Genomic DNA, 131,873 nt, shown 5'->3' on the forward strand with positions numbered 1-131,873 from the left:
GAAATTTAGGGTCTCAGCCAGCTCCTAAATCAAGAAATATCAACACTGAACATTTAAATGTACAATAGGTCACATCATCGTTTAGCACTGAGGCAAACCATGTGATGCGTCTATTCTGGGTCACTAGATTCTGTGGAGTCAGAACATCAATTATTTTCTAAGGGAAAAACAAAAACAACGTGTTAAACTCAAAAGTTCCTGGCCATTTGGAGTTTATGACCTGTAATTTGTAACTTATGATATGTCTACATATCTCAGGCAAAAAAAAAAAAAAAAAAAAAAACAATTGACTTATGTTTCTAGAAAGAAAAAGGAGCCGGGCATCCCGGCTCACACCTAGAATCCCAGCACTCGGGAGACTAAGGCAGGAAAATCACGAGTTCAAGGTCAGTGCAAACTTAAGTCCAGCCTGGGCCATCTAAGCCTCTGCCTCAGAAACTGAAAATAAGTAAGTAAATTAATTAATTAATTAAATTAAAAACTAGGGAGTAACTGTATTGTTGATTGGTTCTTTATTGGCGTGTCTGGCCACACCGGATGGAGGTTTCTGAAGATAACTACCTACTCTATAAACTCCATTACTCCTCCAGTGGCTCGGGGATTACCTGGATGGCTTAACACTGTGACCCTGTCCTGTGGCTTAGGAAGTATCTAGATGACTCAAGGCTGTGAGCCTGCTCCGTAGGAAAACCAGTTTCATAGCATGAGACTAGTCGTGGCCCTCAGGGTGAGCTTACCGACTCTGACAAGGGGTCGAGGGAGCTGCCTACTGTACTTGTATGATAACTTTTCTTTACTTCTGGTGTCCTTTACATTTGAAAGGGGGTGATGTCATTCAGTGGTCTGGTAGGGGCTCAATGTTCATTGTGTCCATTGTGTTTGTTCTTTAAGATAAAGAATTATTTAGGTGTTTGGGGGAGAAGAACCGAGTTTTTAAAACTTGGCTTGCCAAGGTCAGAGCTGATCGTCCTAAATTGCCCAGGCTCCTGTCCTTGCTCTCTAGAAGCTGATCTACTTTTAACCCTTGGCAAATCCCAGATCTTTCCAACCAATCCCTTACCACACAGTAAGATGTGGTATCCGGAATGATTCTATTAAATCTATTTTCCTTTATCATTCATTAATTCAACCAAACGAGTGAACGAACTTATTCACTGACTCACAGCAAAACATTTTATCATGTCCTACTTAAAACTGCTTTCACAGTGCTGAGCATTGTAGCATCTAGCATATTCGAAGGACATAAACCAGTACTTGGTCCATGTTCTCCACGTATAAGGTGCTTAGCCTACTGACTCATAGAAATTTTCTCTCCTTCATTGATTGATTGGACATAGGGTCTTCCTCTAGCTCAGGTTAGCCTTGAACTCACAAATCTAGGCTGTCTCAGCCTTTCTGAGTGCTGGGATTGCAAGTATGAAACACTGTCTCTAACTAGAAGATTTCTCCGATGGCCTTCATCTCTCTTTCTAGCCTGTTTACATTTCTCACCCCTACAATTATGACTGGAGTTGAGTGTGTGACGAAATGTTTAATGAGGCTAATGACACTGAGGCAGATAGGACTTCTATGTGATAATTTTTAAACAGATTTTTAAAAATTTTATGTGTGTGTGTGTGTATGTGTGTTATGTGGGGTGTGTGTATGTGTGTAGTGTAGGGTGTGTGTATAGTATAGGGTATGTGTGTGTGCATATGTAGTATGGGGTGTGTGTGGGGTGTGTGTGTGGTATGTGTGTGTGTAGTATGCTGTGTGTGTACGGTTGTATGCTCTGTGTGTAGGGTTTGTGTGTAGTATAGTATGTGTAGGGTATGTGTGTGTGTATGTAGTATGGAGGTGTGTGGGGGGTGTGTAGTATGGGGGGTATGTGTGGTGTATGTGTGTATATGTGTGTGTGTGGTATGGAATATGTGTGTAGTGTGTGTGGTATGGGGTGTGTGTGCATGTGTGTGTGCATGTGTGTGTGTGTGTGTGGTATGGGGTATGGGGGTGTATATGTGTGTGTATATGTGTGTGTGTGTGTGTGTGTGCGCATGTACATATATGTAGTATGGGTATGAACTCTAAGAAGAATTCCTGGCATAAAGCTGTGTCTGTAAAGACTGTTTTACTGATTAGAACGGGACCAATGTGAAGAGGTTGGGAAGTTGCAGGTCCAGAGTCTAATTACACTTTATCTCAGTTGGGCTAGCTAGTTTCAACCCCCTAAAGAGCCATGACCACCTCACCACCTCTATGCCAGAACTAACATCCGGTGACTAACAGATTTTTTAAAGCCTTTTGAAACCTATGAACTTAGCAGACCACTAACATAGACCTGTTACCGTCTTACAGGAGAGACGAGACTTTGCTGTACCTCCTGCCTCTTTGATGTTCCCACCAAGGTACATTTAAAAGCCTTGATTTGTAACCCTCTTTGTTCTGTGGCTATAAAAAGCCTTGAAACTTCCTTCACATTAGAAACATGTTTTGAGGAGACATAATGTATGTGACCCGGCCACGGTGACTCATATTGTTTCAGAATAAATCATATCTTTTATGCCTTTGAGGAGACAGCCCTTTCTTTCCATGATAAAACTTACACATGGAGGTCAGAGGACAACCATCAGGTGCTGAGAGAGAGTCTCTCCTATTGTTTCTAATGTTTTGCTGCATACTTCCTGCTAGATGGCCTTGAGCCTCTGGGTGATGCCCCTGTCTCATCATAGGAGTGCTGGAATTACAGATGCTTGCCACTGTATCAGATTTTAATTGCTTGTTTTAAGCGAAAGTTTTGGTGTTCGACAGAAAAGCAAGCAAATGAACAAAAATCCACTTAATGTTCCTTCCACCGGAGAAACGCAGGAACTTTTAATGTCTGTGCCCTATATCATCATTACCATCAGCAGTGCCCCCATCATTATACAATGTGCCTATGAATAACCCTAGAGCTTGTAAAATGAAAATCCCTCCACCCACACATCAGAGGGGCTGCATCTCTGAGCTTCGACATGGAGACCTGAAACTAGGATTGCACAACTTTAGGGTGAGATAATCTTTATTTTGCTCTTTCTCAGAGCAAGGCCTGGAAGGAAATAATGCAGTGTTGATCAGTCCTAACAGTTTATCTGGCTTCGCATGTAGTTTTGGACTTGTGTTTTAAATATGCTGCAGTTTAAGATTCTGAAAATTCTTCAAATAAAACAGACAGACTGTACAATGCGTGATATCCATTATCTTCTTGCCCAATTCTGAGCAGCTAGCCTGGGAGGGGCGCTTTTGAGCCAGGGCTGCCATCTCCTCAGGATCCAGGCATGAATCGACCCAAGTCTTAGGATGTGATCTGTGAACTCAGAGCTGGTGATGGAGCACGGATTTTGACCTACTAAATTTCCCAGACATTACTGTCTTCTTCTTTAGGTTGTTTTCTTGTTTTGAGCCGTGCCTTCCCATTGTGGGTGATAGTGCTCACCCAGGAGGAAAACGGGTAGGAAGAAAAAGAAGACGGCACTTTACTATGGGACAGAATGTGCATGAGATCTCAGAGACAAGTAACCTGAGGATGGCTGGAATTGGAGACTTTAGGACATTTAAGTAGTAGGAGAGAAAGGCGGCACTAATGGATATGAATGGCCTTTTGGAAAGATAAGTGGGCTGTCAAGACAATAAATGGAATGTTTGTGAAATACATTCTCTCTCTTTTGTGCCAATAATGCTCCTCTGGAGCAGGGACTTGGGGTACGTGCCGTTTCCTGTCTGGAAGCAAATGGACCCTGAAGAACATTCACGGCTCTTCATTTCCCAGAAGCTGGCTCCTTTAGACGGAATAAGGGAGATTTACAAAGTTCTGCATGGCCACGCCTTCTGAGTCTGTGGACTCTCACAGATTTTAGCTTAAATCATCTTCAGACAACTATGGCATGTTTGGAGTGATGTTTTCAGACCTTTTTCATTTGTGTAAATTGATATGAAATATGTCTGTACTTCATTTTTTTACCATAATGTTACTTTTTATTTTTTCCCTTTTTCTATTGGATTTTTTTAAATTTACATTTCAAATGTTATTTCTTTCCCCGATTTCCTGGACATAAGCCCCCCTCCCCTCCCCCTCCCCTTCTTCTATAAGGGTGTTCCCCTCCCCATTCACCCCTCCTTCCTGCCCCCCAACATTCCATTCCCCTACACTGGGGGTCCAACCTTGGCAGGACTAAGGGCTTCACCTTCCATTGGTGCCCAACAAGGCCTTCCTCTGCTACATATGCAGCTGGAGCCATGGGTCAGTCTTTGGGTAATGGTTTAGTCCCTGGGAGCTCTGGTTGGTTGGTATTGTTGTTTTTATGGGGTTGCAGGCCCTTCAGCTCCTTCAATCCTTTCTCTAACTCCTCCAACAGGGTTCCTGATCTCAGTTCAGTGGTTTGCTGCTAGCATTCACTTCTGTACTTCTAAAAGCATTAGGAGGAAAGACAAAGAAGAAAAAGTCTCCTGTGTGGCTGGAGAGAGAGCTCAGTTGGTAAAGTGCTTGCCTGAGTTAGATTCTCTAAATCCACATTAAAACCAAACCAAAGCAAACACAGAGGCCTGTGCTACACAATTGTAATCCTAGCACTAGGGAGGCAGAGTTGGGTAGATAAATGGGATTGGTGGTCAACCAGCCTACTCTACTTGAACTTCAAAACAATAAGAGACCCTGCATCAAAAATAAGAAATGAAAAAAGGTAGATAGCATATTAGCAACAACTTCTGAATATTCTTTGGGACACTTATACACACACACACACACATACACACACACAATACACATATGTGCACACTCACACATGCACACACATGAAATCCCATTGAGCCTGATAATAGTTAAGCTTTACTTGTATTAACATCACTCACATTGGCGACAATCCTATATATGAGGTATTTAACTATCCTTTTGAATGATGACAACTTGGAGATACAGAGACTTAACTCAGCTTGCCCAGGGCTACACAAAAATGGTAACACAGAAAAAAAAAAAAGGAATTTCAGCATTAGGTCTGTGATTTCAACCATCCCAGAATGTAGTCTTATTTCTTCTGATCATTAACATATACATAATTAACTTATAGGCAACATCCAATAGCTGGACTTTTCCATACTACAAATTAGAGTATTTTGAACTACCTAGCATTTCCTTGATGTAAATAACAACTTTCCTTTGTTTAGCATACCAGAACCTTCCACCAGGAACACTGAACACACATATGGTTATAGATTAGACGGGACAATTTCTTAAGGCGCTAATGAAAACTGATGCTATCCATGAAGCAGCTTACGAACCTAATCCACATGGCCCCGTTTAGTTCTTTTTTACAATAACCCCGGGAGAGGGTTGCTATTATTGTTCCTGTCTTGCTGATAAGGAAACTGAGCCTCTCAGAGGTAAAGGTATCCTCTCAAGATAACAGTCAGCATGAGGCAAAGCCCAGACCCAAACTCCACTCCGCCTCTGTCCTGCTGTGCATTCCAGTCACAGTAGAGATGCATCCATTGCATCTCAGTGGGCTTTATTCATTCCTTGGTGTAGTGCCAGGGAAATATTAGTGATCCCCCAAAAAACAGACAGGAGCCAATCTGATGCAACTCACAGCAGGGCTTTTATTCTATTCGAGCTAGCTTGGACCTCTCCAATGTGTCACTGTCACGCAGGATGGCTTTGGTGATGGGGGAGCCCCAAATGTCTAGCAAGGCAAGGCTTTAGAGTAAGCAGCAAGCTGGGAGCACGCTGCTGTAATAGCTTCATAATTTCTTGATCATGTCTCACTATCTTCTCTAAAGCACAGCTAGACCACCGATGTTCCGCATTCATATCCCTGACTTGTACCTTGATTTTTTTTTTTAAATCTAAGTCAATTGGACCAGTTATTGTCCTGCTATAACACAACACTGGCATTACTAACTCTGGCCATCCAAATGCTATCACTGATGAATAATCAGTGCTTAAAATGCTTCTGTTTTTGTGACACTATTCTTGGTGAGACGAGAAAAGCCATGTACTCACTCCAGGTAGGGAACAGAAGTCATAGTGGACACCTCTGAAATCCAAACTCCATGAACGATGTGCTCATTGGGATCGATTCAGGTGTGTTTCCCGTTGCTGTGGCAATTACCATGACCAAAAGCAAATTGGTGGAGGAAAGGGTTTATTCTGTCTTACAACCCCCAGGTCACACTTCTCTGAGGGAAGTAAGAGCAAGAATTCAAGGCAGGAACTGAAGCAGATACCGTGGAGAGAGATTACTAACTGGCTTGTTTATTATGGCTGGCTTAGTTTGCTTTCTTAAATAACTCAAGCTCTTTGCTGTGGTGCAATATTGCCCATAACGAGCTAGGCTTTCCCACAGTAATCATCTATTAAGAAAATAGTGCACAGACACACCCACAGACACACCCACAGGCCAATCAGAAGGAGGCAATGCCTCAGTTGAGGCTCCTCCTTCCCAGGAGACTCTGGTTTGTGACAAAATCAAACAAACAAACAAACAAAACAAAAAACAAAAAACAAAAACAATCAACCAACCAACCAAACAAACAAACAAAAACCAAACCAACATAGGATTTCTTACAGGAACACGGAAGAGGGGTTACTTACAGTAATTGAAGTGGTTCAAACACAACTGAAAGACCAAGTGTGGATTCATGAGATCTGGAAACCGGGAGTGTGCCACACACCTGCAGACAGTGTCTTAACTAGTGTCTTTTCCAGGCATCTTGGCTGGTCTAGCCCTGACAGGCAGCTCAGCGGTCAGTCTCTATGGCTTAAATATGCTTCCAAAGGGAAGGGGCAAGTGAATCTGTTCAATTTCCAAAATTTCCGGAAGCTATTGAGCTATTTCCTGAGCTTAAGATGCTCCCCTGCAGGATAGAAAGTTTCACCTCCTCTCAGAACTGCTGTTCTCAATCGGTGGGTTGCAACCACACTTTGGGCAGTTGCATATCAGATATCCTGCATGTTAAATATTTACATTATAATTCATAGCAGTAGCAAAATTATAGTTATTAAGTAGCAACAATATAACTTTATGGTTTTTCGGTAGAAGGAAAGATACCTTGGAGGATTGGAGCCAAGGGACGCCACAAAGTCACACTATGCAACCATGGAAGGGGGGAAAAAAGCAGGCTGCAAAGGTGCTGCCTTTTTTGTAAAGGGATACAGCGTATGTGCACAGGAAGACTAAGCCAAATCGTGGAGATAGTAGAAATATGTCTCATGTTGGCAGTTGGTGATGATGAGGTTGCTGGTCGCTGGGTTATGGAAGTTGGGCTTGGGGGTGGGGTGGGGTTTTCCAACAGTTGGCGGTCACAGCATTAGGAAGGCTAAGAACTGCTGGCTGTCTGAGACCAGTCTGCTGTTTCACCTCCCCCTAACATCCTGTATCTTAGCAAGCTTCCTGCCAGGGCTTTACTCTCGGAGGAAATTGCTGCACAGTCGCCTCTCTCTCAGAGCAACTCCCCTGACAGACACAGACACAGTGGGAGGCAACGTTTTTTGCCAGTAGTCTAAGAAAGCCAGATGAAGTAGAATCTTCTGTGAGTTGTCCTGGTCCTTCCAGGAGGACTTTGCTTCCCGCCACGGCGCCTGATTGCACAGAACAGACAGAAGTCCACCGTATTCCCACTGTCTACCACCCAGTGGCAGAGCGTGCGTTCACGGACCAGCACCCGGCCAGTTAGGTTCAGCTGAGTGAGTAAAAAGCAGGCACAGCTGTGGGTAATGAGCAGTGGTCAGATTAACAATGGACCAAGGTGATTGTGTAGGGTTGGACAGCATTCCATGTGAGACCTTAGCTCAGGTTTTAAGGAAAGGTTAGGTCGCTGGGTTTCAATGCCCTGATCTAGTTTCCAATGTGAATTTCAGTCTACATCAGCTTTACTCTCATCAGTTTTGAACTGATAGGGCCCATGACCTCACAGCTGTTTAAACTGACATCACAACCATGTCTAGACCAGACATTACAAAGACAGCCAGAAATGTTACAGTGTAACTGAAAATAAGAGTCTTCGCTTACTGAGCAGTAATCTTCTTGGCTTTGTCCTTACAAACCAGCTCATCTCAAGCAAGATCTCTGAGCAGGCTTTTCCCTTTTCTTGCTATTGTCTTTCGTTACTTTGTTTTCTGCATTTTGAGATAGGATTTTCTGATATATCTCTGGCTAGCTTTAAATTTGATTTTCCTTCTGCTACAGCCTTCTTAAAGGAGAAAAAGAAATAGGTGCTACATAGCTATTACTGTTAATATGCACCAAATGTAGCAAAATACCATCTTGTACTTTAAAAGCTTAAACCCAGGAGCATTAAGTACAGCTGAGTTCTCCAGCTGTCAGAGTTCTACTTGGTTTATCCATGGCCATTTTCCCATGATGCCCTGAGCTCAGGGATCCTGGGTGAGCCCGGGGATCATTGGTGAGTACCACCACTCACTCTTCTGGCTTGAGCATCAGTGTTGGTATCTGAAAAGTAGACTGGTCATAAAACTGGTGCTGAGCCTGGTGATCTATGCCTGCCATCTCAGCACCCAGATGGGTAAAGACAAGAGGAGGTGAGTTCAAGGTCAACCCGGACCACATAGTGTCTCACAAGAACTAAAACAAAAACAATACAGCAAATGAATTAACAACTTAAGGGATCTAATCATAAACCACACAGAAAACTGTCTACAAACACAGATACCAACAATGCCTCTGATCCCTGTGCCTGTGTGCTGCTCTGGGCATAAACATGTGACTGGTTTGCACCATCCTATACCAGATTAAGAGCCTAGTCAACTTGAGATTTACCTGCGAAATAAAGACCATTAAATGTTGGGGAAACACTAATTCCTGGTGAGAACTTTCTTCCAAATGATCAGATTTCCAATGCATAAGGATATGGCTGTAACAATTTTCATCATCTTATCAGGTATAACGGCTCCTGGAAGCAGAGCGAAACCAGTAAGATCAAAGGGACTCTCTGGACTCAGGAATAGACTAAGCCTGCCTTCATGAAGAGAGAGAATATCTTGGATGGGATAATTCTCTGACCTGGATGCTCCTTGCAACCCCTAACTCTCTAATACCTTGGGTTTAGAGCTGTATTCGATGTATGATATAGTCACATATGTCACATATGTTTGTTGGCATGATTGTCAATTTTCATAGACATATACTATGATATGCATAGTCATACATTTGTCATAATTTCATAGACACACCAGAAATCCAGAGAGTCCAGGAAACATTTGGATTTTCCCTTGACTGGATCTTAGCTCCTTTCAGTCTCCATTCACCTGTGGCCCAAGAGATCTTTAGGGTTCTTCCTCTTGGTATAATCTCATTAATTTGTGTAAGAACTAAATAGAATATTCCTCGTTATACTCTTACAACCCTAGCACATGCTCCAGGCTCAGAAAATTATACCCTTTGCCATAGAACCTTGGGCATACTACTTTAATTAAATTCATAAAATAAATATAAAATATAATGAATGTAATAAAGAAACATGAATTTAATTATATATTAAATGGTCTGCATGCCTAATATTTATCTGGGTTATTTTATAAAAAAAATAAAAATAAATATTTCAATATAAAAATGAAGAGTGTATAGGATGAAATTTTGCATTTTTTAAGTTATTAAATAGAAAACTGGTGACGAACATCTCCTTATTCATCTACAGATAGTCTCATTCTATACCTCTGAGAAGATAATCGAACACTGCTTTTCCACTATCCAATATCCTATGTAAATTTTGAGTAGCATTACCCATGAGCTTTTGAATATGGCTTGAATTTAATCTAATGTTGATGACCCTTGGCTCATAATTCTGACTATTAAAGGGACACAGTTGAGTTTAGGCAATAAAAGAATCATAAGTTGCCAGAGTGGGCGTGGTTAACCATTAGTAACCATTGGGAGATAAGACAGCCTTCCTATCCCCCCACCTAAGCTATCTACATGAAGGAGCTGTTGATTAACACAGGAAATCTCACACATCTTCAGAAGCCTAGTCCCCCTCGGAGTTCTCTGTGCAACATGAGCATAGACATTTTCCATATAATCACACTGGAAAATTACTTGGAAACACACTATTCAAATCTTAGGTATGCCCCAAACACAAATGTTTGCACTATGATATCCAGAGATATTCAGGCGGTGCTGTTTGCTATAGACAGATATCATAACCAGTTGCAGAATGGACAGACAGTGCTTAAGACATTGATGAAACGGATACTGCAGAGCAGTGAGACTGACGAGTCTGTTTTAGCTACAGAAAAAAAGCATAGACAAGGTGCACAAACAAGTTACAGAGCAAAGAAGCTGGACACAAATGATACATAAATATAATTCCACACAAAATGGTACATGAATATAATTCCACACAAAATGGTACATGAATATAATTCCACACAAAATGGTACGTGAGTATAATTCCACTTGTATAAATTAGCTTCTCAGTGCTAGCCGTCAAATCCAGGGCCTTAGACCTGGTAGGCAAACTCTCCACCGCTGGGCTATACCCCTTGTTTCCCATTTTTAAAAATGTTACTTCATCTGAAAATGGTAAACTAGGGGTTGGGGATTTAGCTCAGTGGTAGAGCACTTCCCTAACAAACGCAAGGCCCTGGGTTCAGTCCCCAGCTCCAAAAAAAAAAAAAAAAAAAAGAAAATGGTAAACTAGTGGTGTTGGACTTTGAGTAGTAAATCTTCAGATCTCCCTTGAAGACGAATTCCTTCTTTTTTAAAGGGGTGACTTTTTAAAGGGAATTTTGTAGATGTTGGAAATTTCCTCTTTCCTGAGTATATTTTCCATGAGATTCATTCACTTTATGATAATTAATTGAACATATGATCTGTAGAAGTCTGTGGTCTTTATATTACAAATACCCTCTTTCCCCCCTTCTTGCCCCTGTCTCCTGTTTAGTACAAGGGGATTTAAGCTTGCAATCAGTTCACTGGTGTTTTCTAGGAGTCGCTTCCCCGAGTACTCTTTCCTGATTCCCACTACCACCCACTCACCCTCCTTGCACAGAATCCCCACCCTCAGTCTTGTCTTCCTCTTGCTTCTGCAGGTGGAGATGACTGTTTCCACCTATGGTTATGCAAGGCCTTGGCCACATCAGAGCATGCTTCTTCTCAACCGTGAGTCATACGAGCCTTTGTGGCATCCACATTATTTGAGAAATACAACAGGAAAAACTGGGATATTCTCTCTCTCTCTCTCTCTCTCTCTCTCTCTCTCTCTCTCTCTCTCTCAGAAAAAAAAAAGCCCTCAATAATAATAATTAAGAGTGACTTTCAAGTGGCAGGAACAGCTCTGCTAAGGGCGTGGAGTTAAAAGTCTGTCCTTGAGGGATATTATAGATCTCTTTGACAGTGTCCTTGAAATTCATGTTATCCATTTTAGAAATATAAAATGATTACTAATGCAGTAGACATTTCACCTATTGTTTTGGCTGTAATCCTGAAAAATATGAATTTGGAGACTTCCCCCACTCCCAAACTGTCAAAAAAATAAAAATAAAAATAAAAATCAAGAATCAGAGCAAAAGAAAAAAAAAAAAAAAGGAGAAAAGACTTCTCAAATTCCTTTCCGCCTCCGACGCAGGTACGGGCGTGGAGGCTGGTGCCTATGCCTGTTTCATTCTAGCGGCCATTTCCAGTTTCTAAAAACAGTAGGCAAAAGTTCTAAGAAATGTGAAAGATTTTTTTGTTTGTTTTTTTTTTAATCTTTGTTTGTTTTACTAGTTTTAGGCTACTAAGTCACTAGCTTTAGAAATGCTGGCAGATGATAGAATAACACTTGTGTTTCAAAAGACTATGCCACCCAGGAATCTGAGCTTGCGTAACTCTTCCCCATCTTGACCAAAGCTCGGAAGGGAGATGTCTTGACGGACTTGTAGACCTGTCCGTAACATAGGTGGCTGTGTTACAGAGACCGAACAGGCACACACACCCTTACTCTGTAAAGAAATATCGTCTTTGCTCTCTGCGTCTACATAAACATATTTGAAAGAAATAACCATGGGGCAAAGGCAGTGGTGCTCCAGATCGAAAGACAGAAATGAAAAGCACCAAGAGAAAATTGCTTTCAAAGGCAGGGTTCCATGTTGGAAAAACTAATTGTAGTGACTCATCCTGACGATGGTGGTGCATCTTCCCCAAACCAGTTTTGTAGCACAGTCCCAGCCGGCGAGTTTGGGAGCTCTGTCCATCATTTCTATCCCTCACAACTATTGATCTTGACTAATACTCCTAAGAAGCAATGACTCCTTACTTAAAAATGCCTATCCCGAACCACTTCCTGTCCTCTGTTATGCTTAGGTGTCAGATGCCTTTCAACCTGTCAAAGCCAGGTGTAAGATACCTGCTGCCTTCGGGCTTAAAAAACAGGAAGTGAGTGTATGCATCACCCACAGTCTGGACCTGGAGTAAAATGTCCTCATGAGCAACTTCTGAAGATCCCTGTTAGATCCCTGGATTTTGGATTTCTAGAATCCTGAGGAGAGTCTGTCATAATCTACACAAAGAAACCCAGCTTTCAAAGGACATAGAGGAGTCTGACCATTTGTTGATTGATTACAGCAGCAATGCCTCCCATAAAGCCATTTCTCTATACCTGAAAGATAATTTTTGTTCATCGACTTGCACAAGAATGCACATTAATTAAATAGTTATCTGTGTAGCGATATCCTCTCTGTACACTTTAGTACTGAAACTCCTAAAAATTTGTATTTGAAGGATTCTCTCTCTTAAGCTAATATTGGTTTAATCATTAATATTAGTTTTCACCTCTATAAATATTTCATAACATCCTTACCACAATTTTTTTTCCTCAGAATTTTCCAAGGTGACTTTCATATACTGTATCCTGGTAACTCTAAGATGAGATAACTTATCTCTCTATCTCTGTATTGCACATTAATTTAATGTTACACTTCGGTCTCTCTCGACTATTAGAATAATGAGTCCTACCATCATCTTCAGGTTTGCTGCCCTATTAAAAAAGAGAGAAGGGGACAGGGGACAGATGGCTTGGGGGCTTAGAGCACTTGCTGATTTTACAGAGCTGCTGGTTTGATCTTCAGAAGCCACATGTGGAACTTCACTTCCAGTGGCTCTCACGCCCTCTCCGGTTTCTCCAGGCACCAAGTGCATATGTGGTACGTACACACACATAGGAAAACTACAAAATAAAACAAATGGATCTTTTGAAAAATGAATGAGAGCAGGATGTCCCCATGAAGGCACTTACACTACTCTTACTCTTTCTCCGTAAAACATGCTGTCTATAAGATTTTGTTTTAAATGAATCACACTTATGGAAGATTTATTTTATGTGTATGTGTCTATAAGAACATGTGCAGGAGAGGGCAGAGCCCACAGAGGACACAGAAACGTGTTGGATCCCCTGGAGCTGGAGCTGTAGATGGCTGTGACCACTTAAGGTGCAAAGAACTAAACTCAGGTCCTCTGCAAGAGAAGCAAGAACTCTTAGCCACAGAACCATTTCTCTGGCCTCAATATGTACCATTTTAACTGAACGATAAAGCAACACTTTTTTATCACAGAGAATGTGTTGTTTATAGCTGTGTGCCACTTCTTGTTTCCCTGAGTTCTTGTTTTTATATTGTTAAAGTGTACTTTATTTACATGTTTTGGAGAATGGGGGAGGCAGATTCTAGATATGAGGTTCAGGCAGCTAGCCTTAGACTCAACCTTCCTGCCTCAGCCTCAGAGCGCTGGGATTACAGAATCATGCTGACACATCTAGCTCTTCATTGTCTGTTTTCTCACTATGTAGCACGCAGCTACCTGTCAGCATATAAGTACCTGTGCTGGGTTGAGAACATAGCCCAACTGAAAGAATGCTTGTTCAGTATACACAAAACCTTGGGTTCCATTGGAATTAACGTAAGCTAAGCATGGTGGTTCATGCTTAAAATCTTAGCATTTTGGAGGAAAATCAAAAATCAAAATCATCCTAGGCTTCTCTCTCTCTCTCTCTCTCTCTCTCTCTCTCTCTCTGTGTGTGTGTGTGTGTGTGTGTGTGTGTGTGTGTGTGTGTGTGCGCGCTGCCTGTATGTGTATCTGTGTGCCACCTGCATGCATGGTGCCCAAAGAGGCCAGAAGAGGGTGCCAGATTACCTGGATTGGAGATGGAATGTAAACCACCATGTGGGAGCTGGGGATTAAACCTGTGTCCTCTTCAAGGACCAGTAGTCCTCTTAACTGCTGAACCATTTCTCCAGCCCCAAATGAGATCCTGTCTTAAAACAAAAACCAAACAACAAAAGCCTCAGATGCTAAGAACCCTAAAGCTGCTGCTGCTTCTTCTTCCTCTTCCTCTTCCACTTCTTCTACTTCTTCTACTTCTTCTACTTCTTCTACTTCTTCTACTTCTTCTACTTCTTCTACTTCTTCTACTTCTTCTACTTCTACTTCTTCTTCTTCTTCTACTTCTACTTCTTCTTCTTCTTCTTCTTCTTCTTCTTCTTCTTCTTCTTCTTCTTCCTCTCTCTCTCTCTCTCTCTCTCTCTCTCAAATAGTAAACAAAGTGAATCATTTTGTAAAGAAATGTTATAAAATGGTTAGTCAAATTATCTTCATTTTAGTACTGGTAATCCATAATCCCTTCCTAAGAGGTAGCTTTGAATTAAGGGGATTTCTTAGGTTTGTAGAGGATACCTGACTAAAATAAAATACAAACCATGATTTCTGTGCCCCAATTTGTGGTGGCGAAGGCCAGACCAGCTGTTTAAAGACCAATAAATTGTTAGTGTGCCCTGATACATTCTAACTCCTTGAGAAAAGAGTATGGGAGTTTCTACTAGAAAACAGAATAGTCCTTCTGAGTCAAGATAACAACTGTCTTCAAAAGGCACGGTTCAGGGAAGGAGAGGTGGCTTTGGGGATAAATGAGAGATGGTGCTTTCTATGCAAGGGTAAGTTCCTACTTTAGATCCCCAGAGCCTGGGTTAAAACCTGATGTGGTAATCTGTAATCCCAGCACACCCATGGTAAAATCAGATGTGGAGATGAGAGAAGGGCTAGAAGCTCCCAGGCCAGCTGGCTTAGGGTATGCAGAGGACAACAGAGCCTGCTTCAGACAAATTGTAAGGTAAAGGCAGACACTCATTGTCTTCTGACCTCAATCTAGATGGACACCACACACACACACACACACACACACACACACACACACACACACACCCCCTTACTAGCCATCCCTTGCCCTCTTTTGTGTCTGACCTAGCATCCTTGAGACTAATAGGCAAGACCTTTTGGAATATAATAACAGACCACTACTTTTCACCACACAGAGATACTGTCAAGATAAGCTTAATGATATTATTAAAGGCCATGCATTCCTTTATACAGTTTGTCATGGTTCACTACCTAACACATCAACTGCATTTTACCACTGAACCTTCACACAAACCAAAGAAAATCACTTTTTTATGCTAATTAATCCTTTGGCCATTCCATACATGCCTATAAAACTATAATACATTCTGACCATCCTCATCCCTTGATGCTTTCCTATCCTCTTTCCATTCTCGAGACTGCCCCCCACCCACCCATATACACACTTCTTCCTACTCAGCCTTTGTTGCACTTAAGCCAGATTCCATGAGGTACCCAGTGGTGTTTTTAGTCTTGAGCCTTAGAGATATCTGTGTTTTCAGTGCCGTCTCCTCACCCTGTCTCTCAATTCCTATTTCCCGATGGAGGGAAGCATCCTGATACCAATACTAGACAGCAAAATGCACAGACTGTGTTGTCCTGGGGATTCAGAAACGGTCCTCATTTACTTTCAAGAGCACAGGAAGGGACCTCAGAGAGCTACCTAGAGACTGGGGCTGCTTTTCAGTGTGAGGTGACCTGCTTATATCTGCAGTCCTACCCTGGAGAGTTCCTACAAAAATACCTTAAAGCCCTTACACCTTTTAGCTTCAAGGAAATGCAGTGTCAAAGGAAACAGCTCAAATTGTCCTTTCAAACAGTGTATACTCTGGGACTTTGCCCCCTCAAATGCACACGTGTGTGTGTGTGTGTGTGTGTGTGTGTGTGTGTGTGTGAATTGCAGGATTATGTCAGGTTAGTTTCCACATTTTGGCACAATGGTCCAACTCCTTTATAACATTACAAGGGACCTGAGGCTGAATTTTTAAAATGGACCCCTGAGATGTGAGGAGACTTTTAGTCCCTAGAACTCTCCCTAAAGTAGACCCCAGTTCTCGCCATACCAGACTTAACAAAACCTTTCACTTTCTCAGTTGCAGAATAACCGAGAATCGATACAGGTGTATTGACTAAACGGCTGGCCTCTTAGTTTCAGTTTCTTGATGAGTAAATACAGTGTACCTGTTATGAAGAATAAGTGGGATCACGTCTATAAGGCATGAATGACTCTGTCTGAGGACACCAAAGAGAACTCGAGTCCCAGCTGCAAAGGGAGTAGTGTCATCATTGCTGGATATGGAAAGAGTGGAAGAAAACTGACAAAGTGAACGGATGCATTCCGGATGAACACAGAAGGAACACAGGCAGTCCTGAGAAATTAACGTCACGGTATAGACTTAGGAGAATATCTTCTCAGTGTTAGCAGGTAGAACCCAGACAATGGATGAGACCCCAAAGGAACACGAGTCAGGTAGACCGAGACATCAAGGACTGAACTTAGCAAATGCCTGCTTGTAGCTGGCCATTCAAGGACAAGGTCAGGCTAGGGGGACCTCTGTGGATGTAGTCCATTTGGTAGAGAGCTTCCCTAGCTTGCACATTGGTCTGGGTTTGATTCCCAGCAAAACATAAAACTGGGTGTAATGGCATAGACTCCTAATCCTAGCACTAAGGAAGTACAAGTAGTTTCAGGTCACCCTCAGCTACATAACAAGTATATATCATATATGTGTATATATATAATATATATTTATATATAAATATATTAAATATATAACACATATTTGTAGTAATATCCAATTAAATTGATCCCAGCAGCAGCATTCCTCCCTACCCAACCCAATATTCTGGGTTCCTGAATGAAAGACACACACACACACACACACACACACACACACACACATACACACACACAGAGCCATTTTGTTTCTTTGTTTTGATAAACCTAAAACAGCTCAATGGCTGGGCCGCTTCCTAACTCACGGCTAACCCAGCTCTCTCCCTTATCCCTGAGTTGTCACTTACTAAAGCCAATATTCCATCTTCGCTGCCCTGGATCCAATGGGGCAGCCCCTTCCCATTATCCTCAGCTCCTACATGGCTCTGCTCGCTGTCTCACAGCTTCTCAGGCATGGTGTCTCTCCCTCTCCTTCTCCCTCAGTCTCTCGCCAGGAATCCCAAAAATCCTGCCTCAGTCTGCCCTGTTCAGCCATTGGCTACTGGCTAATTTATTTACCAACCAGAAACAATTGGGGGCAGGGTTCCTCAGTGTCTCACCTGTGGAGATGCAGATTCTCGCATAAACAATTTCGGGGACCCATATTAACATAATACAAGCAGCCACATATTTTAAAATGAGAGCCAGGAGCTGGAGAGATATATGGCTCAGGAGGTAAGGGCAGACTGCTCAGGCATTGAAGTTTGGATCCTTGACACTCACATACAAGTCAGGCAAGTAACACCTCTATGAGTCCTAAAAGAGGAGACAGTTGGCTCCTCAGAGTTTCTTGGCGAGCCATTCTAGCCAAGTGGTAAGCTCTGAAATAAGTGAGAGATTCTGCCTTGAATTATAAGGTGGAGATCCATAGTAGATCATGGCAGACATAAACATTGTCCTCCAAAAGCACATGCCCATACACATAGATGTACACACATGCATAACAGACACACACACTATATGTACATTCTCTCTCTCCAAATGTGTGTGTGTGTGTGTGTATGCGCGCACCAGGCGCAAGTCAGTATAATATTTACTATAGCTGTTAATCTCCAACTAACCACCGTTATCTTTGCCAGTGCTGAATGACTGGTTATCTTAGGTCTCCACTCTCTTAGATCATTCTACCTTCTGAGGTGGATCACACTAGCATGCTGGTGGCTTTTACTATCTGATGATTTATTCCAATGCAGGGTCTCTTACTGCAACTTGGGGTTCTCTATTTTAATTTTTTTCATTAAGATTGTAGCCTGCAAACCCCAGCAATCCTGATTGTAGCACACACACACACACACACACACACACACACACACACACACACCCCAGTTCTGAGGTACAGGTGACCACAACCATACCTGGCCTTCTATATAGGTGCTGGAGACTCAGACTCAAGTCTCAGTGCTCACACAGCCCTTTTATCCACCAAGCCATTGCCATAGCAGACATTTTGTGTTCTGTGATTGTTCTCTTTACTCAAGTCACTTCTACTAACAAATTTTAAATTTAACCAACATGATGACACATTTTTATGTCTAGCATTTTCTTTCAAAGAATACCTGGAATGCATTTGTTGTAGGATATTTGATCACACTGTAATGGAGTTGTGTTATTTACTGAAAAGCCCTGTTTCTAGTTGTTGAATGGTTCATCCCTCAGAACACACCTTGAATCCCTCCGGCTGGAATATAGACTCTCTTTAGTACACATCTTTAATGCTAAACAATGAAGGTAAAATTTGTTTATAGAAGTTTGAAATGTAGTTAGTTTGTAGAATGTTTGAAAATGATTTCTAACTGAGTGGCAGACAAAGTGACAAATCAGAGAAAGATTTGATAGAATAGGATATGGTCAACTCTCATTAGAACAGAAAGGAGGGCTGGAGGGATGGCTCAGTGGTTAAGAGCACCCGACTACTCTTCCAGAGGTCCTGAGTTCAATTCCCAGCAACCACATGGTGCTCACAACCATCTGTAAAGGGATCCGATGCCCTCTTCTGGTTTATCTGAAGACAGCTACAGTGTACTCATATATAATAAATGAATAAATCTTAAAAAAAAAGAACAGAAAAAAAAGGGAAGCTACTTAAGAAGAAGAAAAAGAGGTAGAAGGCAGGCAGTTTTCCTGGGACAGTTACACAAGACAAGTTGCAGAGAGGGAACAAGCCAGACACAGGTGAAGATAGATTGAGCTAGAGAATGAGAAGGAGCCAGGAGATTAGAACAGATTGCTACAGTAATTCAGGAGGAGCTGAGAGAAGCCAGATTAAATCAGCCATCTTGGAGAGGAGTTCGAGCCAGAGCAGCTGAGTTGAATCAGTCATCAGAACTCAGAAAGAATTAGAAAGGGGGAGCTTACTCAGCAGTAAGGTCTGAGGATGAAGTCAGTCTAGGCCTAGATTAAATTAGGCTAGAAGCTTCCAGGACTAGGCCTCGATTAGCAGACAGAAGCAACAAGCCTCTGAGATTATAATTACTACAGGAGAGTAAAAGTTATTTCTACATGTATTGATTTGATTATGTTCTGTTATGTTGCTTTGTGCTGTTGGCAATATTAGATAAAAGTAAAGCTCCGATTTCACTGGAGCAGCCTCAGCATGGAGAGCAACAACTAAAGACACTCGGTGGTGATGAGGAAAAGCCTTTTATCTCTCATTTGATGAGCTTTTTCTTCTTTCTCACACGTTCTTTTGTATGTGAACCAACCTACCTGAAGAGTTCCTATTTGAAAAACAATAACTCAAACAGGATTAATATGTGAACATCGTATGTACCTAAATCCAAGACATCAAGTAAATATTAGCTGAAGGAGAAATGTTCATTTTCCACCAAGGGCCTGCTGCATATTGAAATGTTTCCCAGTACAAGCTTTCTTCTTCCTAGAGTAAGTTCCAATAATGAATAGCTTCAAATTTAATTCCCAAGCTCTCTTGAACTATCGTTCATGATTTGCATTACAAAAACCTGAGCTCATGGGGATGTGGTCCAGGACAGTTTATAAATGACAGCAGGGAAGAAGGCTCCAGACATTTGCAAGTCTCATCTGGTACACAGGACACAGAATGTCACAGTTATAAAATTGTCTGAGTTTAAAGTAGCAGGAAAAGGACACCCAAGTAAAGCTCACTTGTGGAGAAATGTCAAATGTGCCCACAATTTCCGCTCTGAAAGTTTCTTCCTGTGTTGAGTGGCTCAGGCTAAGCTACCATAGCCATAACTGAAAAGAGAAATCATTATTTTAGTACAGACCAGTGGCTCTCAGAGTTTTTATAATCTCAGAATTTCTTTAGGTTTTTATTTCTCTTTAGAATGCCAAGGTAGGAACAAGCCCAAGCCCTTACATGAAGTAGGTCAGTAACCTACCAACAATCTGTAGTCCCAGCCCTGTTTTCTTTCTCTTTCCTGGCCAGCTTGAGAAATGGTTGGATTTTTCTATCTATATCTGCATTCAAGTTGGGTCAACATCACACACACAGATCTAGAACTCTCTACTGCAAACTCATGAGGGAACAAGAGCGAAACTGTCAATCAATGCCTTTGTGTTTTCATCAAAATCCTTTGGAGCTTGTTGACTGAAAGAATTTCATGAGCTCCCCAGACCCAGTTTAAACTATTGCAAAAACGCAAGGGTAAGAAGAACACATGCTTTCTAGAGGATACTCCTTACTTCCCAGCACCACTGGGTGTTTGGGTGCTTGTTTTTTCCCTAATATTTGACATTAAACATAAACCAGAGCCAGGGAAATCTAAATCTACAACCAAGTTCAAGGACTCCAGCCTGTCTGGAACCAGAGGTAGGGCTGAGCCAAGAGGCCACTGCTTTCTGTACATACCTCAAACTCCTGGAGTAGTACATAGTCAGCTTAGCATCTTGGGTAAGGCAAATTCAACCCACGCACACTTTGTACTGCCAGTTCCAAGAAATAAGATCTCAGAAACAAGGAAATCAGAGAGCAAGCCATGTTCTTGGCATGCAGGTTCTCTAACTAGAGTACAGATCTCTATGTTATAACCAAAGGCAAGAAGAGACCTTTTGGGTTTTGAGTACCAACACTCCCAGGCTGGTCCACATCTCAGGACAGATCATCTCTGATGTTGTGGGACAAGAAAAAAATCTGCATCTGGCTGTAGTGCATGTCCAGTGGGACTCATTTGTCATCCGTTGGGAAATACTCAAATACAGTGTTGCTCAACGAAGCAATTTACGGTGGATGCAATGCCTTGTTTCTGTTAAGTGCCAGCAACTGAGCAGAGGACAAGGGAGTCACATCCCTTAAATCACAGTTCCTTGTTCTTTCTTCCTTTATGCCTCCCTTCATTTCTTTTCTTCCTTCCTAAATAACTGTGACCCATCTCGTATGAACCAGGTACTGTGACAAGCATAATTTCAGCAGGCCCTGGATGCCAGTTACCCCTTACTCTTTACCTAATAAGTTCTCCTTCCTAAATAAAAGGAAGTCACCAGCCTTATAGAAAAATTGAAAATACGATTCAGTTTATAGAAAGCTGTCCCATGAATATCCAGGAGGTAATTTTGATCAAATCTCCTTGGGCTTTTCTGATTTTTTACACACTTAATGTTATGTTGATAGCAGTCTCGTGTCCTGTATCTTCATCAGTTTCAGTGTCCTTAAAAATCGCCATAAACATCGCGATTCTCACAGTTGGTTATAAATAGCTCACTGGATAAGTTCTACTTCTCATTTCAGAATCCCTCTGGAAACATTCCTTCTTAGAAATGGGAATGCAGGAGAGAAGAACATGTTCATTATATGGTTTGTTAACATACAGAAAAATCCCTATTCCATCCACGGCATCCAAAATGACACCAAGAGACAAGGGAGCCCATCGAATTCTATTCTAGCCAGAAATACAGAAATGGCTGTCTACAAATCAACAGTCCCTGATGACATTTTTTTTTACCAATTTTTTTAGTGTACACAGTAGCAGAGGTTTAATATCCTCATGCATATTAAACAGCTGCTTTAACAATGAGCTACACTCGCCCCAGCCCTCTTTTTATGGTTTACTTGAAGAAAGGATCTCATGAAGTTTCTCAGACTGACTTTGAACCCACTGTTCCCCAGCTTAGGCTTCAGGTAGAGGTCACCCAGTCCCAGATTCCTGAGTAGCTGGAGTTAGAGGTCTAGGGATTCTGCCCTCCCCCTCCCCATCTCTTTCTCCTCTTTTCCCCCCCTCATTTCCCCCTAGATTTGTGGATTTCGGTTCATCTTGAAATTGAATCTTTTAAAAATGAAAGGAAACTACACCATAGATTAAAACTTTAAATCTAAGGGTAAAAATTCTCAACTCTTGTAGTACATCTTCATCAAGAGCTTACGTTACCTCCAAACTGTGGCAAACGCTGAAACCGTTTCCACCTGGCTTAACTGGAAAGGCGTTGGGAAGGCCATCATAGTGTGCATCAAACGGTTATGGAAGCTGGCCAGTTGGCATCAGAATAGGTTTTACTACTCCAACAACCCATTTAGACATCACTGGCACTGCCTACATAGGACAGTATCATTGTCACCTCTGAAGTTACAGTCCCTAGACACAAAAGCCCCTCAACAGGTAACAGAACTATTTCTAAACTTCCTTAATAATAAAATCTAGTTCCATAGACAGATAGGAGCCTCTGAGTGGTTGAATTTAATCACAAGTAATATCCTGCCTGCCAGTGAGGATAGAACATATTGAGTCATTTTGACATTTACAAAAATATTTAATTCAATGATTATTTATTCATTTATTCATGAGTGTGTGTGTGTGTGTGTGTGTGTATACATGAGAAGACAGATTCCAGGAGTTAGTTCTTTCCCTCTAGCATGTGGGCGGGATAAAACTCAGGTTGTGAATGAAGCACAGCAGCAAGCGTCTTTGCCCTCTGAGCTATTTTGCCCCAAATGCTACTTTTGTTTTGAGACAGGGTTTTTCTGTGCTGACTGCATTGACCAAGAACTCTTAAATCTAGTCAGTTCTCCTACCTCAGTCTCCAATTAGCTGGAATTCCAGAAATGCACCACTCCGACTCTCCTCAGGTAGACTTTGTATGATAGGCAGTGAAATCTGTTATCAGTCACTCTTACAAATTGCACGTATATGGAATTAACAATGTGATTCTTTTTCACTAGTATCACTAGGACGTAGATTGCCTGGTACACCAGGAGGCATCTAGAGCATCAAGCTCGAATGTCTACCAAATCTGCAACTGTCACTGGATGTGTATACACACAGGAATGGTGGTCCTGGGACTGAGGAAACCTGAAGAATCTGAAGGATTCGCCTCTTACTCAGCTATAGTGGGTGGGCCACCCTAAAACTTTTTCCTGATAAAGGTTTAAAATCTGAATTTTGAAGTGTGAGGGATGTTGCGGAAGGTTACAACTCATCCTTGGCACCCTTGAAGCTCTGGGTTTAATCCCTCCAACAGCAAATGAATAGAATTTAAAGACGAGTATTTGGGGAATTTCCTGATTTGGTTACCTGTATAACTAAAATAAATGATTAAATAAAACAAACCTTGCCTCTTGAAAAAAATCAAGGCTGCAGACTGCCTTAGGCAATGGAAGCTCATTTTCACATCACAGCAGGGTGAGGGTGGAGTCATCTCAGAAAGGACCAAAGGTGAATTCAATAACTCAGAGGTGGCAGAGTCAGGGTGGAAAGTTTGGTTTCCAAGGAAAAAACAACCAAGACAATCAGTGGGCCTCACTCTGCCTGTGGTGTTTTCCTACACTTGAAGCTGGGCTCCCACCGCAGCTGAAGACCCCCAGTCTCATCAGTAGTAGCACTGTTCTTAAAATGTTGGCAGATGGGTACTGTCTCCTCCTTCAAAGAAGCAGCCTTTGAGGTTGTCTTAGAGTTTCGATCACTGTGATAAAGCAGCAAGACAAAAACCAACTTAGGGAGAAGGAAGTTATTTCACTTCCACCACAGGGTCAGGGCAGGAACTCAAGCAGGGTAGGAATCTGGAGGCATGCGACCTGATGTAGAGCACATGTGCACGCGCGCGTGTGCGTGCGTGCGTGCGTGCGTGCGTGTGTGTGTGTGTGTGTGTGTGTGTGTGTGTGTGTGTGTGTGTACTTACTGATTTGCTCCCCTTGACTTTCTCGGTCAGCTTTCTTATAGCACCTAGGATTACCTGTCCAGGGTGGCACCATCCACAATGGGCTGGTACCCTCCCACATCAATTAGTGATTAAGAAAATGGCTTGCCTAAGCCTCCCCTCCCTCCCTCCTTCCCTCCCACTTCCCCACCCCCATCCCCCCTTCTGAAGGCGTTTTCTCAAATCAAATCTCTTCTCAGATGGCTCGTTCTTGTGTCAAGTTCCGTAAACCTTGTCAGTACAGATGTCAAATCAGAATGGATTCTCCCGGCTATCCATGGATCTCCCGATACCTTCATCCTTTCTCTTCTTCCTCCATACTCTCTGACTTACACCCTGCCTTCTACTACTTTGCAGCTGAGTAAAACTCATGTAAACAATTTTACTTGTCTCTATCTTATTCGAGGAAAACATAGAAGATGCAGCTTTTATGCACGGGACTTTATAATATGGGTCATTGCACGTACTGTGTGTGTGGCTTAGATCCAGGGCCATATTAAGGACACTGCATATGATGGTGACACTATAGGTGAGGAGCTATCCGTTTGTATTTTCCTAGTTCAAGAAGGTGGGGAGAGGGAGAGTGTTTCGTAGCAGGAGTGCTTAGTCACAGTTAAATCTCAAAATGGGATTCCTACCCAAGCTGTAACCCTATATCTAATCCATTACATTGGCAAATCCAGCTTCATCGCCGCTCGTGTGCTCTGCTGTTTTGGAGTCGCCCAGCCATTTCCCCAGCTTCCAGGCGAAGTTGATGATTCACTGGGCTGTCCAGGTGGTCCAACCTAGGGCAGCGAGCATGCAGGTAGCTCGGGGGTTAAATCATAGGCAACCATTTCCATCTGGCCCTAGGCCATCAGCAGGGACCCGCCACCCCAGAGGTTTTTACTGCAGCACGTGGGAAGCCGTGGCTACAGAGGGGGCGGAGGCAGAGGCGGAGGCCGCACCCAGAGGCCCGAGAAAGGGGAGGGGGGCGGCCCATCCCTGTGACAATTTCATCCCCTACGTTGCTCTCCGCCACAGATTCAGAGGCCATTGGCCCCTGCGTCGGTTTGCTATCACGCCATCAAGAACAGCGAGCCCAAGGCACGGGAAGGCATCAGAGCTCGTCCGACCAAGAGCAAGATAACCCGAGAGGCCCGGACCAGACCAGCCTGCGAGTGCCTCCCAGCCTGGTGCCACCATCACCAAGCGCCGGTGCCTTGCGGAACAGCCACCGCCGCCCCGGCTGCAGAGGCCACACGGATGCCGGAGCCACGCGGCCCGCGCGGGGGCAGTCGCCGCAGTCGCCATCCCACACAAGCTCCGGACGCGCACGACTGCTGGTGAGTGGCCGCGCACGTGTGCCCGCTGGCCCTGAGGTGCGTGGAGATGACGGGTGGCTTCCTGTCTCCTTTCGGTCCCCGCCCCCAAGCGCCCCTCTCCCGCTCTAGGGTTAGCTTCTTCCCGCTGGGGAAGGCGGAGACTGTGGTTCCTGGTCTCTGGGCCCTCCGGGCCGTGACCTGGACCCGGCTGCGCGTGCTTTTCTGGTTCAGACTTGAGATGCATCCTTGCAGATGATGTCAGGATTCCGAGAGCCCACCTCACTGGTTTTGCGTGGGGCTCCACGTCGGCTGCCAGGAATGTCAAGGAGGAAGGGGCGAGAACTGGTAAAGCACCTTCATACTGGGGGACAGGGGATGGGGGGGACTTTCTAGATGTTGCATTGATGCCCTTTAGCCTCGTGAGACATATTCTCTTACTGGAATAACTTGAGTGTTCGCTGGAAGCCTCAAGGGAAATGCGCCAAAAAAATAAAAATAAAAAAAATAAAAAAATTCAATGCTATGAAACCATAATTTTCTCAGAACTCTTCGAAACAACTGCTGGCGGTCTAGAGTCTAAAGTGCTGTGGTTAATTGAAATGTAAAAGAAAAAAATGACAATGAAGCTGAAATTTAAGAGACTATCTGATTTAGAGGATTGGGGGAAAGACTCTAGGTTGGTGTGAGGGGGAGGGGCCGGTCTGCCTTCCCGAATGAGTGTTTTGTCGCTAGTAAGCCCTGGTGAGCACGCTGCTTTCCAGACACCCTGCTTGCCTCGAAAATTAAACGAAGTCTTGAGTTTCAAAAGTATTTCCAGAAATAAGGTTCATCTGAGCTCTGTCAAGGTCAATACAGACTCGTGAGAGCAGACAGAAATTAACTCTTGAGTTGTTTGACTTCCGGTTTCAATTTGTAAGTAGTGTTTGTTTCCTTTTCTTTTTTTTTTTTGTATTTCTGGAGGATGCTAATTTGAATTTTATAAATGTAATCTGTAACTAGACTCTGCTGGGATTTTTTTTTTTAGATCCACTGTAAATATGTGCTTATTTTAAACACGTTAATGTCTGAGGAGTAGGCTGATCCTGTTAGACCAGTGGTTCTCAACCTTCCCAATGCTTTAATACAGACCCTTTAATACCGTTCCTCATGTTGTTATGACTCTCCTCCAAACATAAAATTATTGTTGTTGCTACTTCATAATTGTGATTTTTGCTACTGTTGTGAATTGTAATGCAAATATCAGTGTTTTCCCGATGGTCTTAGGTGACTCCTGTGAAAAGGTCAAAAGGTCATTAGACCTGCAAAGGGGTCATGACCTCAGATTGAGAACCTCTGCATCAGAGCCCTTTTATTCCAAGGCAGGGGATGACGATATTGGTATCATCCAGGAAAATTAACCTGAAGTAAGTTGTCTGTTCCCTTCACCAATAGCGGAGTGGAAACCCACTACTGAGTACACCTCAGCCATAATACGTGCATCAGCTGTTTCTTGGGAATTTTAAGAAGAATTTCATTTTCTTGTTTCCTTAAGTAAAATATGCATCTATAAAGGCAGAGTCTAAGCCCTTTATCCATTTCTAAGGGTCGTGTGGCTTAGAGTAGTGAGGAGCCTGGTCTTCTGCTCAACCACAGCATATATGCTGAATGGTATCTTTGGGGTTGGTTGCTGATAGGTTGATAAAAAGTTAAAGAATTATTATTAATTGTTACTAATAGCAAACGCTTCCCACTTTCAGTTGGTTGAGACCCTTACTTTCAGGATTCTTCTCAGGTCTGCTTTTAAGAACAATAAGAATAAAAGACTGATCATCCTCAAATTAACGTTTTAACACACAAAGAAATCTGCCTGGTTGGTACATGGGTATCAGTATACTGCCCTTCCCCTCACTCCTCCTGTTCCCCTTCATCCCCACAGTTCCCTTTCTGCCTCAGGCCATGTGGACTCCCCTCCTGTCCCTCCTCCCCCTTCCTGTTAAATAGACAAATAGACTTCTTTCTCCCTCTCAGGTCCCCTTTTCACTTTCATATCCCCCCATCCCCTACCCACCCCTTACACACACACACACACACACACACACACACACACACACACAGGAATAAAGTGAACTCTGGAATCTGCGCACAAGAGAAAATATGCTGTTTGTCTTTCTGAGTCTGCCTCGTTTCATTTAACACAGAGACCCATTTTTTTTATCGTTGTAATTTCATGTTTGCAGCTGAATAAAAATAACACTATAGGTTCTCTACGTTTTCTTTATATAGTAACACACTCTAGAATGTTTATGCATGCATGGGCATCTAGGATCATAATTTTTACTCGAAATCAGGAGAGGAAATCACGTTGATGGCCTTGAGTCTATGTCAAGCGCTCTCTTAGCTGTTGTTTTAAAGTTGGGGACATTTTTTTCCATATTTACTTAGTGTGTGTGCCCATTAAGAGGACAACTTCGGGGACTGGTTTCCTCCTTCCACCATCCGGATCCCGTGTATTTGACACAGAACCTCAGGCTTGGTGTAAGTACTCTTACACAATGATGCATCTCTCAGGCTATGCCAGTTGGCTTTTGAATCAACCTATTGGGTGTCTGTGTGTTTCTGTTTAATCCAGTAATTTTTTTTCTTGACCTCCTTAAGGACTTATAAGTTACTTCTTTTGAAATGAGGAGAAATGACTCATTATTACTGCTGAAAATACCAGAGCCAGGTTTCCATCCCTTAGGGCTGAGAGGTTTCTGCCGCTCAATAAATACTTGTCAAATGAGTAACACATTCTAGAATGTTTTTTTGTCTTACCAACTTAACTTGCATAGACTCTTCTGACATTGATTTTCTTTTTTGGATGTAACTTTATATGAGCCCCTAAGCACAGCATCAACTCAAGGCAGGGTCAATATATTCAATGGGAAAGATCAGTTTCCACAATGAGAGGACCAATAACTATTGCTCTAAAATGGTGGTTCTCAACCTTCTTAATGCTGAGATCCTTTAACACAGTTCCTCGTGCTATAACCCTCAACCATAAAATTATTTCATTGTTACTTTATAACTATAATTTTGCTACTGTTATGAACTGTAACATAAACATCTGATATGCAGAATGTAGTGAACCCAGGTAAGGGTTGTTCAAAGGAGTCAAGACCCAAATGAGTCAAGACCGGAAGGTTTAAAACAACCTAAAACACCATATTGGTACCTGCTGACATCTCTCAGCTCCCTGGATGTATAAACTTTCCTATTGGAGTGTGTCCTGTTGAACTATGCCCTGGGGGGGAGGGGCTTATTCAGAAATCCTGAGCTGACATCACAGCTTTCCATTCTTGAATAATCTGGATGGAACTGCTTCTGGATGTGGCTTTTGTCAGAGATTATTTGTATTTCTAAGCAAATCCACTGAAAGGCTAGTGCAGTCCTGCTTCTCTTTAGACCAAGAGACTAGTTTAACATTTGACGAGCTGTTCCGTTTCCAAAGCACGCATCTTTTGGTTCACTTTCTAATTTTTAAATTAAGTCCATGTTATTTTTGATTATCGAAGCGCTTGGCTTAGAAGCATAATTCAGATGGGTGGCTCTTTCATAACCTGTATTTATGAAAATCAATCCTTTCGCCCCAACACCAGTGAGTTCTGTGATTCGGAGTTCTTATGATTCGTCTGAGGAACTCTTTTGGAATGTTAGAAGTTTATTTTCCTGTTGCTACAGTTCTGACTTTCCATTAGTAACCACTAGCAATTGTCTCCGGATGTAATTTCTCGATGGAAGTTAGAAAGCTATCAGAATTGACTAATAGAAAAACACTGTATCGTTTAACAATAATGCAAAAATTAGTTTCTATGCTCTTCCCTTTATGCGTTTCTCTGAAGAGGCTTCAAGATAAAAAGAGCCACACCCTGAAATAAATCTGTACAAATAAAATTGCTTCTCATAGTTTTGAAGTATCTATGTATGTATAGTTTTCACAGCTATTCCCTGCATCATGAAGTATGGCTTTTTTTCCTTACGTCAGTAGCCCTTTGGTATGCCTTATGTTATAAGCCAGGTGCTGGGATTTAATTTTACGGGTTAGACAATGGCAGGTTCCTTGACAGCAGTGAATGGCGGAGGTGTGTCTCCATTAAGTGCATTCTGGCAACTGCACAGGGTGGGTTAGAAAAAGGAGAGAGGATGAGGTAATCTGGTGTTTGGCAGCAATGACCTGGCCCGAGATCCTTGGGACACCAAGATAAAGACAACTTCAGATGTCAGGACTCCTTATGTGAAGAGGCATCAAGATAATCCACAGCGTGGCTCACTCCCATGGAGACACCACCGGTCCTCCACATTCTTTTCTACTGAGCCCTCTGCATCTTCAGAACCTTGTAAAGTTTTAACAGTAGATATTAGCTACTGGTCGTGATAGCTCAAGGCTGGCGCATTGGTCAGAAACATGAATTTATTTTGCTGTTTGCTAGTTGTGCCATTGGGTAAGTTGCTGACGTCTTTGAGGCTCAGCTTCCTCATCTTTCAAACTGGGTGTTTAATTTCTATCTCCTAAGAGTTGAATTGGAAGACACGAATAAGGAGGTGTGGAAATAAACAGCGTCTGATACAAATGAGGAGCCACGTGTGCTTGTTACTTTTAATGTTCGAAAAGCACCTAATGGTAGTAGGCACCTTTTTTGCATATTTAAAAATTGGCATACAAAGGAGCCAGGTATAGTGTTGAGTATGGTAAAGCTAGTTGGCGGCAGAGCTGGAGTCGAACCAAGAGCAGCTGCTTCCACACCTGCTTTCTTTCTGTGTGTGCGTTCCCTGTCCCGCCATCCTGCATATTGACTATAGAGATACTGACAAGTATGGTCTGGATGACCTTGGTCCTCAGGGAGCCTCATAGCTCCCAATTCAAACATAGACCTGGCACCTCCCACTTAGATTGGAACCCAGGTTATTAGACTTTTTGGAGGACAATTTTTCCTTGATGTTTTAGTATTTTGTAAATGTTGTCATAAGATCATTAACGGAAACTCCACAGAATCTACAAGAGTAACTCTAGCAAAGATTCCTAGTAACGGGGCACACCCAGCCTTGACTGGCCATCTTCTATAACCAAGCAAGGCCTCACGTGGAGGGACTGGAACACTAATCTAGCCACAAAACTTTTGGCCTACAGATCATCCTCCTGCAAAGTGTGCTGGGTTCAGAGCCCAAGTCATCCTCAGAGACCCTCATCTAGTAACTAATGGAAGCCTATGTAGAGGCCCACCTCGGAACATTAGGTGGAACTGACGGAGTCCTGTGGAGAAGGCAGGAGAAAGGCAGGATTGGAGAAACCAGAGGGGTTAGGGACACACCTCGGCCCACAGAATCAACTGATCAGGACTCATGGGATCTTGCAGAGACAAGGAAGCCTGGAGGGGTCCGACCTAGGTCCTCCACTTATATGTTATGGCTGGGTAGCTTTCTGTTCTTGTGGAAATCCCAGTGGGAGTGGGGTCTTTCCCTGACTCCTTGCCCTACTCATGTCTGTCCTCCCACTGGGTTGCCTTTTCCAGCCTTAACGTGATGGTATGTGCCTGGTCTTAGCTAGTTGTGCTGCGTTTGGTTGATGTTCCTGGGAGGCCTGCTCTTCGCTGGGGTTTAGGGGCAGTGGATCTGCGGAAAAGAGGAGGTGCTGGGGGGAAAACTGGGGTGAGGGGAGAGGAAACTGCAGTTGGGATATAATATATGAGAGAAGAATACAAACATTTTTTAAAGAGAATTATTCTAATACTCAGGCACACACACATAAATACATACATACATACATACATACATACATACATACATACATACATGTGCACATGCTGGCCTTGAGGCCATATATGGAGATCCGAAAATAACTTTTAGAAGTTGGTTTTTTTTTCCACCTTCTAGATTTTGGGGGCTACACATAAGTCAGGTAAATGTAGTACCAAGTACTTTTACCAAGTGAGGCCTCTCACTGGTTCTAATTTGTGTTTTTACATTTGCTTTAAAATGAGTTCCCTTTCACTTCTCTGCTCAGTGTCGTTGGCATACACGACACATCCACCTTCATACTCAGTGACCGTTTTCAGAAACGAGATGGGGAAGACACTCTTCTTCATAAGTGCAGCAGTCCGGGTCCAGTGTCATTGGCTGTCAGTATTCCGAGGACCTCTGTGACATCCTCACCTCCCAATGGTCCAGAGTCTCGGAAGCTTCCATTCTCTAAGCATAACACAGTGATGAACATATTTCCATTTTTTTATTCAGCTTGTGCAGAATGTTCTGAAGAAGACAGGGAGAGTAAACTCTAGCTGTTCTTTGGCTTCCTTAAGTAGCTTCATCTAGTTCTCAGATGGGGCGATGCCTGAGGTGCTGAGGAGTGAGTTGTCAGCGCCTTCTGATCTTCTCTACGTGGATCTTGTCCGCCTTCACTGACTTAAGCACCTTCACAACACTGCACCGAGCCTTGTAAGTTTTGTTCTTGTGCGTTACTTCGAGAAGTCTTAGCTAACACCCAGCCTTCAGTTTGTTTTTGTCTTAGTTCTGGGATTGGACTCAGGGACTCATGCATTAAGCACAAACTTGATCGCCTGAGTTCTACACTTCTAGTCTTGATGTTGTGTCTTACTAAAGCAGGCACGAGTTTTTTCCTGGTTTTGGATACAGTTTCTTGATAAACAATGGATTATAATCTTTTTTTTTTCTTTTTCTTTTTTTCTCTTTTTTGGAGCTGGGGACCGAACCCAGGGCCTTGAGCTTGCTAGGCAAGCGCTCTACCACTGAGCTAAATCCCCAACCCCTCAGATTATAATCTTGAAGGTATTTTAAATACCACCTCTATGCTTTGATTTAAATATTTCTTCATTGAACCAAACTTTCATTTCTTCTTAAAGAAACCCTTCAATGTCTTGAGTTTTAGCTTGACTACAGATGACAGAACTTGAGATTTGGTGAACCTTGGTGTTTTTGCCATAACTAATGCTTGGATGGCGTCTCAGTTGAGCCAGAGATTCCTATGAGAGGTGACTAAGTGAGCCACTACCCATCAGTCACTTGGATGACTTGACTTGGTGATTCATTGGGGAAATTTGGAAATAGAATGTCAGGATGACTTGTTTTGACCCTTTCTGGATCCATGTGTGCTGACTTCCTGTTTTGCATTTGCCTGTGTTCAAAAAGAAGCCCTGGTACAGGTCCCTTTTGGAACGCTACATCTCAAGCTCAAAGGGCTGAACAGTAATCAGCCAGGCCCATCTGATTAAAACCAGAAGGAAAACTACATTCAGTAATAAGATTGTGGTTGGATTGCTCTTATCAGTATACTGAGCCCATGGTTTCATTTCTCCTGGACAGGACATTATTCTGTGTCCTACCACTAGAGTCATATCCCTCAGCACCATTGCTGTGTATTTCTGTGAAACCTAAAGAACGCCTCCTTATTCAGGGGTTCCTGCATTGGTATAATGGTGGATTGGTTCTAGTTCTCCCCATCACCCGCCCTCCACTTTGTCCTCATAGGGTTGTTTTTAAATTGTCCCATAACATTTTTTTCTAGCAGTAACAGTAGCAAGCCAGGAGGTGGAACGGGATAGGGAAGGCCCGAAAGGGAGGTGCTTATGTGGGTGTTCCGGTCAGGAAAACTGCTCACTGGATTGATGCAAACCTCAAGTATGTAAATAAAATCAACTTGGAATCAGGTTGCCTGGGAGTCCTTAGAATGGAAAGGCACGTACCTTTCATGTTCGTGGTGTAATACCTGACTTTGGGAGGTTTATTGTTGTTCTGAGGTATGCTCAGAGCCCCTCAGAGTTAGCGAGAGTTCGTAGAGATAACGTCAAGTGTCCATCTGAATGCCCAGCATTCGGAGATAGGTTTGATCAAAGAAAGGCTGCAGAAGTAGTGAGTACCGTAAGCAGTCTAACAACACATGAGAGAGGAGAGGGCTAGACCAAGAGGGCCCTCAAGAGCTGGCCAAGGCGCTTGAATCTTCTGTGGTAGACACGACTGCACAATTTTGAACAGGGGACTGGCAAAATGTGCTGCAAATAAATATATTCCTCAGCATGAGCCACATAGTACTTCACCTAGAAACAGAGAAATCCGGTTGAGCAAAATATAGGCTCGTCACCATAGAGGCAAATGGGAGTGTAGGTAAGGACTTGGGGCTCTGTAGCACCATCTATAAAGATCTTGCAGAAGGATTCTCTCCATTTCTGTGTTCACAAATGCCCACAGCCAGGAAATTGCTCTTTCAGGCAATCGGACGTCGTGATGCGTGACATGTAACCCCTAACATCTCCCTGTTTGCTCACCTTGCGTGCAGAGAAAGTGACTAGCCAAGAAGTCAAGTCTTAAGCAACCCACTCCTTTAGGCTTAGAAAATATATAATTTTTTCAGCCATAAACTGATGCGTACTTAGAGGAAATAATGCAGAAAATGAACTGAAAGTCTCCTGGGAACCAATCCTTGGGAGAACATGTGAGAAAAATTCCATGGTGTGACAGATGTTTTCATACCCAGTGCCAAACAAGGTAAATACCTATGCACCTATCCTTCAAGCATGAGAGAGAGAAAGCCTCGATGTTTTCTAATACTTGATGTTCTCGCTGAATGCAGGAGCTTGGTCAGGTCCATGCTCCAGGATGCAAGCATTTAAGTCTTTTTAAAGGATCCATCTGTCAAATTCTCTTAAATGATTCTCTTCTGATGACACTTTTTATTTCAATTTTTTACTATGTTTAAAACATGCTGCTGCTGTGTAGAGGGTGTGTAGTATATATGTGTGTTTATTTAGGCAAGGGATATAAAACAAAAACAATTTTCAAATTAGAACCACTTATCAACAGGAGCGTATATTTTTCAGAATCATCACTACCCAGTCTGATCAGTTAGGTGAATTTTATCAGTCAAGTAAATAAAACTTCCTAGATTAAATTCAAGGTTTTGTTTTGGTTTGTATCTGTGGTGACAGAGCAAGCATTTCTTCTGAGCTGTGTACATATTTTCACATCATCACAAGCTGGGATAAAACCCTCTGGGCTGCCTTGGAGTTCTGAGAATGGAATGGTGTGGTACCTTTCATGTTCTTGTTAGAAACTGAGTTGGGGCACTTTTATTGTTGTCATGTTATGTTCAGAAACAAACCCTCAGGGTTAACAGGAGTTTGTCAAATATCTTCCTGGCTAAACACTTAACTACTGACCTATATAGCCCTGTGTTGAAATTCAGATTTATTTATTTTTTGATTACGAGTGAGCTTAAACACTTTCCACATCACACACAGCTGTAAACACCTAAAACGTGGTCTTGTCACAGTGCTCATCTGCATCCAAGGCTGTCTCTTTACTATTGATTTGCAAATGTTTCATCTGACATAGTAGGTAAAGGATCTCACAGGGGCTACAACTGATACAAACACTGTTTGACTTCGGTAAAAACATCACTTGCTGACTTCAGAGATGCTATTTAAATACTTTAAAAATACTTCATCTTAGCACAAACTGAAGCCAGACAAGAAATGCCAGCCTGGTGGGGTGTTAGTGGGTATGACGTCCCCAGCACTAACTGAAGAGCTATTGGCATTTGACAGGTTCTGGGAGAAGGAGAATCAGCTTTCTTAAATGATGGGAGTTGGCCTAATATGTCACTCACACTCAGGGCAGGCCTCTCCCCTAAGAGTAGTAAGTAGGGTAACACAAACTGGGCTCAATGGGTGTGGGGTTGTGATTTAAAGTTGGGTGGGGAAAGTGACAAGGTGGTTATGGTAGGACTTTCAGTGGTGAATCTGATTAAACATATTAGATGAAATTCTCAAAGGATTAAGACAAACACTACTCTGTGTGTGTGTTTGTGTGTGTATGTGTGTGTGTGTGAGAATTTATATACAAATAAAACATTTCTTTTAAAAATAATTGCAGGTTGCCAAGCGATTGTAGAAATAGAATATAAGATGTCTTCACTTCTTTCACGCTGACTCTCTAAATATTAACCATCACAGAAGTTACGGTGCTGCTCTCTGATCTTTGACTTGTTTCAAATTTTACCCAAGTCCTTCCTCTGGTAGAGGATCCCGTCCAAGACCACACACCATCGTTAGCTGTCTTTCCTCCTCACGGTCTTCATATCTTGAATTATTCCTCAGTTTTTCCAGCTTTCATGATCTTTAAGTTTTTTTAAGAGCATTTGTGAGAGTTTTGGTTTGCTTTGGGTTAGGTTTTTGGTTTGGTTTGGTTTGTGATTTTGCTTGTTTTGTTTAGACAAGCCCTCGATTCTGGCTTACTTAGTGTTTGTTCATTTCCGTGGAATCGAGCGTGTAAACTGGTGGTGATCAAAGCATCCCGCCTAAAGAAGAGATGCTGAAGCAATCACTGGGAGGATGGGCAGGAAGGAGAAGTGTAGACTGGTGGTGGTGGGGGTACATGTACATTGACATTGCATGGTGCATGTTGGTGTAACTGAAGATGCTTGTATGTGGAGCAAGGGTGTGAACGAAGGCTAGTGATGCTCTCCTGGCTAGAGTGAGCTTCGCAGCACTACCCACAGCTGTTCACTTACCCCTTCTCATCCACGACATTGAGTCCTCTGGTTTCAGCTACCTGTAACCGAGGAAAGAAAAGCTGAGTAAAATACAATATTCCGAGAGAGCAATTTCACAGGCACAAATCTCTCTTCAATTTTTTTTACAACTCATCATTTGAGAATTTCATACAATGTTGGATATATTCACCCCTCCCCGATTCCTCCCAAAGGCACACTACCTTACTCTACCCTACCAATTTTGCGTCCTCATTAAATCTTTTATATATTGTAATAATTGTTCTATTTTGTCATTAGTTATTATAAATCATTTATGTGTCTAACTTATAACATGCTAAGGGAGGGGAGAATATTTGTAAAATGTTGTGCCACTATGATTTTAGGTTCCAAGGGGCCGTCATAGACTTTATAAGTAAAATATTACATTTATAACTTTGATATTAATAATGATGATTGATTAAAGAGCTTTAAGCAAAGAAATGGCAAAGTCAAAGCCAGGCGTTAAGAGGCCACAATATATGTCATATAATAGAGTTAATCAGGGTGAAATGAGGTAGGAGCACATAAGTCTAGTATGAAATCTCTTCCAGCAATAAGGACAGATAAAGTGGCAGGTATTAAGGGGCCTCTTGATAAGATAGAAGATGTAGGCTTGAGAGACAATTCGAAGGGCAAATCAAATCCACAGATGTAGTTGGTAGGTGGGATGTGGGGTTGGGAGTTGGGGTTGTGTGCTGTGTGATTGGTTGGATATTGGTAAGGAGCACATTTCCAATTTCCACCTCTGCTGGCACTTACGACATCTTTAGTTATGTGTCTGCATCCCATTGTATCTGCGTTGAGTCCGAGTTCTATGAGTATCCTTCAGATTGTCCCCCAAAACTACATTTCTCATTTCACTTATTGTCTTTCACACAGACCTGGGCTACTTCCTTCCACAGTGATATACTTGTCTCCTGTCTGGGCCACCACATCTTATTTTCTTCTGACTTTAATCCATCACAGCCAGATAATTTCAAGCTTGTAAAAAATGTATTAAATGCCTTATTTGGACAGATCAACTTATTACCAAGATTAAGAATTAAACGAAAAGCTAAATATATCTCAGGAGACTCATTGGTCAGTTCCCAATTATAATTTGAGGCAAGGAAAAGGATATTTTGCCTAGGGAAATAAAATACAACCTGTATTTTATGCCTTATATTACTCTAATCTAGATGTGGCCAAGAGCTCTTTGTCCAATAGTATCTAATATAAAGGTGTCAGATTCTTAAACAAGGGGCAGACAGTTTTAGGTTATCTTATAGTTGGTGAATTTGAAGACCTACCATCGTCAGCTTTGCTTTCATGACTGAATTACCCAAGACAGACAAAAGGAGTTGACTCATTACCCTGGAGTCAGTGACAAGACAGAGCCTCAAGATAGGGAGGGAAACAGTGGAGAATAGCTGCTCACTTCTTAAGAGGCCAGGGAAAAGAAAGAGGGTACCTGGGAAAGAGGAGGGCTGAGAGAAAGAGTAGAGAGATACAGAGATATGACTCGTGTGGGTGTGGGATCCATTGTTGCCTTCAAGGGGTAGACATACAGACTTTATTTCTTTTCACCAGGCTGCACATTTTAGAGATCCCCAAGATCTTAGAAGTGCTATCATCTATCTGGGAAGGAAGCCTTAACAAGGGAGACTTTGGCTACCATTGGACACCTGGTATTTCTAATGAATGTACCAGTTATCTAATGCTGGCAGCTGAGAGAAAGACTTGGTGCTAAAATGCTTGCCTAGCAGATGGGAAATCCTGTGCTCATCCTCAGTATCTCTCTCTCCCACTGTAGCTAGATCATTAGACACTTTAACATTTTTAAACTTTATATAAAAACAAAACAACTTTCATCCAAGACGTTTGCAAAGAATGGTGTCAACAGAAAAATCACCCCTTTCAAACACTGCGATAATTGTTTCAGACAAAAATTGTATTTAGCTGCTAAAATTAGCCAGTAGCAGAATGTGTGCATACTCTTAAAACAACTGCTTACAAAATACTTTCTAATTTCATTACAAAAAAAAGTTTCCTCATATGGGCAGCAAAGCTTAAATTATCAAAGTTCACTTCTCTGATAATCAGACAAGCCAATGCCGTATTTCTGGATGCAACAAACCAATGCCGTATTTCTGGATGTAGCAAGGATAGACCATTACTTCTGCAGAATTCTTGCTTTAAATCCTAAACTCTAATCGATCCTTAGTGTCAGCATTGTTGGAAGTGCTACGATCTTTTATTATACAGGTGTTTATCACCTTTACTGTTCTACCATAACCCTGGCCCCGAGCATATCATAAGGCAGAAAGTTCCCATAGGTCTGCGGTTTTGTTCCCCGTTGTCTCATCCCTTTCTCGTTCGCACTCAGGGCTTAAGGAGTAATGACAAATAAGTAAAAGGAGAAATAAGTGTATTGGGGAGAGCAGATAGCATCTGTAGGAAAGGTAGATTAATCCTTGGCTGATAGTGACAGTTGGATGCCTTCAAAGAAATGAAGGGATACAGTTGTGGCTCAAGGTAAATGGCGGCCATGAAAGACCACTGTATTCCGCAGGATAAGGATACATCAAGGGCAAAGATGGGAAGTCCATTACTGAGATACAGATGGTTGGGCTGAGGAAGAGGAGAGATACCTCTTACTTCATAGAAACGTAAACAAATGTCAGCTGAGTGAAGGCTAGGCATTTTAAAAAGTTATCCATTACCATGTATAAGAGGAATTTTACTTGATGCAGTGTCTCAAATTTTGATGTAAATTAACATATCTTGGACTGCTGGCTTAGAAGAGGGAGAAATCGAGGGAGATGCCAAGGGCATCTTTCCCAGAAATTCCAACTCATTTGGGGCCTAAGAATTTATTGCTGCCAGCATCTCCCTCTTCATTCATGCTGCTGTGGTCCAGGTGAACTATACTCAGAAGAAACATTACATCATCATTGAAAAGATGCTCCTGACAGGGAGGGAAAGAGGACAGGACTAGGAAATGGTCATTTTTAAGCACTCCATTGGCATAAAGACCTCTTAAAGAGTGGTGTATTACGAGAGAGCCCCATGAAAGGGTGTGTGGGTAACCCTGTGTTCACCCCGAGCCCTGACACCCTAGCCATTTATGGCTTTTGTCCACTGCACTGAAGAACTCATCTATTGTAACACCAAATGTAAATGCAATTGCTCGCCGCAGGAGCACGCTGGACAGTGCAAAGCTCTGAGGCTGGAAAACCTTAGGAAATCTGTGGACAGATAATTCAGGATGTCTGGCTTTTGTTCGCTCGCTCGCTTGCTTGCTTTCAAATAGTAATGTCAGACTGACATCATTTGTTGGAGAACTCTCCTTAGGAAATTTGTGAAAGTTAAATGTAGTTATTCAGGACTAAGAACTGATCCTATAACTGATCCTGACTAAAAGCTTCAGTCAACTTGGCAAGCAAAAAAATGATGTCATTTAAAAATGGGTCTGGGGACTGGAGGGATGGCTCAGTGGTTAGGAGCACTGAGTGCTCTCCCAGAGGTCCTGAGTTCAATTCCCAGCAACCACATGGTGGCTCACAACCATCTGTAATGAGATCTGATGCCCTCTTCTGGTGTGTCTGAAGACAGTTATGGTGTACTCATATAAATAAAATAAATAAATCTTTAAAAATAGCTTTAAAAATGGGTCTGTTGAACTAAGTACCTTTGAAAATTATTTGTAAAAAGCAATTTGGGATAAAGGGAATCAATCATATTACAATATATGGTAAAATTAGTGACTTTTATTTGAAGCTAATAATTTCTGGAATTTTTTTTTAAAAGACTCACCAGCAGGAAAGCAAAATTATCATCCTGAAATTATAATTAGAAAAATGCATTTGAAATCTAAATATCTTCCTGATTCCTTAAATTTATTTACTAAAAATTTTTATATTGCTTATTAATTGACTTATATATTCAAAAAGCTCAGAATCCCACCTATTCAAGATACCAATGTTGCTTTCCTGCTAGTAAATCTGTTTATAAGTTTATGGAATGTCTGTTGAATACCCCAACATTTGGAATTTTATCTTAAAAGGTGGTGGATGCTTTATCTTGCTCTTGCTACTCCTCTCTTACTCTCCTCCCTCTCTGTCCCTTCCCTCCCCATTCCCCTCCTCCTCCTCCTCTTCTTCCTCTTCCTCCTCTTCCTCCTCCTCCTCCTCCTCCTCTTCCTCCTCCTTCTTCTTCCCACCCCTTCTCTCTCTCCACCTTTCTCTGTCTCTACTCTCTCAACTCCCCTTCCCATACCCTGAATAAACTCTATTCTGTACTTTAAAAAGGTACTGGGTACTTTGAATTGAGCCATGTCCTAATAGAATAATTGTGCATTTAGGTAGCCAGGCACAGACACTGAATCATTCTGCCTAAGGGAAAAAAATGTGAATGAGTGTCCTTTTTATGTCTCAGACACAGAGATTATGAATCGTATATTTGTGATGCTAGACTGAAGTCCCATTTCTACAGTCAATTCCGTCATTCTCGCCTGATATCCATGGCTCTGACCCTCCCAGGATTTCACTGTTAACTTTCAAAGGATAATGAATGGCTGGTATCATTGCAGGACCATGACCGAACCCTAGGCTCCTCCTTTTGCTTCCTTTCTCCATCACTGCTCCATTTTATTGCCGCTTCTAGAAGTGTTTGTTTTCCCATACATAGAATGGAGGGAAGGCTAGGGAGTGCTGGGCTGTATGTTTGTCAAGTATTACCTCACACTAAGACAACTTGGACTTTGAACTCAAATGTTCTGACTATGGGTTACAAGTCTAGGGTGGAAGCATGTGTCTGTTATCTGAGCAGGCTATCTTCACCGCAGCCTGAGGTCAAGAGCATTGATGTAGGATTCCAGTAGAGAAAGAAGGTCTATATTAACAGTACCTATGTCTGTATAAAGGGCACCTACGACCACCATGGCAGCTGACTTGCTGTTGTTTGATGCGTTAAAGGAGACAAACAGTACTTCATTAGCACCTCCCCTGTAAACTCAGCTTGGCTTTTAGCCAGGAAACAATAGCGTACAACCCCTACAGGGGTCACGTATCAGATAACCTGCATATTATACGGTTACATTACAAATCATCACGGTAGTGAAATTACAGTTATGAAGTATCAGCAAAAATTATTTTGTGCTTGGAGTCACCACAACATGAGGAATTATATTAAAGTGTTGCAGCATTAGGAAGGTTGAGAACCACCACAACAGTGGGAAAGAAAGAAGAGAGAGCACACTGCGTGTTACAAACAAACGGAATTCATGGGCACATTCAGAATAGTCCTGTAGCTCAATTCACAGATGAGTGCTTGTTGTACATACCCACGCTACATTTTTAATTATTTCATGTATGGAATAGGGAGGGACTGAAGTTTGTGAGACATTGGAAGGTTTCATAAACCCATGACAGGTTAAAAGAGTCAAGTAGTTAAAAAGAAGCCTTGCTTCTATCAGACACTTAGAGGTGAAAATGAGATATCAACAAATGGTTAATGCTTGTGTTTTACATCGGGAAGAAGTAATACACATCAAAACTGTTTAATTCAGAAATACTAAATCTTACAAACTTACTGTCATCTTCTTCACCACCACCACCACCACCACCATCATCATCATCACCACCACCACCATCATCATCATCATCATCATCATCATCAGTAGCAGCAGCAGCATTGCATCAACTCAGTAGTTAGGCACACTTGCTGCTCTTGCAGAGGCCCTGGCTTTGGTTTGTGTTTCTAACTGTCTATAACTCCGGTTCCAGATGATCTGACGTGCTCTACTGGCCGTGCATGTGGTGCATGCGCACACGTGCAGACAAAACACTCATACACACTGACATATGTAGATCTAGCAAAGTCTCCCCCACGGCGGCCTGAAGTGCCTTCAGTCTTGATGGCTGGTCACCTTCATCAGCACGGTTAGCAGGTAGCGGGGGAAATAAACCCTCAACAGACGCTGCTTTTCATGTTCCTGGTCCTTCCTGTGCATTCTTTTATTTCCCCAGAGATTCCTTTTAACTTTGGGAAATGTGTTCTTCAGCAATACTCTTGGAATTTCTAAGTCTTAGCAACTTCAAGGGATTTTAACATTCAATTAGTAATTTGGCAAATTTGAGTTGTGCCTGTCTTTATTTTACCCATATTTTGGCATACATAAGATGTCGTCTGGGCCATGGCCCCTTTTCTCTTAAGAAAATAGATACGTATTTTAAATAACCAGAATATTCTGTTCTTAGAATCTTTTAAAATGAAGGGAGAGGCTGCTCCTGGCTGGCATCCCCTCCTAAATGTCTGCAGCTTTAACAGTATGGCTCAGAGGTCCTGCTTTGTGAGTCTGTCTCAGAAGGCGTGGGAGTGGCCCTCTCCCTTTATCTAAAGCAGATAAGATCATCGCAGCTCAAGGCCCAGGATACAATAATTTCCTTTCTGAGCCTCCAGTTAAAGTAAGCTGCACCTGTTCTCCTGGAAAATGAACTCTAACCCAGTGGGGACAAGAAAGGCTGTTGGTTTGGCCAATAAGAACTGAGACGTGCAGATGGCAAGAGCTGGGCTGTTCTCTCACCTGACAGCACTTCACCTGCTTATCCAGGTCACGGTGGCACTCAGGAGAAAAGGACACGACTGGGAGAGATGTCCCCAGCTCGTTCATGAGTGTGAAGTCTGTACGGAGAGTGCTCACTGTCTGGTAGATTCTTTTCTGTACTCTGGAAAACACTGCTGTTGTGGATGAAAGTGGGTCAGGATTCTGAGCTTAAGGACCTCTTCCTGAAAAAAAAAAAAGTGGTTTTCGTCATTGTTTGTTTGTTTGATTTTTGTTTGGTTGGTTCTTTCTTTTCTTTTTATTGTTGTTGTATTTTTGAGACATGGTTTTCTGAGACAGGACAGGTCTGGCTGTCCTGGAACTCGTTTTATAGACCAGGCTGGCTTTGAACTCACAGAAACCCACTTGACTTTGCCTCCCAAGTGCTGGGATTAAAGGCATAGCCAAAACTGCCCAGCTCAAAAATCCATATTTTTAAGAAAAAGTAAATTGATACTGAAGAAAAAAAGCCTACAGAATTGGTCTGAGTATGTAGCTTAGTGGCAGAGTACTTGTCCCACATGTGAGGCCCTAGATTCTGAACATCCCCTGACCTTCAGAAAGCATTGGGGAGACCAGGGGAGAGGGGGAAGGGTAGAGAAAGAGGGGGAGGGGAGAAAACTTAAGACACAAAGAAGTCACAAAATAGTAGCCAGAGAGTTTCTTCTGTCCATTCTTAATCGCTCCATATTTTAAAAGAGAATCACACTGTCCTGCAGCCTTTTGGGGCCATGAGACTTGGCAACATTGAGTTGGGAATCGAATGGCAAGAGCCTGGTGCTATTGGTTGGGAGGACAGTCAACTGCTCCGAGCTGTCAGTTGGAGAAGATTCAAGGATGAAGCCACTTTTGTCATAGACCCTCTGAGTGGTTGGCTGTTCACTTTCTTCCCGGGCTGCTATCAACTGACCGTCTGGGACAGGATTAGCTTCTTTCTGCTCATTGTGAACACAAGTACTTCTGGCACCCACGTTCCCTGGCCCTGTATGTCAGGATCAGCAGAAAGCCAAGGCTCGCTCTACCTCTGTAAAAGGTCAGTGTAAGGGGAAAATAATTGCCACTTCTAGAGGCTGTGTTAGGAAAGTGGTTTGGGATGAACACATGGCTGCAATTTAGATCTTATCAAATCTGAAGAATGTAGACTGTACTGGGAATGAGGTTAAGGAGCAGGTTGAGACTAAACCATTTCTGATGGATGTTCTCAAACGACTCTGTGTGTGAGAACAGTGCAGCCAGGCCGTTTGTGAAGGAGGTTGCAAACCTGGAGGGGCCCACTAAGGACCTTTAACAAGAAGATGTTAGAACCAAGTTTCCATCCTCCTGTGTGAGTACAGGGCTGTTTGCACTGTGCACTTGCTGGCACATTAGATCTTTGCTTCAAACAATTAATTACATTTCCGTCTTGCGTGACATGCAATACTTCTGTGCTGCCTCTGACATTCTGCTTCGGTATTTCTGATTCTCCAAATCACACTGTTTTATCTTTAGCATTTGAAGTCATCTTCAACCTGTCTTCCCTATGTTAGCTGTTAACATTTGAAGAGTTAGAACAGCCAGCCTCAAGCCAGCTCTCTTACTGAGCTAATGTTACATGGATTACTTCCTGCCATGAAGTACCACTTGCTTATCCCCTTAGAACTTAAGTTGTTTGCCTTCTCTCCTGCTGGGCAATAAATAAATAAATAAAAATGGCTTTGATTTCCTTATTAGAACTTTGCTTCTATTTCTCCTATTCTAATCTACAGATAAAACAACTAAATATTATTAGTGCCCAAGTACAGAGCCTTAGGCTCCATGGTGGCAGAGACTCTGATGGCTGGAAAAATGGGACTGGGGAACAGCATGGTTGGTAACGAGTTTGGCACTAAATGTGGAGACAGTCATGAGTGTCCCCAGCACACAGGAGAAGGCCAGATATAGAGGTGCATGATTGCTTGCAATTCTAGCAGTAGAGAGCAGAGACAGACACACCCTGGAGGCTGACTGGTCAGTGGTCTTACTGAGTCCGAGAGCGTCAGTTTCAGTGAAGGACCTTGTCAAAAATCAACCAGAGAGCAATGGAAAAGGACAACCCTACACTGACCTCTGCTTTCTACACACACCTGTGTACACACACACACACACACACACACACACACACACACACACACACACATGAACAGGTATAGAAGCATAATACACACACAAACACACACACAAGCACACAAGAAACTGAAAATACAATTTTCATATGGAATCTTCTAAGTTTTCAATGGTGATCACTGACTGAAATTTCACTGTAAACTACCTAATTAACTATTTATGACAACCAAAGGTAGCTTTAGGGGCTGCAGCTCACTGTAGATCACAGAGACTATACGATATTGATTCTGGAGAAGCCAGTTTTAGGGGATGTGATGCTAAGGGGAGATAGAGGAAAGACGAAGCAGACAGGTGCTGAGACTAGGGAAAGAAGGGTAGAGACAGGCTTGTGTTTTCATATTCATATGGTCATGGTCCCCAGGCTTTCCTTTGGCAGGATGCTGGTCCAGTTCCCTAAACAGTCACTCACAGCACTCAGCAAGAGAGAAATCTGCATCTAAGTTGTCTGCGTATAAGCAAACTAAGATGGTCTTTTTTTTTTTCCCCTGTTCTGCCATGGCTCATCCTTATGACACATCTCACCTTTATGTGACTTCAGCTGGCAAGAGGGGGAGAGGTGAGTGTAGAAAAGAGGAAGGGAGGCCTCTAAGCCAGCATTAGCAGGCTGGCTGCCTCCCTCACAGCACCCTTCCTTGAGGAACATGTGCACAACACTGCTACCCTTTTCATATATTCTTGCTGCTAATTCAACCAATTGCAAAAGGCCAAAAAGTAAGATCGTTTTCTAGAAAGCCTCCACCCATTTTAGGAATGAGACTATCTGCCCCACCCCCATACATACACAAAAGGAATTAAATATGAGGTAATCAAGAACAATTTGGGTCACATCTTGGTAGCTGTGATAGGAATTAGCTCCATCATGATACTACATGCTGGCCACATAAATGTAAGAACAAAAGAGCGCAGACTATCAACAGCCTGGAACCCCTACAAGGTCAATGGTAGTAAGATCAGCCAGGTCCAACAGCTAGCAGACGGTCAAGGTCAGCGGCTGACGAAGCCGAAGTCAGAGATAGACATGTGTGTGTGTGTGTGTGTGTGTGTGTGTGTGTGTGTGTGTGTGTGTGTGTGTGCGCACGCGTGTGTGTGTGCATGTGTGCATGTGTGTGCATGTGTGTGTGCATACATGTGTGTGTGTGTGTGTGTGTGTGTGTGTGTGTGTGTGTGTGTGTGTGTGTGTTAGGCAGCACATGAGCAGAGTGTGACTATCTGCCGACTGGACCAGAATGTGGACAGATGCTACCTTTTAATCAGCTAAGCCTGTGATAGGTCCCAAGTGCTAACCGATCTCAATAGAAATGACCCCAGTCTTTGTCCAGTTTCTACAATGAGTGCTACAAAGCACCCTGGACAAAACAGTTTAACTATTTCCTCTCTCGGACTCTCTCTTTGCCTCAGTCCCTCACTTTTTATTAATTTTTCTTAAGAAAATCGTTTCTGCTTTGCCTGTTCCTACGAGTTCCACATCTTTACTCTTCACCAGAGGGAGACCGCCAACCTGAGGTCCACTGTCTCAGGTTGACTTTTGGTGGCCACTGACTTTCTGCTGTCTTAAGTCCCTGGGTCATGCAAACCCAGGCCCAAGAAAAATCCCGACCATGCCCAGTCACTGCTATCATTCCTCTTCAAGGTCCAGACCTTGACCGTCTCACTTCTGTCTGAGCGCTGTAGTCTATAACTTGGTGATGTGGCCCCAGAGGTGGAAAATGTGGGTCTGAACAGCGTGCTCGGTATCTACTGATAATGACACATTCCTATCACAAAGAGAACGGCATTGTGGGATACTTACCAGCCTGCTGTGTTTGTACTGTGGACCTCTTTTATCTTATATTTGGAAAGAGTTGGTTTCTACCACTGAATTATAAACTTAAGTGTAAAAGGTCAAAGGGACTATTTTAGCTGTGTCAAACTAATTAATTCTGGTATTTTAGATATATGAACTAAGCAGTTTCTACAAACAGAAACTCATTACAAAGATTTTTCATTTGGTTCTGTACACTTACTGCTGTGTTCATCCACCCACCCTGAACATGTAAGTTTCTAAATTAGCCTGTCCATTGTCTTCTATAACCCTGAACACATACATTTCTAAATTAGCCTGTCCATTGCCTTCTATAACCCTGAACACATACATTTCTTTTTTTTTTCTTTTTTTTTTCTCTGGAGCTGGGAACCGAACCCAGGGCCTTGCGTTTCCTAGGCAAGCGCTCTACCACTGAGCTAAATCCCCAACCCCCATACATTTCTAAATTAGCCTGTCCATTGCCTTCTATAACCCTGAACACATACATTTCTAAATTAGCCTGTCCATTGCCTTCTATAGAAATGTGAAGGGCTAAGGGTTCATGTTCAACCCTCTTTACAGCCTGGCTGCAGGCATGTGACCTAGGCATAACTGATGGACGATTTTATTCCCTTCTGTGGTATGGAAACTACAGACATATAGAAACCCCCCAGGCAACTGCACATAGTTTCCACAGCAACAATTCACGGCAGGAATAGAGGAAGCCGGAGATACCCTTGTTTGCGCTACAACGGAGTGGGGTAGCGTTTTTGGTCTACTGAGGCTTTTATGAGATTTGAGGTGGTGTTCCTGGAAACGCAGCCTCTAAGCCCAATTTTGCTGGCCTTCCTGGAAATATATGACCTCTCCATTGTTCTCTGAACTCAAGAGTTTGGGTCTTTTGTCTGCAACTAAGAGTCCTGCGTGGAACATTGCCAGGTATAGTTAAGTGCTGTTCTTTTCCAAGTATCTCTGCTCCTGTATGAAAAAAATCCTGGGGCTGTGTTCTAACATGCCAGTTCCTGGGCTTAGAATCTTTGTGGACAAGTTCTAGAACTCTGGGTCTTTATTAATTAATAAAAGGAATCCCAGGAGCCCTAGGCTGATCTGAACTTGATGTGTAGCTCAGAGTGGCCTTGTACAGAAATCCTAACCGTCTTGACTCCATCTCTCCACATATGATTCTTTTACAAAGCCAGACGACTGACCAGTACTTCTTTGTGCCGTGCACTTTCCCTCACCCATGCACACTGTCCTGGCTCTCTCTTGAACTCTCTCTGTCCCCTCTTCTTTATGATGCTTGAGGCAGGGTCAGCGTCTCACATAGCCTAGGCCGCCCTTCAACTTTCTATATAGCTAAACGCAGCTGTCTTTGTGGCTGAAACTGTCTTTGAACTCCCGAATCCTACAGACCCTGCTAATGCTGAGGTTACAGACATGTGCAGCGACATCAGGCAGGGAGTCTCTTCAACTCTAACGTTTGTTCCTTTTTGGTCCGAGAACTGAGAAGTGGCTGTTCCCCTGAGTGTTGCCTGTGTTCTGCATAAACCATGGTACCAGAGCGATCAGCTCACACTGTGGCTGTAGCTCTCCAAAGCAGTTGTTTGCTTTTTTATTTTTCCTGTGCATCTTTGTCACTCAGGTGCAAAGCTCGGCAATCTACTCCAAGGTTCGATGAGGTCAAGAGAGAAAATCCAGAAGTTAAGAGACAGAGTCATTTTCTTTGAAGGGTTCTGTGGGTGGGGATGAATAATAACATGGAGAGGAATTGATCAGATTGGATCAATCACAGTGTCACACTTGAGGGAGGAGATGAGTGTCCAAAGTTATCAAAGAGGCTGGTAAGGTGTGAAGAACGTGACCTGGTTGATGGTGGAAAAGGAAGGATGTTGGTGCTCTTGGTCATATGAGATGATCAACAGGGAGATCTGGCCTCTGTGGACGAACATTGAAGTGCTGTGCAAAAGCAGATTTATTGATTGTTCACAAAGTTGTTTTATTTCTTTTCTTTGGGGGCAGGGAGTAAAAACAAGTTCCTCATACCACTGCCCCTAATCTAATCTATAGGTTTCATGAAGGAAAATATTAGGCCCCTATAACCTTAGTCCTTACTGTGTACAGTTCGCCGTGTTCAATAATGTAAGACACTCTAGGTATGCCGGGACTGTCTTGTGACCAAAGTCAGGCAAAGGCTGAAAAGCCCCTCCAGAAAACAGCAATATATATCACAGAAAACAATCCCTGTTTTCTACATTGGTTTCTCTAAGATCAGAGGACTTCTGGAGGACAACCGTTTCATTCTAATGTTTACCCTAGATATAATAATTCTGTTGGAGTGTCTGCTACATAAGGATGGAGAGAAAGTTTGACATCCACTGTTGTACAAAGGAAGGGCTAGCGATTGTTAAGATTTGAACTTGGGCATGTTCATTTAACACCTTTGAAGCCTAGCTCACTCGGTCACAAAACAAAGATGCTAATAATTTTAATGCTTATAGAATATTGGCTATGGGGTAGGAATTCTTTACAGTTCACCTACTAACCCATTTAATCCTCATTATAGCCATACTGTCGGTTCTATTGCTTCCCCATGTTTCAGATGCCTCAACAGAGTAACTCACCTGTAGTCACACAGGTGGCTGGTTTTCTAGTGCTACCACATTGATTTCTTTGAACTTAATGGCTAAAGACAGCCTATCTTCATCTCAGATTTTTGTGAGACATGGATATGAGCCTAGCTTACTTAGATGCTCTGCGTGTTATCTTAAGGCTGAAATCAAGCTGTTGACCTTGTAAGGACAGACTAGGGGATCTGTAACTTGGGTGCCGGTGGGTCATCTGTGGCTGTGGCTGTGGCTCTTTTTGATGTTCTTGTGGTTTGGGGTAGAATTAGCTTCCTTGCAGCTGCAGAACTCTTGGCATCTGGATCTCAAAACAAGCTGTTCAAAGTCTCACTTCCTCTGGTGAAGATCTCCTGGCAAGCTGCCTTTTACTTAAGACCAACTGCCTAAATGGCTTTAATATCCCTGCCACACATCTTCATCTTTGATGTATAGTGGAACATAATCGTGGAAGCGACGTTCATTTACCATGTTCCATAGGGAGGAGACCCACTAGCAGTCTTGTCTGCTCTCAAGGGGAGGGGACTCCACAAACCATGGTTCGCGATGACTGGATGCACAGAGCTGTTGGGGACATCTGCCAGATGAAACTTTAAGGCTGTTTAAACCCAGCCTGCCTCCAGGTGAAGAGTCAGTTGCCACAGCATTCTTGCTTATAACGACTCTGTTCTTCTTTTTCTGTTTTTGAAGGAAGTAAGCCTGCTTTATATATAGCCTTGCATAGGATTCTAAATGAACTAGCACACGGCAGCTCGTACACTCTGCTCATCAAGCATTAGTTCCTCGCATCCCTCCACCTTTGAAGAACAATCTCAAGCACCCATAACCACCCACGGTTTTGTATTTTCTGGAGAAGACCTCCATAGTCCCATGAGGCATTCTGGTTGTGTACCTTTGCAAAGGGTTCACCTTCATTTGAACTTGGACCCTGGGAATCGAGTCTTGTGTCCTCCTAGAGTGACCTTTGCTTTGCTCTGTGTCTTTGAAACAGATGAAGTGACTGTGAAGGAAGAGTGAGCACCTTGCTTTTGCAGGAAGGACAGGACAGCATGGAGCAGCCATTTACGGTGAATTCACTGGTAAGTCATGCCAACCCACGTTTTGCATGTAGTTGAAAAGCTCCTGAAGAAGAACGGGACACGCTGTAGAAAGACTGACTCGCTGCTACTTCAAGATGCAGAGCCTTCTGCGTGGCCCTGTCCTTCGAGGAAGTGACTGATAGAGCCACAGCTTTTGCAAGATTTAAAAATAGCCTCTTGCTCACAAATCTGTGAAGTGTTAATCTGAGAGGCTAGATCTGTGAGTGTAGAGCCTCTGGAAAATTACTAGAGGGGATTTCAGAGTGGCCGTCAGGTCTGAGTACTCCTGTCTCCTCATGCCTCAGCTTCTTTACAGATAGAAGTTGGAGGTTTGCCCTGAGTGGTAACAACTGAGAAGTCTCACATGTTCAGCACAGAGCTGTTGCTTGGACATCCACCTTAGGTGTCTGCAATCCTTAAAACGCCCGTACTTCTCACTTTCCCTCTACAGCCTGTCAGAACTGATAGCATTCCTACCTGTGTCCTGGAAAAACAGTGTGTTGTAGAGAAAGAAACAGGACTATTTTTTTCCATTAATATATTTACTTATTCATGATACTTCCTGTTCACAGCCCTCTCTTCCCCCCTCTCCTCCCAGTCACAACCTCAAAAATCACTCCGTTCGTTATCACCACTCTCTACCTCTTCTCAGAGAAGGGGAAGCCCTCCTTGGGTACCACCCCACCTGGGGTTATCAAGGCCCAACCAGGCAGTTCAGCTAGGGGAGGGGGATCCAATGGCAGGTGACAGAATCAGAAATAGTCACTGCTTCAGTTGTTAGGGGACCCACATGAAGACCAAACTGCATATCTGCTATAAATGTGTAGGGAGCCTAGGTCCTTGCACGCTCATTGGCTGGTGATTCAATGTCTGTGATGCCCCTTGCTCTCCTGGGCCCAAGTTAGTTGACTCTGTAGGTCTACTTCTGGTGTCCTCGACTCCTCCTGGCTCACTCAGTGCTATCCATGCCCCCCCCCCCTTAACACAAGAGTCTCCAAGCTCCAGCTGTTGTTTGCTATATGGGTCTCTGCATGTGTTTCCATCTTCTGCTGAATGAAACCTCTCAGGAGAACGTTATGGTAGGATCCTGTCACAAGACTTTGGGGTCATGTCTACTTGCTTGGTATATAGGCATACTACACAATCTCTTTGGCCCTCGTTTTTGTATGTCCTTAGCCTATCATGGTGACTTGATAAATGGAAGCTGTGAATTTTTTTCTCCCAGATGAGATTCACTCACAGTGATGTTGGCCTGAGAGCAAGTATTGTGAACGCCCTCTGTACATAAAGCATAGGCCCTGGATGTACAAAAAACCACAAAGACATAGAAGTTTCTTGTTCTATGGTTGTAGGTTGTAACAAGAATGCTTTAATCTTAAGCAAGAATGACTTTCTTAGGAACTCAATTATTCTTAGACTGCTTGAGAAAGAGGTCCTGCAGAAACCTTTGCACTTTCTGACCCAACAGTGACATTCCACTGGGGTATAAAGTTGCATGGTCTCTCTCTGTCTACCTCTGCAGAGGAAGCAGTCATTTTTATAGGTATTATGTGTTCTGCATGAAATTGCGTTGGAAGAACTAGCATTCTGTTGTACTTGTTAATGTAATAAGGAATACTTTTTATCAAGTGGGAAATTTGTATCATCATCCAAGAAGTTCCTATGCAAATGAAGTAGTAAAGACCAGTGGAACGGTGTTGGGTAATTTTCTAGTGTATCTTTGATAATCTTTTGTAATCTAATCCTCACTCTCTCTGTCTCTCTGAACTCTTGACTGAATCCAGACCCTTTTGTCTACTAAGTCCATACCCTTTCCCTGTTCTATACTTCTTTCTTTCTTTCTTTCTATCTATCTATCTATCTATCTATCTATCTATCTATCTATCTACCCTGTCTGCCTGCCTGCCTGCCTGCCTGCCTTCCTTCCTTCCTTCCTTCCTTCCTTCCTTCCTTCCTTCCTTCCTTCCTTCCTCCCTGTCTGTCTTTCTCTCTTTCTTTCTTTCTTTCTTTCTTTCTTTCTTTCTTTCTTTCCTCCTCCTCCCTGCACCACCACTACCACCACCTCCTCCTCCTCCTCCTCTTCTTCCTCCTTGATGCATCTGTGGAATATTTATTCTGTTTCAGAGAATATCCTGAATCCTAGGGAATAATAGAAAATGGTTGCCCAAAGAAATTAGTAAGGGGTTAAAATCAGTTGTATAGAGGTCCTTGATTCAATGTGGAGTGTGTCCTGTCCTGATGAGATAAAGGTAAATAATTCTTATACATTGTGGGGCTTCTAGCCCTCTGAAGAAAATGTTCTGATATTTATTTATTTATTTATTTATTTATTTATTTAATCACTGTGACAGTTATCTATGGCTGAGTGATAACTCAGTGATAACTGAGTGATTTAGTGCTGCTAAGTTTTACAGAGGAGTGTTAACTGAGGGAAAGTGGATGGGTTGCTGTAGAAATCTCATTTAGAAAAGACTGTGCATTGAAGTGCTAGACTAATAGTTCACAAACTCCCATTTTGTGTGAAATTATGTAACTATTCAGAAAACTAGAAAAACAGTACCATAAGGTGGAAGGCAGAGCAAGACTGCATGAAAGTGCCTTTCTACATCACGTAGTACTTTATTTCTTAATTGATAGAACATTTTTAAATGTATTATTAATTTTTAAAAATTCTATATATTTATACAATGCATTTTGATCATATTAACCCCCTCTCCTCCCCCTAACACTTCTCAGAATTATCACTCCTCACACAACAACTTTATGTTCTCTCTTAATTTTTTTTTTTAAAAATGACCTGTAGAATCGAATGTGTGTGCTGCCTGTAAAACTCATAGGCCTGGGGCTCTAGAGCATGATTAACTTACCAGAGCATCGCAGCTTTAAAGAAAACCAAGTCTTCCTCTCCAAGAAGCCATCAACTGTCAAGAGCTTCATAGTGAGGAGTTCAGGCTCATGAGCCTCTCCCTCCTCACTCAGGTTGGAATGTTGACTGCCTTCATGCTGCACAGCTCTTATGTAGTAAGCCAGACTTGCTCTGAATTCATGAGCACATCTGTCATGACCAGCAGACATTCTTTTGCACTTCTTTGACCTCTGACTTTTATCTCTTCCTGCCCCCTCCTCCATTATGGTCCCTGAACCGTGGAGGACACTCCTTAGACGCTTACACTCTAAACTTTGGCCAGTTGAGAGTTTCTGCATTAACTACACAAATAAACTTCTTTGATATGGTCTAAGAGCTGCTCAAATCTCTAGTTATTTAAAGGGCAGATTGATACTCTGTTTAGCAAAATAATAGTCATAAGTAAGATGAGCTCCTAACCATTGGTCCTTGGCCAGGTTTGCATTTCCTTGTGGATCAGACCTTAATTCAATGAGAAAAGTGGTTGGTTACCTCTGTAACATTCATGCCACTCTTGTACCCACAGGCATATCTTGCCATATTGATCATTATTGTAGCTCACAGGGTTCATAGCAGTAAGGCTGTTGATGACCTTTCTCCATCAGCAGCCTGAACAATACCTTACCCAGCCAAGAGGAGCTTTCTTTCTCCATGTATTATGAACAGAGTATAGTGTATTCAACAATAGGTTCTTATTATCAAGTTCTAGTGGGAAATCAAGAGTTACTTCAAGGGGCTGGGGATTTAGCTCAGTGGTAGAGCGCTTACCTAGGAAGCGCAAGGCCCTGGGTTCGGTCCCCAGCTCCGAAAAAAAAGAACCAAAAAAAAAAAAAAAAAGAGTTACTTCAATAGACTGTTGGGTAGGAGCTCTCCAGGACATCCCTAACAATGGCAGTAGCCTGTATTGTGTATGAGGCCTCCAGGACAACACTAATAAACAACTTGAGAGAAAGTATATATTTGACACTGGGCTTTTTATCTGACAATCTCTGCCTTCTGGGAAAAGCATTATTCCTTTAATAAGATAACTCTAATTATCTTATTTTTATGAATCTCTCTCTCTCTCTCTCTCTCTCTCTCTCTCTCTTTCTCTCTCTCTCTCTACACACACACGCACACACACACAGATAATTAGGAAATTTATAAAATAGTAGGTTTCCATTTGGCCTTTCCAAACCTCCTTCTCTGCCCCTGCTCCTTCCTGCTCCCTTCTTAAGCCATTTCCCCCACTTTCCCTCCTTTGTACCCCTGAGCCATACTATACTCTTCTGCCTTAAGATCTCTTTTAGTCCTTCCCATCCATCTATGGCTCTTTTCCCGTTTACTGGCTTCTGCACATACTCCAAGTTAAATACAAAAATCTAAAGATTTGATGCCAGGATCCACCTATGACTGAGAACATGCCAGGATCCACCTATGACTGAGAACATGCCAGGATCCACCTATGACTGAGAACATGCCAGGATCCACCTATGACTGAGAACATGCCACGTTTGTCTTTCTGGGTCTTGGTTACCTCACTCAGTGTCATGTTTCCCAATCTTGTCCATTTCCCTGAAATTTTCATAATTAATTTTTTTCCAGATGAATAAAATTCTATCCATCGTCCATTTGTTACCTGATGGCATCCAGGCTATGTCTATGTCCTAGCTATAGTGACTAGAGCAATGAACAGGGATGAGCATCGTCTCTGGAGTAGGAAAGAGAGTGGCTTGCGTATATGCCAAAAGTGGTGTATCTGGGTCATACACAGTTGATCTGCCCCAGTTTGTACTGTGACCAACAGTGTGTGAGGCTTGCCTTTTCCCTGCATCTTTGCCAGCATTTGTTTTCTTTTGTCTTCTAAATCTGAGCCATTCTGAGTGGAATACAATGAAATCCTGAAGTAGTTTTGCCTGTATTTAATTCCCTAAGGAATTACAGGCTAAAGATGGTGGACACTTTCTTCTCCTAAGAACTCTCTGCTCTGTTCCATAGCATACTGATTAACTGGGTTTTATTAATATTTAATTTATTGAGTTTTTCTATATTAAAGACACTATTCCTATACCAGATATATAGCTGGCAAATACATTTCTTTTCTACTGAAATTTCGTAAGCTGCCTCTTCAGTCAGTTAACAGATTCCTTTGCAGTGCAGACATTTTTTTTAACTGCATGAAGTCCCACTTGTTGACTATTGATCCTATTTCCTGGATAACCAGGGTCCTATTCTGACAGTTCTTACTTCAGCCTCCCTCTCTTTCTTCTAGAAGTTTCAGAAGTACAAGGTGAAGGTCAAAATGTTATGTGTAGCCATTTATTGTGGTCACTTGGACCAGACACTTTTTTCCTCTGGGCATTCAGAAGACTGAATTTTGCTATTTCTTGAATTGCAATTGGACCTGGTGTGCCCAGCAAGTCACAGGAGAGGTACCTAGAGACCTCGTAGAGAGGAAGTCAGTCCATATCACTTCCTTGGGGAAGAAATAAAGGGAAGGAGCTTTCATGTTCATTGCAACAAGTCCGATCAAAACTAACAGCCTAGGAAGGATTACTGTCTTCAGCTTAACGGAACCTTAAAAGTTTTTTGGCTTGCACTATTTATTAAACCTTTAGAAGCAAGAGTCATTTCAGGTTCATAGTGTTCTAGTTGCCATTAAAATAAGAAGTAATCAGATAACACAAGAAAAACTCTATGAATCTCCAGTTCTACACTCTACCTGTGAGTGTCGTTGGTTCAGTTATCCACAGCCAGAATACAACTATATCTGATTTAATTTTTGCCAGAGCTTTCTACAGACTTTGTTCAAATGTTTCACCTTGGCTGTAGTTGGGCTACCTGTACCTGGTTAAGGAAGGCCATGCGAACCTGTTTTCTCGGCGGTTACCTGTTCTTGGTGTGTGAGACCATGGTCAAGTGGTCTAACACTGGAGAACTCACTAAGTTCTTCTGGGAATGATAACAGAAGCATCCCTTTCCCAGCTGCCTACAGAGATCCTGAGTTTGTAGATCTACAGTGGAGCCTGTTAGGGATTTGCATTTTTAAGAAAGGCCTGGTTGCTGCTGGTGCTGCACTCTTGAGTTAGGCAAGTCTGAACTAGGGGGAAAACAGGCTGTGGTCTGAGTGTGGTATTCATTGCCTTGGCAAGTATCCAGACTTGTTCCCACTTTATTTAACTGGCATCTTTGCATATGGAGAGCTGAATTCAAGTTGAACATAAAATATTTACTGCTGGGCCCTTAATCAATGGGAAAACTTTTGTCTGAGTCTTGCATCTCTGAAGCACGCTGCCTTCTTCTGAATAGTTAGCCTGACTATGTGTGCTCTGTGCACTTCAATACATAATGGCTTCATTAGTAAAACACAAAGATAGCAACAGAAGTGACTGTTCCCCATAATTTATTAGGATTTTCTCAATCAAGAACTAATTAATGAAGCAATTACTATTAGGTAAATGTTTAAGAGACTTGGTTGTGTTTGAAAAATGAACTTAGAAGATATTCTTTTACTTGAAAGAGCTATTCTGGGACTTAACTTTTTTGGGGGGTTGTTTGTTTGATTTTGTTTTGTTTTGGGGGGTTGGCATTTCTTTTTGTTCTGTGACAATGGAGAGAGAGTCTAGAAATGGCTAATTAAACTAGATATATTATGTGATAGAATAAAATCCTAACAGTAACTTTAATGCAAACAACTTTCTGAAGAATTTCAGATGAGCCCCACTGAGACACAAATGACCTAGGATGGGTAAGGCCTACAGCTTACATGAGGATTAATGATGCTTTACCTGAAACACGTGCATACCTAGGAAATGCCATGTAAGTCTACTTTAAAACTTATGAAGAGGTCTTATGCCAACAAGGGTATATATTTTTCCCGGATGTATGCCTTTTGGGATGTGCTTGCATTGGTCATACCATTAACTCTTACTGGAAGGATTTCCTGAGGTGTTCGTATTGGGCTTTTGGAAAAAAGAATATGTGAAATAAATAGTTATGTGTATTTAAAAGATTATAATCAGAACTTTAAATGCTGTATTGCAGAAAAAGTTAGCTGCTATGCCTGACCATACAGATGTTTCTCTAAGTCCAGAGGAGCGGGTCCGTGCCCTAAGCAAGCTTGGTTGTAATATCTCCATTAATGAAGACATCACCCCACGCCGTTACTTCAGGTCCGGAGTGGAAATGGAAAGAATGGCGTCTGTGTATTTGGAAGAAGGGAACCTGGAAAATGCCTTTGTTCTTTACAACAAATTTATAACGTAAGTCATGTTCTACAGTGGTGGTTCTCAACCCATGAATCGCAACCCCTTTGGGGGTCAAATAACCCTTTCATAGGGCTCACATATCAGATATCCTGCATATTACATACTTGCACTATGATCCAGAACGGTACCAAAACTGCAGTTATGAAGTTGCAATGAAAGGAATTTTATTGTTGGGGGTCACCACAACGTAGAAACTGTATTGAGAGGTTGCATCCTTAGAAACGGTGAGAACGGTGAGAACCGCTGTTTCCATGGTCTTTAGAATGAGATCACTGGAATGCTGGTTTTGTGATATTTTGATATGGCAGCTTGCATACCCTGAGAGTTTTCATATTCAAACCAGTTTGTCCATTTTGACCCTGAGGAATGAGAGGAAGGTCTGGGAGGGGTTGAGACTTTCAACAGTCAGAGGAACCTGTCTCATTCTTCGCAACTATAGCTTCACCTCTCATGCCATTTTTCCTCCCATAGGAACACGAGCTTTCTGACAGCAGCCAGATTACTCCACTAAAGCACTCAACCTGTGCTTCTCAACCCTTCAGGGCGTCAAATGCTCATTTCACACAGGTTGCCCAAGACTATTAGAAAACACAGCTATTTTCATTATGATTCATAACAGTAGCAAACCGTTACATTATAAGGTAGCAACAAAATAATGCTATGGTTGGGGGTCACCAGGACATGATGAACGCCAATATTGGGAAGGTTGAGAACGAGTGTTCTACAGCATGCGGACTCTGCCATCAGTATTTTTAAAATTCGATTTGAGGGGTCAAGAGTAGGGAAGCAAAGGAAAGACATGATTTCTAGAGAGCATACCCCAGTCCATTTCATATAGAATCGATCAACTTGTTCTGAGAAGGTATTTGTGCTAACCGCTTTCCTTTAGTTTCTGCAAGTCTTAGCTGCCCCATGTCAGAAAGGGAAGGTATGCTCATGTTTAAGTGTCACCTAGAACCCTGTTGTCAGGTGAAATAAAATGAATTTGTCTGTGTGGTTGGAAGTGTCAGAATCACCAGCCGTATTAGATGATCTACACCCCACCACGATCTATTAAGAAAAAGCGAGTCCTTTGTTTTGTAAATCTCTACTGATCACTTATTCTGGGCCATTACAGTTCTTCATGCCAGGGATACATCATAGAATAAGGAAGAGAAACTTGTACCCCTGCAGAATTGTTAGCTTCACTTTCCCTGGGAGCAGTGCACCTGTTTTGCATGCTTTTCTCTTCACCTCTGCTGAGTCTTTTTCCTCCAGAGTGTGGTGAGAAATGACTTCCATTTAACATGTCAACTAGTCATCCTGTTGCTGTCTCTCTTAGCTATGAATCTTCAGCTATGAGCTTTTATAAACACAGGACAGTGGTGCTGACTCATGGGTAGTTGTTTGAGTCCTTTTAGGGATTAAAGAGATTTATACCCATTGTTCCAAAATCTTGCACATAACTAAGACCGTGCCCGGGGGGACAGTTCAAGTACCCAGGATCCAAGAAAGACTAGAGTATGAAGGGAGTGTGAAGAGAGTATGTGGAAATCCTGACCTTAACCCTTGTCTTAGTTTGCTTTCTGTTGCTTTGATAAAGGCCATAACGAAAAGTAACTTGAGGAGGAAAGGGTTATTATTTCAGCAGTCCAATCACAGTCCATCATGAAGGGAAGTTAAGGCAAGAACTAAGGGTGGAAATCTAGATGCAATAACTGAAATAGAAGCCATGGGGGAACCCCGCTTACTAGTTTATTCCTCATGGCTTGCTCAGCTTGGTTTCTTATACAATCTAGGACAAACTGCCTAGGAATAGCACCACCCATAGTGGACTGTACCTTCCCACATGGATCATTCATCAAGTACAAGTCCCCCAGAGTTGTCTAAAGGCCAATCCAAAGGAGGCATTTTCTCAGTTGAGCTTGTGTCAAATGAATAAAACATTAGCCAGCACACCTAAATGAATACTTTGTTTAGTGAAAGTACTTGTTTACCTAGAATAATAGTCATACTAACCCTTAGAAAGAGGGTGGGTGTAAAGACCATAGTTAAATAAAAAGTTATCGAGTGGATATTTTGTCCCAAAAAGAATGCTTGTTAGAAAGTTACTGATTTTATATATATATATATATATATATATATATATATATTTGCTTTTCTCACAGGATGCTAATGCGTATTGTCTCTTTCTCTAGATTATTTGTAGAAAAACTTCCCAGCCATCGAGATTACCAGCAGTGTGCAGTTCCCGAGAAGCAGGACATCATGAAGGTACACTGGACTGATTCTTCACTGTGAGATCAAATGACGCTAAGTATTCATTATTAATTCACAGCTCCCTTTCAAGCTTGCCCTGCCCTCTGGAGAGTGTAAACACAAGAACCCCATGCCATCAAACATGGCATTCTGATTCCTCCCTAAGCTATCTAATGATTATGACTGTGTGCGTTCAAAATGTGCAACTGACATTAGAAATGATGAGAGAGAGAGAGAGAGAGAGAGAGAGAGAGAGAGAGAGAGAGAGAGAACGCGCTACATCAACCTATGATGTGAAGAAGGAATTACCTTACAATTCCTCCCAGAGACTGAGAGACTGGTTGTTTCCCTGGGCTTACTTGAAGCAGCCATTAGCTGCCTTTGATTACTCTCCGCTAAAGAGTACCGGTCTTACCAGGCTTTTGCTTCCTTTCCTCCAGAAGGGAGGGTATGATTGGACTCTCCAGTGTCCTAGGTTCTCCTGCCATTAAGAACCAATGAAGAAGTTGTTTGAGATTCTGGCTCCCTCAGCACTTTCTAGGGATGTGAATTCAGTAGATCTGAGAATAGGACTTAGAATATGAATTGTTATAAAAGTTTCCTCAGCTGCTTTTTGTATCTGACACCCTTACCCACTACGTACACCTTAATACTCCTTGTAACACCAATGTTAAGTGATTTAAATATGCAATGTGTAATTCGATTGGCCCTAACTAACTAGTAGAATGGAGATCATATATAGGAACACACACACACACACACACAGAGACACACAGAGACACAGATACACACACACACACACAGAGACACACAGAGACACAGATACACACACACACACACACACACACACACACACATACACAGTTTATTTTCCTTCATTCATAAAAGCTGTATTTTGGAATCCTAGAATAGATTTATTTTTCTGAGATCCTATACATTCTAGCCATTTTGCTTTCTCTTCTGATGCTCTACAAGAGTATACTGGAAACCTCACTAATCGGTATGTGTATATGTTTTTGAAAGAAACTGAAGGAGATTGCGTTCCCAAGGACGGACGAATTGAAAACGGACCTGCTAAGGAAATATAACATAGAATACCAAGAGTATTTACAAAGTAAAGTAAGTTCAGTTGGCACGTTTATTTCTTCACTGTTTTCTGCGAACTATTTTTTTAAAATATCATTTGTGCCTGAGCTTTTGAAATGTATACATTTAAATTAAAAATTAAAGATGCGATGATGTAAAACTAATAAAACATTCATCCGGGTGTTCTGGTTAAGCATGTGCTCTAAGGATGTGGTGTCTTCATCTCCTAAAACATCTAATAAAGCAGTGCATCAGGAAATAGATTTTGTACCGTGATTTAAATAGAGCTTCCGACCATATTGCCAATGTAACCTTGAGCCAGATGGCTGATACATTTTTTTTTCAGATGAACAGAAGCAGCAGAAAGTAGAGCAGAGCATGATTTTTGATGTATATAATTAAGTAGGACTTGGAAATGGGACTCTAGTTCTTCAATAGCACAGTCGACGTTCCATCAAGATTGAACAGCTAATCACGTGCATAATCGGAGTTCCAATGGATTCTTTATTTCTGAAGTTTTATTGCATAGTGGAAGGAAACTAGAGGGCATTGAGAGGAGAGTTTAACTAGTAAAATCTATGGCATTCTCAATTCCACGATGCAAATCCTTATGGTGTGTGAGATTATTAGACATGTGTTACTTTAGATGATATTCAATAACTCTCTTAGTTCTTAATGTGACCCACCCAGCCCCTAATAATTGAGGTTAAAACCCTATGGATATTTTTTATCAGCTTTAGCACAATTACTGAGGGGAATCAGACCTAATCTATTTTACTATATGCTAGGCTATTAATTCCCAAGTGTGCATTCCCTAAATATTTGCTGTTTGAGTCTCACTCAGGTTATTTCTGCTCCTTCAGTCTTTCCTCAGGAGGCATTTTACTCAGCCAAGTGCTCCTAGTTCATCACCCCAATGGAGACCTCCTTGTTCTCTCTTCCCTCCCTCTCTTCCCTCTCCCTCTCCCTCTGCCTGAGGACTGAAACTATCTACTTGACGTTTTTGTCTCAGAAAACTAACATTTATTTTTCCTTTCAACCATCTTAGAACAAATATAAAGCCGAAATTCTCAAAAAGTTGGAACATCAGAGACTGATAGAGGCAGAGCGCCAGCGAATCGCTCAGATGCGCCAGCAGCAGCTGGAGTCTGAACAGTTCCTGTTTTTCGAAGATCAACTCAAGAAGCAGGAGTTGGCTCGGGGCCAGACTCGAGGTCAGGACTCTCTGGTGCTGTCTGAGCAGACTGACGGAAGTGGGCTGTCCTGTTTTTCCACCCACCAGAACAATTCACTGAGGAACGTATTTGCAGACCATCCTCAGAAAAGTGATGTTTGCGATCTCGCTAACTACTCTCCTCCAGTGAACAGGGCCCTAAAGCCAGCGGCCACCCTGAGTGCTGTTCAGAGTAAGTGATGTAGGATCCAACCCGGGTAACTTGGTTATAGAGCAATCATAGTTTGATACTTAGTGGAGATTTTGAATGAGGAGTCCAAGTATTTATTTTCTCTCTTTGGGTCTTACTTGAGACATGTATACATGTTAAAGGGAAACACTGGAAAGGAAAGAAAATAATGAAAAATTGGTTGCCAAGACACTTCAGCATTTAACGTCAGCCTGAGCTGGTAGGGGCTCAGTTCCATCAACAGCTAAGCTGTGAATAGCGGGGCTTCACACCAGCACTGAGTGGTGTCACGCACTGCTATATCGGCTCTATGAAGTTTCCCAAATCCGAATTCCCAAGAGGCAATTCTTTACACAGAGGCACTTGTTGAAGAGATTTGGTAGGCAGCCATCGTGCATGCTACATTACTAGCAATTGTTTTTTAAAAAAGTGCTTTTGTCTACTGATCAATCGCAGTATGATACAAGGTAGCATGGAGCATGCACAATAAGGAGTTTTCATCCTGTGTCTTACAGGGATGTGTGAACTGTGGCCTGTGGGGTCTTGGCTTATTTATGGTATGCAGAGAGAAAACTCACAAATGCAAGAGTTGTTGCAGAGGCCGACTGTGTAATAGTGCTGACTCTATAAACTTTCTCATAGGCTTAATTTGTATATGAGATGTGAGAAGGTTTACCCTCCTTCTAACCAATGTTGACATTCAAGAGATTTGATTTTCCTTTTTAAACTAACTGTGGGAAGTGAGACGCCAAGTAGTTTCAGTGTTGAAATCTGTACTTTAGCTGCTCGCTGAAATTCGAAAGGGCAAGACCCAAGACTTGTTTTTAGCGTGTTTCTCCTTTCTGTCTTAGATTTAGTGGTTGAAGGACTGAGGTGTGTAGTTTTGTCAAGAGATCTTTGCCACAAATTTCTGCTGCTGGCTGACTCTAACACAGTGAGAGGAATAGAAACCTGTGGGATCCTCTGTGGAAAACTGGTACGGTCTTACTTCATCTTCAACAGGATGCTTTGAGCAGTGCTGGCGTCCCTCCGATAAGAAGAGGGTAGATGGGGGAGGGTAAATGTTATGAAGTTCATATTAACATATTAAACTACTGACATTATTCATGGATTCAGCATTACAAAAGAATGAACTCAGGCTGGAGACATGGCTCAGTGGTTAAGAGCACAGACTGCTCTTCCTGAGGTCCTGAGTTCAATTCCCAGCAACCACATGGTGGCTCACAACCATCTGTAATGGGATCTGATGCCCTCTTCTGGTGTGTCTGAAGACAGCAACAGTGTGCTCAGATAAAAAAAAAATGAACTCTAAAATTTCAGAAACACCATAAAACACTGTAAACAAACTATTTAGAAACAAACTATTTAGAAAAATGGTAGATTACAAGACAAGACATACACAATAGTGCAGGCAAGATGTAGGGAATAGTACTCAACATGTCGGAAGGCCGAGGCCAGAGACAGGACGGTGCTTTAGAAGAGTGGGAAGGCCTCAGGCATGGAGGAGGACAGCATCTCACAGCCCAGTGACCTAAAACTCTCCTCTTTACTTCAAGACCCTTTCTTTCCCACACTTAACCTTTTCCCCAAGGAGAGCGATATGTTTCTTCTTAATTATAAAAACCACATTGTTTTAATTTTAGAAGACACTGGCGACTCTTAGAGGAAAGTCCCAATTCTTTCATAATCACATACAATTAATAGAAACAAGACATTAATCCCTACAATTCATTGGAATACCATTTAGTAACATCACACGTTTGTGAAATTAGTCTGTCTCTCTAAAGGAACCCGGCCTTGCAGTGTGAAGACATTTTCCATTGTAGGTCAAGTATGCCATGACATCATTTGTTAGCTATACATCCAGGACCCATTGCTCTCCCAGATACTAATTCCTTTGTAGTTTCTACAGTAGCAATGGGTTTCAAGCCCCAAATAATAGATGTCCAAAACTTTTAGTAAAGTCAAGTTTTCTGCTTGTTTTTGAATTATGCGAGGGTGTAGTTAGGGGGTGGTACAAGTGGTGAGGTCTGCTAGCTGATGACGTCCTGCTCACAGGTCTCTTCTGTCAGAGGCTTGTAACTTTGCTTGTCTTCTAGACACATAATGAATTCACCATTACTCATGTGGTGGTGCCAAAGCAGTCTGCTGGCCCAGACTATTGCGACGTGGAGAATGTAGAAGAATTATTCAGTGTTCAGGATCAACATGGTCTCCTCACGCTGGGATGGATTCACGTATGTTTGGCCTTCTCGGTTTCCATTATATGGTGTGTTGTTTTCTTCACATAGGAATTTGGGTTGATTTAAATAGTTTCTTGTTTTTATATTTTATATTAGCAAAGCAAGTTATTCGTTGCCAAGCTGTGTATGAAATCTGTCACATTTGGGATCGAAAGGGGTTTTCTAAACTTGTGTGTTTCACTCGGAATCAAGAAAGGAAACACATAACGTAGGTCTTACTTTGACAGGTTCAGATAATCCAAGGGATTAGAGTTAGCCTTAGCTAAATTCTTAACTGTGTAATAATCTCCTTTCCTTTTCTATGGGTCTAAATTAGATTATAAACCTTTTCCAGATGGCTCTTCGTTTAAAGAATGTTTGTGTGTACCAAAAAGGATCCACACATGACAGTGCCCTGCCCTACAGAGCAGAAATGTATTCATAAAATGGCTGAGGATTTACACAAATGGCTAGGGCCAAAATAATGAGTTCTGACATCTTCCAGGCCACTGTAGGTGTGACACTGGGCTTACACATCCAATAGATGTGAGTTTCATAAATGTCAGCTCTATTAAGGGTTCATGGTCAGTGCATTGACAAGCAAGGTTAATTGTGACGGCAGCTTCACCCTCCATGAAGTAGGAACCATAATTGTAGGAACCTGTAACTTCACGTAATGCTCAGTGCTAAATGAACGAATGTCAGTGAATTTCTCAACATTTTCTAGAGGCTTGGAAAAACTATGATGTGTTATTAATGAAGGTGCTCTATTTTTTTTCCTATGGTTCAAGTTATCTAGGAGATTTTCTTTTTATTTAGTTATACACAGCTCAGTCTGGGGACTGTGTTTGTTTATGTATCTGTAGTAAAATGTCTGAGAGTAGATAATTTATACAGAAAAGAGGTTTCAGTCTTACTGTTCTAGGGACTGGGAGGGACATCAAAGCGGTGGCACTGGTGTCCAGTGAGGGCTGCTTTCCAAGACAACAGCTTCTTGCTCTACCCTTGCATGGTGGAAGGTGGAGGATTAAGAGAGCAGTCCCCTTACCCTGACTCCCTTAGGCTGGGCTGCTGTTAATCATCTCCTAAAACCTGTGGTTTCTACTACCGTCTCTTCAGTTAGGTTCCCCTATAGAAGGTCAAAGGGACATCATCATCAGTTTGATGACAGCAGTAACAAGCCATCTCCCTAACAAGGGGTGGAGGCCAAAGTCCCAGCACACAGCCTGGGTGTCTGAAATAGTCTGGAAAGAATGAGCAGGAATTGCTTTGCATTTTGTCTGTACAAAAGGGTTGGGTGGGAGCAGTGTGGGCACACCTGCATGCACGCTCGCACACACACACACACACACACACACACACACACACACTCACACTAGCTAAGAGTTATTGCAATATGATTTAGGAAGGTGAGGGAGACGTCACTCTAGTTCCATCCTTGGGTCCCTCTATCCCCATAATCCTGACTGTTAACTCCTTATTTTCATGTTTTCTCGTTGATTGAGTGAAGCTAATCAGTTGAGAGAAGCCAATGAGTGTGTTGATTTGATGTTATCAGTAGGGGAGACACAACTGGAAAGCCCTCTGAAAAGTACGAACTGCCCCTCAACTTCGAGAATTTATTTGTAAAAAGGAGCAGCAAAACTTTCTAACCGTCTATTTGGTTTATTTAATAGTAAATACTATGCCTTCCTGCTGGATTTAAATTGCTGTTTTAACATATTGAGCCTAATAGAATGTATGTAGGATGTATTTTAAAGCAGAATAAACTACAGCACAGAAGGCCTGGGGAATGGGTCAGTTGGTACAAGTACTTGCTGTGCAAAAGAACGAGGACCTGAGTTCAGAACCACAGTCCCTACCTAAAAAGCTGGGAGCTGCAGCATGAACCTAGATCCCAGCACTGAGGAGACAGAGACAGGCAGATCATTGGCAACTGTTAGCCAGCCAACCCAAACATGTGAGTGAGCTCCAGGTTCAGTGGGGGAAACTGACTCAGAAAATCATGTGGAGAGCAATAAAGGGATACACTTGATACTGACCTTTGTCCTTTATATGCATGCACACACATAAATATGCACATGTACCACTGTAACACACATGCATACATGCATGCACACACACATAAATATGTACATGTACCACTGTATCATATGTACACACATACACATACATAAATATGTACATGTACCATTGTATTACACATGCATACATGCGTGCATGTACACACATCATACATACACACATGCGCCCATACACAAGCTATACAAAGGAAATTATAACAAACTAAAAGTAGTAGTTTTAAAATTACATATGCAGTCTAGCCAGTGTTCTCCTTGATAAACAATTCCCAAATTAGAATGAAAAGTTTCCCTAAGATGGGCTGTGTCTGTTACATATGCTTGCTGAATTTAAGTTGTTTAAGTAACAGATTTGTTAATGTTCTATATGTCAAGGTTTCTGTGTAGCCTTGGAGCTCACTTTTACTGTATCAAGCTGTTGGAGTTGAATGAAAATACACAAATATTACATTTCTAAGTTCCAGGGAAATTGTGTTGGTTTTTACAGCAACCAACCCCAGGTCTAGATCCTCCATATAAACTCTCATCATCAGGGAGAAGGTCAGAATCTAGATCTGGCAGACACCTAGGTTTGAATTTTGAATGTCTTGGCTTGACTGACTCTTGAGACTTCTAGAAGTCACTGTGCTGTTTGTCTCAGTCATTTCCTTGTCTAGAACGGGAGTTGGAGACAACGACAGCACAGACCTTAGTGAGAACTCTGTCATAATTCATGGGAGGTGATTAGTTTCCTGCCCAGTACTTTATTCCTTTGTACTCAATGGCATTTACTGCTGCTGTTACCACCACCATCACCACCAGCACCACCACCATCATCACCACCACCATCATCACCACCATCACCACCACCAACAACACCACCACCACCACCACCACCACACCACCACCACCATTTTCCTTTGCAATGGTAGCGCCATGCTCCCCATGAACATAGAGACGGTTCTTAGAGGCAGAAATGAAGGACACAGGTGCTTACAGGGAGCATTCAGTCTGAAATACAGTGGTAGGCAGAGTAACTTTTCTATTAACAACCTGCTTGCTGCCCTCATGGCACCAATGGTTCCCCAGAATATATCTTTCATTCTGCCACGGCACACCAAGCTCTATTTTACTCACAGACGGCGTTCTGTGGCAGAGGAGAGGCTGTCACGTCCTCTTGCTCGTTCCTCTATGAAATCTTTGCATTTTGACACTTAGCCTACTGCGAATGTGGCTCTATGGCAGAGTGAATGCTTAGTATAGACAGGATTTGGTTTCCTCTTCTCTCTCTCTCTCTCTCTCTCTCTCTCTCTCTCTCTCTCCTTCCCTCCCTCCCTCCCTCCCTCCCTCCCTCTCTTCTCTCCTCTCCTCTCCTCTCCTCTTCTCTTCTCTTCTCTTCTCTTCTCTTCTCTTCCCCCCCCTCTCTCTCTGTGCATTTTCAGCCACTAAGCCTGATGGGTCTCAAACATCTTTGGCAACTTGGAGGCCCCCTCCCCCGTTCATAAGGATGACGAGAGGTAGACAGTCTCAGGAGTGTGCTATGTTTGGTTCTAAAAGAATACAAAGGAGTCGTTAAGATTGGCTTTCATCCTCCCTTGTATGAGATCCTTGTATGTGGACTGAGATAGTAAGACTCTTAACTCGTTAGATTAATGGAGGATCTAGTTAAAGCCTCTTGTGAGTAGAGGTATCTTACTCTTTCCCACAAGGAAAGCACATACACTCCTAGGAACTTTGTCTCTTAAGTCAGTTATTTCAAGCCAACAAGAGTATTGTAGGAAAAGAAGAATTCTGTTGGCTGCCCCCAATTAATTTTTATAGTTATTATTTTTTATTTTTTGTTATTATTATTACTATTATTGTTGTTGTTGTTGTTGTTATTGGTGGTGGTGGTGGTGTGTGCAAGTGCAGGTGTCCAGGAGCCATGGCACACATGTACAAGTCAGAGGGAGTTACTCCCCTACCCCCCACCATAGGTTTCAGGGATCAAAGCCTGATGATTTCCCAGCAAGCGATTTTGCCCACTGAGCCATCCCACCAGCCCTCACCGAAACATGTTTTTCATGTGCATTTGCTTAGTGAAAGTTACAGGAGAAGTTCTGAGCGAAGTCCAGCCTTCCCTAATGAGACTGTCTTCTTTCCCCTCTGCAGACACACCCCACGCAAACGGCATTCCTGTCCAGTGTGGATCTCCACACTCACTGCTCCTATCAGCTTATGTTGCCAGAGGCCATTGCCATCGTGTGTTCCCCAAAGCATAAAGAGTAAGTGGAAGAAGAAAGCTCTCCAGAGTCCGCCCTACTTGGATCGCAGGCCCTTGTCTGCAACATTGTAACTCTCCCCAAGCAACAAGTTTAGTCCTTTGTTCCTGTGTTACAGATCTTTTAAGACAGGAGTGGCTTTTCATTTTCTGGAGAGTTTGGCTTACAAAGTAATTATAGTCTTCAGAATCAACTCGATGTCTACAGAGACTTAGTCTACCTGAAAGTTGTTGGGTACTTGACCGCTATGACCCCAGCCTCTTCATCCTTCTTAGTTACCTATCTTGGCGTGACAGGAAGAAGACATTAGGTGATAGTTTCTATAATATGTTTATCGTAGTGTCTGACACCGCCATGTACCTGGTGGTTGACATAAAGAACACTAACATTACAGGAATTAGAACTGTCTGATCGGGTGGAGGACACATATAGGACCTCTCATATAAGGCTTCAATAGTTTAGCTACCTGTTCCTTTGGGGTCCTCTAGATATTTGGGGATCAATGTTTCTAAAGTTTGTCACGGCCAAACTAGTTGTGAAAATCTGGGGGAGTTCCTAGTGTGTGTCTTCTTCCTCGTCCTGTTTGAGGAAGGTGTGTGTTTATGTCTTCCCTGATGGTCCTTAATTCTGTGCTTCTTTTCACCCTCTTATTCAGCACCGGCATTTTCAGGCTCACCAACGCTGGCATGCTTGAGGTTTCTACTTGCAAGAAGAAGGGTTTCCATCCTCACACCAAGGACCCCAAGCTGTTCAGTGTGAGTAGACATCATGGATGATGGTTGTTGTGTGTCATCATCATCATTACCACCATCATCACCATCACCACCACCACCATCATCATCATTGTCATCATCATCATTGAGACAGGGTCTTTCTATGTGGCCTCTACACAGCACACTGCCCTCAAAGTCAGAGGCCCACCTTCCTCTGCCTCCTAAGAGCTATGCTTAAAGGTGCACTCCGCCATGACTGGCTCAACAGCAGCGACGATCTCCACGGTGTTCAGTGTAAACAGGCAGCACAAATTGTTCTCATAGATGTTTCCGTTATGTTGACCCTAACCAAAGTCAGAAATCAGGATAAGTTTCAGAAAAAAAAAAGCGAAGAAATCTCTATCCCTTCCCAAAAGAAAACCACACCGTAAACATTATTATGTGACGTGGTTTTGTCTTGTTTTTTCTTTTCTAGATATGCAGCCATGTGTTAGTGAAAGACATAAAGACAACTGTGTTGGACCTGAGGTGACATGTCCGAAATGTAAGACCATCTGTACTGGACACCTGCCAGGGACATGTGTGGCTGCCGAATTTCTTATGATGTTTTCAGAAGTGACCGATATTTTATATTTATATATTTTAGACCAGAACTTTGATATTTATTGTTCTTGCACATTTTGAAGTTTCCTTTTTTTTGGGGGTGGGGGGGTGTGTCTCAAAAGAGACCACATGGTGTTCAGTCTATACCTGTGAATATACCCAAATGATGCCATCAGAAATAAATTGTGCTGCAGATAACAAGATGTCCGGTTGTCAAATTTATAGTCAGATTGACTTATTTTATTTCATATGTTTGACTGTTTTGCTTCCATGTCTATATGTGTACCACATGCGTGCCCGGTGCCAACAAACGTCAGAAGAGGGATTTGGGTCCCCCGGGACCCGATTCACAGCCAACCACTTGTAAGCCACCATGTGGGTACTAGGGATTGAGGCCGGGTCTTCTGCAAGAGCAGCAAGTGTTCTTAACCACAGAGCCAACTCTCCAGCCTCAATGTGTCTGGTATTAAAAACACACACACACACACACACACAAAACCCCAAAAGCAACCTAACAAAAACAAATAAACCTCTGTAGTTCCCAATCTGATAGGCAAGGGGGCTGTTGAAGTCGTTAGCTTCCCTTGAAGGAATCAGAGAAAGGACTGGAAGAGCTTGAAGGGGCTCGAGACCCCATATGAACAACAATGCCAAGCAACCAGAGCTTCCAGGGACTAAGCCACTACCTAAAGACTATACATGGACTGACCCTGGGCTCCGACCTCATAGGTAGCAATGAATATCCTAGTAAGAGCACCAGTGGAAGGGGAAGCCCTGGGTCCTGCTAAGACTGAACCCCCAGTGAACGTGAATGTTGGGGGGAGGGTGGTAATGGGGGGAAGATGGGGAGGGGAACACCCATAGAGAAGGGGAGGGGTCAGGGGGATGTTGGCCTGGAAACCTGGAAAGGGAATAACAATTGAAATGTAAATAAGAAATACCTAAGTTAATAAAGATGGAGAAAAAAAGTAGAAAGAAAAAAAAAAAAGAAAGTAACTACATTTCTTGGACACCCTTACCTGTGAGAGTCTTGTGTATGATGTGTGGTATGACCAGTCCTTGGAGAGTACTGCCATTTTTCCTTCCCTTTAATGTAAATATATCCACTGCAGTTTTTTTTTTTCAGAGACAAGTATTGGTCAAAGGAAGAGAAAGCAATGATCCAGGTACATAGTGAGACTTTTAAAGTAGTTTCTTGGGTTTTAAATGACACGTTCTTCTTAAAAACAAACTAAAAAATTATACTTTCTTAAATATGCCAAGTTTGATGTACATTAGTTAAAGTTAAATAATATGCAAGACTTGATGCAAATTAAAAGCCACACATGCATACCTGTGCGTGTGTGTATGCTTTAATATAAAAGAGGTAATTTTAATAAAACCATGTTGCTTGCCAAATTGTAAACACATGTATAATTGTTTTTACTTATCCGGTCACCTATATGTATAAAGTAAAATAGTCACTGTAGTGTAGATTTCTCCTATTGGTACTAATATATATTATTATATATAATCTATATATGTCCTATGCACTCTCAACTGCACCCTGTTTACATCGTTTAAGTGGGGCTTCCTCTGATGAAGTGATGTATATGTTGCCTGGGAATTTATTCTAATTGTGTCATATCTTTTCCTAACCACTAGAGGGAGGCGTCCTATAATAAGTGATTCTCACCTAACAGAAACACAACTGAATCAGGGTTGACAGGCCAGGGCTAGAAGGGTAGCACATGTCTGATTTATTAAAAAAAAACACACGAGTAACAAATCAAAGCTTTAGGTAGGAATGATTTGGAAAAGAACTGAAGGCGCTGATCCACAAAACATTCACAGTTGTGTGCTAGAGACAGAGCGGGGGCGGGGCGGGGGTGGGGGCGGGGCGGAGGGTGGGGGCGTGACTTAGAAGCATTTGCGGTGGACAATGGAGGGGCCAGCTTCGTCATACTCCTGTTTGCTGATCCACATCTGCTGGAAGGTAGATAGAGAAGCCAGGATGGAGCCGCCGATCCAGACAGAATATTTGCGTTCTGGAGGAGCAATAATCTGTCAGGGTAAGAAAGGAAGAACATTAGTGCCTGGCGGAAGAGCCTTGTGCCGGCCCTTACTGGAGATCAAGGGCATTCTGATCTGTGAGGGGATGGGTTTGAAGAAGCTGGAGTCTTTCCTCCGTGGGGCTCATTGATTTTTCTGGGTTTTCCCCATGTAATCTATGCCAAACCATCCCTAAAACCCAGTCTGGCCCTAGAGTCCCTGGGACACCCCTTTGTAAAAACCCTAACAAAAATCTCTGTTTCCAGAGCTGAGCCTAAGGAACTCAGTAGGAGCTGCACATTCTATAGAAGTCCTAGTGTGTGCAGGGACAATCGTTCCAGAACTTGCTGTACAAGTCATTTTCCACCTGATTTAACTGACCACTGCTTTCTGAAGTCCTGACCATAAGCACTGCCCAACACAGAGGGCTCAGAGTTCCCATTCTGGAGTATTCCCTGCTGTGGCTGGCCTTCCTCAGAGTGCAGACCTTACATATCAGACCGTGCTCACTTTTGTCTTGTTTTGATTTTGTTTCGGAAGAGTGCAGAGTACCAAGCAAGGGTATTTTCTGTCACAACTTAAACACAGAGCCGAGCAACAACAAATTCTACTCTACCCTTAGTTTCTTGAGTAGTGGGTGTTCTACTGTATGAAGTGCTTGGAAATGCTAGCCAGGGGTTTACTTTCAGTCTTATCTGCAAGCTCTGGTTCAACATTTCATCTTTTCTTGTTCACCAAGCTCTCATTAAGTTGGCCTTGTGTCAAGGGTTTTACAGCTTACTTAAGTCCTATAATAACTCTGAAGGGTAGGTATCCAGTGATTCTCGAGTTGCAGACAAAGATACTGGCTCAGGGGACTGTCAGTGATAGTCACTAGTGGCAGGTTTAATTTCAAAACTGGCCCTTAGAGGAGTTCTGTTTTGAAGCTACACATTTTTGTTTTTCCACAGTGAGGGCTTTGGTGATCATTTCAGATTTCCAGAACATTGTACAAATAGAGACTCCCTGACCCCACCCAGGCCCATTTTGTGAGTGCATCATCTTGGAGTCCCCAGTTTTTCCTGGGTGTCTTGTTCTTTGACCATACTGGGCCCTTGGGTTTCACATCCATTTCCATTTCAGAAGTCAAGTTTGGAGAATTGAGACTTGCCTAACTCCTTCTAGATGCAGCCTGTCTATTCTCAAACCCCAAGTCAGTAGGATTGGCAGCATGCTCAGCTAGAGGATGGACGGATAGAGATTTTAGCTGTTCTGACATGCATTAAAGGAGTACATGCTCTCCAGCAAGCAGTGGCTCACTCCCTGTACACCTCAGGACAGGACTCCTCAGGGCCTGTTTTAAGGGGTACGTGTTTAAGTCTAACCCACTGTCACCTTGGCCTCATTCTCTTTGCAAAGAACAGAGAGCTTATTAAACTGCCTCGTATGCGTGTGACGGCTCTAAAAATGTCCCTCCTGTTGCTTCCTGAGTACCTTGATCTTCATGGTGCTGGGAGCGAGGGCTGTGATCTCCTTCTGCATCCTGTCAGCAATGCCTGGGTACATGGTAGTGCCCCCCGAGAGGACGTTGTTAGCATAGAGGTCCTTCCTGATGTCAATATCACACTTCATGATGCTGTTATAGGTGGTTTCGTGGATGCCCGCCGACTCCATTCCTGGAAAAGAAACACAGGCCGTGGTCCTTGGATGCTGGGTAAAACTCAGGCTGAGCATAGAAAATCAAGTTGGCCCTAGCAGGCATTGTGAACTAGAAACTACCATTCAAGAGACCCAAGGGCCTTTTTGCACTCCATACCATCCTCCTGCCTCTTGCCTAAAAAAGAAGGTTCAGCTGCAGGGCTTCCAGGGTGAGATTGCAACATGGTAACACCTTGTCTCCAGAGACATTCTGCTATATTTGCCTTGAATAAGGAGCCAGGCCTTCAGATGCCCTGTAAGAGGTAGGGCCAGAGCCGTGGATCGAAGCACCCTGGTCTCTCCACAGCTGTTACTTTGTATCTCCAACACCCAAGGCCGAATGGTGCAACTGTCGACAAAGTGTCTCTCCTATTTGGATGAAGGTTTTTGCTTGTTTTCGGTTTTGTTTTTGTTTTAAACACAGGTCTCCCTATGTATCCTAGGCTGACCTAGAACTTGCTAGACAGGACAAACTGGCCTCAAACTCATAGAGATTTGCCTGCCTTTGCTTCCCTAGTACTGGGATTAAAGTCATGTACTACCATGCCCAGCTGCCAAGGATGCTTTTTATGCAATCTTTATATAGAAATCTTTTTTTAAAAAAGGGGGAGGGGGCTGAGTTTCTTGACTTCTGACAAAGGCTTTTAAAAAACAAACCGCTAGATGGCACCCTCAGCCTTCTTAGAATTGTGATCTAGTTAATAGCAATGCCACCAGCTAATTATTACTTGCTGGCAGTAATAGTTGAATGTTTGTTTTGGACAGGCAGGGGGCTGAGGGCACTGCATGACTCTGCTATAAACCTTCCAAATATCCTAGTGTAAAGAAACTGAGTCTTGGAAAGGTTTAGCGGCTTTCTCAAGCTCGTGAAAATAAAAGTCTCAAGCCTAGGCCCCCAGACTCCAAAGAGGATGACGCTGCAGACCCTATGTGACCCTGCCATGCCAATGTGGACTAGATACTCTCTACTTGTTCTGTTTTCCTCCTCCCTCAGCAACCCTAAACCCCCAACACTCACACCGTCTTCGCCAACCATCCCAGTGCTCCACTCTATCCTAAGCACAGACACCGACACCGTTTAACCTTTGCATTATGTGTGGAGAATGCATCTGTCTTGACGTAGGAGAGTTTTCCACAGAAGACAACTCCTTTCTTGGCTCCCTGTGTCTTCTCATTTTGAAACTGGGACACCACCCCTACTTTAGAACTGCTTCTGTTTTCTGAAGCCCTGGTCCATTTCTACCTGCCAACGGGTATTGAAATGCCAGAGGCTTGACTGGGTACAGAACAGGGAGACCCCCACTCCCCATTGCCTACCAATGAAAGATGGCTGGAAGAGGGTCTCCGGGCAGCGGAAGCGTTCATTCCCGATGGTGATCACCTGCCCATCAGGCAGTTCGTAGCTCTTCTCCAGGGAAGAAGAGGAAGCAGCAGTGGCCATCTCATTTTCAAAGTCCAGAGCGACATAGCACAGCTTCTCCTTGATGTCACGGACGATCTCACGCTCAGCTATCAAACACATACAAATGTGGTACGCATTAGCATTCATACAGGTGTTAAATTCTACCTGTCCCATGTCACTCCTCTGCCGAACCAGCTCCTCAGAGAACTGAGTTGATCTTTGCTGCCCTTCCCAGATAGGTAGCAGCTTGATCTCTGACACATTTCCCCCTTTTCAAAACAAAGCAGTTGCTAGATCGGAACGGCTGCAGTTCCAGCGGTATACGGAGAGAAATGGAAAAGGTGACAAGTACATCTCTCTCTCTTTTACACTTTCTCTACTGTTTGTGTAAATGAAGAAATAAAAAATTACCCAAGTAGTTCTGTGGGTGTGAGTGAGTGTTAGAGGGCTTGGGCTAGCAAATACATGACCTTGGATTTGGCCTCTAGCCGAATAAACAGATAGGATTTTCCACTCTGACATGCCCTCTGAACCGATGTCTAGAGCGACTCTCAAAGAAACTGTCATTACTTTACAATCGCAAAGCAGGAAAACCTCAGCTTTCTCTGTGCGTTGGAGTCAGGCTTCACTGTTGGCTAGGTCTCTAGCACACCAACTCGCTTTTATTAGCTTATTTTTATTGTTTTAAACTTTATTATCGTTATTATTTATATGGGCATGCTTGCGTGTTTGTGTATGCATATGAGTGTGTGTGTGTTTATGTGTGGTTGCACATGTGTGTATGTGTATTTCAGGTGCGCATGTATGGACATCAGAAGGCAACTCTCAGAAATCAGTTCTTTCCTTTCACTGTGGGTTCAGGAATTGCCCTCGGGTTGTAAGGCTTGCACAGCAAATGGTTTTATCAGCTAATCCCCCTCTCTGGCCATTTCATGGCACCAGCATTCCTTCCCCTGAGTCACATGGACAACATAGTGTCTTCCATCCTCCTCTTCCCTCTTCCCTCCTCCTCCCCTGCACCTCACCAGTAGTCACGAAGGAATAGCCACGCTCAGTCAGGATCTTCATGAGGTAGTCGGTGAGATCTCGGCCAGCCAAGTCCAGACGCATGATGGCATGAGGCAGAGCATAGCCCTCATAGATAGGCACGTTGTGAGTCACGCCATCTCCAGAGTCCAGCACAATACCTGGGAGGACAATTAAGCATGACGTAAGTCACCACAGCAGCTGGTGCAGTTACTTTCTCTCACACCAAAGACTGGGGGTGGGGGGGAGCAGTGCTCCCTAAGAGCCTTATATCAAAGGGAAAAAGAAGGCATTTGATGGGGTAGGTAAGATAGGTATTGATGGGATAGGCTTGTGGGGAGACTGAAGAAGAGGGCAGAAGTAGAAAAGTGAGGAGAGGTCCAGGACTGGTTTTGAAAAAGTGAGGGCTTTTTCCTTTTCTTTTTTGGGGGAGTGGGGTGGGATGGGGTGGGACCCTTTCAGTGTGTTCCAATTCACTTGTCAACTGTCACAACCCACAGGTTGTAACCATCAAATCTTACACTTTCTGATGGATTCATTTGATCAAGGTTCTCATTGCCCTGGCCACCTACCAGTTGTACGTCCAGAAGCATAGAGGGACAGCACAGCCTGAATAGCCACATACATGGCAGGGACATTGAAGGTCTCAAACATAATCTGCAAAGGAATCCAAAGGGTTAGGTAAACGAGTCTGTCAGCCTTCCATCGAACACTTAAGAGCACACACCCCTCCCTGATTCAAACCCTCTAGGAAAAATAAATAAATAAATAAATAAATAAATAAATATAAGGCAAGGCAGCTCTGGTCATGTGACAAAGAAAGATGAAGGTAGTACTAATAGTCAACCATCACCTGAGGGGAGGGGGAAGGAGCCAGCGGTATGTGCATAGGACCTTATAAGGTGTGAAGCAGACGGCTACACGTTCCAGTCTTGGTCCTGAATTGACTACAATGTTCACTATGCTGTTCACTTTTTCTTTATTTCTCAAATGTAAAGGGAGAAGGGTTTTGGCTTGAGCTCTTGGGGGAGTCTAAGAGCTATTAACTATATTAAAGACAAAAGAAGTGACAAGATAAAATCCAAGGAACCAATGCTGAGCTTCTCTGGGAATAACCCTGGTTGAGTGAACTGTCTGTGGTTCAGTTTGATCTTTTCCATGGTTTCATGCAATTTGGGGTCAGAGCTAGCCCTAGAACCAGACCCCACCCTGCAGCTCTAGTGGGAGATGCTATGATCCCAGCAGATAAGACCTAAATACAGAATAGAGGGCTACATATAAATGCCAATCCATTGGCCCATGCAATCCAGGGACAAGGTTAAAACCAGAGCTCCCTAGATCTCTCCTACATCAGAAGATGTCCCCAGCCTGCATTTTAATAACATTCTCTACTTTACAAACCAGACAGAATGTCTGTTATTTGCTAAAAATTCATAGTTCTCCATCATGTCTCCACCCTCACACAATTTGCAACATGCTAACCACTGCCCAGAACAGCTAATGTGCTGGTGAGCACACCAGATGCTCTTCCAAGGAGGGGGCCTTGGGCTCTGTGCATTTAATATTCTTAAAGGGGAAAATCCATGGGTCAACTCCAGGTACCACCACTCCTAACTGTGACTTTAGGAAAATCCCATTCTGTAGCTGAGCCTAGGTAGTTGGGACAATAGTTCCTGCTTTAAATCATTAGGACTTAGAGTGCACTTGCAACGCCCTGTGCTCAACCAGGGCCTGTGTGGAACTGACATTAGACGGAACATTTACTACTTCATCCACATCCGAACTCTCTGTAGCCGGTTCGCTGGATGTTCCCTTTCTGTATAGTCTTGGGATTCACATAGATAACAGTGGCAATTGCTATTTGGGTATTTATTATACCAAGCCTCATGATACTCGCATATCATTTTGGCATCATGAGCCTACACCTCTGTCCCTTGAAAAAACAACAAACAAAGAAGCTGGGTCCTAGGAAAAGACTTATCCTGCATTTTGAATGGCCTATGAGACTTTTTAAACCCTAAATATTCTCCCTTCTTAATTAAACCTTTAAACTTGTTTCTTGCTCTCTGAGGCAAAATGATGTCATCTTTGTGCAGCAAGGGTGTGAGCGCTGTCAAGATCCCTGGGCTTTGGGGTTTCCAGGTCCCTCTATTGGCAAACCGCCAGTTCAGGCCTTATGTCTGCCTATTGTGCTACAATGTTATCCTGGTTGCCCTTGCCCCAAATCCATCTGGGTTAGCTCCTGGAGCAAATGTTTACCTGGGTCATTTTCTCCCGGTTGGCCTTAGGGTTCAGCGGCGCCTCCGTTAGCAAGGTCGGATGCTCCTCTGGGGCCACGCGAAGCTCGTTATAGAAGGAGTGGTGCCAGATCTAGAGAGCAGGGTAAAGGTGAATATGAGGATGGTGTGCCGTCGTGGGACGTGGAAGGTCCTATAAAGGGACCGGGATGTGCGGGACAAAACTAGAACCAGGTGAAATGCACAGGACCTTGTCTGCACAGATGCAGAAGCCCAGAGAGTGTGAACACCATACAGAAGACTGTATGTACAGCAACTGTGCAGCAGGATGGTGCAGTGGTCAAGGGCTCTGTAGTCAAGTGTAGGTTCAGACCTCCTCTGGGCAGCCTCCTGTTCCTCAGCAGGAACTTCCAAGTTCCTGTCACAAATTCCTATTGTGAGCCAGCAAGCTCGCAGTTCTTTGGGGCTCTGGTCTCACCGTTGGTAGCAGGAGGAGAGAAATAACCAGTGTAGGCGTCACTGGTTCTTTGTGTGAGTTACCGAAAATGACACTAGGGTAAGTCCTGAGCCCGGTGTCTGGCCTAGAGTAGGCGCTCTCGTTCGTTAGTTACATCGTCATGCCATGTCTTCACCTTAGATTATTCATGGGAAGCTGATTTAGTGTAATACATAAAAGGACGAATGATCATGCATATAAATGACTGAGGCCCACCTGAAAGCCTACTTGCCATCTTTAACGCTTCTAGAGTGTTCTTGGCTGTTTGGGTGGGTATGGGTGTGTGTGTGTGTGTGTGTGTGTGTGTGTGTGTGTGTGTGTGTGTGTGTGCAGGTGGAGAGGTTTCCCCAACTGCTTCCCTCTACATCCTTGCCCCACCCCCACCCCAGGATGGAGAAAGCAACTTCTGCAGGCACAGGCTAGACCTTCCTTTCAGGAGCAGACGTCCCCCCAAAAGCCCGTGCTCACTTGTGTGTACTATATGAATGCATTTTGGACAAAAGTTGCACAACCTCTTTAATCCCCGAATGTCAAGAAGAACACATTGTTATGGAAGGAGCTAAACGTAATTCACCCTTTACAGAAGGGCCATTGCCCACCAGCATCCCAGCATCAGGAATACGAGCTCAACCAGAAGTAAAGGAGCACGGCTCACGACAGTTTACAAGCTAAAAGTAAAGCCAACTGCAAAGGCTTCGTCGAGTTTCTTGGTTTTGGTTTTGTGCTTTCCGGCAAACAAAGGGACACCTGCAAGTCCTGTCACGTGTGGGGGAGGAAGGAAGGGAAGAGCTGAGCAGTTTGGAAAAATCACCTTCTTGATTCCTCATTACGGTAAAGAAGAGTGGGCAACTCATCCTTAATCCCTTTATCTTATTCCAAAGGAAAAGACAATCAACGGGATGAACACCCTACTCTGTAGAACAGAAAGGAAAAAAATGGAGTGCTCACAAACCCTACTCCATCTCTACACTGTGACTACCCAAACAAGCTTCCAAACCCCAATCCCTCCTTCCTTGCTTTTCTCCAGAGCATGCCTTGAATTTAAATGCTAGAATGTGGGTGCATTTTTTCCTCTTTCTATGCCTTTCCAGGATCATCCATGGGGAGACGCTGTCCAGCTCCATAAAGAGACCCCATTGACTCCATGGAGAGACCCCACCCCTCACTGCCCTATGTTGTCTCTGTGATGCAAACTACGGCAACACAAGCCAGACTAACTAAAGGCAAGGGTGGGCAGCGCTTGCAGTGGGAGAAAGGTTTAACTTAATTTCCAATACATTTTAGTAGCAGTATGTGTTGGTTTTACTTTTAATTGATACACGCGAGAGTGTGTGGATGAGTGTATGTGTGTGGGAGGATACAAAAATCTAATAAAGCAGATAAATGAAAACCAGATGTTGCAGTTTTAATATGTTCTGCTGCATTAAAAAAAGACGTCTACTTCTAATTGGCCCTTTGCTTTGCTTTTCTTGTCACTAGAGTTTCTAAAATGCCTAAAAACAAGCTTCATAATCTCTTTTTCCATTGGCTCTTCCACAGTGGTCTGGGAACAAGGGTTTTACTGTGGCACAGAAAGAGAATTTGAGGGTATTCATTTAAAAACTCAGTCACACATGCACGTCAATATGTTCACAGGCATTTGGGAATGAATCACAGTGGTCTCTTTTCAATTATGAAAATTAAAACTGCTCAGGAAAAATTATTATTATTATTATTATTATTATTATTATTATTATTATTATTAACAACAACAACAAACCCTCAAGGATGGATGGGCTGGCTAAGGCCTTCCCAGATTTCTGCCTCTAAATAGCTTGTACTCTGGGGATGCGGGTCCAGTGGGTTTGAGAGAGAATCTATCCCACAGTAACAGAGGACTTCTCTCAGCTACAGAACGGTCTCCCAACCATCAGTTTATAAATACCAACCAGCAAGGGATTTATTTTCAGAAAGAAATAAGTCAAGATTTTTTTCAGTAATAATCCAAGTTAAATATTAACAAGGCACTTGAGCAGGCATGGCCAGCTATGTCCCCCCAGCCGTGCCATGCTGTGGTGCCTTCGGATTCCCAGGGATGGTACCTTTTCCATGTCGTCCCAGTTGGTGATGATGCCGTGTTCTATCGGATACTTCAGGGTCAGGATCCCTCTCTTGCTCTGCGCTTCGTCCCCCACATAGCTGTCCTTTTGGCCCATTCCAACCATCACTCCCTAAAAATGGTTCAACGTAGCACAAGTCAGTTCTTTCCTGAAACTTGTGAGTTAATGATTCCTTTAACAGCTGGTGTGATATAAAGCTACATTTAATAGCAGTGATTCATCTAAGACCAAACTCTATGAGGGTGAGTGACCAGCCAGGGCTTTCTTTTGTCCTAGTTTCTTTCCCCAAAGTGGTGCTGGTATTCACAGGGACAGCTTATAACAACCACAGCTGTGGCTGCCACTCTAATGAGGGTAGTGATCATAGTGACTGTGACCATGCGGGGTTGGGGGGTGGGAATACGTTAGACTTGTACCACTAGGTTATATCCCAGACTATCACAGATCTGTTTTTCCACAAGGTTTTATAAACGCTGGGTAGAAAGCAATACACAATTGTTGGATATGTGTAGACATGGAGGGATCTAGCCTACGGTCCTGTCCTCTCTGTGTTCAGTGCAAGCTATGGCTCACCTGGTGTCTGGGACGTCCCACGATGGATGGGAAAACAGCCCTGGGAGCATCATCACCAGCAAAGCCCGCCTTACAGAGCCCGGAGCCATTGTCACACACCAGAGCTGTGCTGTCTTCCTCTTCACACATAGCTGGAGCAGCTTCTCGAGGTTCTGCAGAGACAGAGGGAGCAGCTACTGCAATGTAGAGCGTTTGGCTGGAGCCTACGGTCACTCCCAACCACAACCAGGGTTCTTGGCCCTGTTGTGTTCTCTCCCCAGATCTCAACTAACACTCTTTATCTTGAAATGCTTTCACCAGGCTGTAAAGCCTTTGATGAGCTGAAACCCTGACTTCCAGGTTAGCACCACAAGCCCTCAGCACAAAGAGCAGGAGCGTCACAGGCTCTTTTAACACTCTCAAGCAGGGCAGAGCATTAGTGTGTGAACAGGCCACAGAGCACAGATGAGAGGTCCTGAGTGGAGAACACAGGTCTATAGGGACATAGTGATTAGCACATGTTAAAGAACTATCTAGTTTTGTTTGTTATCTATATCAAACCAAACTCACTTTTTTTTTTGTAAAATATATTTTTCCCCAAAAAGGTAGATTTTTGAATAATGGGCAGCATATGAGAATGTGAAAATGTTAAAATGTTTGCTCATATTAAATGTTTAAAAGAAAAATCTTTTGTCTCTGAAGACTTTTGTGCTGGTGAGGCATTAGACATGAATCAAGACTGGGCGTGGTGATGTAGACCTGTGATCCTAGCACTTGGGAGGCTGAGGCAGGAGGATCACAAGTTGAAGGCTAGCAAGAGCTACTCTAGTAGAGAATATTGGATTGAAATTTTTGATGGGGGTGTTTGCAATTTTAGGAGTTACAACATTTCCTCATTAATCAAAATCACTGCTAAGCTGAAAATCCAACAGGATGATAATAGCTATTCTTACTTAAGACTGATAAGTTACAGAAAGAAACTTAATATGACCGTAATAAAATGTGAATTGCCCCCCACTCCCTCACCCCCAAAGCTTACTTATTCTCTCCAAGATATTTACTGGGGTTCTTTGGAAGTGGCAAGTATCAGGTTTTATAGATTTTTTTTCTTCCCTGAGTTCTGGTATTTCTTCTAACCTTGACTAACTGAGCACATACTCTTTTGGGCTTAAAATAGCATTTTAAGTAATTGACATTTAAGCTTGTGTTTTCGACAGCTTCAGGGGACATCAAGGGCATTGTACAAGCATTGCTTGTCGATCTCATCATGTGACTATTGTCTTTACCCAGAGATTCTGTTTGTGATTTTGGTTTCCTTTCAAACCCTGCCTCCAAAATCAGAGTGAAATCTTCAATGCCTGGGTTCCCCTCACAAGAACGGAATAATGGGATCTTGGTTGGTTTGCTCTTTCCTCTCTCTACTCTGCCTCTTCTTTCAGACACTGAATTATATTTAGCTTCCTTTCCAGTGGACGATAAAGACTCAGAAGACAGTCTCAAAGCACAGAGAGGCACAGCAGCCAGGTGACTGGCAGAGGCAGCCAGCAGCAAAGGACCAGCAGAGAGTCTACAGGAAGCCTGCTGTCCACACATAGCATCCGGGCTGCAAATGAGATAAACCACTCGGAATTAGGATGCCCTTTGAAAACGGGGAAGGATAACCCACATAAACTGTTGGGCAGGATGACTTAAGGTTGTGCCTTAGTATATTCAGAGAAATAAGCTTCCTAGTTTTTTTTTTAAATGCAAGTAAAAATCACTAATTCAGTAAAGACGTATTTCTACTTCATCCAAAATATCCAGAAAATATGTCTTAATAAGCTTTGAAAGGAGCGTCGTCACTAGAGAAGACGTCGGTGTGTTTCCAGAGGAAACTGCCGCTGTGGTTTGCAACTCTTATCTAACCTGAAGGAGCAGCTCAGTTTGAAGCAGGGAGCATTTCCTAATTAGGTAAAACACACTGGGCTCCAGCGTCCGCTTTTGGAACTGCACCCGAGGCCGGGGAGTTTGGTGCAGCACAGTGGAGCTCATCTTGTGCCAAAAATGAATTGTAAGAGGGGAGGGGAGGGAGGAGGAAAGGACAGTAACCTTCCCAGTTTGTGAGTCTCAAAACGCAAACCATATTTAGTCATGAATCACAAAATGGGAGGAAAATCTTATCGAGAAAACTCCGTTCCCTGCAGAAGCTACCAAGTCCTGAGTGGGGTGGCTCCACAGAGACTCTGCCTAAGGGGCCAGAGGGACACTTGAGGCAGAGAAACGCAAATCAGATCTCCCCGAATGAGACACTTCCTCATTTCCATTTCTTTGCAGAGAGTAGAGGAGCTATGCTTTGCTGCAAATGACCAATGACATAGGTTTGAATCGTAAGGGCACAAGATATACATGTCTACTGTTAGAGCCCCGGAAACCCAGAGGCAACGCAGTCCACTCAGCCAAAACCAGAGCGCAGGCAACCGCGCCAGTTCACTCCTGACATCCACTTCCAGTTAACCCGGCTGTACTCGGTCAGATGGAAAGTCCTCACACTAAGTCTGAACCATAGACAAATCCAAAAGTGTCCAACACCTAAGTAGAAACAAATGTATAATTTACCATAGATGGCTGGACTTCTCCCCTACAGTAGGCTGCGGGATCCGAGCAGTTGGTTTAGTGTAAACAGATTTCACAGATGCCACGCATGAACAAACTTTAATTTCCTCTCCATCTCCTTTGCCAGTAAACCACGATTCATTTTTAGTCCCGTTTAGATACGAAATCATGCAAGCTAAGGAGCTACAATCATTTTAACAGCATAAATCTTTATTCAAAAATTCAAAACATGTGAGTCATTCAGATTACTACAGACAACGTCTGGTTCCACTGGATGATTAAAAAGCCTGGGAAAACTCTAAGTCACATCCCTGGGCTGGGGCCACTTACCCTGATGGCGACTGGCTGGGCTTCTCCACTCTGGGTGGGTGGTGTCTGGGGAGGCTGAATGCTGAAGGGTTATATAGCCCCCTGGTCTGATCCCCTCCCACTCGCTTCCCAAACAAGGAGCAAAGACAGGCTGAAGCTGGCCGTTCACTCTAACACAACCATATAGGGACCTCAGCACAAAACTCTCTAATCTGGGTGGCCAGAGGCCTGGGTCTCTTCCACTGCATTCCTCTGCTCTGCTCTCGAAACAGGAGGCAGTTCAGCTGCTTATGGGGATAAACATCCTGAGCCCTCAGAACAACTGCTCAAATGCCCAGACACTGGGCTAGTGCCATGGAGCAGACGCAGGCATGGTTTGCACATTCCTCAGAAGATGCCAGCTCTTCCTGTCAGGCTAGCCTTTGGGTCCATTAGCTAAGGGCTTGAGATGAGGAAGGGCCTGTCTCTGACTAGCTGGGACTTTAAGGCAACACTGTTGCAAAAGGTAGCCTATAACAAAAGATGCTTGGGTCACCTGCGAATCTGCAGAGGAGTGATCATTTTATGGAAGCCACATTGTATGTAGTCTGGAGTCTGTGTGTAGTATCAATGAAGTCTGTATGTATTACATATGGAAGTATGTAATCAGGATTCACCAGCCTATGTTACCCTAAGAGGAACTTAGAAGTCAGAATCACTGTAACTGCGTTAACCCTTAGGTACAGTCCACGTGCATGTTGTTGGTTTATCGCTGACCCTTGATATCATGCTTAAGGACCGTCTTTTGGCCACAGAGATGACCCATTGCCCCGTCATAAAAAAAATTGTAAAAGAAGTTTGAAATGTTGAAATGAAGCCTGCTCATCCTCCTCCGTGTCTATGAGCCCACTGGACAGAAAGAGCGATCAAGTGACCCTGCCATTCTTCAAAGACATCATCAGCTCTTTGGCTTCAATGGACAGTCAACGACTTTACCTTTCTCTACTTCCCTCCTGCAAGCCAAGGTTCTGATTCAATTCATGATGGAGATATTTTAGACGGATTCCATAAGTGGCTCTGAACTGTTGGCATGTCAGGGAAAGCCCAGGGTGAATGCCAGCAGCTGTCTACTCACGCTACCATGTCTCATGCTCTTGATTAATGGTGTCCACCTGCACCCAGGCACGCATAGCTGTCTTTGAGAATTACACCGTTGACTCTTAGAAGAGTCTAATGGTTGCTAAATAATAATGGGGTTTCTTTGTGTTGCTTAAGAGTTTTCTACTCTGTATCTGGTTTCACCAACTAAGAAATACATTGTCTGATCACTCAAATACAGAGACTGCATTTTGTGAGGCAGAATGGGACATTTATGATTAATGCAACCGGTTTTATCATAGGCATCATATAAAGTAAAGTTCCATGTTTTTCTTTGTTTTTTTTGTTTTTTTGTTTTGTTTTTGTTTTATTTTTTACTTTAGAACCTGGCATGGATATCTGTGCTGATGTTTTGTTTCATGAGTGTTGGAGTGTTGTCTTGGTCATTTCAAGATGCTAATTCCTTTAAAAACCAAGAAAAGAGCTTTGATAATCTTATAACTTTTTTGTTTATACTGGTTGTATTTGTCAATAATCAGAATATTATGACAAGAAGAAGAAAGTAAGTTTCAGTTGTTTTATTTATTTTAAGAATTTCAAAAAGCAATCTGAAGTAACCAAGGAGGATTTGCTCAATTTTTGAGCAAGTAATTAATGGTCACAATGTGTGAGTTTGAGGGTTTTTAAAAATATTTATTTATTTATTTACTTATATTTATTTATTTATTATGAGCACAGTGTAACTGTCTTCAGATACACCAGAAGAGGGTATCAAATATCATTACAGATGGCTGTAAGCCACCATGTGGTTGCTAGGATTTGAACTCTGGAAGAGCAGTCAGTGCTCTTAAACACTGAGCCATCTCTCCAGCCAGAGTTTGAGATTTTATATCCAGCTCCAGTCTCTTCTGGGAGAGAAAGGCCCACTGGATGAGTGCGTACAAGTTTACAGAGCTCCACTGAGCGCTTAGATAACTGCCAGGGTTGGCAGCCATGGATGCAAGGAGCTACGGACTGATTGGGGAGCGTACATCTGGTCACTTGGTTGCAGTTCAGGGAAACTAGAAAATAAATCCAAGCTATAAGCACACACTGAAGAGTCATCTCCAGCTGTATTGCTCCACAGACATCACAGAATGTCTCCGCAATGTGATTTAGTGATGGTTTATAGTTCAGCCCTTGAGAACTGGAGACCATTTTAGTCCTCACTGGGCTCTGGTCCAGAGATGACTTAGCATGGTATTGGTGAGTTAGCTCTGGTAGTGACAGGAATGCCCAGAATCAGCAACTCCTGATGCAGTAGCCACTGGACACATGCAACTATTAACCACCAAAATATGTAGAGTTGACATTTCTACTTCATTTCATCTTTGCTTTGGTATGATGTCAGGTGTGCATGCCTCTGTGTGTGCACATTTACATGTACAAGGGCACATGCTTGTGCATATATAGGTCTGCGAAAGCCAGGGGGTGATAGTGTTTATGTCCCTCGATTGTCTCCATAGGATCTTTTAGACAGGATCTTTCCCTTGAACCCAGTGCTTTCTGATTCAGCTCACCTAGCTGGCCAGTCAGCTCCAGATATTGCGCACCTGCCCAGTTTTCATGTGGGTTTTGGGGATCGGAACTCCATTCCTGATATCTGTACAGCATGCATTGTACCCATTGGGGCATCTCCCCTGAACCTCATTTCATTGAATCTATAATAAATTTCAGTTTGGATAGACTACCAAATTAGAATTCTCAGGTATAGTGAGTTTTAAACACAATTACAACAAAATTACCCAAAAGGCCTTACCAAATTCCAATGTAAGTTCAGGCTACTACTAAATCAGCTAAAAGAGACTACTGACCCCAGACACCGTATTATAATTCACCGCCCAGGATGAGAATTTTCACAGCAGCCAAAATCCCTCTGAGCCAAGCCTGTGGCCTGTGGTATCAGAATCCATAGGACTCTTGTGTTAGTGATTTATAAAGCTAGGACCCTTTACCCAATCACCTTCTGAATTGTAACTTAAACTTTTTAGTTGAGAATACTTTTTTGATGTACAGAAAAATGAAAAAAGAAAGCGCTCCTCTCTGTCTTATACCCAGTCTCTGTGACTGATCTCTTTCTGCACTGTTATGCATTTATCACAATGGATGAACTAATATTGACACATTTTTATTAACTGAAGGCCATCCTTTATTAGTATTTCCTTAATCCATGCCTGTGGTGGTTAGTTGTTTTGTTTGTTGGTTGGTTTTGGTTTGTTCTTGTTTTCTGTCTATTGACAGAAGCAAGGGTCATTGGAGAAGAGGGACCCTCAACTGAGAAAATGCCTCCAACATATGGACCTGAAGGCAACCTTGTGGGTCACCTCCTCAGTTAAAGACTAATGTGGGAGGAACCAGCCTACTGTGGGCAGTACCATCCCTGGGCATGTAGTTCTGGGTGGTATAAAAAGGCAGGCTGTGCAAGTCACTGGGAGCAAGCCAATGAGTGGCGTTACTCTGTAGCCTTCAGTTCCTGCCTCCTGATTCCTGCTTTGAGTTCATGCTCTGACTTCCCATCATAATGGACTATCTGTTGTGAGCTGAAGCAAACCCTTTCCTTCCATGTTGCCTTGATCATGGTGTTTATCGCAGTACTAGAAAACAAACTAAGACACTTATTGTCCCTTTGCTTCAGAAGCCCATGCCCTGCATCACTTTGCACTTGGTCCTCTCATCTGAAGATCCTTTCAGATGCTGCAGTCTAAGAAACTACTTTAAAAGACCTCGCTAACCAAAAAACACAATCCCTTGATTGAGATTTGCCCCCTGTTTTTTACTTCCCTGATTAAAATGGGCTTGTGTTTGAGAAGAAAAGCTAAGTAGCATGTCCTTTTTATTTGATCAGGATGACTTAGCACTACTGTTTGTTACTATGTCTGTAATGCTAACTACTGGCCCCCAAGACCTGCTTGTTCCCCAGGACGAGAGAGTCTGCACATCCAATGTGACCTTGCTCCTTAATTTAAAACTGTTGGTTAAATAAAGATGCCGATAGCCAATGGTTGGGTAGAAGAGAAATAGGCGGTAGCTGCAGTTCCTGGGGCGGGGTTGGAGGAGAACCACAAGAGAAAGGAGAGGGAGAGGAGGAAGCTGCCATGGGTTGGGTGAATCATGAAAACATTGCCAGAGGGCTGGCCAATTGCAGTTAAGAACCTTCCAGATAGAACATAGCAAATTATCAAAACGGGGTTATTGAAGGGGAAATAGATTGTAATAGCACAGAGGGTAGATAACTGCCTGGCTCTAGTGCCGATTAAAACTTATTATAAATGCAAAGGTTGCAGGGTTTTTATCTGAGAATATAATGATTGAGATGAAATATTTCCTCTAACAATTGATGTTAATCTTTTCACCTGAATGACATGGCATTTGTCAGGTTTCTCTACCTTAAAAAAACTTTTTCATCAGGCCTTCTTTTGTTTGCTGTTGCTTTTTTTTTTTTTTTTTTTTTTTTTTGAGACAGGGTTTCTCTGTAGCTCTGGCTGTTCTGGAATTCTCTCTGTAGACCAGACTCACCTGGAACACAGATTCTCCTGCCTCTGCTTCCGGAGTGCTGTGATTAAAGGTGTGCTCCACCACTGCCCAGTTCATCGAGCTGATTCATAACAGTAATTCTTGCATGGACTCCATTATAAACAACTATATTTAAAGAATGGAAGGCTATACTTCACCTCCTTAAGGTAGAGTATCAGTATAAGCTATTCAGCCAGGAATCTGCTTTTAAAAGCATCCTTAACCTTGAGAATTGGGTACTCATGTAAATGGCTAAAGGGCCAAGAACCAAATGAATACTGGGACTTCTTCCAGTTGTGATTCTTAGTGTGGCTGAAACAGTGGATGTGTATTTCCTGATTTCTGATAAGACTAGATAATAGTTAGTTATTGAGTCCAGAAATCAAATTATGGATTCTCTAGACACCAGTGAATAAAAGTGGAATTATCTGGCAGAGGATGACATTGTCTAGCATCAATAGGAGGAGAAGCCCTTGGTCCTGTGAAGGCTCATTTCCCCAGTGTAGGGAAATACCAAGGTGTTGAGGTGGGAGTGGGTGTGTGGGAGTGGGAGCATCTTCATTGAAGCAGGGGGAGGGGGAGGGAGAATGGGGAATAGGAGAGGGAGGAAAGGGGATAACATTCGCAATGTCAATACATAAAATATCAAATAAAAAATAAATAAAAAGTAAAATTGTTGATACTTTGACCATTGTGTGCTTTGAAATTGGAACCCTAGTATATCCAAGGAGAAAGAAAGTATACCAAGGAGACAGAGACAGACAGACAGACAGACAGACATATACAGAGACAGAAAGACACAGAGACAACTTTGGACCTTGGAGGAAGTGTCAAAGAAAAGCTACTATGGGCTGAATAAAAGGGCGTGTGACAGAGGAAGGATCCCAGAACATCTGCAAATAAAAGACTGTGCTGAGGAGCCCCGTGTCCATGAAGTCCACGGTACATTGCAGCCACTGTTAGAATTCCCGACAGTGACAAACTAAGCAGTTAGTGTGTAACAGGCTCTCTACACTCAGCACTGAGCACAATTTCTGCAGCTCCAACTTTAAATGTTAGATATCTAGGGCTGACAGGGTTGAAGATGCTTCTTCCAAATCACACTTGGTCACAACGAGTGATGGGCACAAGAGCTAGACATGTGTCTGTACGATTTAGGGGAGTGATGGTTAATGATGGTTAAGGAAAGGACTGGCTGAATTCACAGGAGAATGGTTCATTACCAATGATAGGAAAAGGAATGAAGCAACCAACTCACGCTGTGGAATGTAGAAAAATAAACCAGCCCTAAGTTATTACCTTCCAAGGACAAGTATAGGCAAGGCAAGCTAAAGGAGAAGAAAGCTATCACCATGAGTCCTGTCTGAAAGTTTATGGGGTGAGCCAGCGCTTGAGAGGGGAAGAGCCCTGGGAAATTACGTTTCTTGCAAAGATCGCTGGAGATTGTAGCTGCTGAGCAGAGATTCTGGAAAGCACTCCATTTCTGAGCCTCTACCATGGCGGGCCTAAAGAATCGGGCAAGCCAGGTGTGGCCCGAAGAGCGTGTTGAGCAGGAACATGAGATCTACAGCCTCCACCGCATGTTTGACATCGTGGGCACCCACCTAACACACAGAGATGTTCGCGTGCGTTCCTTCCATTTTGTTGATGTTATTGACGACCATGAACGTGGACTCATCTGAAATGGACGTGACTTCTTATGGGCACTGGAGCGCCAGGGCCGCTGTGACGAGAGTAACTTTCGTCAGGTGCTGTACCTATGACGCATCATCACTCGCCATGACCTGCTGCCCTACGTTTCTCCCAAGAAGAAACGGGCTGTGTGCCCTGATCTCGTAGACAAGTATCTGGAGGAAACATCAATTCGCTATGTGATCCCCAGAGCCCTCAGTGATCCAGAACCGAGGCCTCCCCAGCCCTTTAAAACAGTGCCTCCCCACTCACTATTCTGTGGTGTGCTGACCCACTTCGGGTCCTCAAATGTGTAGTAAGCTGCCAGCCTGAGGGAGACCCACACTTGGGAGTCAGCGAAAACGACAGAAGTCAGTGACTCTAGACCTGAAGAAAAGGCAGACATGTGACATCAGGCTGTGAGTTCGAGCAGAATACTGCCAGCATGAGACTGCTCTGCAAGGCACTGTCTTCTCTAATAAGCAGGACCCACTTGAGCGCCAGTTTGAGCTTTTTAACCAGGCCAACACTATCCTCGAGTCCTGGGACCTGGGCTCCATCATCTGTGACATCAAGTTCTCTGAGCTCACCTTCCTTAACGCATGGCGAGACTACATTAATGGATCATTATTAGAGGCACTGAAAGGCGTCTTCATCACAGACTCAAGCAAGCTGTGGGCCATGAAGCCACCGAGCTGCTAGTGAACGTGGATAAGGAGGACTATGAGCTGGGCTGCCAGAAACTCCTGAGGAACTTGATGCTGCAACATTACCCTGACCTTTCCCTGTCTCACCTTTCTGGGGACTGTTCGCTCTGTCACCTCTGGAGCCGACATACTGTTCTGGGGTTTGTTCTCTAACCAATCACACCGCTTTTCTTTTTTTAAGGAAAAGACAAAGGAAGGTAGAAGTGATGTTCCTGCCCTCCCTGCACCCAGGTGTCTAGGCTTTCCCGTTTCCTGTTGCCACTTACCCTAATGTGTGTCTACAGCTACCTTACCACAAATGTATAGGGACAGAGTCTCTGGAACACAGCCTTGGTAAGGGAACGTACACTGCTTTCAGGTGCATTGAGGGGTATTCAATACCCGTAAGGCTTTATGAAGGCTCATAAATTTTGTCTGAAAAACCAAAGGGCTGTGAGTAAAGGAGCTATGTGGAAGGTGGGACTCTGAAGTGTATGTTGGAAATTAATTATCACCTTCTTCCAAATGATAGAATTAAAAAAAAAAAAACAGGGCTGGAGAGATGGCTCAGCAGTTAAGAACATTGACTGCTCTTTCAGAGGTCCTGAGTTCAATTCCCAGCAACCACATGGTGTCTCACAACCATCTGTAATGGGCACCTGATAAAAAACAAAGAAGCTGTGGCCCTTTGCACTGTCTCCTGGCCTCGTGTGCTGCTCCTCTCGGCCTTCCTTCATTCCATAGCTTGAAACTGCTGCCTGGTGTGGATCCCTCCTTCCGTGTGTCAGATCTTCAGCAGACTTACGGAGGGGCTGGGCCAGCCTACTTCCCCTCCCAACTGTGATGTGTAGGTGAACACCACTACATGGGATGGGCGGAGTAGAGGCTGCTAGTTAGAGTACACTTTCTCTGAAGAGGAGGAGGGGTCAGGGAGTGTGACATTTCCCTTTCCTTTTCCAGTGGAAATAACAACTCTTACCCCACCCCAGGGCCCTGCCCCTTTGCTTCCTTCTGGCTTGAGACAAAGTGGGGTATTTAGCATCAACTCCTCCTTCTGTTCCTTTATCCTCCCTTCTCCCACACTTGGGAGAACAGAGCTAGTCCATGCACTGAGCATTGCACTTTGTTAGGTAGGAAGGCATGTTTGAGCCAGGAGGCTAAGAAGCCTAGCCGAGCAGCTACAGTTCCACCTCCCCTCCCAGCCCCAAAAGAGATGTCCAGACATTATGATTATTATATTTTTTTTCAATGCCAGTGCTGCTCAGTTTTCATGAAATAAACACTGACTATATAAAACTTCACTTTTCTAAACTGAGGCCAGGTCAAACTCTCTTCTTTCCCATGGACATGATTGAGCCTGTGTTCCATTAAGAGATTAAGTCCTGCAAGTGAAGGGAACCGTGCTTGGGTCCTGCCTACAGGTCACAGTAGCGTCGCCTCACAGTTGGCACGTGTTTGTGTGTCACAACCAAAAGAAGCTAAAATACATTAAGAAAGTGGATGACCCAGATTACCATAGAGGTCAGGTCTGCGATGCTGGAATACAGGCAGGTGTTGGCGCATCTGCTGCAGAAAGTGGAGATCAATTCGAGCAAGGCAGAGGCCTGGTCCGTTGGAGCAGCAGGCCACCACTGTGCCCCAGGGGGTCAACCACCATGCTGTGGCCATAGCTTGCTCTTGTCTCATGGTGGCATCCACACTGTGCTGTTGCTGTCACATAGCACCGAGATTCAATGGCGCCGACCCACAGCAACACCTGAGGATGAGACGTGTGTTGACTCAAGCACATACAGCATTTAATAGGCGAGTGACAAGAAGCGTACACTGTGGACCCAATCTACTCCTTGACTATTATTGATTAACTAGAATTAGTGACTAACATGACTCACACCTATCTAAGGAATGAATTTCCTCACCGATCAGAAGGGAAGAAAACCCTTCAAGTAGAAAGGAGGTGGGTGTTTGTGTTTTATACTTTTTGAGATAAGGTCTCCTTGTGTAACCCTGGCTGGCCTGGACTCACAGAGATCTGCCTGCCTCTGCCTTACAGTGCTGAGATAAAAAACACGCACGACCATGCCCCACTGTTTTGGGTGGTGTGGGTTGCTTTTGTTTTGTTTTTGAAACAGGGTTTCTCTGTGTAGCCCTGGCTGTCCGGGAACCCACTCAGTAGACCAGGCTGGCCTCACATTCAGATCCATTTGCTTTTGCCTCCTGAGTGCTGGGATTAAAGGTGTGCACATCCCCTCCCCCCCCCCCCCACACACACACAAAAGAAAAGAAAAGAAAGTTTATGGCTTGAAAGGTCATCATGTGTCATGAGTGGATGACATCCACTGTTTCTGAAGCTATCTTTCCAAAAGAAAAGTGTTTTTATTTTTTAATATGTTTAGTGTGTGTTTGTGTGTGGTATATGTGTGCATGTCCCAGAAAGCACAAGAAGGCATCAGATCCCCTGTGCTAAAATTACAGGCAGGGTGCTGGAACCCCAGCTCAGGTCCTCAGAAGACCAACCAGCCTTCCTCAGGACTCAGTCAAGTGTCTGGTCCTTCAACCAGCTTCTACTGTCATTAAAATGCCAGGTCAGAGGTAAGGAAAGTGGAATTTGGAGCCAAGGCTTGGTAATGCCTTAAATGCCATGTCTCTAATAATTCACAAAAGAGGAATACTTGTATTTGTGCCTGACACGTCCCCAAGGACAGTGCTTACCGTGAGACTTACACACAGTGAGGAAGATGAGTGAGGGTTTCCTTCCCTTTGGGAGTGAGGATTTAAACAACCACTTGGACTTATTGGAGGGTTATGATGAGTACCTGAGAGTTTGGGTGTTTCACAGCAACTGTCTTCAGATGGCCAAGTTACTTTTGCCCCTCTCTGGAAGTCCCGGGAGGTAAAGCTATTCAATCATCTTTGACATGTCTTCTGGACCTGTGGATTAAGACAACAGCATTGTTTTATTATTATTATTTCTTCAGTGTTGGCAAATTACCATCTTTAGCAAGCCACCATTTTCATCAGTAAAGAGGGTGACTGGGCACACTTGGATATTGACATATTGGGTCAGAAAGGAAGCTAGTTGTAGAGTAATCAGCCTGATATTCCCATTCAGTTAGTGAAGAACCAGGATGTGCATCACAGCCTTAGCATTTGTCCAAGCTTGTTTTCCCTTTTAGCCATCGTCTCCTTCCTTTACTCTCTTCTCCCTCCCACCATCTCCCTCTCTCTCTCCCTCTCTCTCTCTCTCTCTCTCCCCCCCCCCTCTCTCTCTCTCTCTCTCTCTCTCTCTCTCTCTCTCTCTCTTTTTCTTTCTGAGACCTGCCTGGTGCTTTTTGAGGTATGGGTTGGCCTTAAATTCATAGTGATCCTCTGACCTTACTCTGCAATTGCAGGATTATAAGTGTCACCCTTGCTCCCAGCTTTTTACAGATTTCCCCCACCCAGTTCTCCCTTCTCTGCCTATCCATGTTTTATTACAATGTGATAATTTATAATTGCCTTGTAGCTCATCCTAAAAACCCTTTTACATCTTTTAACTTAACTCCTTATTTCAATTCTCATTATACTGAGCAGGCACTATCTTGTGGACCAAATATGATACACATGTAGAGTTTTGCATTGTACCACAGAAAAAGAATTATCTATTCTTCTGAGAGATGGTCTCAGACCTTTGCAGCATCAGAGTTGAATAACAGAATGTAAGTGGCAGTTTATTAAGACACACTTCATATCCAGAAAGAAAGCACTCATGGAATGAGTACTCTAAATCAAGAAGTGATTTAGATCCGATCTATATGGCAGTGTTTAGAGGTATGAAGGCATAGAAAATGCCCTTGAGTTACATTACAGAAGTCAGGAAGCAGAAAAAGAGAAGGTCAAGGAGTTGGGGCAGGAGACAGTCCGAGGCATGCGTCCAATGTCCTGCTTCCTTTAACTGGACCCCATGTCCACGTTCACAGCTTCAAATAAGGTTCCCATCATTGTAGAGATACATTTAACACGATTACCTTCCACCATTATCTATCTTTCCTGCACATCTTTTCTATACTAATCATTGGGTTGCAAACATTTGGAGAGAGCCAGTGTGTTGGTTAATCCCTTGGGCCAGCCTGCTCAGGAATGCGGTTATACAACTTCCTGTTTTCCACAGCTTTTAAAGAGCTACAGTGAGCATCTCAGGCACCTATTTTCAGTAACCTTCTAATTCATTTTAAGAAAAGAGCAGATAAGATTCATAAGACAAGAGAAGTTCTCTGGCTCTGGTCTTTCTTTAACGATTCCATGTTTAGTACAGTCTGAAAGCATGGCCCTGTTTCCCATAAGTAAGCTGTGACCGGTGTCTGCCCAGGATTCCTGCTCAGGAATTGAAGCACATTGGATACATTAGTATTGTGTGGCAAGCAAAATCTCATACACAGAACACAGACTGAATCACATGTGTTCTAGAACATCAGGTCATCAAGCAAAGCAGACATGGTTGACTGTCAGGCCTCTTCTGCACCTTGGCCCAGCATACACCTCCCAGGACTGCTCAGTTTCAAAGAAATCCCTTCCTTCAGGATCAGCAAGACTCATTGGAAGAGTCTCAATTTGGCAATACATTGATAATTGCTTCTCATTTGCCATTAATTGACTATGTTGGCTCATTTGGGGAATAGGCCTTACAAAAAGTAAATTGCTTATTAAATATAATTCCATGACTATTTTCCCACCCCAGACCTTGGAAAAGGTATGAGTAAAATTTCCTTAAAATGTGGCCTAAACTTCCAGAATCTTAACACATTGCTGGGCTGTGAGTTGAGACATATTGTCCTAGGAGTCCCCTGAGCTACTATCTGATGTGGAGTACACAGATCTTCATTAAAACAAGAGCCACCCAATATCCCAGAGGCATAGGACAGGAGGAGAACATGACACCAAGTCCCCAAAAGCATACAGATATAATGATAACATCAGTGTTATCTCTGTGGAGTATTTGTCTGCTGACACCTAGCTTTCGATCCATTCAGGCTTAGGAGTGGATGTTGGACTGTTGAATAATCTGAAGAGAGGCAGACATTGAGGTTTCCACCAGAGGACCTTGACGCTTGATTGAAGGGATTCCAGAAGACCAAAGCAGCCTGAACAATGCAGAAATGCCTTTGAGCCAAGAGCATTCTGGGAGTGCATGTCACTTTGAGCATCAGACATGCTTTATACCCTCAGAAAAGAGAGTGAACAGAAAAGGCCCTGGGAGATATCTTTGAATGCCTCAAGAATGTTAGAAGCTGCAACTTGGAATTTGAGACATTCTCTTCCTTTGCCTACAACTTTGAGACCCTATAGGGTAATTTCATACTGCAAAGTTCCCACTGCTTGGAAAAATCTGATTGGAATTTCAGATAGCTAGAGTCAGACAAGATTGTTATTATCTGTGCAAAAAGTTATTATGGAACAGAGCCTGGAGCGTGGAACACGGAATTAGGTTAGAGTCCAGCATCACTGTTTCATCGAGTTCTTCAAACCTCCTGGCATAGTTCTTCCTCAGTTCTGCTCTCTATAATGTAATGGCACAGCACCTCTTACAGATGGCTGTAAAGTCTGACAGGAGTGTGGTGGAGTGCTGGATTCTGGTGACAATATTATGATCCTTGGTATTGTTCCATTCTTGAATGCATTTTATGGCAGTCCACATTGCTAACCCCAAATTTGGTAACTGTGGCACACCTGGCAACAACCTTCTAATAGCAGCAGACTCAACAAGTCAAGGCTGCTATTTCTTAAACTGCCATGGATGGAGAATGAACATATAAACCACCACATTCTGCTCCATGATTTTCTTTCTGGGATCTGAATCTTACAAGGGTCCATTTAAAATAACAAAGCAGGCTTAAACTTGTAAGTTCCACCAGGCCAGAAGCAATCCTGGCTCACCCATACACAGACCCATTTTTCAGTCACCACTAAATTCAAAGCAGGAGGGTAGAGCTTATGATCATACTCTATTGTCCTCTCTGGAGATGCTAGTCAGAATAAGCTCAATCTATTATTATTATTATTATTATTATTATTATTATTATTATTATTATTTTAACCAATTAATGAAACCTTTATTGATATTCTTAACATAGATTCAGGTATTACTGAAACAATCTATAAACTTAAATCTGGGCAAATGACTATATCTAGTGCATAGAAACCCCATCATTGCCCACCTGGAATGCAAACTGAGGAATTAATTAATACCCATCCCTCAGATAGGAGTCCAGGTGCGAGTTGACTCTTTCTGGATGTGGTAATCAGAGAGCATGTGGCCATGTTCCGGCTGCTTGCCTGCATAGATGAACTGGCCTGGGAAATGCTTTTCATATGCGTCCTAGCTCTTATTTTCATATTCTGGATGGTATTACTGGACTCCACCTCCAGGGTGATGCTCTTTCTGGTCAGGGCCTTCATGCAAATCCGCATTTTGGTGGGTTTTTAAAAAAGGGAGGAAACTGTAAACTTCCTAGCATGCTCAAACCGCCAGACACACAAGCCTCTTGTCACTCACAAACCTAAATCTTTACATGAATAAAATCTCAGAAGAGTGTCAGTATCATTGTCATCCTGTAAGGTTATATATTTTATCTGTACTTCAAACAACATTATCCAGATAAAAAAGTTTTTGTTATAACATATATCAATAATTGGGAGTTTCTTGTGAGCTTGTGGGATGTCTTGATTGTAACATTCTTTTTCAGAAGTAAACTAATTCACAATAATTATCCATCTTTAACATGCATTTTTGTAACTAATGTGTATTTAGGTCCTTGAAATTAGGTATAACTGCTCTCATTTAACCAGAATATTTGACCAATCAGAATATCTATGATGTTTTTAAGAGGTCCCAACTGTGCATTTAATACACACTCTTACTTCAGAGCAAAGATATATCTTAAGAATATTCCTTTCAGGGGACGAGATCCTGACAAATCACCATGGAGCTTTTGTTCACCTTGGGTTTAAAACTCAGGATGAACAACTGAAAACTGTTTGTTTCCCTGAATCCATGACAACAGCAACTTAGTCCAAAACTCAGCCGTGAATGTTGGTAACGTGGGCACTGCCTCGACCTGAAAGAACGCAGGCCCGGTTTGCATGTTGAACACATATTTGTCAGTGGCATACTTTTTTGGTAGAGAGGAACAGAAAACCCTGGCTTCCTCCGAGAATTGAATGCCTCCTCCCAAAGCAGTCCAAATGCCGCCGAGAACCTTGACCTTATAAGGGAAGGCATCTTTTGAGTCACAGACCTTTGCTGCTCCTTTCTCACTGGCTGGCCTGGAATGAGACTCTGCTAAAAATGTTCCAGGCAGCTACTGACCTAGACATTTCTCTCTTCTTTTCTAGTCACTTATATGTGTGTGCTGAAAGAATTCTACGCGTTCCTTTGACCTCACTTACCCTTCTGAGTGCCTTCTTGGAAAGTAGACGTAGGTGGACGACTTCCCAGAATTGGATGCTTTTGTCAGGATTCTGTGAGTTTAGTGCTTAGGGTAACAGGTAATCCAGCTTCATTTCCATTTTCCCCTTCCGTTCTAAGTAGCATTCAGGACAAGAACCTTTATAAATGAGGCATTTATTTAGTTTTTATGATTGTGAATCATTGTTTGTTATAATTATGATGTGAATAAGGCAATTTATTGATGAGCCAAAAAGTATATGACCTTAAAGGGTGGCAGTGGGGACTTCTTTCCCTATGATTAGCCTTGGCTCTTCTACTATCCAGCTCGTGTCAACTCCTCAAAACAGTGGGTATTAACAGTCCACATGTAACCTTTGAAATAAGTATTTATTTCCACTAACGCCTATGTCTTGATTTACCAGGTATACCCAAACCTTTGCTTATAAGACCCAACAGTATCTTAACCTTTGATGTCTCTCGTTGAAAGATCCTACAAATCTGAGAAAAAGCATGAATGTTGTGTGTTGTGGTTTGCCCTGAGGTTATCTGTATTTTGATGCTAATTCCACTGCCCCAAGGACAGCTGCTTAGTCAAGGACTCAGAACTCAGGTGACTTCACCAGAACCATCTCTCCATTGAATTTGTAAAGTACAGGTGACCGGCAGGTACAGGATAGGAGGAGGCCTATCATTGGAGGAGAAGGAAGGATGGGCGGGAGAGAAGTTTGAAGGAAGAGGAGACAGGAGAGACAGGAGACACAGAGAGGGAAGAAGCTATGGCAAGTGATGTTAAGATTCTGCTCTGTGTATTTACAGGTTGTTATTAATGTTCTCAAGGGATGGATGGTACCGGGCTTTGTATGTTTAAGTGGGCAATTATATCTTACCAATTGGGTCAAAGATTATTGTGTTGTGTGTTCTTTTATGTGAGGGTTTGAGTGTAGGAAAGTGTGCGGCTGAGATGTGTTTCTGCCAAGATATCTAGCAGATATCTTGGGGCACCGCGGTGTGGACCTAGCGGGGTAAAAGACACCGTTACTTTTTTATTTTTATATTTTTACAACAACAGTTGTGCCTTACACAAAGAAGAGTTTTGGAGCATTGGTCTCTAATGATTTATTTTTACTAGGTTTTAAAATATTTTAGTGTGTGTGTGTGTGTATGTGTGTGTATGTGTGTGTGTGAGTTTGTATATGTATGTATGTGTATACATATGTGTATGTGTGTATGAGTATATATGTATGTATGCAGGGGTGTATATGTATATGCATATATATGTGTGTAGGTGTAAATATATGTATGTATGGATATGAGGGCATGGTGTGTGTGTGTGTGTGTGTGTGTGTGTGTGTGTGTGTGTGTGTACCTTATGAGGCCAGAAAAGGAGAATCAGATCACCTGGATGGAGTTACAGGTGGTAGTGAGTCACCTAATGTGAGTGATGGGAACCAACTTTAGGTATTCCAAAGAGCATTCTTGCCTTCAAGCTGTCTCCCCAGCTTCTAGAATTTTATCTTTAAAAGCATTTTGATGTTTACAATACCATCATTTTTTTTTCAAATCTCTGGATGATCAGTTTTTCAAGGAGAAAGTGCCGTCTTGATCACCTTTCCCTCTTGATCAGATCTTTTCACTTTACTTGGTGAGACATCGTCTTTATGCCCTTGAGGCTGGTTCCGGTCTCAAGGATGTCCTCCCGCCTCAAATCCCACTATAATACACCACCATAGCCAACTTAGGTCTTTTTATAGACTTGAATAGCATACCGTCTTTTCCCCATATGATTACTATAGACTGTAACAGCAGGTCTATGCATGGAGATTCCACTAATACACACCTTCCTACCTGAGCTATATCAGGCTCCGGCAGATATTCTCCATTGGATCACAATCCAAATTATAGTGTTGGCGTAGGAATCCTCAGTAAATATTACTTAAGCAAGTCAGTAAGGGAATGTCTATAATGGCTAGACAAATTTGGAAAAGTATGCTGATGTTAGATTCATATTCAGATGTACTGATGTTAGAAGAAAATATGATTTTATAAGTTTCTAAAATAGAATATTTTTCAATATACAGACACTCTATACATCTCATGCTTAATGATGAAATTCAGGTATGCTTAGAAATAACTCAATTCTATGTTCCCCCATTAAATAACCTACCTATTCATTTTTTACTGAAGGGCAAAGCCCTAGCCATGTTTGTGTGTCTCCAAAGAAATCTCTCCCTAATATCAGCTTCCTCTTCTGCATCTGGGAAATGTGTAGGAAATCTGACTGAGCAAACCTTTTCTTCTCCTGACTTCCAGGTCCATTTGCATCTAAGCCTGCTGATGCTAATCCACAGTAGATGAGTGTCTGTTGAGAAGTTCTGGGACCACCCAATGATTCCTTGTCTAGTTTAGCACAATTCATATTAGTGCTAGAGAACGGGAAAGACCACAGTATCAATGTCGCATTGGGAAAGTCCAGAAATTAGTCAGCATAACTCTGGAATTCCCAAATTGATGTTTATGCATCTAAAGTCTGGCAAAGAGATACATCTGAGTTATTGCCCGACACCAGGGTTTCACTGCTCGGCAACAGTTTGCTTCCTTCTGCTTAACCCATAAGAAACATGCAGAAGAGCCATCTTCCTGAGTAATGGAGTCGAATCTTCAAGTTCTGTTCAGTCACTTGTGGATTTAGTCTGGAATACATTTTCCTGAACTGGACAAAGCAGGGCATCTTATCGGCGTCTTTGTTTTGAATGTTTCACATTTCAGTTCTTTAATAGGTGTCTCATCTCCAAGCAGGTGTGATAAGAAATATTGTATCTATTTTCCATTTTCAAAGATAAGACTTGACCAAATAAATAAGGGCAAAGATAATCACAGAACAGGCAAACCACAGGCTAGGAACATGACATAGCAGGTAAAAGTCCTTCTGTCTGCCTGACGCCTGAACTTTGATCTCTGGGACCCTTCATGGAAGAGGGGCTTTGAGTTCTGTGTATGTGCACTGTGCGTGCCTACACTCATACACATAGCACCTACACATAAGTAGACTCATCATCATCAACATCATCGTCATCATCATCATCATCATCAACAACAACAACAACAATGGATGTAGAATTACTTAATTAAAGTAAGTTTAAATTACCAAATTCTATGAAGATGTTTGGTAAGAGGTATCCCTGGGAGGGAGAAAACTGATACACTCACACACTCCTTATCTACATGACCCACTTAAATTCACGTTGGTATCTGAGTGATGGGTTAAGTAAAATATATTAAGAGTTAATGGTGGTTTTATTTCTTCAGATACCAACCGACAAAAGTTAGATTCAAATAGTATTCATCTAACTTCTTTCTAAATATTTGGACTTGTTTCCCACTGCACCCCTTATTGGTTTGGCAGAAATAAGTAACAATGACAAGCACTAGAACAGTTGCTTTGTAATTTCCAGGCTAATAGGATGTGTGATACAAATGTCCATAGAGTGATCACAGCAATTCGTGCAAAATCTGCCTCTTGTCCCTGCTGCATAATCTCCTGGAGAAATCAGCCAAGACTTGACCATTACATGGAGGTGCTCTGACAGAGAGATGACGACATCCACACCTAGCTTCTTGGCAGCTAATCCATGGTGGGGGTGGGGATCTTAACGCTGCTAACTAGGGTGGTGGCTTGTTAATTGGCCATTTTAAATAAAACGAAACAAAATCTCTGAAGCCTCACAAATAAAAACAGATCTGCTTAAACGTAGCTGTTGTCTGGGCTTTGGGCAGCCAGAATATGAGAATTTAGTTAGTGTTCATACAGTAGTGATATGACACAAAGGAACTTTAGGAACATGATTGATATTCTCTCATGATTACTCTACCGACAACTAATATAATATCTATGTTATAATAATAATATAATACAAAATGGTTCAGTTAGCTCAGTAATTTTCTGACAGGGTCCCACATGCTGCCGTTCATTCTGTTGTTTTCCCCGCCTTCTTTTATAGCCTTTGAATACTTTTGTATGTTTACTAATTTCCTCATTCCCACTTCACACTTTTCTTCTGTGATTTCAAAGGAGTGGCTCTGAAGATGACAATATCCGAGTTTAAGTAGTCACTGCCCACTTGGAATTAATGCTGCCTCTCTGATAGAAGTAATTAAAATCCTCTGAGAGCTGGTTCCAATGCTCCATCATGCAGAAACTGCGTGCAAGCCCACATGATGGCAGAAATACTTCTCTTCAGTATTTTCTCTGTTCTCCTGATGTTGCATCTACGCCATCAAAGCAAGCACATTTACCCTTTAACGCATCTCTGATTCTGTTCCCGAGGTCTGTCTAACCAAGAATCCTAAAGGCGATTCTGTAGCATTCTTAGGTATTTTGGATCACAGTCTAAGGTTGGTGAGCCTCAATGTGTGGATGTTTACAAATAAAGACAAGCTTCTGGGAAAAAAATCATTGACACATAAAGTCCAATTGATAGGGAATTTTAAAAACCCAACCTGTAAGCTGTAGTCTTTCTAAAAGTGCTTTTAATTTCTGTTTCATTTCTCAACTTTCATTCCGCCATGCATTCACAGCATGCCAGTGTGTCTCTCCTCCTTAGAGACCATAACTGGAGTCACAGACCGTGTGTGCTGCCATTGTGGGTGCAAGGGACTGAAGTCAGAGTCTCCACAAGGGCAGCCAGCACTCTTTAAGTGTTGAGCCACATCTCCATGTCTGAACAGTTTTCAGAGAAGCGGGAAGTGAAGTGTTCTAGTGGAGAAAGTGGTTGGGCAATCCCAGAGGTTGCCAGGGCAACAGTTGTGAAATTCTTCCCTGCAGTTCACAAGGAAGAAAGCAGTTCATTCGATATAGTTCCTTGCAGGTCCTCTTTCTAAAGGAAAGCACACTGCTTTACCACTGGCTGCCAATCAGTTTATCAGAGTCAGGCACTGATACCTAGACCGTGGTTAAGATACTGTCTATATCACTTTTGCATCTCATAGCAGAATACTTAGCAGAAATAGCCTAAGGGAAGTGGGGTATTTTGCCTAACATTTTTAAAAATCAGAAACATTGAGTTAAGTGTGTGTGTGTGTGTGTGTGTGTATGTGTTGTGTGTGTGTGTGAGACAATATATGCTTGCATGTGCCCATGTAAACCAGAAGAGAGTGTCAGATCCATTGAAGCTGGAGTTACAGGGAGCTATAAGCCACCACGTGAGTGTTCTGAGAATCAAGCTATGTCCTCTGCAAGAGTAGAATGCATTCTTAACTTCTGAGCCATCTCGCCAAACTTTTGGCTCACGGTTTATGGGGGTACAGTCTAGTATGGTCAGGAAGGAGTGGTGGAGTTTATGGCTACAGAGGCATGTAGTTGAGCCCTTCACATTCAGTAAATCTGAAGAAAAAGGATCCAAGACCAGACCAGAGGTAGGCATACGTTTCAAAGCCCTCTTTTTAATCTATCACCAGGCTTTACCTCTTAAAGGCTCCAATGTCATCAAAACAATGCAAGACAACAGGCAGCAAGTGCTCAAAGTGTGGCTGCGGAGGTATTCCAGATTCAAACCCTAGGGGGTGCCCTGAGGTGTTTGCTGCAAATCAGCCACCCTCCAAAACCTTCAATGGCTGATTTTTTTCCTTTGGGATCAAAGTAATTAAATTAAATCTAACTAAATAAATTTCAGTTACCTTATTAAATGGTAAACATTTGTGTATGATCCAAATTCATTTTGCTACTAATCCAAAGCCTTTTCCAAAAGCACATGATGAATTACCTTATGCTGAGAAGAAGATAGACTCATGTTTACCTGTGAGGTTTTCATAGTTGCATATTTGACAACAGAGCTTTACATTTTTTATTTATTATTGCATGTATGTGTTATCTGTGGTGTGTGTGTGCATGTGTGCATGTGTGCATGCATGTGTGCATGCGTGCGTGCGTGCATGTGACATGCCTGTGGAGGTCAGAGGGCGATGTGCAGGGGTCAATTCTTCCCTTGCAGCTTGGTAGGAAGGGATCTTGTTTCTTCCTTGATACATATTCTAGGTTGCTGGTCGTGAGCTTCTGAGACATTGTCCTATCTCTGCCTCCCATCTCACCATGAGAATGCTGGGATTAGATGCACATCACTGCACCTGGCTTTGTTAGATGTGTCCCAGAGATTGATGGAATCAAGGACCTCGGGCTTGCTAAGTAAGATTTTTTACCCACTGAGCTGTATTTCTAGCCCCAGAGCCTTAACCTATTACACTTTAAAATTAGGGTTGAAACATTAAGATGACTCATAACTGATAAAAAAATGATAAAAGTATCCTGGCCACTTGATAAAGGAGTAAAGTTTTCAAGACTTAGTCACCTGGTAATTCAATTAGGCTCTCAATATCTCTAGGACAGCAATGCAAACATAGACGACTCTCGTTCTCCCCTAAAGCGATGTCTAGAGAATTTTTACTTTAAGTTAGTGATTTAGGCATTAAAAGTAAGATTACACCTAGAGTCCTATCCATTTGCTTCGAAACCTTTGGAAAGAATAGCCCCGTCCTAGAAGGCAATTTGTTTAGGACCTAGGTGGGTCAGCTAAAGGTTAGTAAGCAATAAAAATGCTTCTGTGAATTCTATCTGACCTTGGCAAAGTTGCTTTAAGCTTTGTTTGGTAAAAATAAATATCTTTTCTCCTAATTAGGAAGCAGAATTTTTGGAACCTGACAAATGTTCTAGTGTTCTGGGGTCAGGACATATGTGGCATGTGGCCGCTGTTTAAGTAATGCTCTCGCTTACTGAAAGAAGCAGGTGAAGGGCATTCTTCTGGAAAGAAACAGAAACAACAACCCAGAGACTACTATTATTGATTTCTGTGGATCTAAGGAGTGGAAAAATACACTGCTGGCTTTCAAGTTATTTTATTTTATGTATTTACTATGTGAATTGCATTTGTCTGTGCAATGTATTTTTCTCACATCCCCCTCCCCCTCCCACTTCTCCCAGACTCCTTCGTTTGTTTCCCAACCCATGTATTCTACATTTTCATTGTAATCCACTGAGTCCAGTTAGCACCGCCAGGATGCCAAGGCTGTAGCACAACCAGTGTAACATGGACAACATCCTTGAAGAAAACCGAGCCTCTGTTCCCGGAACCCGCTGTCTGCCAGTAACTTTCAATTAGCCTGCCTCCTATCCATGAGTGCTATAACACACACACACACACACACACACACACACACACACACACACACACACATATACACACACACACACTACAGACACACGACAGACACACACACACACACATATACACACATACACACTACAGACACACGACAGACACACACACACACACACACACACTACAGACACACGACAGACACACACACACACACACATGCACACGCGCACACACACACTACAGACACATATGTGCTGCCAAAGAATTTGTGTTTCATTTGCTGCATGGGAGACAGAAACAGTGACATCTCTGCCCTTTGTCCATTCTCAGTGTTCAGATAAGCCAGAAACTTCAGATGCAAAGAAGAGGCCACAATAGTAAGGGCCTAGAGTCCAAGTGGAGCTTCCTGAAAACACATCTCTGGATGCTTGAAGAGCAGATCTCAGGACCTGACTGCTTTTCTCCCAAACTGAACATGTTGTGAGAGTATGAAATTTAAAAACAGCTATCACATTTATTATTTAACGTCTCTCTCTCTCTCTCTCTCTCTCTCTCTCTCTCTCTCTCTCTCTCTCTCTGTGTGTGTGTGTCTGTGTGTCTGTGTGTCTCTCTGTGTGTGGGAATGTGAGTTCAACAGTATGTGTGAAGATCAGAAAGCAATGTGCAGAAGCTGGTTTTCTCCTACCACCTTGTGTGACCCTGGGATTGAACTCAAGTTGCTGGCAAGGAAGCTTTATCTGCTGAGCTATCTGGCAGACCCTTTTCTCTGTTTCCTTCATTGCTCCAGCCTCAAAATGTGAAAGGACAAACTTCGTAATTGGGCTCTTGATAAACATTCTCAAAGAATGGTCTAAACCTGTTGCAATGCACTGCTAAGGTAGGAAGAGACAAGGTAAATCCTTGGCAATTCACAACTTTGGAGCCTCAACTGCTTTGGAGTTCTCTCTCCCCTCAGCACCTCCCTTGGAGTCCGTTCAGAGTAGAATTAGCATATTGGATTAGCACTGCAGCACTGAATCACAGCTCCATACAACTGGAGTTAGAAGTTTAACCTTGAGTGCCATGGCTGTAGTATGCCCAGTATATGTTAAGGTGTAGGCCTCAGCAGAAGCCAGTTCATTAGATCCCCCAATTAATAGCCACCCAAACCCAAACTCTCCCTCAAACTTGAGGCCAAGACCAAACTGCCCCAGCACTGAATCTTATGTTTGCTTTACATGAGCAATCTAGCACAGGCCGCCATCCTTAATTAGTTGTAGCAATTATGAAGTGTATAAGGTAATGTATTAACAAATTACACTGTCACGCATGACAGTAAAGGCAAGAAATAATGTATAGTCACAAGCACACAGCTTAGAGAGTGAAAGACAATATGCTCCTTCATCATAAAAATCAGGTAAAATAGAGTAAGACATTAATTGCATTTAAATACCCTTTATATGCTACTGACCTAGTTCAAATACTTTTGCTCTCAGAATTCTGTAATTTTAACCTCCTGCCCCATCAGTAACCTGACAATGACTAACACTATCAGTTCTATGTCTTGAACATGGGGAGACCCCTACTGATATTACAAATCCTAAAGATGCACTAAGCATTCGGAATGGTGACACTTTCAACTAATCTGAAGCTGTGAAAGAAAGAAAAGACCAGACAAAGTGTGTTGGAAGATTTGAAAATAAATTGTATTATGCAAATCAAAGAATAAATGTATGGATTTCGCTAGAGGCGAGGTTCCCAAGTGGAAATCAAGAATTCTTTCACTAAATATACTGAACTGCCATAGAGGCTTAGCCCAATATGATACCTACTAGTGGGGTTACACTAGAGATGAGTCTGGGTAAGGAGAGTTTTGCCTGTGCTCTCTAGATTTCTTTGAGTAATTAGCAACAAAACAAACAAAAACAGAAAACAAAAAGCAACCCCAAAATACTCTTGGGGGACCCCCATAGGAGAAGCTGATTGATTGATTTGATTGATTGATTATTCCTTTGGTAAGCAATGAATTATCAAATTCATGAAGAATTGCTCATATGTTTTAAAACCCAGGGCAAGCCCTTGACTATCTCTTCCACAGAAGCATATAAAACCTAGGAAACAACGCTGCATGTGTTCGCTGGCTTTTGCAATGGTGCCGGCTGCACACTGATGTGCCTGCTTTGAGTGCAAGTTCCTATCATACCTACTGTCCCCTGTCAAAAAAAGAGGGTTTAAGAGAGGGAAAATGTTCTGCTCAGTCGGAAACACTGTAAAGAGAAGGAAGAAAGGCCAAGTGGGAAGTCCCATGCAGATCTGAGTACAGTAAGAGAACACTGGATTGCCAGTACACTGTAGTGTCAAGGAATGGAGAGAAGGCTCTCCATGTGACCATCTCAGGGTGGGGGTGGATTATTAAACTCAGTCTTCTCTACTCTTAGCCCATGTTAGTCTTTTCATCGCTAGCAACATTGCCTTAAATGTTTCCTATAATATCAGAGATTATGTGACACTTCCTCCTTTTTGAAGTCTAGAATTTTACCTCTTCAGTCATTATTTTATTCATGACAGCTAACATTCGACAACCTCTTACTGTGAGACAGAATTTATGCAAAGCGCCTCCTTTAACCTTCACAGTGAGCAAAAGTTGGTTCTGCTGTCATTCATCTCATAGACCAAGAGACAAAAATGTCAGAGAAGCAAAGTACAGGTGTGTCCTGACTTAACCGTGACTCGACCATGATCTTTGACTCGACTATGATCTTTTAAGTGTACTCACGCAACCATTCTACTTCTCTACCGTGTGGAAAGCAGTCAATAAATCAGAAGCAGCATTAACATTATTGTAAAATTAGCTTTGTGAGGTCAGGTTTGATAGCATGTGCCAGTTATCCTGGCAGGTAGGAGGCCAGCCTGAGCTACATTGTGAATCTGAAGCCAGCCTAGGCTACATGGCATATAAAGCTGGTTCCTGTTGTCAAGGCTCCGCCAAGGTAATTTTGGATTCTAACTGACATAGAAAGACTATGGGCATAAATTGTGCTTTAGAAGACCTGATAATGGGTCTCTTTCGAAATTTTGTTGCATATTTATTTATTTACTTTACTGTTTACAAGTCTATTTTTCTTGCCCAGGTGTAAATGAAAGGGTTTGGTTTTAGAATGTGAGTAAGAATCCAAGAATGCACTTGAAATACGAAATTAAAAGACAGGAGCCTGGTAGAGCTGCACATCCTAAAGAGGGGGCCGACCGTGATTACGTCACCTTAGAGCTGGAGGGAAGAGAGGCCGCATAAGGACCCATGCCTCATCAGCATCAAAAGCAGGAAAGCAGCAAGAACAGGATGAGAATCAGAGCCTGGTGTCTGATGCCCTAAAAAGGTGATCAAAGGCCCAGAGGCCAGGGATGACCATGACAGTTCCTATGTGTCATCTGTTCTTGTGTAGCAGGACTGTAGATCTGAGACCATCCTTGACCTGCCTAATGTAGTTCTACTGTCCTATTGGTCCTTTTAAGTAGTTGTAGGATTAGGGAGGATTGTTGGGGGTCCCAATTTAAGCTCAAAATCTCCATGTAAAGAAACAAGAAGTTTAGAAGGAGGAGAATGACATAATTATGATAAGATTATAAAATTACATAATTATGTTATAATCTCAAAAAACAAAAGAAATAATTCCAAAAGAAACAGGGAGAAATATTATTCTCTCAGGTGTCTGCTATTCTGACAAGGAAATCTGACAAGGAAGAAGTCACATACTATGTAAGGTCAAGTAGCTACTGATTAATAAACGAACAATAATGCAATTCCAGGTGAATCTAGATTGATTTCAAATATCCATTTAAAAAGACAGGCAGGCAGCTACAGGTCTCCAATGTAGCATCCACACTTGCTCCTCAGTTACGCCGAGAACCTCTAAGTTTGGAAAGGTCAGAGTTGGGTAATGTGAGTCAGAAGAGGCTACAAGTCTTTAGTTTTGCCTTATATGGGAAGTGAGACTCAATGAGGGTCTTTTTCAGTGGACACATTTGGATGACAGGGTGGGGACAGAGCAAAGAGAGGCCGGCTGTAAGGATCAGAGGTCAGGAATGGTAAGAGCAAAGAAGTGACAATGTGAGCAGAGGAGGCTTTAGACCTGTGTGCTAGCCTTTGCCCAAGCATGTATCAGTAATTCATTCACCAAACTTCAGTTTCTGAATATAAAAAACAAGAATGAGAGGAGATAATAATATAAAGTTAAGCTCAGATGATATATATATGTATTCAAATGTGATATTTTATATATATATCATCTGAGCTTAATTTTATATTTTAATATTGTTTATATTATGTATAATTCTACATATAACATAGAACATATAATATATAACATATAATGTATAGTGTATGATGTTTAATATGTAATATATATCATATAATTGCATATATTTGCAATTAAGTTTGATGTAATATCGTGATAAATATTACTCCTGTGTTAATCACTGGGCAGAGAGAGGGAATATGTACTTGTAAGTGAACTGGCAGTTGACTTATACTTCATCTGTGTGGACTGTGGTGTTCAGTGTTTTAGCTGTATTCACGACATGAACGTCAGGTAGTAAAGTTTATTTTGAGCGGTCTATTCTAGTACTCAACGCAAGGAATGCAAAATGAAGAAATCTAATCTTAATATATAAGCAAGAGCCAAGGTTAAAGCCCTTCTGAAGCCCTCCCATACCCACTCTGGATGTTGCAATGGAGCTACGAAGAGCCACATGGGTGACGGTGCGCTGTGCAAAGAGAGGGTGGGAAAGAAGAGAAGAGAAAATGGATGGAGTAGACGTTAGTTAATGATCACTCCAGAAAACGTGTCTCAGGCCCAATCCTACATGTGTAAGCCTGAACTTGGGCTATTGAAAGATTTAAGATTAGCTTTTACTGAAACAAAACAAAACATGAGGTAAATGGCCTCATTCACAAAAAGACAAAAGCTATCCTCGTATTGTACTAACCACAGATTTTACTCAGTTCTACCTTAATTTTTATTTCTGAAAAGACATTTAGGTTCAATGTGATCATTTCCTTAAAAATGCACCATCTCTTACATGAAAACTTAACTAATTCATATACTGTTTCTGGTTCTCTTAATAATAATCGCTAGCCATTAAGAGAACTCAGTATAAGTCATGCACCATTATAAGGCCTTTATAAATACGGTTGTATCTTATGCTCACAAAAGTTCCCATGATGCCCTGATGCAACATGGATTTGATCTATCTGTATAAATCAGACAAGTTTGAGAGTTAAATGAGTTAATATAGCCAAAAGGGTCTGGCATATTTTGAGTTCTCAATGACCTAGGATATGTAAAAGTAGCACATTGCAAAACACAGGAAACAATTGCTTTGCTTCAAATCTCTGCTCTGTTGCTTCCTCACTGGGTGATGAATGCTGTGTGATCCTTCCTAGTGGGTTCCTTTGGCTATTTCTCCTCTGTAGCAGGGCACCATGGAAACTTCTATGAGCATAAAATACAACAATATATGTAAAGCCCTTATAATGGTGCCTGGCTCATACCGAGCTCTCTAAATGTGTTAGCTACAATTATTAAGAGAACCAAACCAGTGTATGAGCTAGTTTAAGGGCTTTCATGTAAGAGATGTTAGATTTTTAGATGAACAACCACACTGAACTTAAATGTCTTTTCTGAAGTGAGGGAAGTCATAAGTAAAAGGCCATGGATGGGGCACAGAACTGTAAAATGCAAGTCCCCAAGACAGAAATAAAAAAGGCAGTGATTCAAAGGGGGCAATTCATGGACATTTATGGTCACATTCTCCTGATTGGCCAAGGGACATAGCCGACTTCCAGCCAATTTTCCTTCAGTTCACAGAAAAGCTCAGTGTACTTGAAAAGGAAGTAAGGCACTCTCTGTCCCTCTCCCTCCCCCTCTTCTTCCCTCCCCCCTCCTCCTCTCTCTTCCTCCCTCCCTTTCTCTCTCCCTCCCATCTTCCTCTTGGAAAAAAATATATATATATTTATTCATTCAAGGCCAACGTGGTTCTGCTCACTGAAAGTGTGTCTTCCACATATAATGCAAAGCTATCCTAAACAGGAGCCAGGTAACAAGCCTGCTAGGAGATGTCAGAACTCATTAGTTTTCCTGCGTTTCCCCCATAACCCAACTGCAGAGATGCTCAAAAAATAATACAGCTGACAAAACTGTGACCGGCAGACAGCAGGCAGGCTTGTTTTCATGTACTGGTGGATCCTTTCCGTGAGCTAGCTAGCTCTTGTCACCTCTTGAGTCCTTTTAAGTTATAATATCATGGGCAACCATAGTCACTTAGCCTTCTCAGACTTTAATGGATCAGACTCCAAACTTCAGAGTGGCTTTTGTGGCACTGGGGATGGAATCAAGGGTCTCACCACAAGCTTGAAATACACACTATAGCACTTAGTAACATCCCCGACCTCTGTATCCTTTTGAATTTGAGATGGCATCTCACCAAATTTCCCCCACCAGCCCTGAACTTGTAATCCTCCTGCCTCAGCCTCCCAAGAAGCTAGGCATGACCCTCCTTCCTCAGCCTTAAATGGAGCTAGGATTCCAGGCTTGCACCAACAGTTATGGTTGCAATTAATACTGTAAGTAGGTGATTTATTCCATCCTGATATTTGAAAGTCATAAAGTTAGAGTGTGAAGTTGTGGCCTTACCATTTGAATTATTCTGCATTTGCATCCAGTGCATGTGGCCATCGCCCACATCCAGTTTGTGAGCTGTCAGTCTTATAAAGGGAAATGGGTACAAGCAGCAGAGAAGAGAAGCGGCCCCTTCTCTATGAATTTACTCAATACGATAAAGAGGGTCCTAGCTCACTATATCAGAATTTTAGTCAATAAAGCCTAGGACTTAAGAAAAAAATAGTAATGGTATGTTGTGAATCTGCAGGAAGCCAAGTATTTGACTGAACAATGAAACACGAAGGTTTTAAGCTTCCATCATCATAAGATCGCCAACACAATAGGGGGGAAAGGAAATTGGGCTTAGTGTGGACTTTACGAGTTTTCCTCAGAAGCCCACATGGTCACTGAATGAGCATAGGCCAAAACCTACTTCCTAGGAAAATGTGAAAAACAGATGGGTTGATATTTTGAAAAGCGAGCACACACAGCCAAGCCAGTGTGAGTGTTATATGCTATGAATGAATGTAATGCCTTAAACTACCCTTTCTCGACACACAAAGAAAGATAACACAGACTCACTAGTTAACTCACCAGGTAGCAGACTATTATCCTAGTATCTTTACTCAGTGTGGAAACTGCTGTAAAAATATCCATTGCTCCCTGAGTTTGCTATAATGAGAGCATTAGGCACCTTCATTGTTCTTGCTGCCTGTGTGAAAAATTCTCAAGGAACAGGGACTGTGTGGGGTTAGAGGGAGGTCTCCTGTGTGCATGGGGGTGGGGTGGCGTCAACTTAAAGTTCTCGCCTACCATGTGGGTCCTGTGGTTTCAGTTCAGGTTGTCCAGCTTGTGCCTGCCTTGAGCTGCTAAGCTCCCCTGTCACCCAAATATTTTGTGGATGAAGTTTAGTTTTGCTCACAGGTACTGCCCTGCACTCTGAATGTTAGGTAAACCTTTGTCAAACTACAGTAAGTTACTACATCAAGGAGAACGTCTAAATACTGAAAGGGCCTTCACAAGGGAGTAAACTTTTAGGAAATGGGGGAGCAAGTTTTGGAAAGATATAGGCCAAGAGTGGTGCTCAGCTCCCAGGAGCACAGGGAGGAGAATCAGATTTGAAGTGATGGATGTTAATTTTAAGATTCCAAATTCCTCTAGCTACCACTCACCCCAGCTTTCTGACTACATAGGTCAGAAGATGTCAGGAATGGCCCAGGCCACAGCCATCAAGAGCCTCAAATGATACAGGATACCGACACATCAAATGTCAAATGGAATTGTGACACAGACGTAATTCTGAATTTATGTTTTAAGTGTTAAAAGCATCAGTGGGTCAAAGGGAGACACTAAAGACTTCCAATTTCAATATTGTTATTGATTGCTTTTGCTTTAATATACCAAGAATTTAAAAAAAATCTGTGTGGCCTAAGTACTTTCTGATCCAGCCCCTTCCACCTATGAAAATCTCATTCTTGGGTTTAGTTGTTCTTGCTTGTGCAAATGAAAAAGTCATATGTGAGAGACAGACAGAGGAACAGAGACAGAGAGATAGACCCTCAGAGACAGAAACACACAGAGATTGAGATTAAAACTGATGATTTCACTTTCAGATCGAATGAGAAGAAACAACAGACTCTAAAGGGAATAAAAACCATGACCCAATGATTCCTTTGGGTTCTTGCTGTTTTTGAATGAGTCTCCAAAGATGCATTGGAAAAATATTATACTGAAAATTTAAATGTTGATAATTATTTGGCGTTGGAGCCATAGGAAAGTATTTAGAGTCAGATGTGATCACAGGGGACGAAGCCTTGGGGACTGTGCTGATGCTTCAATAGATGAGAAGGTAGCCTGCATACCTCTGCTTTCTCACTTCCCAATGTCTCTGTATGTTAAGAAGCAGCCAGGAGCTGCTCACCAGAAGAGGCCCTGGATCTTACACATCCAGCTTTTTGTACTGTATGAAATAAATTTCCTTTGTCTAGGAATGAGTTGGTATGTGGCATGCTGTAATGAAAATGCCATAGAGATTAAGATAGCTATTTTATAAAGCTTAAAAAATAGAATAGAAAAGGAAATCAAAGTAAGAGCAGAACGGCAAAGGCTATAGGCAATCATCATACGTGCCCTGAGCTAGAAAGTGGGATAATTCGGATAAGCACATCATACCGATGTTGATAACTATATGTAACCTAGAGAAGATGTTGGTGAAGTGCATGGTCTTGAGGAAGCCATCTGTGAAATCATAATAGAACGTCAGAATACAAGGAAAACTGTCATCAAATCATTAGTATTTAATAGGCTTCCATTTACTGAAAGAGAAAACTGGGGCTGAGAAGGTTAAACATTCTGCTCAGCTAGTGAAATAATTGTACTAGGACACAAGTCCCTTTGGTCTATCCTCGGAGGAAGGAAACATTCCCAGGAGCAGAGGCAATCACAGTGTGACAAACCAAATCTTCCAACCTCTTTCTCCCTGCTCCCAGTGTGCCACTCAGCAATCTCTCTCTCTCTCTCTCTCTCTCTCTCTCTCTCTCTCTCTCTCTCTCTGTGTGTGTGTGTGTGTGTGTGTGTGTGTGTGTGGCCAAAGCTCTCTTCTACAGAAAACCATCCACAAACCTATCTCTGCTTTGACTCAAGTGCCCTAAACTCTAAACTGGGCCTGGGTTCTCTTGTCCTCTTCTCACAACTTCAACTCCATGATATCTTTTTAACTCCATAGGACTCACTGTAGTCTTCCCTTTTTGTCCTCCATTCTCCCTATAGCCTCCCTTCAGCATCTGTTGACAGGGAGAGTCTGTGCAAGCAGAGGGTACCTATCCCACTCCCCTGGAACTGCATGGGCCATCAGAGATAAATTCCCTCCCTCATCCTCACCCACTTACACCTCACTGCCCCAGCAGTTTCTCTCACATCACCTCTCTTCCAGGGCCCTAGGCCGGCTTTGGCAACCTTAGTTTGTCATCTGGGGATAGCCCACAGGATAATACTGACAGTACGGAGTACGCCTTATACCAATCCTTCCAGAGGGATGGTGTCTTACTGGTAGTGATTTGGAAAACAGTTCTAGTGGTATGCTGGCAAATATTTTAGTTTGTATTTATTTTTGTGGATATTTTCTATTTCTGGCAAGGAATGTTGATTTTTCCATCCTGGACTATCACGTGATGTCTTATTTTAAGAATAAAAAAAATGATTCAAGAAGCAAGTAAGTTGATTTTTAAAACTACGCTTTACCAAAACATGTCTTTAATCTATGCTGTCGCCAATTGTGCGGTGCACACACAGGTGTGGGCGGAACACTTGTGCATATTGAATCAGTAAATCTGAAAAGAAAGAAGACATAAGTGATGGTGAGCTGTACGTTTTGCCATCCGTTGGCCAGTCATCCTTTCCAGCTAGGTGTCCTGACGATTACAGAAAGATGATGCTCTCTTCAGTTAGGCATATGCTTTGGTTACTTACCCTGGAGTATGCTGAGTAATTTATAGTCACCAGCCAATCTTTCACACAGGGGCACAGGGCGATCATGTCTTAGGTACAGCCTACTGCAGACAACCCCATCAACACCAGGCCAACGCCCCTGAAGTCATGTTCCTCATCCCTCTGCATGCCAGTACATGCATGGAGTCGTGGAATGTCTCCGAGTTTAATGTATCCTCATAGACAGAAACGGCAGGGGCAGGATGCTCGCTTGGGTGTTAAGTCTGGGTCTGCAGATTTCCCCTACCTTTCTGCTGCAGCCCCCTTCCTTCCGCCTCCCTCCCTGACTAGCTGCATCTCAGTTTCTGAATGTTTTTGACCTTGTCATTTCCATGTTTTTGGAGCACAGGGATATTGGTAGGCGAATTTTCGTGGGAGAATTTGGAAGATTGAAGGGCTTCTTCCACATGTCACAGGCCAGGCATTCAGCCCTCATCCGTCAGACTCTGGGCACATTCCTTTGGGTAGTACTGTCTCTTGGGGCACATGAACATGCTTGTACACAAGGAAGCTCAGGAAAGGACACCAGAATCCAGCTAATTTATCTTCAACACGTTGACTTGTAAAGCCACACTGGAACTAGCGATGGAGCTGGCTCTCAGGTATACTAAACGCTTTGCACACACAGTCTCTTCATCCCATGAGAAATATAATTTTCCAGAGGTGAAAATGCCTTGTGGTCCTCACTTAAGATTAACTAGCAAAGTTAAAATTCTTCCTTTTCCCTGTCTATAAACCTAAATACTTTCTTTCACAAGCTGAGATTTTATTGAGGAGTAGAGTCCCCAGACATTCCAATTCCTCACACACATACCGTCACTCTGAAGACTTACACTGTGTTCATGTACCTAAATGAAGAGTATTGTTCCTCCTCGAACTTGCTCCAGTGATGTTCCTGCTTCAAGGTTGGCAAATTTCGTAAGACCTCACATAATAACCAAATGCTCACAAACCACCGACTCACAATTTTAAGCCACACACAGAACATACCCCAAATCTCAATGTTTCACAGCACATTATCACAACTGTTAGGAAAATCGACCTTATGACCAGAGCTGTTACAGTTCTGACAGAGCAAGGAACAAGGAGTGGTTTCCTTAGGAAATGATTCTACTAGAAACACCAGACCAGATATAACCGAAAATAGTCCAGACACGAATGCATGACTGAGACTCCAAGTTGCCATTTAGTTTGTTTTGTCCCATAGGATATGAAACTAGACCCTTCTATGGAATGTTATGGTGACCCCCGAGACAGTCACAGCCTCTCCTGATTCAGTATCCTGCTTCCGGTTGTACCCCAAAATAAACAACCAGCAAATGATTTAACCTCTTAAAAAAATATTTACACTTTTAAAATGGGACGAGGTGCTATTCCCTCACCTTTTAAAATGTTTCTTGAGCTACCAAAAAGCTCGCATTTACAAAAGAGTTGATAAAAATATTCCTCTGGATTGTACAAGAAGGGAGGCGGGGACCACTGACAGATGTGATGGATGCTTAGTCGGACTTGGCTTCTTTCTCTTCCTCAGAGGCTGGACTCTGGTTTTCAGTCTTTCCCTTTTCTGCAGGCAAATCCGTAGTTTGCTGGTCACTTTGCCTTTCGCTCCCCTTTTCACTCTCGTTTGCACTTCTCTCTCTCTCTCTCTCTCTCTCTCTCTCTCTCTCTCTCTCTCTCTCTTTCCCTCTCTCCCTCTCTCCTTCTCTCCCCCTCTCCCCCTCTCCCCCTCTCCCTCTCTCCCTCTCTCTCTTTCTTTTTGTCAGATAATTTATCCTTTCCGGTGGCCTTTTTAGGCTTCGCATCCACATTGGCAGGGGCAGGCTTGGCCCACAGCCTCGCGGTGCGGCGCCTGTGCTCCGCCTTTGCCACTCCATCCGCGCTAACCTTCCTCAGGATGGAAGACGCGTGGGAAGCCGGATCTGTCACGGAGCTGCACTGCCTAGCCACCACCACAGGAACTCCTATGACCCCCTAAATACATTTTATTGGTCAATAGAAAGTCTGATGAGTCCTTTGGTAAGTGTAAGCTCTAATGCCCTCTAGTGACAGAAGATTTGTTTCGTAGAGAGTGTCTGTCTTAGAGGGACTATCTAGGCAATCTTCCTTATTTAAGTTTGAAAACAAAATAGCAAATATTAAGCAACTACTTTTGGTAACAAAGGATTTCTTACACTAACCATAGCTTTAATGGTCCCCAAAGAAACTGAGTGTTGTAAGAATCTAGCTTTTACGAAAGCTGAGAACTGACTGGGTTAGGCAGTGTGGGGGTGCCAAGTTTCAAACCTAAAGATAGTCATCCCAGGAGTCAGGCAGAGCCCCAGGCTCCACCTCTCCATGCGGCTTCCTCTCAGTGTGAGCACCATGCTTTTCTCTCTGTCAAACCAAGGGACTTTTTCCACAACCAACTGTACCAATAGCACATCTCATGTATATGTATCCATCCCATTTCAAATCCAATGAGAAAGACTTTGTGTCTCAGTTGCTTCCAGAAAATGATGCCAAGGTTAATTCCAACAGAATGGGATATGTTGTTTTCCTGGGCCAAGTAGAGTCCCTGGTTCTAGGCTTGGTGTCAGCTTTGCTATGATGGTTAATATTCTCTGTCACGTTGGCTAGACTGTGGTGCCTGTACATTTAGTCAAACACTCTTTTTGTTTCTGAGACACTCTACTTTGTATGAAATTCAAACTAAATCCATAGGCTTTTTGTAAAATCATGGCCCTTAACAATGTGACTAGGTGTCCTCCAGGAAGCTCAAGGCTTTATGAAAAAGACTCACCATGATTGGGGAAGGGAGGAGTCCCACCAGCAGACAGTCTTTGGATTTGAACTATAGGTTCTAGGTACATCACACTGGACAATCATGTGACCTAATTCCAGAAGATCTATCATCTCTGTATCACCTCTCATCCATCCATCCATCCATCCATCCATCCATCCATCCATCCACTCATCCATCCATCTATCCATCCATCCACCCATCCATCCATCCATCTTCTCTTCTATTGATTCTGTTTCTCATCCCCTGGAAAGCACTGACTAAAAGAACCACTCATATAAGATAGTCAAGGACAGAGGGGATGAGTGGTTTTCCCAGAACCATCCTGGAAGTCCCAGTACTAGGAAGGAGGAGAAAAGATATAGGGTTAAATAAAAGTCATGATGTCCACTACAGCTGGAGATTATTAAATTAACTTATTGCTATTTAGATAAGGCAGTTTGGCTGACAGCAGTGTTTTAAAATATTAACTCCACTGAAGAAAGAACAGAAATATTGTTGGTAGTGAAAAGTTAAAATGTTTTTACTTCCCAAGCTACAATCCACAGACTACATGAAATTCAAGAGGAAGGGCAAAATGTAGATGCTTCAGTCCTTCTTAGAAGGGGGAACAAAAATATTCATAGGAGGAGATATGGAGACAAAGTTTGGAGCAGAGACTGAAGGAAAGGCCATCCAGAGACTGCCCCACCTGGGGATCCAGCCCATATACATACAGCCACCAAACCCAGACAATATTGCTGATGCCAAGAAGTGCATGCTGACAGGAGCCTGATATAGCTGTCTCCTGAGAGGGTCTGCCAGAGCATGACAAATACAGAGGCAGATACTTGCAGCCAACCATTGAAATGAGCCCAGAAAGCAGTGCTATCTGTTTACAGTAGGCATATACTTTAACTTGCATGGTTTAGCTTGAGTAAGATGGTACGACTGTCCAAAGCACTCCCCTCCTCCTGTGGCGTGCCTGAAGCTATGTGAAATATCACATTTCTTGGAGCTAGGGAGCAAGTTCAGTGGGTATGATTGCTTGGTGTGCAAGCATGAATGCTCCCATTTAGATCCCCAACATCCACTGAAAAAGCCAGGCATGGTCTCCTCCTCTACTCCAGATCTGTCTGGGGACAGAGATAAGAGGATTTATGGGCCACTAAGGTTGGTTAAGTGACAAAGCATTAAGCTCCAGTTTCAATGACATAACCTGTCTCAAAGGAATAAGGTAGCTAGTAATAGAGGACAGTCTATGACATGCATGGATGCACGTTTGCACACACACACACACATACACATAATACATACATACATACATACATACACACACACACACACACACACACACACACACCAATTGTTTGGGTTTGGTCTTGACACTTGAAGGGATGGTGACTCTTCAAAATGTACTATTAGAATAAAAATAACTTATACTGCCTTTGTCACTGTGATAAAACATTTATCCAAAGCAATTTAAGGAGGGAAGAGTTTATTTCCTCTTCCCGCTACTTGTGACAACTCCCAGACCACCATCCATCACTGAGCAAAGTCAGGGCAAGAACCTGGAACAGAAGTGAGGAAAACACACTGCTCACCTCAGATTTCTTTGTTACACAACACAGAGCCACTTGCCTAGGGGCGGCACTGTTCACCTTCCTGCGTCAGTCAGCAATGTTCTGATGGAAGCAGTCCTCATCTGAGAGACCCTCTCGTGAGGTTACTGTGTTTGTCGAGTTGACAAAAACTAGCCAGTGCAAAGTCTCCTCAGAATATCAACAAGGTTTGCTCCATCAATAGATATTCCTCCAAAGGTTCCCAAGAAAGAACTTCAGCGTAGAGCATGTATACTCACACCCTCTTAGATGATACAGTACACGTTAGCATATTAAAGACGACGAGAAATCACAGATGAGGATGCTCTATGCATTTTTTTGCTTTATTATTATTGTGTGTGTATGTGTAGTGTGTGGCATAGTTAACACACGTGGAGATCAGCAGACACCCTTTAAGAGTTGTCTTTCACTTTCTGATGGAGGTCCCTGTGATTGAATTCAGGCCGTCTGCCTTTCCTGGTAAATGCCTTTAAAGTAATTTTATAATCACTCACCTCGCCAAGTTGAAAAGTAGTAATGATTCAATGAAGCTGCTGACTCAAGTTCATACCAAAAGCTGTTGATTTTACCTAGAACTTGTGCTCTACACCCTTACTACCCCCCTCCTCCTTCTTTCTCCCTTCTCTTTTTCCTTCCTTTCCTTTCTGCATGGAAATTTTAATTTCAAATTGCTCTTCCCTTCCTTTCAATTTTGGAATACTTGTAGGAAAGCACAGCCTGAGGCTTCTTCATGGCAGTGACACCCGACAGGAAAATAATGCAAAGTGGTGGGGGGGAGGGGAGAGGAAAGAGGGGTGGGGGTCAGAGTGGGGTGGGGGGATATAAGTTTAGTGACACCTGCCAAACAGAATGAAGGAACAGAAAGCCTACAGGAAAGAGAGGAAAGAGAGGAAGGAGAGGAGGGAAAGGAGAGGAAGGAGAGGAAGGAGGAAAAGGAGGAAAAGGAGGGAAGGAGGGAGACTACCTAGATTCAGAGCACTAAAAACACTTCCAGAAAAGAGTGCTGCAGGATGCTCTCTCTCTCTCTCTCTCTCTCTCTCTCTCTCTCTCTCTCTCTCTCTCCATCTCTTGTGCGTTCATGTGTGTGTGTGTGTGTGTGTGTGTGTGGTATGTGGTGTGTGTGTGTGTGTGTGGTGTGTGTGTGGTGTGTGTGTGTGTGTGTGGTATGTGGTGTGTGTGTGTGGTGTGTGTGTGTGTGTGGTGTGTGTGTTTTGTGTGTGTGTGTGTGTGTGTTCTTAATTAGATGGATCCTAAGGGAGGAGGAGAAGTGGAAAGAGGAGGTGAGTACTCAGTGGATTTTGCAGACATTCTGACCCATAGAGGTGGAGTCCAGAAACCTCTTCCTGAACAGGAAACTCTTGGGGCTGCCCTTGAACAAACTTACCTTCTAGAAGAGCAGTTCTGAACCTATGGGGTTCAACCACCACAGAGCTCACTTATCAGATATTCTGCATAGAAGATATTCACATTATAGTTCACAACAGAGGAAAAGTTACAGTCGTGATGTAGCAATGAGATAATGTTATAGTTGAGCATTACCTCAGCATAAACTGTATTAAAGGGTCCAGCACGAGGAAGGGTGAGAACCACTGTTCCAGAACTTTCACACAACACTAAAGTGCTATCCACTTTTCCAAAACAACAGTGACTTTGAACAGTGTAAATGAACCAGAGCAGAAAAGAAGCATAAGAATTTTTTTTCAATGAAAATTGGTCAGGAAATAATCCATGTCAAAAAGAGGAAGTAATAACAAGGTCTAACAGAGCATGAGGTTTTTCCCTTTTATTGAAAATAGGCCCTTTTTTTTCTGATAGATTCATATCCTGACTATGGCTCCTTCCCTCTTCTCATTCCAGCTCCTTCTCCCCTCCCCACCCATCTAGACATTCCCTTTCTGTCTTGTTTGAAAGCAAACTGGCTTCTAAGGCATAATAAGAAAATAAAATAAGCTAAGATAAAACAGAAACTAACACACTGCAATTGGACGAAACAAGCAGAAGAAAAAGAGCCCAAGAGAAAGCATAAGAAACAGAGATGAGCTCATTTGCATACTCCGGAATCCCTTAAAAACACTAAACATAAGTAGATATTCAAAGGCCCTGGTGCTGATCCATGCAGGCCCTGTGCGTGCTGCTTCAGGTTCCCTGAGCCCTGAGGGGAGGGATTTGATGGAGACATCCCATTTAGGACTGAGTGTTCCAGTAGCTTTCTCTCTCTGAATAATATCTGGTGGTGGGTGTCTGCATTAGGAGTCACTTTATTAGAATGGGCGTGTTGTTTGTTTGTCTGTCTGTTTTTATAACAGGTATTTGGTTTTATCCCTAGGCCCCTAGGCTATCTACACTCAGGTTCTCCATTAGTGTCAGCTTTAGGTCCCATCTTGTGGAGTGGGGCCACAAGTCAAATCGAACACTGGCTGGTTGCTCCCACCCACTTTGTGTCATTCTACGTACTAGCATATCTTTCAGGTAGGACACCATTGGGTTTGGGGTGGAGGTGATGTTTACCTTTGTCCTTTGGTAGCATGCGTGCCGAGTATCTTCCAGTACCAAAGATGTTAGCATGCAGGGATGAAGGCTCTACGGAGGCACTTTCTTCTTGCTCTCAACTTCTCCGTATTCGATGAGTTGTGTGGGTGTCAGTTTGTGGAGAGCGGTCTATAGTCTCGGCAACTGGCTGCATTGTTTGAGAATTCTCAGGCAGCTCTTCTGGTCAACAGCTCAATTCGATGTCAAGGAAGTAGAAACTTGCTTTGGTGATGAGAGATGTCCACATGTAGCTCTGTTGCCTCCATTATTTGGCTATTTCTTGTTTTAAATACTGATTTTATATATATAAATACACTGTAACTGTCTTCAGACACACCAGAAGAGGGCATCAGATCCCATTACAGATGGTCGTAAGCCACCATGTGGCTGCTGGGAATTGAACTCAGACATCTGGAAGAGCAGTCAGTGCTCTTAATTACTAGAGCCATTGCTCCAGTCACTTGGTGATTTCTTACAGATAACCTTCATATATTCATATACTCTATCTGCCAGGTTTCCATACTATCCCTCAAATGCCTTTTAATTTTAGCTGTCTCTCCCTATATTCCCATTCATCCTCCTCCTTTCCCATCCCCCATCATAACTACTTATTTTATTCCTCTTCCCTAATAAGATCTATTTTGCCCCCCCCCCCATTCCCCAACAGTCCTGTCACTGACACAATACTGAAGGCTGAGAGAAGGCAAAATGGTCTTTGTCTCCAGCAATTAACCAAAGTCCAATTCAATCAGGAGTTCAGAATTCTTTCTAGGGAGAGCAACAGCAGGAGGAAAAAAATCTTACTTGACCTGAGGGCGTGACTGTGGAAGCGCCCAGGATGGGGAATGCCCATTTATGCAATCAAGCCCTGCTTGGGGCCTCCCTCTGCTCAGGCCCCATCAGTGAGGTGATGAATCAGTGGATTTCCCCGGAGTCTAGCAGAACTTCCTCGCAACCCCTGGGGCTTTACAAAGGTTGTATCTGGTCCCTCAAAAAAAGTGACATACAGGTATTCAAAGCGATTTCTGGGGAGCCCAGAGTGGGCGTGAAGCGGTTTGTGAGTGCCAGAGGGCGGGCCCAGGCAAAGTACACACCCAGAGGCAGTCTAGAACTGGTGGGTGGGGCTCACAGACTGCCCTAGGCGGGGAACTGCTTTCTCTTTCTGCAGATATGCTGTGGATCATGGCTGTCCTGCCTCTGGTAAGCGTTGGAACGCCTGGGATGTGGGACGCTACACACTGGGGACCACTACGTGAGAATCCAGATGTGGCTGGCGTTGGATGACAGCCACTCCACAGATCCAGATGCTTAGAAATGCGGGGTAGCTGCCTTCTCTCTCTCTCCCCAGGCTAAGTGCTCAGGGCTGATCCCCAGGCTCGGATTTCCCAGCGATCTCCCAGCACCAGCGCTGTTCTGGGAAGATTGGAGGTGGGGAACGGATTGGTGCTGACCAGCTCTTAGATGGCTTTGGCATGGCTGGAGAGGGACACTGGCCTAGAGACTTGCCCAGGCAAAGATTCACTTTGGGGCAGGAGAGGAGTTTTCTGTGTGGAGTGAGGCTGTGTGGTATTTGACACTTCTGACAGTTTGCTCAACTGGGGAAGTGAGTGACTCCAGGGTGGTGTTTACAACCCAAGAGAAAGATTTTTCAAAGTATCTTTGCCTCGAAAGATTTGTTTACACTCCTGTAAACAAAACAAAACAAAACAACAAAAAAAAGAATAATCTCCTTCCCTTCCGGGAATTCAGCTGAGAAATTGTGGGAGGCCGGACTGGTGGATATTTCTATATTGGCTTGTCTTGTTTCTTCTTTCACCCTCTTTCTCCTGGTATTCTCACAACAGGTTTGTCCCAGTAATCCTAGGGCTCTGAGTCCCAGCTCCCCATGCCTATTGCAGGCACAGAAATAAGAACCCTCTAGCACTTGGCCTCTGCACAAATGCCAGTTAATAATGGCCAACCAAAGGGATTCAATCCAGTTCTGAGTTTATTATGTCCCTAAAAACTCCCCGGGGCACAGAGATCTCAAATCAGTTTTTCACAGCAGTGGAGAAGGGAGGAAGACAGTCTCTCCTCCCTTTGAAAGCTTAAATGAGGTTCGAAGAGCTTAAGCATTCAACAGAGATCTAACAGCTAGCAAATGACAGAGCTGCATTTGAATTCAGATCTAAGTCCAAGGCTTGTGTACACACACACACACACACACACACACACACACACAAACTCACACACATACACATACACACACACACACACACACACATGACCATGGTATGGCTAAGAGGAAAGTTTTTATTGTGGATATGAAAGAGAAAATGACCAGAGGCATCTGGAAGAGCCCAGAACATAGAAAGAAGTAAACTGAACATGGCCACCAGACTCCACATGGCCAGGGCTAACTGACAGAAGGGAAAAATAACAGTGGATAGAAAATAGAGAAACCCTAGTGAGAGAAGCAGGGGCAGAGCGGGAGAGATCACAGTGAGAAGAGCAGGATTTTAAGTTGAATGAGTTGCTGGGGGGGAAGCCCATGAGCTGGAGGGAGTGTGGGTAGGGGAGACAGTGAGCAGGGCTAGAATGCTAGCATGCACTTAGAGATGTGCAACAGGCACTTGTGGTACACGAGTGTGCTTTGGTGTGCTAATTAATAGGCACTACAGGTAGTCTCCTATGTCCCATCTGCTAGAAGTAAGGGAAATGACTTTCTAGTGAAGCAGAAGAGGCACATTTGGTCAAACCCTTGGTACAAGCAAACCAGAGAATTTGACAACATGGTGCACATACTGTTTCCCTGACAGGGCATGCGCAAAACTGTAATCCCGAAGGCCTTTTTCTAGCCAGTCTTTTCCACAACCTCATTTACTGACCTTCTTTCCTCCCCTAGATCCATGGTCCATACTGCTCTTTTCCTGAGAAGGGACAGCCTGTGGGTGAGGAGCATTCTGAATGGGAAGAGCCCATGGTTAGAGATACGAGCAAGCTCTAAGGGCAAACTGAGAGAGAGAGAGAGAGAGAGAGAAAGAGAGAGAGAGAGAGAGAGAGAGAGAGAGAGAGAGAATATGAGCAAGCAGACAAGGAGACATCCTTTAGAAGCACAGTGACAGGATGACAGGAGTGGAAGAGGCTTAGGGAAACACCACCAGAGAGAGGATTCTAATACCTCAGAGGCCCAGGGTGCATCTAGAAATGTGAGTCTCAAACAGCAGGCTCCAGTGAGCCACCAAGGGGCCAGGGGTGGGGTTAGATACAAGCAAGCATCTCCTAGGGGGAGGTGAAGAGAGACAAGCAGTTAGCCAGCTTTCTCTCTTGTTATTGACACCGTAAGTTCCAGAGGGAGCTGAGAGACAGAGCTAGCAAGGAGGCAGCTGGGAGCAGAGAGAGGAGATGGACAAGGGAGACAGAGCAAGCTCCAGGAAGGAGCTCAGAACGTGTGGGGAGGGAGAACCGGATGAGAGAGAGGGAACCAGCAATTGTCTTGGTGACAAGAATTTCAATTCTGGGCATCCACAAGTGGTCAGGTGTCCCCAAGTGGACTGAGAGACTCGTTAGAGAGAAATGTCCCAAATCACAAAGGATAGGCATCCCTTTCCGTGTAATGGGTTTCCAGTAGGGAGAGAGAGGCTGCCTGAGACAGAGACACCAGCATGACTACTGTAGCAAGAGTAGGCTCCCAGAGTCAACAGACAGAGCAGGCTGCTTCGAGGAGGATGTAGGTGGAAAGAAGAAGCTGCTGAAACAAGGCGGGCTCTAGAATTTGGAGTCGGATATAGTAGGTGTCAGAAACCAGTATTCCATACCTTAGGAGAGTCAAGTCAGAAGCTTGGTTTGCTTAGCAGAGGCTGGGCCCCTTGTGGGGCACCAGATATATAAACTGATGACATCACATGACGGCTCTATGATATGGTGACAGGGAAGGTTTTTACGTGGGTATGAGAGAGAGAACAGCCAGAGGCATCTGGAAATGTCAAGAACAGAGAGAAAGAAGTAGACTGAACATGGCTGGAAGTCTGGACCTGGTCAGAGATATCCTCTAAAAAGGCCAATAGCAGGGGATGGAGAATAGAACAGAGAGAGAGGGGCAGATATGGGGTGGGGGAGAGGCAGAGTCAGAGAGCCTTGTTATGAGCAGAATGATTGGCTGGTGGAGAGGGAAGGAAGCCCATGAGCTGGGGACAATTCAGGGTAGGGGAGACAGTGAGAAGGACTAGGATGGGCTTTGAAATGTGTAACAGCTCCATGGGATGCCAGCATACGCTTTGACATTCTGGCCCTTCTGCCAGAGATAAGGAAAACGGACTCCTCTTGGCCGACATTTATCTAACTGCCAGAAATCCCATAGTCCAGGTTGCACTCACTTCTGGACAGTTAGACAGCTGAATGGCCTTTTGGAGTTTGGGGGGCATTGGAGGAGAAACAGCCACTTTCTTCACACTTCTTTAAAGGATGGACAAAAACAGCTGTTGAATTTATAATTTGTTCCTTTTCTTTAGAGGCACTGAGTTTCTTTTGGACACAACAGTTTGCTGGTTGCATCTGATAGCCAGAATATACCAAGAGTGGAATGGCAAAAGCTCTACACTTGGCACCTTGTGAAGGAAAAATTCCCTTTGGTTTTTTAAGAAGTGATGCATAATGTTTGGCCTTTAGAAATGCCTTTAGGGAATTTTAAGATTCTCCTCAGTGTAAAGTGCCTGGTCCCCACTTGATCATTGCCATTGTGTGAGTGGCTTGGAAACACTCTCAGCTCTTAGAGTCCTATTCGTGAAGGAACAGAATGCGAACGGCCTGGAGCTATGCTCAACTTAGGAGTAGCTGTGTCTTTACCACAGGATGTGTGCCTTGAGCACCCAGGAAACAGCCTTGCTAAAAGAAGGCACACACATACATATATGCACATGTGAATTTTTACACACATATCAGTACATAAATATTAAAATTAAGCATAATTTCTTCTCTATGTGATCCGTGGCCTAGGAAATTAAAGTTTACTAAATAGTGTGATGAAGACAGAGGAGTGAAAGCATCATCATAATCCTGTCACCCATGTAATCCTTGCTGGGTGTCACAGTACCTCCCGTCCCTCCCATGAGACACTGAAGTGTTCTTACTCAGAACCTGGCCTTGCCCAACATAGTGCCTCCGTTATCCTAGCATTGCATTACCTCACTTGTCTCCTAAAATATGGCTCCCCATGAAGTATGGCTTCCTCAGTTGTAGCATAAGTAAAATAGAGGCAGAGTGTGAACTGAACACAAAAGCGATTCTTGTAACAGGCTGGTGATTTCTGGGGAGTAGATTTGGGGTCTAGTTTTCCTTTACTCCCTTCCCTATGTCCTCTGTCTCCAGCACCATTTACAGAAATAGCAACTGGACCCTTTTCTGCTCTTCCTTCTCTCTGCTTCTTAAGAGATTTTTTCCTCACCTAGTTTCTGGGATTATTATTATTATTATTATTATTATTATTATTATTATTATTATTTTGTCTACTGAGCAAGTCTGAAGTTTTAAAGCCTTCACAAAATTTTAGAGGGGATAGGAAAATAGTTTAGTTTACTTTATCCCGCGTATATGTGTTATGTGAGTCCTGTTGTGTGGTGGTTGGTTCTATGTGTGTGTGTGTGTGTCTATAAGTGTATCTGTGTGTATAGTGTGTCTGTGTGTATAGTGTGTATTGTGTATGTTTGTGTGTGTAGTATGCCTGTGTATAGTGTCTGTGTATATGCCTCTGTGTGTGTGTGTGTGTGTGTGTTATGAAGTTGTGCAAGGTCATTAGAAGGTTTATCGTGTAGTATTTAGGGATGGCACACTAACAGCCACTTTCTTCATACTTCTTAGAGCAGTTGTTAAAATGGCTGAAGTAGATGAGAGGTGACTTAGAAAGCAAACAGGAATCCTTGCAGAGGAATACAACTGTGGTTTATTTTGGTTCTTTTTAAAGGGTGGACAAAGACAGCTGTTGAATTTACAATTTAATCATTTTCTTTAAGACACCTCTAGAAATAGGAAATGTTTTTCAATTTTTGAAAGAGATTTATTTATCCCAGAAGGGACTTGTAAGTTTCATGAATGCAATAAGGAGATTAAATATAAATTAAAGCATTAACAACAAGGATGAAAATTCAAGTTTTGTGGGTTCTGACGCATAGGTTTTTTTTTTTCTAACTAAGCCACCCTCTCAGCCCGAAACCCAAAATTTTAAATCATAGCAAGACTGAGAAACAAGAATTAAGTTGATGTTTGGAGCGGTCAGCATCCCTCACCAACGACAGTTAACAAACAAAGTCTTCCTCCATTGCTGTGTACAATAGACAGAATTATTGCCTTGAGAGCCGATTGAGACTTTAATGTAGTACTCGCTTCGGCAGCACATATACTAAAATTGGAACGGTACAGTGAAGATTAGCATGGCCCCTGTGCAAGGCTGACACGCAAATTCGTGAAGCGTTCCATATTTAAAAAAAAAAGAGAGACTTTAATGTAAGATTATTTTATTCTGTCACTGAGGTTACAGGAATGTCAAAGGTGACAAAGAGCTGACAACCAGGGCCTGATACTATTTCTTAGTAAGCTCTTTGAGAGTGAATCTTCTCAGGGCGGGAGTTGCCAGGATACCAAAGACTGAGGGCTCCATGCTGTATGGAGAGGCAGATCACCACCATCTGGTTGCCATTTGGAAAGAATCACTTCTTTTCGAAGATAATTAAAAACTTGAAACAGGAAATCCCCCTGCAAAAGCCCCTTCTAACGTGTGTGCTTTAGGTGAATTCTCTTGGTTCCAAAAGTCCCTTACAAAGCACATGTGTTATAATAGGTACCAGAGACCACTTACTAAAGAGAAACAAAAAGCATGTGCTTTAAATCTGCAACGAAATAATGCCATCAAAAGTAACTTGGAACCACGTTTAGGACAGTGGATCTGTCTCTTCTTCTTTTTGAGCAAATAAATATTTAAAAGTTGCCCCAAAAGAGTGAAATTAAACACAAATTCTGGAAAATAAAGTCATTTAAAAAAATCGGTCTTATGGAGACATTTAACAATTTTACTTACAGCTTCTAAGCCTTATCCACACAGGTACATAATTGTATGTTTAGCCAGTGCAATGTGTGGTCTGTTCTTTGACACTCATATATCTGGTAACCCGCTTGTGCTTCTTAAGGTAATTATTACCTCATAATTTTTACTTGATATTTTATTGAGAAGTTATTTATTAAATGTTCTTGAATTACCATAATTTTGCTTATTAATTTTATGTTTTATAAAAAATGTTTTGGGTGTAAATGTAGTAGTACACTCAGTGGTAGTGTTTGCCTAGCATGTGCCAGGCCTGAGTTTGATCCCAGCACAAACTAACAAGCAAATCAATAAATTCTACAAAAGGGAAAACTGGGTAGAAGTGCCTGCTGGCAAACCTTCCAACCAGAGGTGGGTTCCTGGGCCCCACGAGGTGTGAAAGACAGCAGTTTTTCAGGTTGCTCTCTGACCTCCACTTGTGCATGCACACAGGCACACATGCATGCATGCACACAGGCACACATGCATATTCATGTAAGTACCACTGCCTGTGGTCTTGTTTTATTTTTGCTGTAGAGGCGCATAGGTGTGTTCATACAACACACAGAAGCAGAAAGAAAACCCACTTAGTAACCTACCAGTATCCTTCCCACCTCCCAAAATCATTGATGTCCAATAGGAGAGGGTGCTTGGGATCTGGCTACACCAGGAAAGCTGCTGCTATTTAAGTATGGAGTTGATAATTGCAATGTCAAGCAACCTTTCTCTTTTAGGGAGGAAATGACTGGACATCTTCTCTAACCACTACTCCTTTGTACACAGCTCCATTACCCCACAGTCGTGAGAATTTAGAAACAGCAGTCACAGTCTGTACAAACAATTGTCCAAGCCCCACTCAGTGTAAATGCCTGGAGCGGGGAGTCTCTGTGACCATCATGGCTAGCGTAGTGGTGATCCCCCGGAGGCAAGAAGGCAGTTCGGTTCAGCACAGCTAAGTATCGGGTGTTGGTTCGTACTTTGGGAGTATGACCCTGAGAAGTTTATTTTAGGCACATTTGAGTATGGCAAAATTGGGTGAAAACTTTCCTGTTGATAATTAGCTCAGTCCTGTATGCACAACGAAGACCTGACTACAGAGAAAGATCTCTGTAAAGTACATGTAACATGTTTCATAAATATAGGGTCTGTAGATTGATTCTCTTACAGTAAGAAGCTGCGGGAGAATCCAGTGTATCATATCATATCATATCATAATCCTCATATCATAAAGCATATAAGACAATGCAGGTGTGTGTGTGTGTGTGTGTGTATGTATAAAATTTTTGTCAAAAATAGGCTGTTTTGTTTAACACATATAGTGTGATGTGTAAATACACAGATATAAATTTACTTGTAAATGTAAGGAAATTTTTATCGTTAGAAGCATTTAAATGTTAGATGTTTTTGATGTCTGTTGGAAAGCAGATCAGGGTTAATGTAGCACACAGAGCTGTCCCCCTGTAGCTTGGTCCCTGCTGGCCCCTGGGTCCAGGTGAGCAGTCCAGCTCAACAAATCCACTCCCACTCAGATACACTGATTCTCTGGCTTGCTACTAGCCAAGCCTTTTTATCAAAACATACCATGTGTGATTCTGGTATTTGTTAGAGTTTTTGTGTATTATCCAATAATTTTGATGTCTATCGGGGTTTCTGCGAACAATTTTAGAAAGCTTGCTTTTACAGTGTCTGTCAAACTGTTTTTTTATTTGCAGCATTCTTTGAAAATTTCACCTTATTATATAAGTCTTCTTGTAGCCATAATTTATGAGGGTAATAGCATAAAAGAATGCTTCTAACTTATGTAAGATTCATGTTGATGGAATGATCTGGAAGAGAGACAACTCAATTTGAACGGAACGCTATTTACCCTAGAATCCATGTTTTCACCCATCTATTTGCAGTTTAAAATGTCCACTTTCAAATTGTAGATTTGAAAGCAAAGTTTCTAGATTGTGAGAGTAAAAAAAATAAATAAATCTTTTCCAATACTTTCCCAGGAGTTCTCCGAGTAG

At 42.8% G+C, this 131,873-nt stretch overlaps 3 protein-coding genes, 1 non-coding gene and 1 pseudogene across 12 annotated transcripts in view; 4 read left to right on the forward strand and 1 right to left on the reverse strand.

Moving 5' to 3' along the window:
• Window positions 1–7,466: 7,466 nt before the first annotated feature.
• Stambpl1 (STAM binding protein-like 1) lies at window positions 7,467–69,997 on the forward strand. Of its 9 annotated transcripts, XM_006231297.5 has the most exons (15): window positions 7,467–7,693; window positions 11,057–11,126; window positions 13,052–13,147; window positions 24,675–24,796; window positions 25,015–25,316; window positions 49,974–50,061; window positions 56,990–57,207; window positions 59,391–59,466; window positions 60,475–60,570; window positions 61,586–61,943; window positions 62,792–62,916; window positions 64,040–64,177; window positions 68,374–68,486; window positions 69,139–69,238; window positions 69,672–69,997. In XM_006231297.5, exons 6-15 carry the CDS (start codon window positions 50,032–50,034, stop codon window positions 69,726–69,728), a joined length of 1,311 nt encoding a protein of 436 aa, XP_006231359.1. In that variant the 5' UTR covers window positions 7,467–7,693; window positions 11,057–11,126; window positions 13,052–13,147; window positions 24,675–24,796; window positions 25,015–25,316; window positions 49,974–50,031; the 3' UTR covers window positions 69,729–69,997. The 9 variants fall into 9 exon arrangements, with proteins under 9 accessions (XP_006231359.1, XP_006231361.1, XP_038946982.1 ...); XM_006231299.5 differs by lacking the exons at window positions 7,467–7,693; window positions 11,057–11,126; window positions 13,052–13,147; window positions 24,675–24,796 and having other exon boundaries at window positions 24,936–25,352; XM_039091054.2 differs by lacking the exons at window positions 7,467–7,693; window positions 11,057–11,126; window positions 13,052–13,147; window positions 24,675–24,796 and having other exon boundaries at window positions 24,946–25,316.
• A 1,497-nt stretch (window positions 69,998–71,494) lies between these two features.
• Acta2 (actin alpha 2, smooth muscle) lies at window positions 71,495–84,275 on the reverse strand. The gene is made up of 9 exons (NM_031004.2): window positions 84,242–84,275; window positions 81,341–81,492; window positions 80,750–80,878; window positions 78,195–78,305; window positions 76,508–76,592; window positions 75,935–76,096; window positions 74,825–75,016; window positions 73,304–73,485; window positions 71,495–71,842 (listed from the first exon to the last, which is right to left on the reverse strand). The coding sequence occupies exons 2-9, from the start codon at window positions 81,467–81,469 to the stop codon at window positions 71,699–71,701; spliced, it is 1,134 nt and encodes a 377-aa protein (NP_112266.1). The 5' UTR covers window positions 81,470–81,492; window positions 84,242–84,275; the 3' UTR covers window positions 71,495–71,698.
• A 5,940-nt stretch (window positions 84,276–90,215) lies between these two features.
• Dedd-ps1 (death effector domain-containing, pseudogene 1) lies at window positions 90,216–91,961 on the forward strand (annotated as a pseudogene).
• A 31,965-nt stretch (window positions 91,962–123,926) lies between these two features.
• Window positions 123,927–131,873, forward strand: part of Fas (Fas cell surface death receptor) — a 33,620-nt gene continuing 25,673 nt past the window's right edge. Inside the window, exon 1 of the mRNA NM_139194.3 lies at window positions 123,927–124,010. Within this exon, the coding sequence (NP_631933.2) occupies window positions 123,981–124,010 (30 nt within the window). The 5' untranslated portion in view covers window positions 123,927–123,980. The remainder of the gene's footprint in view (window positions 124,011–131,873) is intronic.
• LOC120100158 (U6 spliceosomal RNA) lies at window positions 129,160–129,266 on the forward strand. The gene has a single exon (XR_005499951.1). It is a non-coding gene; the product is annotated as a U6 spliceosomal RNA (small nuclear RNA).

This window comes from Rattus norvegicus, chromosome 1 (assembly GCF_036323735.1).
Source record: "Rattus norvegicus strain BN/NHsdMcwi chromosome 1, GRCr8, whole genome shotgun sequence".
Classification (NCBI taxonomy): Eukaryota; Metazoa; Chordata; class Mammalia; order Rodentia; family Muridae; genus Rattus; species Rattus norvegicus.

What these genes read in the sequence shown, in the direction of transcription:
- Acta2 (NM_031004.2), bottom strand. Translation starts at nt 81,469, where the DNA reads ATGTGTGAAGAGGAAGACAGCACAGCTCTGGTGTGTGACAATGGCTCC. An exon ending in CTTCCAGCCATCTTTCATTG is followed by an intron (nt 73,486 to 74,824) that starts GTAGGCAATGGG and finishes TTTCTTTTCCAG; the next exon opens with GAATGGAGTCGGCGGGCATC. An exon ending in CCAGCACCATGAAGATCAAG is followed by an intron (nt 71,843 to 73,303) that starts GTACTCAGGAAG and finishes TTACCCTGACAG; the next exon opens with ATTATTGCTCCTCCAGAACG.
- Stambpl1 (XM_006231297.5), top strand. Translation starts at nt 50,032, where the DNA reads ATGGAGCAGCCATTTACGGTGAATTCACTG. An exon ending in AAGAGTATTTACAAAGTAAA is followed by an intron (nt 60,571 to 61,585) that starts GTAAGTTCAGTT and finishes CAACCATCTTAG; the next exon opens with AACAAATATAAAGCCGAAAT. An exon ending in TGTTCCCCAAAGCATAAAGA is followed by an intron (nt 68,487 to 69,138) that starts GTAAGTGGAAGA and finishes CCTCTTATTCAG; the next exon opens with CACCGGCATTTTCAGGCTCA.